General features: G+C 40.1%; 1 protein-coding gene across 1 annotated transcript; it reads left to right on the forward strand.

The window, feature by feature from the left end:
* The first annotated feature begins 19,278 nt into the window (after nt 1-19,278).
* LOC140476171 (serine/threonine-protein phosphatase 2A 56 kDa regulatory subunit epsilon isoform) lies at nt 19,279-106,083 on the forward strand. Its single transcript, XM_072568340.1, has 13 exons — nt 19,279-19,595; nt 63,793-63,989; nt 68,810-68,911; nt 76,098-76,190; nt 77,438-77,568; nt 81,845-81,904; nt 87,361-87,469; nt 90,949-91,002; nt 91,093-91,143; nt 96,054-96,173; nt 99,295-99,422; nt 102,190-102,291; nt 103,095-106,083. The coding sequence occupies exons 1-13, from the start codon at nt 19,442-19,444 to the stop codon at nt 103,186-103,188; spliced, it is 1,395 nt and encodes a 464-aa protein (XP_072424441.1). The 5' UTR covers nt 19,279-19,441; the 3' UTR covers nt 103,189-106,083.
* Nucleotides 106,084-144,179: the final 38,096 nt, after the last annotated feature.

The raw sequence follows: 144,179 nt of genomic DNA on the forward strand, positions 1-144,179 counted from the left end.
TCTAAAGGCTGGCAACATTTGTAATAAAACTGATGACTTAGAAGTTCAAGTAAAAGTTTATACATATGACTGATGATCACTACAGATATGCGGCAGCAAGGAAACTAAGACCAAGAACTCAATTTGCAAGGCTAAATAACATTCAGGAAGGACAGTAAGCTGGGAAAATGTAGTGGGGGATGTCTATTAGTTACAAAAGGTATTAATAATGTAGCCATGATGTGGAGGTGCAGGTGTTGTTCTGGGGTGGACAAAGTTAAGAATCACACAACATCAGTTATAGTCCAACAGGTTTATTTGGAAGCATTAGTTTTCGGAGATCTGCTCCTTCATCAGGTAACTAGTGGGCCATACTAGAGTCAAAGATCAGGAAGCAGGGTTCTTTCTTCTTATAGAACATAGAACATAGAACATTACAGCGCAGTACAGGCCCTTCGGCCCTCGATGTTGCGCCGATCAAAGCACACCTAACCTACACTAAGCCACTATCCTCCATATACCTATCCAATGCCCGCTTAAATACCCATAAAGAGGGAGAGTCCACTACTGCTACTGGCAGGGCATTCCATGAACTTACGACTCGCTGAGTGAAGAACCTACCCCTAACATCAGTCCTATATCTACCCCCCCTTAATTTAAAGCTATGCCCCCTTGTAATAGCTGACTCCATACGTGGAAAAAGGTTCTCACTGTCAACCCTATCTAACCCCCTAATCATCTTGTACACCTCTATCAAGTCACCCCTAAACCTTCTTTTCTCCAATGAAAACAACCCCAAGTGCCTCAGCCTTTCCTCATAGGATCTTCCTACCATACCAGGCAACATCCTGGTAAACTTCCTCTGCACCCGTTCCAGTGCCTCCACATCCTTCCTATAGTATGGCGACCAAAACTGCACACAATATTCCAGATGCGGCCGCACCAGAGTCTTATACAACTGCAGCATGACCTCAGGACTCCGGAACTCAATTCCTCTACCAATAAAAGCCAGTACGCCATATGCCTTCTTCACTGCACTATTTACCTGGGTGGCAACTTTCAGAGATCTGTGTACATGGACACCAAGATCCCTCTGCTCTTCCACACTACCAAGTATCCGACCATTAGCCCAGTAATCCATCTTTTTATTACTCTTACCAAAGTGAATCACCTCACACTTAGCTACATTGAACTCCATTTGCCACCTTTCTGCCCAGCTCTGCAGCTTCTCTATATCCCGCTGTAACCTGCCATATCCTTCCTCACTGTCTACAACTCCTCCGACTTTCGTATCATCTGCAAACTTGCTCACCCAACCTTCTAACCCTTCCTCCAGGTCATTTATAAAAATGACAAACAGCAATGGTCCCAAAACAGATCCTTGCGGAACACCGCTAGTGACGGCACTCCAAGATGAACCTTTGCCATCAACTACTACCCTCTGTCTTCTTCCAGCCAGCCTTCATGTAGTTCCAAACATAAAGGGAAATTAAGATTAAACAATAAGTGCATGAAATAAAGCCTGGGTTACATTGCCCTAAGAAAACCTTCAGTTTCTACCCTCCTCTACCCATCAACTCTCCTTCTACCACCAATGACACCTATTTTCCAAAGAAGGTCTATTTGATTGCTCCAGCAGCCCTCCCTCACCATCACCACGCCCCAGGCCAAGTGCTCAAGCTCTCTTGCATAGTATCTTCCCTCACCATTGCCACCTGCTGATGGAGGTCGCACTGTACAATTCCATGCTTGAAACTTGCCGTGCCAGCAAACTGACAGTTAGGCAGTTGCATGATTGCAGTTTCAATTACAGGAGAGTCAATGGCCTGGTTATGATTGTAGGGGACGCAATGGCCTAGTGATTTTATCAATAGCCTGTTATTCCAGAGACTCAGGTAATGTTCTGGGGATACAGGTTTGAATCCTGCCACAGCAGATGGTCGAATTGAATTGAACAAATATGTGGAATTAAGAGTCTAATGATGACTGTGGATCCATTGTTGCTGTTGTAAAAACCTACCTGTTTCACTCATGTCCGTGAGGGAAGGAAACTGCCATCCTTGCCTGGTCTGGCCGACATGTGACTCCAGACCCATAACAATGTAATTGACTCTTAAGTGCTCTCTGGGGAAATTAGGAATGGGCAATAAATACTGGCCTAGCCAGTGATGCCCATCATGGATTAAAAAGAAATTGTGAATATTCAAGTTCATATTAATGGCAGCAGATCTTCTTGTGTCATTTCCTTGGCCTAAGGGTTAAGGGTTGGGATGATGTCAGCATTTGTTTGATTAGACTTTATTAGCTTTTAAGCTGAATTGGCACCTTTCAAGGGATCCAGGTTCTGTGGTAGTCCACTGACTGTGGGCTTTAGGTTGACCAGGTCTCTAGGAGTCATGTAATTGATGGTGTGTATAGCTTCAATTTCCATCTCCTGCCAAGTACTCCAAGCATTGTTTTCCATGGCCAGAGTAGCCCTCCACACATTGGATACATCCCCTGGATTCACAGCAGCACCAATTAGCTGAAGTTGTCTGAGGTTCTCTGTCGAGAGAGGTGCTAATGGAGGTCGCACCACACCTATCTGGACCAGGTTTGGATCTCACCTGTACATATATCAGTGACACTTGGCTGATTCTTAGCCTGCAGGGAATTGGGTTCGGAGCGCTGCCTTTAACTTGGGATATGGCATCAGTCACAGTCCCCGCTATCCAGGAAGGGATGGGTTCCCTCCCATGATCTGTCTTCTACCCCAAGCCATTACATTGCTTTTGCCTGATCTGTAATGGATCTGGAATCAAACCTGCAAGAGTACAGCAGCTCATTGGGTCTTTGTTGCTCTAAGCTTGGTGGATATTTGAAAGTAACTGAGTGGGTGGTTATGAGCGAACACTTCAAATTCTGCACCAATCAGCATTCTCTGGAAAACTTGGAAATAGCTCATCTCAAAAACTAGCAGCTTGAGTTTGATACCGGAGTAATTCTCCATGTTCCTCTCATTCTGCATGTGACTCCAACTGGCATAAGTGATAAACATTCTTTTCGAACCTGCCCTCGAACCTGTGACAGCACCACTCCTAGACCAAGGAAACTGGTGCGGTTTCCAGTATAGAAGGGAATTGGAAATGTGGGTGGCCAAGGCCAGGTGACAAGACAGGTTTCTGTTTGAGATTGCAAAAGGAGTCTCCACGTGCGGGGCTCAAACTCCCTGCGGATGCTCCGAGAAATATCACGTCTCACACAACCTGCAACATTCTTTGATTTCCCATGCATATTGTGAAATGAGGCAGCCAACTGTGTATAGCCTTCCTCAAATTTTCGCATTGTCAGGAGTAATAGTAAAGTGCTCAATGTAAGGATTCTTTATTCCACTGTTAGCAGGTAATTATAAACATGAAGGTAAATTCACGTTAAACAAGGAAGTATTTACAGTATGTACATGAAATGAAGTGTATGGGTTATATTGGGCTGAGGAATCCTTTTTTGTCTACTCCTATTCCCATGGACGTCCTTCTGTCAGATACCCTCTTTTCCCACAAGCATCCATTCAACTGCTCCATCTTCCCTCTTTCGTCATCTCCACCTGCTGGTGGAGGTCCTGTCACCGATGTTGTGTACCTCCCTCACCATTGCCATTTGCTGCTGGAGTTGTTTTTCGGCTACAAAACAACAGTGATAAAATAATGCACAGAAGTAATCTGAAAAGTTAAGGTGCATTTGAAGCAGAACGTACTGGCACAGATTAACAACTGAACTGGTTAACAGACAGAAAACAGATTGGGATTAACTATCGAATCGAATGGATAAATTGGAGCGACAGTTAGAGGCAATGAGGAATTTACAGGAGCAAGGGGGTGTGATGGATGGCAGTTATAGGAAGGGAGAAAAGCCACAGATACAGTCAGATTGATGGGTTAACTCCTGGAAAAGTAGGACAGGTAGGTGGGTAGTGCAGGAGTCTTCTGTGGCTATCCACATTTCAAACAATTGCGCTGTTTTAGTAAGTGTAGGAGGTGATGGATTTTCAGGGGAATGTTGCACGAACAGCCAAGTTTCTGATATCAAGACATGCTCTACTGTAATGAGGGTTACATTGGGTTCCAAGCAATCAATTGTGTTTGGGGACTCTCTAGTCAGGGGCACAGACAGATGTTTCTGCGTCCAGCAGCGAAAAGTCAGAATGGTGTGTTGCCTCCTGGATCAAGGATGTCTCAGAGGAGGTGCAGGATGTTCTCAAAGAGGAGGGACCAGCAGGAGGTCATTGTACACATTAGAACCAACAACATAGGAAGGGAAAAGGTTGAAATTCTGAAGGGAGAATACAGAGAGTTAGGCAGGAATTTAAAAAGGAGGTCCTTGAGAGTAGTAATATCTGGATAACTCCTGGTCTATGAGCTAGTGAGGGTAGGAATAGAAGGGTAGAGCAGATGAATGCATGGCTGAGGAGCTAGTGTATGGGAGAAGGATTCACATTTTTGGATCATTGGGATCTATTCGGGGTAGAAGTGACATGTACAAGAAGGATAGATTCCACCTGAATTGGAAGGGGACTAATATACTGGCAGGGAGGTTTGCTAGACCTGCTCAGGAGGATTGAAACTAGTAAGGTGGGGTGTTGGGACCCAGGGAGGTAGTGAGGAAAGAGATCAACCTGAGACAGGTACAGGTGAGAAAAGAAGTGAGTCAAACAGGCAGGCAGGGACAAAGCAGGGAGCAAGGTAGGACTGATAAATTAAACAACATTTATTTCAGTGCAAGAGGCCTAACAGGGAAGGCAGATGAACTCAGGGCATGGTTAGGAACATGGGATTGGGATATCATAGCAATTACAGAAACATGGCTCAGGGATGGGCAGGACTGACAGTTTAATGTTCAAGGATACAAACGCTCCAGGAAGGATGGAAAGAGGGACAAGAGAAAAGGGGGAATGGCATTTTTGATAAGGGATAGCATTACAGCTGTACTGAGGGAGGATATTCCAGAAAATACATCCAGGAACGTTGTTTGGGTGGAACTGAGAAATAAGAAAGGCATGATTACCTAATTGGGATTGTATTATAGCCCCCCTAATAGTGAACAGGAAGTTGAGAAATAAATTTGTAAGGAGATTTAAGCTATCTGTAAAAATAATAGGGTGGTTATGGTAGGGATTTTAAATTTCCAAACATAGGCTGGGACTGCCATAGTGTTAGGGGTTTAGATGGAGAGGAACTTGTTAAGTGTGCAAGGAACTTTGCTGAGTCAGTATGTGGATGTACCTACTAGAGAAGGTGCAAAGCTTGATCTACTCTTGGGAAATAAGGCAGCGCAGGTGACTGAGGTGTCAGTGGGGGAGCGCATTGGGGCCAGCGACAATAATTCTATTAGTTTTAAAATATTGATGGAAAAGGATAGACCAGATCTAAAAGTTGAAGATCGAAATTGGAAGAAAGCTAATTTTGACAGTACTGGCAAGAACATTCAAAAGCTGATTGGGGGCCGATGTCCTCAGGTAAAGGGATGGCTGGAAAATGGGAAGCCTTCAGAAATGAGATAATGAGAATCCAGAGACAGTGTATTCCTGTTAGGGTGAAATGAAAGGCTGGTAAGTGTAGGGAATGCTGGATGACTAGATAAATAGAGGGTTTCATTAAGAAAAAGAAGGAAATGTCTGTCAGGTATAGACAGGAGAAATCGAGTGAATCCTTAGAAGAGTATAAAGGCAGTAGGGCAGGAGGGAAATCAGAAAGGCAAAAAGGGGACATGTGATCATTTTAGAAAATAGGGTTAAGGAGAATCCAAAGGGTTTTTACAATTACATTAAGGACAAAAGGGTAACTAGGGAGAGAATAGGGCCCTCAAAGATCAGCAAGGCAGTCTTTGTGTGGAGCTGCAGGAGATGGGAGAGATAGTAAATGAGTATTTTGCAACAGTGTTAACTGTGGAGAAGGACATGGAAGATATATAATGTGAGGAAATAGATGGTGATATTTTGAAAAATTTCCATATTACAGAGGAGGAAGTGCTGGATGTCTTGAAATGCATAAAGGTGGATAAATGCCCAGAACCTGATCAGGTGTACCCTAGAGCTCTGTGGGAAGCTAGGGAATGATCGCTGGGCCTCTTGCTGAGATATTTGTATCATTGATAGTCACAGGTGAGGTACTGGAAGACAGGAGCTTGGCTAACATGGTACCACTATTTAAGAAAGGTATTAAAGAAAAGCCAGGGAACTATAGACTTGTGAGCCTGACCTCAGTGGTGAGCAAGTTGTTGGAGGGAATCCTGACGGACAGGATTTACATGTATTTGGAAATGCAAGGACTTATTAGGGATAGTCAACATTGCTTTGTGTGTGGGAAATCATGTCTCACAAACTTGACTGAGTTTTTTGAAGAAGTAACAAAAGGATTGATGAAGGTAGAGCAGTGGATGTGATCTATGTGGACTTCAGTAAGGCTTTCGATAAGGTTCCCCATGGGACACTCGTTAGCAAGGTTATATCTCATGGAATACAGGGAGAACAAGCCATTTGGACGCAGAACTGGCTCAAAGGTAGAAGACAGAGGGTGGTGGTGGAAGGTTGTTTTTCAGACTGGAGCCTGTGACCAAAGGGGTGCCATAAAGATTGGTGCTGGGTCCACTACTTTTCGTCATTTATATAAATGATTTGGATGTGAACATAAGAGGTATAGTTAGTAAGTTTGCAGATGACACCAAAATTGGAGGTGTAATAGACAGCTAAGAAGGTTACCTCAGATTACAATGGGATCTTGACTAGATGGGCCAATGGGCTGAGGAGTGGCAGATGGAGTTTAATTTAGATAAATGTGAGGTGCTGCATTTTGGGAAAGCAAATCTAATCAGGACATATACACTTAATGGTAAGGTCCTAGGGAGTGTTGCTGAAAAAAGAGACCTTGGAGTGCAAGTTCATAGCTCCTTGAAAGTAGAGTTGCAGGTAGATAGGATAGTGAAGAAGGCATTTGGTATGCCTTCGTGTATTGGTCAGAGTATTGAGTACAGGAATTGGGAGGTCATGTTGCAGGACATTGTTTAGGCCACTGTTGGAATATTGTGTGCAAGTCTGGTCTCCTGCCTATCGGAAGGATGTTGTGAAATTAGGTTGGGATATCTGGTCGGCATGGATGGGTTGAACCGAAGGATCTGTTTCTGTGCTGCACATCTCTATTACTCTATGACTCTAAATGGGCCATTTTCAGTTTGGCAGACTGTGAGTCATGGGCTACTGTCAGGATCAGTGATGCGCCCCAGATATTCACAATCTATATCAGTGATTTGGATGTTGGGATTAAATGCAGATGACACAAATCTTCACAGATCTCATCCTCTCATTGAGAAACCATTTTAGTTTGTTTTTCTTACATCCAAACTGAATGACTTTATACTTGTGAATGAGTATTGCTCATCCTCCTTCCAATCTCCTTCTCAACCCTCCAGGACAGACAATGTGTTGTTCCAGTTCACTGCCAACCGGCTTTCCTTTTACTCATATGCACTGCCTCTTGGAACACAAATGTTAAATCCAGCAAGCTGCTCATGTCCTGATGGTATAAGAATGTCAATAGTGATCTTCTTGCCTCATTGGTTGTTGTTTCTTGAATTGTGCCCAGATTCAGGCAAATCAATTTCTACACCCATCTTTACTGCATGGGTTTGTATTCTGGTCGGGTGTCTTGTTTTGGAGTGTGCTGCATTTAAGTATAAGTCCCTGAACAGGAAATTCAAACTTGCTTGTTAATCTTGTTTCACAGCTCATATTGCATACAAAACCAGTTATCATCAGTGTGGTGATAATTAGAACAGGTTTATCTGTGAAAGGGCAAGAACCACATAATGGACTGTTTCCACTCCACCCCACCACATTCTGAACATACCACTCATTAAGTACATTTCAGAAGTGAATAAAAAGATAAAACAGATAAAACTTGAGAAACTTGATTTCAAGCAACCTTTCTCACTCCAACTCCAACAGACTTTATTTTGCAATATAATTTTGAATAATGTATTGTAATCTTACAGATAACGCAAATTATGTATTTAAAAGGTATAAAGTGATTTAATGCTTTACAAATTGAACTCACTTTTTGAGAAACATAAAGCTATTTTGCCCTTAAGGAACTGATGTCTCCTGGTCTTGATTAATGCTACAACTCTACTCATTTGCAGTGATAGACACACCTAAATTGGGTATGCATGGTATGTGCTCGAAAGCCATATTTCCAACTGAGCAAGGTAGAATGTGGATGACGAGTTGTGTAAGAATCATGCTTCATGCCAAAGTTAATTAGAGGTTAAATTATTGTCTTGTGAGTAGTGTTGGTGCCCTTTTCAGCTTTAGTTCCCTTCATTGTGTAAGAATACACTGTTTAATCTTAGACAATACAAACAATAGTAGAAAGCATATGCTGGCACAAGACCCAATCAGCAGATATTGTCTAAGCAGATGCTTAATTAGTAGGTTCTACAACTGCTTGCTTCAATATACTGAATGACCAGAAACCCCCTTTGTACTCGAAGACCTCCAAATTCCTTTCAACCTTTCTGGAATTTTTGTTTCGTAATATAAATTTCCTCTTCCTCTAAAGTTTCCCCTTGTATCATCTTCTATTCTCAATTCAGAAGAAACGTTTGAAATTGTTCAAAGATTGTTCACACATTTCTGAATGTACTTTAGATCTGGCCACAAAAATGTGAGCCCTGGGTCACTCACCTGTTAATTTTCTCTGCTTTTTGCACAGTAAGAGCAAGGATAAATGAGAAACATGACATTGCTTAAAGCCTTGACCAATTACAGAAAAATTAGAGTTTGAAGACAAAAAGGCTTTTTGTGGCTTAATAAAAAAGAGTAACTGTGAACCTATTTAATTTATTTTAAAAAAAACTTAGGTTTCATCCCATTAATATCTCAGTACAACCTGTATTACATGAAGTAACACTAAGGCCAGTTGATCAAGCTAATTCCAGATCCAATTCCCAATTATTATTTAGATTGCTAGTCTCAGCCAGTGGTAGCTACTTTTAGGTTCATTTGTTCTTATTTAGGACGAAAATCTCCCAAGTTTCAAAGCTTTTTTTGTGATCAAGATTCCAGTGTATGGATTTGCAGTACTTCTTATTATTAATTCATGGGATGCAAGCATCACCAGTTGGGCCCCATCCTTGTGAAAGGCATATAATGTTCCACTGTGCAGGATACAAATCCTGGATCACTGTAGATTGATCACAGCCATCTCTGTGAAGCAGAAGTAATTGCAAGTGACCTTAAAAGGTCATTTCACAATGACAATCCAATGTCTGATTGGCTGCTCAAAGACTTAGAAACTGATGTTCTCTCACTTTGAACTTACATATTTGCCAACATGCCCGTGTATGTTACGTTGCCTTTCTTGGTAATATATCAGTAATCACTTCCAAAACAACACATGCAATCTCCTACTTTATTTGTACAACACGGCTTGTGCTGCATTCATTGGAATAAAGTACCCATGTCAGAGGTCCATACAGAGGTTGGAGTTCTTGATGTTCAACTGTAAAGAGGACTATGCTAATCTGTCATTTGTGTGTGATGCGAATACTGACAGCCCACATTGCTAAGGACCTTTACTCTTTCCGATACTCCCCACACAGCTTCATTGGAAGCATGACAAATGGAACTATTCACAGCAGGGCTTATCATTACTGTGGCTATGGTGTGATAAAGGTCCAGAGAAATTGAGGAGGAAACGATGCTCCAGTAAGCCCAGGACCAGGAGCTTGTGAATAGCCTGCACATGAAGGGGTCACAGCTGAAATTTGGATTTGCAGGAAGCCCAGAGGCTATAGCCCTTGATGTCATTTTCTCCAGCTAAGCGAGGGGCATCATCACTACAAACTGACAATGCCTCGGGGGACTGCCACAGAACTGTACCAATGGCTGGAGTGGGACCTGCGACATGAAGGTATGGGTGGCCACTCCTGGTGGCTGTCAAGGTGACAGCTGCATTGAACCTTTATGTACCTGGCTGTTCCAAGATTACACTGGGGACCTGTGTGGGACTTCTCAATCCTCAACCCAAAAATGCATCAAGACTGTTACCAATATATTTTGTACCAGTTCACACCTTTTCACCTCAATATAAATGATTTGGATGTGAGCATTAGAGGTATAGATAGTAAGTTTGCAGATGACACCAAACTTGAAGGTGTAGTGGACTGTGGACAAGGTTATCTCAGATTACAATGGGATCTTGACCAGATGGGCCAATGGGCTGAGAAGTGACAGATGGAGTTTAATTTAGATAAATGTGAGCTGCTGCATTTTGGGAAAGCAAATCTTAGCAGGACTTATACACTTAATGGTAAGGTCCTGGGCGTGTTGCTGAAAAAAGAGACCTTGGAGTGCAGGTTCATAGCTCCTTGAAAGTGGAGTCGCAGGTAGATAGTATAGTGAAGAAGGCATTTGGTATGCTTTCCTTTATTGGTCGGAGTATTGAGAACAGGAGTTGGGAGGTCAGGTTGTAGCTGTACAGGACATTGGTTGGGCCACTGTTGGAATATTGCGTGCAATTCTGTTCTTCTTCGTATTGGAGATATGTTGTGAAACTTGAAAGGGTTCAGAAAAGATTTGCAAGGATGTTGCTATGGTTGGAGGATTTGAGCTACAGGGAGAGGTTGAATAGGCTATGGCTATTTTCCCTGAAGCGTCGGAGGCTGAGGGATGACCTTATAGAGGTTTACAAATTCATGATGAGTATGAATAGAATAAATAGACAAAGTCTTTTCCCTGGGGTCGGGGAATCCAGAACTCGAGGGCATCGGTTTAGGGTGAGAGGGGAAAGATTTAAAAGAGACGTAAGGAGCAACTTTTTCACACAGAGGGTGGTGCATGTAAGGAATGAGCTTCCAGAGGAAGTGGTGGAGGCTGGTACAATTGCAACATTTAAAAGGCATCCGGATGGGTATATGAATAGGAGGGGGTTGGAGGGATATGGGCCGGGTGCTGGCAGGTGGGACTAGATCGGGTTGGGATATCTGGTCATGGATGGGTTGGACCAAAGGGTATGTTTCCATGCTATACATCTCTATGACTCTATGACAAGGTCAATGCTGCCGTTTGAGCAGTAGGTTTTTCCAACATAGTTGGCCTCTTCCAAGTACAGGGCAAAATAGACAGTGCACATGTGGAATTGACAGCCCCATATCATAACATGAAATAAAAAAAAGATTCCATTTCATCAATGCACAAGTGATCTGTAATCAACGGTACCACATCTTAGAAGTATGCATCAGATATCCTGGGAGTTGCCGTGATGTCTATATCTTTGAGAACTCCCATGTTGCTGATTCATTTCAACAGCTGGATACCTTACAAGAATAACTACTGGGAGAAAATGGTTACCCTCTGCAACCATGGCTGATGACTCCAAAATATAACCCTCAACTCAGATCGAGTATAAGTATCATGCAGTGTTGAGAGTGTGTTGCCGGAAAAGCACAGCAGGTCACGCAGCATCCGAGGAGCAGGAGAATTAACGTCAATTCTCCTATTCCTTGGATGCTACCTGACCTGCCGTGTTTTTCCAGCAACACACTCTCTCCTCTGATCTCCAGCATCCGCAATCCTCACTTTCCTTATAAGTATAATGCAGCCCATTCTTCAGCCAGGGCCATAGTGGAGCAACAGTAGACCTGCTGAATATTAGGTTCTGAGGCTTGAATGAATCATGATGGTGGTGGTGGTGAGGAATGGGGGGGTGGGAGTGGGGGGGTAGTTCCTTGTGGTTAATCCTAGACTGAACATGACGCATGAATTTGAGCATGTCTATGCTCTGCACAATGCAAAGAGGGAATGTGATGTGCACTGAATTGCTGGGAGAGCGGCAGTGGTCTTCCAAGGAGGAAGTTGAGGACACTGAATAGGACAAACAGCATCTTCAGTATGATCAAGCACTGCAGCATTGGGCACAATAAGCCAGACAGAACAAACACTTCCAATAGATGTGAACTAGTTGCAGTCCCTGACTGTTTATTTGTTCGTTTTTGTGTTGCTGAATGAAATGAATGTTTTCAACTGAATTAAGACTTTTTAGTATATGACGGTCCCACACTGAACAATGAGAAGATGTTACAGCTACACTGGGCATTGGAGAAACAGTAGCACATCCTTACAGAGAATGGAATGAGGATAAGAACAGGTAACCTGTGAACATTGGTTCTTATGTAATGGTCCCGTTATATATGTGAACTTGTATTTGTAAAAAGGTGTCAGCTATCCCACCTCTGTATTCTCAGAAGCATTTCTTCTCTGTTTCCCTCTCACTATGTGCACTGTGAAGGACTGGCAGCAATTGATCTGGGCATGACTGAACTTTAAAAATAGCACTGAGACCAGGAGTCCTGGCAGTAATGATATTTCTATCACTACTGAGTGAAGATAATAGGACTGAGGCAATATAGAGGCCTGGTATATAGTAAATGAGGCAAGCTGATTTGATTCAATTACTGTCACATGCGCCTAAGTACAGTGAAATGTTTTGTTTATGAGAAGTGCAGGAAGATCATAGTAAGCCAGGACACACAGATCATAGGGTGAAACAAACTTAGAGGCATCCAGGTTACAGAGAAATGGAGAATAGCATGCAACGATATGCAAGAGCCCATGGAGAGAAGTCCTTCATGAAATCCCTCAAAATTGACACTTAGTCAATTTCTGGTAAAACTTTGACCCAATGTAGTTGGAGATTATTGAATAAATCTTGCAGTTTCCAACTTGCAATCAAAGACCTGTTTTATTCTTTATTCTTTCATGGGATGTAGACATCTCTGAGAAAGCAAGCTTTGGTTGCTCATCCCTCCTTCAACTAAGTGGCTGTTCAAACTGTGAAGCCTCAACCAAAATATCATGGGTCAGGGGTCACATGTAGACCAGGTTATACAAAGACTTCACATTTCTTTCCCTAAGGGTCACAAGTAAACTAGATTAATTTTTACAACAATCTATGGTTGTTTCATCGCTTCATTACTGAGACTAGCTTTACATTTCAGAGAATTAATTAACTGAAATTGTATCAGTCGCCAAGGTTGTATTTAAACACATGTCCCCAGGGCATTAGAATGGTCTTTTGGATCATTGTCCAGTAGTGCATACATCTTCTGCCTCCCCATGAAAATTAAGCTGCTATTTTGTTTTCTTCTTCTTTCAGTATAAGCTGGGATTGTTTCTGGAATTCTGCAGCTGCAGTTCAGAACCCTGCCAAGTAATGTGAGCCTGTCGTCTAAGGGAGCTGTGGGGGAGACTGGAGACATATTGCATTGTGGTGGGCAACAGTGTTGAATGCCTGGCATATTTTGGCATCATTTAACCTTTTAACACTTAAGCATCAAGCTTCAGTCCTTACTTTGGGTTGGGGGTGGGAATCACAGAGCCGTGAAAGCTAATGGGCAAGGTGCCGTCCAGGTTAGGAATGTTAACCCACTCTTGTTACATGTGTCCTTATAATTATTTGCATGCAGTGTATTTTTGTTTAGCACACTGCTTTTCAGGAACACATTTGGCAGTTAGACAGGAACTAGCTAACATTAATCTTTCCTTACTTATCTGAGTTTTGTCTGTTTCAAATAAGGAATATAAAAGAAAGGCTTATAATTCTGGAGCACCTTTCATGACACAAGGTTATCACAACACACCATACATTCTATGAACTATGTTTCAGGTATTTAGGTCAGGACACTGAGGAAATTTCCATTACCCTTTTTATAAATATTGCCTTGGGATTGTCCACCTAAAAGGGAAGATGGCACTTTGCATCTGGAGGGTCATTCCTATTGCTGCATTAATAAACATGACTGTCACCTAACTTTGGGGTCTAGATTAGAGTGGTGCTGGAAACGCACAGGAGGTCAAGCAGCATCCGAGGAGCAGAAAAATCAACGTTTCGGGCAAAAGCCCTTCATCAGGATTTTCCTGCTCCTCGGATGCTGCCTGACCTGCTGTGCTTTTCCAGCACCATTCTAATCTAGACTCTGATCTCCAGCATCTGCAGGCCTCACTTTCGCCTAGTTGATTTTAACCTTATTGCGAATCCACTTGCAAGGTCATCTAAATTTGTCATGTTTCTGGGAGTAAACAATATTCAGAATTGCTCCAATTAAGATTCCAACATTGTGCTGGTTTGAAAGAAGGTACTGGGCTGATAAGAAGATCAAACTACTGGCACACTGATCACTCAAGCATGGAGTGGTCTATTTGGGCTTGGAAGCATCAAGTGTAACTCGGATATGGTGTGCGCATCAGTGATTTCCCTGCCCTCCTCTCCTTAATAGAAGCCGTGACTGCATGACCTAGAGTTGTGTTGAGGTTAGCTGAGGCCTTTGGGTCAGAACATCTCTACATAAGGGCGTGCCGGCCTCGTAAAAGCTGGCAGTCCCCTTGGCAAAAATAGCAGTGTCAGCTGATGGACTGTGAGTACTCCTGAGCGGGAAAGCTCCCAAACTGCTTCTTTGCCTTTTCTCAATGCTCCTCAATGAAACATGATCGCCTGGTACAGAGGATGGTCTGGAAGACGCCTCACTAATTTAGATCTATCCATCAAATGCACTGGTGCTGGGCATGGAGGAGCAGTGGGAAATGATGACCAAAGCTTCTGTTTTCTTGCTTTGTCCCCTTGTTTTCTTTTGGCTGCAATGTTGGTGCTACACTGTAAAAACATGTTACTTTGGTTATTTTCTTGGGTATGCATTAGAAATTGTGCCCGCAATACATTTCTGTTAAAAATGGTTTAATCATGTTGAGAGATGGAATAAGATAGAACTGCTGAACGTACATCATGGTAAAAGTTAATGCTGGTAGGTAAGGCTGAATCAATTTATCTGAAAGAGGTTTCCAGTGATTAATATGTACATGTCCTGCAAAAATGTCATGACTCACCCAGAGTTATAATCACACTGGCCTTAGAGAAATGCTATTCTTTATGTGTAAGCCCATGCAGTGAATATTGTTAAACTAATTGACAAACCAATCATCTGGAAGCCTGGGTCTTTTTGACCTGATTACATAAATTTCCAGCAAGATTCTCCAGACAGTGATCAGAAAATATATTAACATAAAGGAGCCTGTACAGCTCATTGTGTTCAAACCAGCTTCATCAAGAAAAAAAATCAAACTAACCTCCCTGCCCAACTCTTTACTAATGGAGCTCTATTCTCAAATAATCAATATTTTTCTTTCTCAACTAAGGATTTTAGTCCAACTTTAGTAGCCCTATTGCCACCAACAAAGGATGAGAAAGAAAATGTTGCCATTTTTGTTTAACACAATGCACATACCAAGCTACAAATTTATGATAATACATAAAGGTTTTAAAGGCAAGAAAGAACTTGCAGTTACCTTACACCCCGCGAGGTCACAAAGTACTTGACAAACAATCAAAGACTGCTACTTGGCAAACCTGTGCCTCTGTAGAGAAAGATCTTACTTCTAATGGAACAGTCTGAAATACTAGCCAAATAGTGTTACAGACAGACAATAAGACTAAATTGTCTACTGGAAAGCTAATATATACCTTCAGATTGAGAGTAACTTTTTGATATTATATTGCACAATCTATGATATTATATTTCACAAACAGGAAACATACCATTTGCATGGTTAAGGTATTCCTGCATTACTTTAATCACCCAAGCAATGACTCAATGAGTTTATCCAGATAACAGAACTAGACTTTATTGAGTTGGTAATCTCAGCTAAGACTGCCAATTGCCTCAGTAGCTCACTGGTTTGAAAGGAGCTAATTAGCTAGATGATCTTACAGATCACTGTACCATATGACTAATTTATTGTAATGCACAGGCAATGGATAAGAAGATATTTGTATATAGTCACACCATCCACTGTAATTAGGGTTAACAGATTTTCAAAAGGTAAAGCTGGAACATATTTATCAGTTCAATGTCCAGGGAGTATGAGAGATTATGTCATTGTGCCCTCAATCTATTACTTAGTTATTTCTCCCAGACCCCGCTTTAAGCCCTTTTAGAGTCATAGAGTCATACAGCACAGCAACAGACCCTTGGTCTAACTCATCTGCACTGACCAGACATCCCAATCTGGCCTAATCCCATTTGCCAGAATTTGGTCGATATCCCTCACTATTCATATCCACCTGCTGCACATCCTAAACATAGAAACATGGAAAATGGGAGGATTAGAAGGTCATTCAGCCCTTTGAGCCTGCTCCACCATTCAGAAAAATCATGGATGATCATCCGACTCAATACTATTTTATCTCTATACCCTTTGATTCCTTTAGTCCGAAGAACCATGTCTAACTGCTTGAAAGCAATCAATATTTTGACCTCACCTCTCCCTAGAACATCTTGACACCAAGAACAGCTACGTAAGAATCCTACTCATTGCCTACAGTTCACCCTTCAACACTATTATCCCCTCGAGACTGATTACTAAACTTAGTGATCTTGGACTAAGCCCACTCTCTGCACCTGGATCCTCAGTTTCTGACCCACAGGCCACAATGTGAAGAATGGCGACAATATTTCATCCTCACTAACACTCAACACTGGAGCCATCCAGGGGTGCGTACTCAGCCCCCTATTGTAAGTACTGTATACCCATGATAGTGTCACCAAATACCAAACAAGTTTGCTGATGGCACCACCATAGTCAGTCGAATCTCAGATGGTGACAAAACAGACTAAAGACGCGAGGTCGAAGACCTGGAAAAATGGTGCACTGAGAACAACCAAGCTCTCAATGCCGGCAAAACCAAGGAACTCATTTTTGACTTTCGGCAGGATGTTACCCCCTACACATTAATAGCACAGAGGTGGAATGAGTGGAGAGTGTGAAGCTCCTGGGAGTGGTCATCCTTGGTCTTTCTTGGACTCTTCATGTGGATGCACTGGTTACAAAGGCCCAACAATGTCTCTTCTTCCTCAGGCAGCTTAGGAAATTTGGCATGATGGCGAATACCCTTGCCAGCTTTTGTAGGTGTGCCATCGAGAGCATTCTGTCTGGATGTATCACTACCTGGTATGGCAACTGTATCATTCAAGATGGGAGAAGGTTACAAAGAGTGGTGAACTCGGCGCGGACAATCACAAAGGCCAACCTCCCATCTACAGAATCCATCTACCAGGCCTGCTGTCAAGGAAAGGCTGCCAGCATTCTTAAAGATCCATCCCACCCTGGCAATGTTTTTCTACAACCTCTACCATCGAGTAGAAGGTACAGAAGCCTGAACACATGCACCAGCCGGTTTTGAAACAGTTCCTACCCTGCTGTTGTTAGAATACTGAATGGACTCACAAACACTTAACATTCATCTATACCTGTGTTTTTGTTTTTGCCACTGTTTACCTATTATTTTCTTATCTATGCTGTTTAACTCTGTGATCTGCCTGTACTGCTTGCAAGACAAAGCTTTTCACTGTGCCTTGGTACACGTGACAATAAATTCAATTCAATTCATTCTATGACAGAGAATTCCGCAGGTGTACCACGATTTAAGCAAAGAAATTTCTCCTCATCTCAGATTTAAATGGCCTATGCCATATTATTAAACAAGGCTACTGGTACTAGACTCCCTAGTCATTGGGAAAATCTTGCCTGCATTGACTCTGTTTAGTTCTGTCAGAACTTTACAGGAAATGTAATTTAATAAAAAATCAGAAATATGGGTCATCTGGCCACTCCTATCAATGATTCTTATCAAAGTTCACATACATAAAGGCCATTTGGATGAAAACAGCCATCAAATCTTCCTAAAGGAATCCCCTAAGCCAGACCACACCAACCATATTGCCACAGAAATGCGACAGAATCCTCAAGGAAGATCCAGGATATTGGAATCCCAGGCTCAAACTCACCTTGCCTTCAGCTGCCACTGATGCAACCACGAGGAATGGCCGAATTCAGTGTAATTTCCGCTGTATTTAGCTATTTCTAATTAATCTGTTCAGAACTGTTATTACACACCTCTTGAATCTTAAAGCTGGGCCTACAGGTTCGGAGGTAGAGACACTGCCATTCTACCAAAAGAACCCTGTCTATTGTTTTAACTAATGGTTCATAAGGATAAATGTCGACTACCTGACCTGTGAGAACATCTGTGAATGCACATCATTGCTGTTCAACTGAAGTGGAATCCTCCCACCCTTTTGGGGTCACACAATGGCACTGCTGCCTCACCATGCTAGGGACCAGGGTTCGTTTCCACCCTTGGGACGACTGCCTGTTTGGAGTTTGCACATTCTCCCCGTATCTGCATAGGTTTGCTCTGGGTACTGTACTCTGATTTCCTCCAAAGAAGTGGAAGCTAGGTGGATTAGCTATGCTAAATTTCCCAGTGTCCAAGGAAGTGGAGGTTAGGTGCATTGGCCATACTAAATTGCCTATAGTTTCCAGGAATGTGCAGACTAGGTGAGTCAGCCATTAGAAATGCAGAGAATGGAGTTGGTTTGGATGTAATTTACTACGGAGGCCCTTGTGGACCGGATGGGCCGAATGGTCTGTGGGGAGATTCTCATGACTCTCCTCCCCTCGCGGAATAAGCCGCGCGTTGCGCGATTCTTCGATTGACGTTGACATTGGCCATTCAATACCGCGCGTTTCTGTGACGTCATTCAGATTGACAACAGACCCTTCAGCTGCTCCCCCCACCCGGGGGCAGGAGGGGTGCCCCCAACCAATGGACGAGAGGGGATCCGCGGAGGGGGCGGGACTGTCGTGGCACCGCCCTCAAACCGCGAGACCCGCCCCCTTCTCCGTCACCTCCTCCTCCTCCCCCCCCTCCCCCCACCAGCCGCCCGGAGCTGGTCGTCACCCCATATTGGCAATGGACGCGGCGGCCCATCGGCTCTGACACAAAAGGAAGAGGAACACAATAGAGAGAGGGTGGGGGTGTGACACAAAACCAACACACAGCCAGGCAGGCGGTGTAGTCGAGGAATGTAACCGTTTATTCACATATTATCTGCTTCAAAAGGAAGGATCCCACCCTCATAGAGCACACGGTGCCGCCGGCTCGGCCTCAGCCGCGGTTTTAATGAAGTGAGCGGCGCGAGGACAGGAGAGAGGGCGGCCTCCGAACCCACCCCCGTTACCTCCCACCGCCCCCCCCCCAACTCCACCCTCCTCTCCCCGGGCCCTCTGGACACAAGGCCGGGCTCCCCTAGGAGGGAGCTCTCTCGGCACCGGGATCCGGGCCAGGCACTTTGGGGGAGGGAGGGTGGGAGGGGGGAGTGGATTGGGGTTTAAGGAGGCGGGGAGGAGACCAGCCCTTGTTACCCCCGGCTCTGTCTTGTGTGTATTTGTGTGGGGGGGCGGGGGGCGGGGAAGGCCCCTCTCTGCCTCTTGTGTTTTGTCTTGTCTCAATTCCACACACATCCTCCTCCCCCCGCCCGTCCCTCTCCCCTCCTGCCCCTCCCGAGGTGAGCTGGTGACTCGGCTCGGTCGAGAGGGGACATGTCCTCGCCCACCGTCACCTCGCCGGTGGAGAAAGTAGACGGATTTTCTCGGAAGTCCGTCCGCAAGTCCAAGCAGAAGCGCTCGCACAGCTCCTTGCAGTACAAGGTCCAAGGCAAAACCGTCGACTTGAACCCCCTGCCTCTGATGAAGGGTAAGGAACGGTCAGGCCTGCCTCATTTCAGTATTTTTACCTCTTGATTTTTATATTTATTATTAATGTGCCTGACTTTGAGGTCGATACGTTCTTAAGCAGTGAATTGAACCGGTGGAATAACAAAGTTGCTAGATAGGTTTCTGTAATAGAAGGAGCGTGTCTGTTGTGTAGTTTATTTGGATCTAAAATGTTCGACCAGGCTTATGTTAAAACAAAACCAAAGAACTGCGGATGTTGGAAATCAAACAGCACTTGCTGGGAAAACTCAGTAGGTCTGGCAGCATCTGGCACTTCTGATGTTCTGAAGAAGGGTCACTTGGACTCGGTCCACAGATTCAGCCAGACCCGAGTTTTTCCAGCAACTTCCGTTTTTATTTCTAAGCACTTGAGTGTCAGTTTGAAGGCGATCAGGAATTTGCATGGGTTCCTCCCCCCACTCTCTTCCTATTCCCACCCATAGTTTTACGGTTAAAATACTATAATTCTTTGCACGATTGTTGTTTGCAAGTTTTCTGTGCAGCTTGTTGTGCTGAGTATTTAAAGCTGGGTCAAATGTAAAGGACATGATTGTTACTCCCCTCTTGTCCTGTTGACCCAAAGCATTTGCGGTTGCCAAGCTGACAATGACTTCACAGTTCATTCCCTGTTGCTGAAGTAACAAAGGTCTCTAGAGGAGGTGACTTTTGTAACTGTTTTCTTGTAAGGGTACTGATTTAAATACATGCTTTAGATATTGTTTTCATTTGCTAATAACTTGAGTTGTGTTAATCTGTAACATTAATTTGAGTTGATCAGGTGAGTTGCTCTGTTATTAGTACATTCTATGCATGAGTGAACAATGGGTATTCTAATAGCCTCCCAAGTTTATTTTCAGCTTTATCCGAGAGAACTTTCAAACTTGATGGAAGCTGTGGTTCTACAGCAAGATCGGAGTATTGTGCTTTCCAATTATTAAAGGGTGGAGTAAATGAGCATTAAATAAAACCAAAAGTAGTATTGCACTATATTCAATAGTGCAGCAGATGCCACTGGACTGGTAATCCAGAATTGTAGATTAATGTTATAAAAATATGGGATTGAATCCTATTATGGCAGATGGTGAAATTTTGAATTCAATAAAAATCTGGAGTTAAAAAGCGAGTCTAATCATAACTGTATAACTAGTTTTACTCATGTAAATACACACCTGATTTATTAATATCCTTTTAAGAATGAAATTTGCCATTCTTACCTAGTCTAATCCATATGTCACTCCAGATTCACAGGATTGTGACTGACTCTTGCCTGCACTCTGAAATGGTCTGGCAAACCACTGAGTCCAAGGGTAATTAAAGATGGGCAATAACAGTTGACCAAGCCAACAATGTCCATATCCCATGAATGATTTTTTAAAAAAGTAGCAAATGAATGCTGCACACTTCAAGTTTGTAACAAGAATGTGAGATCTTTTGCAAATATGCTAATTAAAATAAATTACTTATGATGATTGGGCAAGTCCTATTCTACAGTTGGCTCTATTCTCCTTACTTATTGAAATGATGTTTGGAATTATAGTCTCTCTCAAATTGTTACTAAGCATTATGGTATTTTGCAGTTTTAAATCATTTAGTTTGGAGACCACTTAGTCTGGTGGTAAAACAGACAAGTTTGACTGTTACAGGTTTGATTGGAGTTAGTCTTTTTTTATGGTTGAAAAGAAAACTATATTTTCATTGTAGAATATGGGAGATTACCATCCACAAAATGCACTGCTCCTCTGTGTCTCACCTGTTGGCGAGGCCTCTCCTGGATTACTGTGTGTAGTCCTGGTCGCTCTGTTATAGGGAGGATATTATCAAGCTGGAGAGGGTTCAGAAGAGATTCACCAGCATGTTGTTGGGAATGGTGGGTTTGGGTTATAAAGAGAGGCTGGATCAGCTGGGACCTTTTTCAATGGAGTGTAGGAGGTTGAGGGGTGACCTTATAAAGGTTTATAAAATCTTGGTAGGTGAATGGCAGGTGTCTATTCCCTAGTGGGGGGAGGGGAGGGAGGTTGGAATTTCAAGACCAGGCAGTGTATTTTGAAGTTGACAGGAGAAAGATTTACAAAAGACATGAGGGCTAATGTTTTCGCACAGAGTGGTTCCTGTGTGGAATGAACTTCCAGAGGAAGTGGTGGATGTGGGTACAGTTTGAAAGACAGTTGGATAAGTTCATGAATAAGAGATATTCACTGGAATGAGGGCCAAGCACAGGCAGGTGGGACTAGTTTTATTTGGGATTGTGGTTGGCATGGACTGGTCGGACCGAAGGTCTGTTTCTGTGCTGCATGACTGACTAGAATATATTCTTGAATTAGATCCAGATCTGGTGTGTAAAGGTATTTCAAAGAAACATTTTTCTCTTCCCTTTTCTCCAGAATTTGCTCCCATCTTTGCCAAAGGCTGTACTAGCATTATTTTTTGGATGCTGGCCCTACTTCAGCTTTTTATTTAATATGCAATTCTTCAGAACCTAATTGAGATTGTCAACAACCTGTTTTATTGGTGGGAGGTGGAGCAAAGGAAGAAGTAGTGTGACGACTAAGTCAAATGCTGTCTATGTGCACTCTTTCTGCTAACTGCCACTGGGTAATGATCAAATTGTACCAAGTTTTTGTTGCTTTATACTTTCTTTGAGCCCAACATCTGAAGCCTGATTTCTACCATCTTCAAGTTCACCTATCTAGGTGCAGGCAGACATCTGAATTTGGGACAGCTTGGTTCATATAACTCAAAGTGGATCTTCAAAGTGGAAAAAGATTTTAGCAAAAAAAAATCTCGGAAGCGTGCACATGCCTGTATTGAAATAGGATTTTTTTTCTCTTGCAACACATTTGCTAGCATGCATATCTCTTTTTAAGCAGTAGTACAATACTCCCGGAGTTTGAAAATTTACAACCACCGTTAAATAAACCTTTTTGAAATCAGTCCTTAGGAAATTTGACTAAAATGGAAAACATGGGTGTTTTCTCATTCCTACAAGCAGAACATCTTTGTGCTATTTCTGATTTTAGGTATTGATCAGTTGTTTGTTTGAGAAGATGGTAACATTGAAGGCATATTTCGGTTGAATGCATCAATTGACCGTCAGTCATGAGTGTAATTTGAGTACTATTTAAATCCTTATTTTTGTTACTACTTTCAGTATCATCTTGATGAATTTACAACAAGTGCACCATTGCGTTTCTTAATCATTTAGATGCTAATTAAAAAGTCCATTTAAGTGTTGTTCCTCATGGAGATGGCATGGTGGTATGATCCATCCTTCATTTATAAGTACAATTATAGTATATACTTTACAGTAAATTGTTTTTTAAAGTTTTACCAAAATTATAAAGTAAATGTAAATAAAACAAAAAACTATGGATGCTTAAGATGGGAAGCAAACAACAACAGAAAATACTGGAGAAGCTCAGCAGGTCTGACAGCATCTGTGCAGAGAAAGCAGAATTAACATTGAGTGCAATAACCATAGGAGTCTAAAAAGGAAATCACTGGCTCTGCTTTGGCTTCACATGCTGCTAGATTTGAGTTTTCAAATATAAAGTAAATTTCACTTGTAGATCATTGCTGTCTTCAGTTTTTCAAATGATTGTTTTGGTTTCTTGTGTCCTCTGTTGTTTTTATCTCTAACCATAAGCTTTCTTGGCAAAGAGTGTTCTTATTGCTGGGAAATGCTAGATAGAAGACAAAGGGCTGCAGTACAGATCAATACCATGATTGAAAATCACAAATAATGGCATCTAATGAAGTACTACAAGAATTAGTGATTATAACAAGTCCTTCCTTTTACAACCTTTTGGGTTAGAAAGTTAGAGGAGGGCAAGTAATGGGAAGGTGATTTAGTGGCACTGATGGATTGCCTGTACTATGCAGCAGGTGATATTAGTTACTCCAGATAAACCAGAACTTTGGTTTACACACCTGAGGCTCTCAATGGATAACCCCAGGCTAAAGGAAACAGAAGAACCAGTATTGAAACATTATACCTTTTTTCTTCAAGAAGGATCCGCTTTTTAGTACAGGTACTGTCATCTTGGCAGAGTCCAACTATTTTAATGTACTGTAATGTCTCTGTTCTGTGAAATGCTTGATAATCAGTTTGCCTTAATTAAAATGGCAGTAAGCTGGGACATTGATTAATTACAGAAGGCTTACTTATCTGAATCTTTTTTGATTTTTTTAGAATTTACACGAAATAATTTCAATCCTAATGCTCTTTTGCCATACAGTGGATTATGATATGAGTCTGTTGTCACCAGTTGTATTTATGTGGTGAAAATGAGAGTCCCCAATTAACTTGGTCATACCTTGACTTCAGCATGCCTCAGGAAAAGTATAATGGCTGAGCTGCAATGAAGATTCATCAGAATAATGTTTTATGTTAAATTGAGGAAGAGTTGCATAAGTTTGGTTTGTTTTGCCTTCATAGAAGATGGTTTCAAAATCTGATCTAGTTTAACATACTAAAATTGTTTGAGGTAGATGCAACAAAAGTATTTTATTTGATGGGGTAACTAAGCAGATACAAACTAAAAATTAGACCCAGGTAATTTAGGAGTGTACTGTACTCATTTTTTCTAATTTGCAACATAAGAATTAGGAACACAAGTAAACTAGATAGCAGTGCTTTCCAAACTTTTCCCCCACTGTGACCCCAGTTTTGAGTCTTAAACTGTTGTAGTCTGTCTTGGAAGAGAGCCTGCCTTAGAATGAGGGGAAGAGGGCAAAGGTTGGCCATTGCTGCCTTAAGCTTGTGACCCCAAAGTTTCAATTCTTATCCTACTTGGGGTCCAAGCTGCCACTTTAGTCATGTCATGTCATGTAGCCCTCGAGACTACAACTCCATTAAATGTAATCGTGACTGATCACTAACCTTGGCTCCCTTTCATGTCTGCTTCCCATATCCCTTGAGAGAGACAACCTGTCTAAATATACCTGTATCTGCATTTCAACTTTAATTTTGCTCAACAAAATGGGGCATCGCAATCTTGAGGTAGGCAATTCCAGAGATTCATCTGAAAAAAATCCTCCTCCTCCTCTTTGAATAAAATGATTATCCCATAATCCTGAGACTGAGATGCATGTTCTAGATTTCTCCAATCAGGGAAGCAACTTTTCAATATGTTTCAATGAGATTACCTCTCTTCTTTTATAGACAGTGTTTAGGCCCAACTTACTCAACCTGTCGCTCAAGGACAGTGTACTACTTTCCATTCATGTATATCCATCCATATTTTTCCATGGAGAAAAAGACCTAAACTCTCCTTCATTCTAGGTGTGATCTTATCAAAGTGCTATTGAGTTGCAGTAAGACTGCCTTGTTCTTCTACTACTACTACTACTACCTTGCAATAAAGAGTAATAAGCTATTTACCTTTCTAATTGCTTGCAGTAGTTGAATGCTAACTTTACTTGTTTGATACACCTAAGTTTCTCTGCACATCACCATTTAATAAGTGTCATGCCTTTTAATATTCAGCTTTTCTAATTATCAGACTGAAAAACCTCATGCTTCCTTACATCATACTCTATCTACAACCTTGTTTCCCAGTCAATTAACTGAACTCTTTCCAGCCTTTTGTCCACCTCAGTTTACACTTGCACCTATCGTTGGTCAGTCAACTTAGATACTTTACTGTCTTTGTCTAAATCACTAATATACATATATACTCAAGTAAAAGTCGCTCCCTTAATTTTTGACCAAAAATTCTGGAATTTTCCGTATCTCATGTAAAAGTCAACGCTAGTTTTTTTTTGTAGATAATCAACATTTATGTACAGGATAATATCTTGACAATCAAATGTTACAATGAGGAAATGAATTTTTTTTGTGCTATCATGTGTTTTACTGTGCAATTCACACCAATTTGGCATGAAAGTTTAAGATGCATCAGGCCAGAATCAAGTAACAATCTGTGTTCCACTCAGCTTACTGTAATTGGTTGTTTTTTTTAATTCATTTTAGAGATGAATTAGGCTTCTGCTAATGATATGGTATTTTAGACTGTGGCATGAAATTCAGCCCCTCAAAAATAGTATCTATGTAATAGTCAACCCTGTAAATATAACCTTAGTCTTAAAAAGTTCCATGTTTGTACAAGTATATTTGGTACATTGCTAAAATGTCAGTCATTTACACTGATCATTGCAGTACTCCCACTAGCTACAGCTTGCCAACTTGAAAACACACACTTATTTTTATTCTTCTCTTTCTGTCCATTATCCAATTCTCTCTGCGCTAATACATTAGCTCCCATCCTGTTTGTGACCCAATTCTCTGTGCTATTTTAATATTGCCACCTGTATGTATGAATCTTTTTTCTACACCTTAGTCCTATGGAAATCCAAGTATCCCATATCAATTCCCTTTTACCTCATTAGTTACAGCCTCATAAAAGTTCTTTTAAAGCTAGTAAAAATCTGGACTGTTCCCTCCAAAAATACTGGGGCTGCTAGGACGAATGGGAGGAATGTGAAGTTGGAATGCACCAAGATTGGCACTGAGCCTTTTCTTCTACCTAATTGTCATGGGTGTTCTAATTGAACAAGTGAGACAGGAAATGCTGTTGTCAATTATATTAACAGGTGAAATTAATCTACTGGTGGGAATGACGAGAACATAACTGGAGACCTGGAAAAAAGTACTGGAAAATAGGATATGAAGATAAGTCAATCAAAATCTGATTTACAGACAACAGTTTGAGTCTAGGCAAGAGATGAGAGAAAGTGTTTTTTTTTACAAAAAAAACTTTAAGCAAAAAAAGGGAAAATGAGCAGGTCCAGTGTGTGGGATTTGTGGCAGATGAATAATGATGAAAATAGAAACAAAGCAGTGGATTAGCTCTAGTTAGTCATTTGAAGTAGTGCAATATTGTTTTGCGATTTAAAATGTATTGCTGAAACAAAAAGGAGGAATCTTGTAGACATTGGAGAGACCAGCCTCTTCAGTTCATACAGTAATGTGGATAACATTGAAGGGAACAATAACTAGGCACTAAGGTGTTCAATGCTGAGACAAGTGTGACGAGAGGAAATGTGGTGAGGTTAGTAATGGAAGTGGGGCAGCTGGGAGTAACAAGTGGAAGGCTTAAGATCAAATAGAAAGAGCTGTTAGCAAGAAACTTAAATGCAGTGGGATTAGAAGAGGAATGGGCACTTGACTGAAGACGTAGAGGACTATGGGAAGACAATGGCATAGAATTTCTATCACTGGCCTAGAAATCCAGAGGCCCAGATTAAATCTGGACATTGGTTGAAATCCTATCAATGCAGGTGTTGAGATTGAATTTATTTTAAGTTTTATTAGATTTATTCATTGATAAGAACCTACAATTTAGAGCAATGATCGGTAATGGGGACATTTTATATCTATTATTATGCTGGAAAATAAATTTAACTGTTTGCAACGTTGCTGATGTGTCCATTTAATAGGTCTAATAAGTTTCCTTTATTATGATACTGTTCATTTGAAAGCATATTTTAAACATTATTTTGTCTTTTGATTTTCAGTTGGCCCCGCTCTCTCCTGCAGTTTTTAAGCTGGTCAGTAGTTGTGTAGTGCTGCCGATGGTTGAGATTTGTGCTTGTGTTCTCTTCTGATAACCTGGGTGTGATCAGAGAATGAACTTCCTTGCACCACATTGCATTCTGGGTTGGTGTAGTATTATGCAATTTAAAAGAACTTTGTGAAGAAATTTCAGTGGAGAAATTGTTACAACTAACCCATGAGAGGATTGACTTGTGAGTCAGATATTTCCTAATTGAGAACGCAGTGATCTTTTGGCTTTCTCTTGTAAATTAAATCCCTTACCCAGAAATCCAATAAAATGTACTTGCATTTGAACTGAATGATAGATATAAATACAAAAGCCCATCTCACGAACATGAAGTGGGGCGCAGGATTAGGCTGTTTGCCCGTTAGGCCTGTTCTGCCATTCAGTAGGATTATGGTTGAATGAATGAAATAGTACAAACAACAGAAATACACTTGAAAACATTTCTGTCACAGAAAATTAAGGTTATATTTTCTGTTTGTAGTCTGGTTGATTTTGTATTGTTCACTATTAGAGTTAAATGTTTTAAGTATGGCATTCTCTATTACATGTACTTCATGTACTACATCTGCAATTAAGACTATTAATGTGATTATTAATAATTGTTTAAAATGAACATTTGAAGTTGTGTTCTGTTTTAAAGTATTTGGACAATTTTAAAGATTGATTTTGTGGTGTTTGTATCTAATGTATTTAGACCTTGATTTGAACCAGGGTACAGATTAGAAATTAAAAGAAATTTACCTAGTCATTGTAGCCATAGATAAATTATTATACAAATCCTCTGAGCACATAAATTAGGCCCTCTACTACATCGATGTTTTACAGTGAATCTCAGTGTATGTATAACTCCTTGCGTTCACTTATTTGCTGCTTGATAGTCAAAGTTTGTCTGTGGTAAGGTGACATTTGTTCCAATACCAAGTGAGCATTCTTTGTATTTTCAGGGTATTCAACCTTTGGATACAACAATGAGCCAAACATCCTCCTTGCCCATTGCCCACATGCAAATTTTCTATTCATTTTATTAGATATTAATGAGGAATGTAAGACTGGCAAAGTCTTGGGACTCCGGCTGGGATGTAACTAATATAACACATGCTTCTGGTTTGTACGGCTTGCTGCCACGTAAGTTTGTACCTTTTATCTGGGGAATGTGAAGATGTGTTTAATTAGTTGATATATAAAGACCTTTTTGCAAGGTTCGTGAAGGTTTGTAGCTCAGGTTGAGGTTTAGGGTGTAGGTTTGCTCGCTGAGCTGTAGGTTTGATATCCAGACGTTTCATTACCTAACTAGGTAACATCATCAGTGGCGACCTCCAAGTGAAGCGAAGCTGTTCTCTCCTGATTTCTATTTATATATTTTTCCTGGATGGGGTTCCTGGGGTTTGTGGTGATGTAATTTCCTGTTCATTTTTTGAGGGGTTGATAGATGGCATCTAGATCTATGTGTTTGTTTATGACGTTGTGGTTGGAGTGCCAAGCCTCTAGGAATTCTCTGGCATGTCTTTGCTTAGCCTGTCCCAGGATAGATGTGTTGTCCCAGTCGAAATGGTGGGTTTTTGTTTCCCTCGACTGGGACAGCACCTCTATCCTGGGACAGGCTAAGCAAAGACATGCCAGAGAATTCCTAGAGGCTTGGCACTCCAACCACAACGTCATAAACAAACACCTAGATCTAGATGCCATCTATCAACCCCTCAAAAAATGAATAGGAAATGACATCACCACAAACCCCAGGAGCCCCATCCAGGAGAAAGATATAAATAGAAAGCAGGAGACAACAGCTTTGCTTCACTTGGAGGTAACTGATGATGTTACCTAGCCAGGTAATGAAACGTCTGGATATCAAACCTACACCCTATATAAAGACCTATGGACTCTTTTTTTTTAAATCTTCTAAAGAAGGTACAAGGCATGTAAGTAATATGAACTGGTTTATAAAGTATAGAACTATTTTTCTTTTACCAAATTGTTATTAACATACATCACGATTTTACTCAAATTTTATGTAATGGGTTTTGCATTCATAATATGAAGTGATGTTACCAGGAACCTGATGAAGCCACAGGTGAAGTATCTGAAGATTAGGGAAGCTAATGTTGTGCCATTATTTAAGAAAAGCTGCAAGGAAATGTCAGGGAATTACAGACTGGTGAGCCTAACATCTGTAGTGGTTACGTTGTTAGAGGGGTTTCTAGGAGACAGGATCTGCAGGCATTTGGAGAGGCAAGGGTTCATTTGGGATAGTCAACATGGCTTTGTGTGTGGGAAATTGATTCTCTTGCAAATTTAAGTTTTTTGAAGGGGTGACCAAGAAAGTACACGAGAGCAGTGTGATAGATGTCTGTATGGACTTCAGCAAGGTCTTTGACAAGATAACTTTTAACTAAGGTTAAATCACATGGGATACTGGGAGGGCTAGCCAATTGGATAAAAAACTGGCTTGAAGGTAGAAGATGGAGGATGGTGGTAGAGTTATTTTTCACATTGGAGGCCTGTGAATCAGTGGTGTGCCACAGGGGATCCACTGTTGTGCGTCATTTTTATAAATGATATGGACAAGAATTTAGATATGGTTAGTACGTTTGCAGATGACACCAAGATTGATGGTAAAGGGGACAGTGAGGAAGCGTATCTGGGAGTAAAGCAAGTTCTTGATCAACTGGGTCAGTTGGCTGAGGATTGGCAGATGGAGCTTAATTTAGATAAATGCGAGGTGTTTTATTTTGGCAGGCCAAACCAGGGCTGGCCTTACACAGTCAATGGTGTGTTTAGCGCAGAGAGATCGAGGGGTATAGGTTCGTGGCTCCTTGAAAGTAGAGTCACAGTAGACAGATTGGTGAAGAAAGCGTTCAGCATGCTTGTTTGCGTTGGTCAGAGCATTGAGTATAGAAGTTGAGACGTCTTGTTGCAGCTGTAGAAGTCATTGATGAAGCCACACTTGAGTACTTTGTGGTTCTGGTCACCCTACTATTGCAAGGATATTATTAAACTAGAAAGTGCAGAAAAGACTTACTAGGATGCTACCTGGAGACTTAAGGAGTTGGAACAAGAGACTGGATAAGGGGCTTTTTTTTTCCTCTGGAGTGTAGAAGATTGAGAGGTGATATTCATACAGGCCTATAAAGTCACGAGAGACATTAAGGTAGAGAGCCAACAGTTTTTCCCTATGGTAGAGCTCTAAAACTAGAAGGCATAGGTTTAAAGTGAGGGGGTGGGGGAGATAAAAAGGATCTGAAAGGGCAATATTTTCTACACAGGATGATGTGTCTCTGGAGCAGGTTGCCACAGGTAGTGGTGGAGGAGAATGCAATTTTGTCATTTAAGAAACATTTGGGCAGGTACATGGATGGGACCGATATGGAGGGATGTGGACCAAGCATAGGTAAATGGGACTAGATTAATTGTGAAAACTGGGCAGTAAGGACCAGTTGGGTTGAAGGGCCTATTTCCATGCTGCATACCTTTTATGATTCTGACTGTGGTAATAGCGAGTTTTGAGACGATTTGTAACTCAGGTTGAGGTTTTGGATGTAGGTTTGCTTGCTGAGCTGGAAGGTTAGCTTCCAGACATTTTGTCACCACACTAGGTAACATCTTCAGTGGGCCTCTGGACGAAGCACTACTGATAATTCCTGCTTTCTATTTATATGTTTGGGTTTCTTTGGGGTGGTGATGTCATTTTTGTTCTTTTTCTCAGGGGGTGGTAGATGGGGCCGAACCCGATGTGTTTGTTGATAGAGTTCTGGTTGGATTGCCATGCTTCTAGGAATTCTTGTGCGTGTCTGTTTGGCTTGTCCTAGCCTAGGATGGATGTGTTGTCCCAGTCAAAGTGGTGTCCTTCCTTATCTTATATAAGGACACTACCGAGAGAGGGTCATGTTGTTTGTCCGATGTAGTGTTTGTTACAGTTCTTGCATGGTATTGTGTAAATGACGTTGGTTTTGCTTGTTGTCTGTATAGGATCTTTCAAGTTGATTAGATGCTGTTTTAGTGCGTTGGTGGGCTACCATGATGCCGAGGGGTCTGAGTAGTCTGGCAGTCATTTCTGAGATGCCTTTAATATAGGGGAGAGTGGCTAGGGTTTCTGGACGTGTTTTGTCTGCTTGTTTGGGTTTGCCGCTGAGAAATCAGTGGACTGTGTTCACTGGATATCCTTTTTTTGGATACACAATCTAGGTGATTTTCCTCTGTTCTGCTTCATTCCTCTGTGCTGCAGTGTGTGTTGGTTCGTTGAAATAATGTTCTGGTGCAGCTTTGTTTGTGGACGTTGGGATGATTGTTTGTGTAGTTCAATATTTGGTCCATATGTGGTGTTTTCCTGTAAATGCTGGTTTGAAGTTCCCCATTGGCTGTTTACTCTACTGTGACATCTAGGAATGGCAGTTTGTTGTTGTTTTCCTCTTTAGTGAATTTTATGCCAGCAAGGGTATTACTGATGGTCTTGAAGATTTCCTTTGTGTCATTTAGTGATGACAAAGGTGTCATCCATGTAGCGGACCCAAAGTTTGGGTTGGATGGTTGGCAGAGCTGTTTGTTCAAGTCTCTGCATTACTGCCTCTAAGAACCCTGATATCGGAGATCCCATGTGTGTTCTTTTGGTTTGTCTGTAGGTTTTGTTGTTGAAGGTGAAGTGTGTGGTATGCATAGGTCCAGTAGCTTGATGATACTGGCCTTGTTGATGAAGTTGGTGTTTGGTGTATGTGTCTTTGGTTCTTCTAATAATGAAGTCAGTGTTTCCTTGGCCAGGTTGATGTCGATTGATGTAAACAGGGCTGTTACATCAAAGGAGACCATTATTTCATCCTCTTCCATCTTGGTGTCTTTGGTCTTCAGGAATTCTTGGGTGGAATGGATGGAGTGGCGGGAGTCTTCTAAGTGTTTTAGTCTTTGGGCAAGGAGCTACACCAATCTGTAAATTGGTGTTCCAGGTAGCGACCCTATGAGTCTGAGGGGGCGCTCCTGGTTTGTGAATTTTGGGTATTCCATAGAAGTGTAGTGTGTTGGATCAGTCTGGTTTCATTTTATGGAAGTCGGTCTTATTTATGTCTCCAGATTTCTGAAGTTTTTTGTGGAGGGCTGTTATTTGGTTTTTTAGTTTCCTGCAGATCCATGGAACACCAACTTACAAGTTGGCCAAGGAGTTTCATCAAAGACTAAAACACTTCGTAGAAGATTCATCACCCCACCCAAGAATTCCTGAAGACCATCAAAGACACTAAGGTAGAACAGAACAGGATGAAATAATGGTCTCCTTTTGAAACAGCCCTGTTTACATCAATCAGCATTAACCTAGCCATGGAAACACTGACTGCACTATTAGAAAACCCAAAGACACGTACACAAAACACCTTTAACCTCATCAGCAAGGACAGTATTGTGAAGCTAGTGGACCTATGCCTTACCTCACACTTCACATTCAACTTAGACAAACCAATGGAACACCCATGGGATCTCCAATATCAGGGTTCTTAGCAGAAGCAGTAATGCAGAGACTCGAATGAACAGCCCTACCAGGATACAGACAACAAGCAAAGCTAATGTCACTTACAAAATACCGTGCAAGAATTGTAACAAGTACTACATTGGATAAACAGGCAGAAAACTAGCCACCAGGATACATGAACATCAACTAGCCATAAAACAACAAGACCCTCTCAGTAGTATCCTTACGTATAGATAAGGAAGGACACCATTTCAACTGGGACAACACATCCATCCTAGGACAAACCAAACTGAGACCTGCACGAGAATTCCTAAAGCATAGCATTCCAACCGGAACGCACTCAACAAACAGAGTTAGACCCCATTTACTACCCCCTGAGAAAAAAACAGGAAATGACATTATCAACCCAACGAAACCCAAACATATAAATAGAAAGCAGGAATCATCAGCAGTGCTTCGCCTGGCGGCCCACTGAAGATGTTACCTAGTAGGGTGATGAAACATCTGGAAGTGAACCTTCCAGGCTCACATAGCAAACGTACTTCCAAACTCTGGTAATATTAATTAGAACAGTTTATCTTCAAATCCATTCTGGACATTTGATATGCAAACAAATCTGTCAAAAATGTTCTCAATTGACTTTCTTATAAAAATAATAGAAGATGATTAATGATGACAGTTAACACCCAAGCTTTGTTAAATGTTAAACCAGATTGACTTGAACTGAACAATTTCCGAATCGATGCTCTGACCAGTGAATGGTTATAATCCACTTTATGTTGAGTTTCAACTTATTAAAAGACATAGCTGATTCAGAATCAAACTACATGTTTTAAAATTAAACACTGCCTGGTTGCTAACTGTCAATCAGCATTAATGGGTGCATTCTTTATGTCAGTGCCTCTATCAACTTTCCTTCTTAAGTGGTGTGCATGCACAGCCACTCTGATGTTCTATGCACAGCTGCTGTTGTCGGCATGCTGATGGCAGTACTGACTTGCAGTGTTCGATGTTGCTGCCCTGCACCATGCAGCCAATAAGAAAATTAGGGGAACACTGAACTCTGCCAATCAGAGTCTAATTGCTAACCAGTCAGCACCCTCTTTTTATGCAGGATAAGTGTGATTTACCATTTGGATTTGTATTCTTGTGAAATATTCTGATGAGTGCAACTTGTAAAGCTTTGATAAAACATCTTGTTTTTAGCGACACTGTTTTGTACTCCCAGATGACAATTTGTAATAAAATTACTTGAATGCAAATGATCTCTCTGTCTATGAGAAAAAGCAATTAGAGTCATGGTCAGACAGCACGGAAACAGACTGTTCGGTCCAATGTGTCAGTGCTGACCAAGCATCCCAATCTGACCACCTCTCCATTTGCCAGCATTTGGTCCATATTTCTCCAAACTCTTCCTATTCAAATACTCATCCAGATGCCTTTTAAATGTTGTAATTGTACCCGCCTTGACCAGTTCCTCTGGCTTGTTCCATGCATGCACCACTCTCTATGTGAAAATGTTACCCCTGAGGTCCACTTCAAATCTTCCCCTCTTGCCTTAATCCTATGCCCTCTCGTTTTGTAGAAAAACACCTAGGTTTAATATGGAATATGAACAACATCTAATTTGTGTAAATATTAGTGTTGAATATCTTCCAAACCCATTTTAATTAATAAATATTTTAATCATTTTAGTTGAGTTTTGCAATTCATATTTTGACACTGGATGATTTGTATCTTTTATTGCTACTTTAGTATAAGATGAGCTTTTGTTTTCTCAGAGCTGGTTTTTCATAAGTTACATAAACTGGTTGATTTATAACCAACCTTTTGTTCGGGATAGTCAGTTAGATCAGTTGACTAAAGTTTGCAATGCAGACATGCCAACAGCACAGTCAATTCCCACACCAACTAAGGTTACCATGACCGTCCTGCCTTCTCAATCTTGCTTCGCCTTTAACCTGAGCGGTGATGCTCAGGTTAAACTCACCACCACTCATCCTCTAATGAGAGACTAGTCATTTGGTCTGTTTGGACTATGGCGACTTTACTTTTAATTTTTCTTTGTAAGTAGAATATTAAAAGTAGAGAGCAAATATTGATTATTAATAGATTCCAAGGCAGTTAGCAACATTGTAATCAAGGTGCAGATCTTTTGCTTAAAGGGAGAGTTTATTGACCACCACAGTTCCCTCAATATCTTTACAGATTTAATTAGAAAAATAGGTTAATGTGTCCAATTAGTCAGTAAGTATGTGCAAGAAAATTTTCTGATTCAGTATGTGGATGCATCTACTAGAGAAGGTGCAAAGCTTGACCTACTCTTGGGAAATAAGGCAGGGCAGGAGCACTTTGGGGCCAGTGACCATAATTCTATTAGCTTTAAAATAGTGATGGCGAAGAGTAGACCAGATCTAAAAGTTTAAGTTCTAAATTAGAGGCCAATTTTGATGGAACTTGGCAAGAACTTTCGAAAGCTGATTGGGGGCAGATGTTCGCAGACGAAGGGACGGCTAGAAAATGCGAAGTTTTCAGAAGTGAGATAACTGGAATCCAGAGAAAGTATATTCCTGTCAGGGTGAAAGCAAAGGCTGGTAGGTATGGAGAATGCTGGATGACTAAAGAAATTGAGGTTTTGATTAAGCAAAAGAAGGAAGCATACATCAGGTATAGATAGGATAAATCTAATGAATTCTTAGAGTATAATGGCAGTAGTATATTTAAGAGGGAAATCAGGAGGGCAAAAAAGGAACATAGCTTTTGGCAAATAGAGGTAAGGAGAATCCAAAGGGTTTTTACAAACACATTAAGGACAAAAGGGTACCTAGGCAGAGAATAGGGTCCCTCAAAGATCAGTAAGGCTACCTTTGTGTGGAGCCGCAGGAGATGGGGCAGATACTAAATGAATATTTTGCATTGGTGTTTACTGTGAAAAAGGACATGCAAGATATAGAATGTAGGGAAATTGATGGTGACATCTTGGAAAAACTGTCCATATTACGGAGGAGGAAGTGCTGGATGTCTTGAAACTCATAAAGGTGGATAAATCCTCAGGAACTGATCAGGTGTTCCCTAGAACTCTGTGGGAGGCAAGGGAAGTAATTGCTGGGCCTCTTACTGAGATATCTTTATCATCAATAGTCACAGGTGAGGTGCCAGAAGACTGGAGGTTGGCTAACGTGGTGCCAAACTTTAAGAAAGGTGGTAAGGACAAGCCAGGGAACTATAGACTGGTGGAGCCTGTTGTTGGATAAGTTGTTGGAGGGAATCCTGAGGGACAGGATGTACATGTATTTGGAAAGGCAAGGACTGATTAGGGATAGTCAACATGGCTTTGTGTGTGGGAAATCATGTCTCACAAACCTGATTGAGCTTTTTGAGGAAGTAATAAAGAGGATTGATGAGGGCAGAGCAGTGGACATGATCTATGTGGACTTCAGTAAGGTGTTCGACAAGGTTCCCCATGGGAGACTGGTTAACAATGTTAGATCTCAGAGTACAGGGAGAACTAGCCATTTGTATACAGAACTGGCTCAAAGGTAGAAGATAGTGGTGGAGGGTTGTTCTTCAGTTTGGAGACTTGTGACAGTGGAGTGCCACAAGGATTGGTATTGGGTCCACTTCTTTTTGTCATTTGTATAAAATGATTTGCATGTGAGCATAAGAGGTATAGTTAGTAAGTTTGCAATGACACCAAAATTGGAGGTGTAGTGGGCAGTGAAGGTTACAACGGGATCTTGATCAGATGGGCCAATGGGCTGAGGCGTGGCAGATGGAGTTTAATTCGGATAAATGTGAGGTGCTGCATTTTGGGAAAGCAAATCTTAGCAGGACTTATACACTTAATGGTAAGGTTCTCGGGAGTGTTTCTGAATAAAGAGACATTGAAATTCAGGCTCATAGCTCCTTGAAAGTGGAGCTGCAAGTAGCTAGAATAGTGAAGAAGGCGTTTGGTATGCTTTCGTTTATTGGTCAGAGTATTGAGTACAGGAGTTGGGAGGTCATGTTGCGGCTGTACAGGACATTGGTTACTCCACTGTTGGAAGGAGAATATCTGGTCTCCTTTCTATCGGAAAGATGTTGTGAAACTTGAAAGGGTTCAGAAAAGATTTACAAGGATTTTGTCAGGGTTGGAGGATTTGAGCTACAGGGAGAGGCTGAACAGGCTGGGGCTGTTTTCCCTTGAGCGTCAGAGGCTGAGGGGTGACCTTATAGAGGTTTACTAAATCATGAGGGGCATGAATGGGATAAATGGACAAAGTCTTTTCCCTGGGGTCGGCGAGTCCACAACTAGAGGGCATAGGTTTAATGGAGAGGGGAAAGATATAAAAGAGACATAAGGAGCAACGTTTTCACGCAGGGGATGGTGCGTGTATGGTATGAGCTGCCTGAGGAAGTGGTGGAGGCTGGTACAATTGCAACATTTCAGAGGCATTTTGATGGGTATATGAATAGGAAGGGTTTGGAGGGATATGGGCCAGGTGCTGGCAGGTAGGACTAGATTGGGTTGGGATATCTGGTCGGCATGGATGAGTTGGATTGAAGGGTCTGTTTCTGTGCTGTACATCTCTATGACTCTGACCCTATCTGTTCAGAGATATTGTTGCACACCTCTGGAGCAGATGGCACTTGAACCTAGGCCATCTGGTCCTTAAGGATGAATGCAACCCCTCTGCCACAAGAAGGTCCCGTCAATTCTCTCCGTATCCCACAGTGTCACACATTCACCTTATTTCAATGCTCGGCCGAGTAACAGTTACCGCCAGTTTCTCACTCTGAAAAAGACATTGACAAACTTAATGGGCTTAGCCAGACAGTAACATTGAGAAATAATATATCTTGATACATGAGCATCTGGACCTTTTTAAGGAAGTGGGACTAAAATAAATTATTTTCCATACATTGACTTTTTTTTTGATTAGATTTGAGTGAGAAACTAAATCGGTGTTTTGCCAAGTGAAGCATGGGAAGAAGATTTGTTGTAGTGACAAATTACAGCACAGGATAATGTGACAGTTTATAAGTTCTATGAGTAGACACTTAAAAAGTAAATCAAAAGAAAAAATATTATTTAAGCTACTGATTTGATGCTTATTGGGGTGATGTGTACAACAAATTATAAGGGATTTTAGATATCATTGTAGTTCAAAAGTAGTACAATCATCTCTGTCAGCAACCCATCAAAAGTTTCAAGTGCATAGTTGAGGCTGACATTTGAGGGCAGGAGTGCTGTACTGATGAAGTTACTGTCTTTCCAGTCCCCTCTGGACATTGGACTCGAGTGGTCCTAATCTATATTCTATGCCACTTATCACTGTTATCAATTATCCTTTTGAAACAGATGGTCATTAGAGTCAGAGATATACAGCGCGGAAACAGACCCTTTGATCCAACTAATCCATCCCAACCCAATCCAGTCCCATCTGCCAGGACCTGGCCCATATCCCTCCAAACCCTTCCTATTCATATACTCATCTGGATGCTTTTTAAATGATGCAATTGTACTAGCCTCCATCACTTCCTCTGGCAGTTCATTCCCACATACCCACCACCCTCGGTGTGTGAAAAAGTTGCCCCTTAGGTTTCTTTTATATCTTTCCCCTCTCACCTGAAACCCTCTTTTCCTGGACCCCCCTCCCGGAAAACATCTTGTCTATTTACGCTATCCTAATTTTGTAAACAAGGTCATCACTCAGCTTCTGACACTCCAGGGAAAACAGACCCCAGCCTATTCAACCTCTCCCTATAGCTCAAATCCTCCAACCCTGGCAGCATGCTTGTAAATCTTTTCTGAACCCTTTTACGTTTCACAACATCTTTCCGTTGGAAGGAGACCAGAATTGCATGAAATATTCCAACAGTGGCCTAACCGATGTCCTATACAGCTGCAACATGACCTCCCAATTCCTGTAGTCAATACTCTTGAGAATGTATGTAGGGTGTAAGCAGGTAGGGAAAGAGTTAAGTTTTGAGTTTTGTCAAACAGGAGATTCAGCTGAGCATAACTTGGATCAGATAAGAACTTGCAGTTAACAATGGGATGCTGGAGGCAAGGATAATGGGTTAACAAGGTGGAAAAGCATTCATTATGTAGAACCATTTAACAATATTGGAAGCGTTCAGTATGTAAGGTCAGTTTAACAAGGTGAAAAGTATACATTTTGTGAAGCCAGTTAAGGTTATGAACATTCATTGCTTAAGAGCAGCTGGCTTAATCTTTACCATTGATGCTCTCTGATTGTAACGGTCACCCATTCAATATGTATGTCGCCTTATCTGGATGCTTCTCCCTGTAAAATGACTATATAATTAATTAAGAAATTTCTCTTCCAGAGAAGACTGAGAACTCGTGCCTCTGTGCACAGGTGATCGTTTTCTCTCCCTCCAGGGCCCAGAATAAAGGTGAAGAAGGTAAAACTATTGTCTCTGAGCATTTTGCTTTGACTGAGGGGGAAAATGGGACGACACTCTGACCAATAAAGGAAAGCATACCACACACCTCCTTCACTATCCTATCTACCTGCGACTCTACTTTCAAGGTGCTATGAACCTGCACTAAGGTCTTTGTTCAGCAACACTCTCTAGGACCTTACCATTAATTGTATAAATCCTGTGAAGGTATGCTTTCCCAAGATGCAGCATCTGACATTTATCTAAACTACATCTGTCACTCCTCAGCCCGTTGGCCCATCTGATCAAATCCTGTTGTAATCCGAGGTAGCCTTCTTTGCTGTCCACTACACCTCCAAATTTGGTGTCATCTGCAAACTTACTAACTATACCTCTTTTATGCTTCCATCCAAATCATTTATATAAATGAGGAATAGTCGTGGACCCAGCATCGATTCTTGTGGAACTCCACTGGTCATAAGCCTCCAGTCTGAAAAACAACCCTCCACCACCCGCTGTCTTCTACCTTTGAGCCAGTTCTGTATCCAAGTGGCTAGTTCTCTCTGTATTTGTGAGATCTAACCATATTAACCAGTCTCCCATGAGGAACCTTGTCAAACGCCTTACTGAAGTCCATCAATGTTCTTGTGACATAACTTTTTTTGTCAGACCTTTGTGTGCAATTTGGATTATTGAATTTTCATAGATTACAACTATGCTTCAAAAATACTTCTAATAAAAGCACAATACCACAGATTCTGGAAATCTGAAATAAGAACAAACCCAGCATGAATTGCAGAATCTGTGGAGAAAAAAAAAGTTCATGTTTTGAGTCCAATATGATTTCTTCAGAAGGCTTTCAAGTCTTTTCGTACATTGAAAAGTATGTAAGCAAAAAATTTCAAAGTTGAAGAAAGTGTGTGGTGGCATTTATCTCCAAAAATCTAGTTTTTTTAAAAAAAGCTAAAAGTCTATTGTGCAAAAGAAGTCTGCAAGTCACTTTGAAATTTTCAAACGGAGATTTGGTAATGGAACTAATCACTTACGAAGGGAGTCTCAAAGGGCTGCACAGATGTGGAGTAAATAGGATCTTCATATAGCTTTTGTAAATATAATTCTAACAGAAGTGTGGAATTTGTCTAAGGAAGACCTTCAAAAGCATTCTTTTTTATGAATCTCAGAAATTGGTTCAAAAAACAAAATCAACTTCGTTTTTCTTGAAAGAAAATGTGATATGTGATAAGTTAGAATTAAAGTAATTATGAATTGGGGTTCCTAAACCTGAGCTTTCATTCCACCCACATTCGTCCATTATGAAAGTATGCCTCACTTTGTAGAATTTACTTCTGATTGGACAGGATAAGAAAATGCCAAAAATTATCATACCTTATATTGGTCATTTGACAGGAATAAAGTTTTGCACGAAGGTCATTTTTTGCTCATAGATGCAGATTACTGAACAATGCCTATTTCTCTCATCTTAAGTAGGGGCAAATATAGTTTATTTTTCTTAACACTGATTATGTAAGATGGTTTTTGTTAAAGTTCTCAGACAGATCTTAGAAAATTGATACATCATGAATGATATTTTGAATTAGCTATTGGTATTTATAACCAGTACTCCAGGAAATGTTAAAAACAAACTAATCACAGATTTGGAATAAGAGGCATTAAGTGTTGCAGCAGTTTGCGTTGAAAGAGCTTATCAAAGAACAGCAACCTTTAAAGTGATTTGGAATGGAATTCCAAATGAACCTGAGGACCAATTCTGTTAATTAGATGTTTACTGATTCCTACTTAGCTGATTTGGCTGATATAATGGATGGCATAACTGGCCAAATGGCATTTGACGACCAAGTTTTGAATAGCCTCAAGTTTGAATCTGAAGTGTTCATTTTTTTTTGTATCTAAATTGCAGTAGAACAATTTTAATTTGCTTAAAAGTACGCATTATTAATTTGGCATGGAGATTAAAAGAAAGATTATTACTTTAGTTGCATTTCAAATCCACACTTCTCTTTTGACTCTGAAAAAGTGTTATGATGAAAATAATCTAGTGATATGACTGTTACCTTAGACTAAGGAAGTAAAAGCTTGGCAACTGTTTAGTTATTGTAAGAGGGCAGCACAGTGGCTCAGTGGTTCGCACTGAGGACCCGGCACCAAGGACCCGGGTTCGATTTCAGCCTCTGGCGACTGTCTGTCTGTGTGGAGTTTGCACATTCCCCCCGTGTCTGCGTGGGCTTCCTCCTGGGTGTTCCGGTTTCCTCCCACAGTCCAAAGATGTACAGGCTAGGTGAATTGGCCGTGCTGAATTGCCCATTGTGTTAGGTGCGTTAGTCAGAAGGAAATAGGTCTGGGTGGGTTGCTCTTTGGAAGGTCGGTGTGGATTTGTTGGGCCAAAAGGCCTGTTTCCACACTGGAGAATCTAATCTAATCTAAAGTCATTCAGACCAGTTTCTACAGCTGAATAATAAAAAAGGTCAAAACGTTGAAAACTTTTTTCTTTCCTCCATAAAGATTTTGAGATCAAATTTGTCACATTACAGCTACTTGGAAGACAAATTGCAACCGGCTGTTGAAGCATTGGAGGTAGTGAAGTGTCAAGCGGAGACCAAGTCAGTTTTGAACAGAGTGATTTAATTGCCTTACAAGGTCATCCTACAGTAAGGGGTTTTGTGACAATGCTAGTTTCCCTGCCTTTGAACTGGAAGGCTTGCATTTAAGTCCCACCCATTCCAGAGCTCTGTCATGGCACACCTAAACAGATTAATTAGATGTATATTTTCCTGTAATGGAACATTACTGCATCTGTTTAGTTTCATTTTTCTAGGTGTAGCTGGAATGCTAAAACTAAACTAGTATAGTTGCATGTTATGTTGGTCTTTTTTCCCCTTTTTGAATGGATTATTTGTTGATTTAAACCAATAAATTATTATCCAGACAGTTCATTGGTGCAGCTTGGTTTTGAAGTACTATGCATAAAAGTTGCATATTTTCAGTTTAGATTAGATAGGTTAGATTCCCTACAGTGTGGAAATAGGCCCTTCGGCCCAACAAGTCCACACCAACCCTCAGAGCAACCCACCCAAACCTATTCCCCTACGTTCACCCCTGACTAATGCACCTAACACTATGGGCAATTTAGCATGGCCAATTCACCTAACCTGCACATCTTTGGCCTGTGGGAGGAAACCCATGCAGGTATGGGGAGAATGTGCAAACTCCACACAGACAGTTGCCTGAGGCGGGAATTGAACCCGAATCCCTGGTGCTGTGAGGCAGCAGTGCTAACCACTGAGCCACTGTGCAGTCCTAACAGTTACCTGACATTATGCAAGTACCTGGTAAATTAATATTTCCCACTTAAACATGTGATTTTAAACAAAAAAATTCATTTTCTATTTACTGACTCATTTTGAAAGTTCTTGCATTTATTGAGAAGTGAAAGTATGTTTATGTAGCTAATTTTTAAAAATTAAAATTTCATTGTCCTGATAATTTTATTGACAGCTTTCACAATCATTCAGGAGTATGCTGCATTCTAGCATATTTTTTACTGCTACCTGCAAAAGCTAAAGGTATTGATGCAAATGTAAGTTTATTTTTTAAACATTTTGATTTCTCTGAACTTTCTGCCCCAGCATTGCATGACTGCACCACACAAGCTTCCTTGCTCTGATTTTTCACTGTTGCAAAATTTCTAATTAATTATTGCGACGACTGAAACTGTTGACGTCAATTTTGACCTCACCTTTGACTCCATTCCTGTCCTTAGCAGCTGTCTGAAGTGGTATCAAATTGAATGCAACCCTAACATTATATTTGACCCAGAGATGAGTTTCTAACATATACCAGTAAAATCATGAACATTTTCTATTTCAATATCCATAAGATCACTTCCTCTCACCCCCATTTCCCTCAGCATCCCGCAAGTTCACTTCTCTGCTAAAATGCTCATCCATGACCTTTACCTCTGGAAGTAATTGTCCTAGCTCACTCCTTGGCTCACAGCCCACCCATATTGTATCCTTTGAAAAGTGCACCCACCTTCAATTAACTCTTACAGATAGTAAGAAATTGAGCCCTAACCTGATCCCTGTGACATTCTACTCATTACTTTCCTTCCAACTTCAAAAAACTTGATTATGATCTTGAGTATGTTAACACCCAGAAGACAAATTCTCAATCCATGCTAATACATAATACAGCAATTAGTCCAGCATGCCTCTAAGCAAAGTTATTAAACATGAATTTCCTTTTACAATACTATGTTGACTCTGTACGGCATTATTTCCCTTGCTGCTACTTATTTCCACCTAAACCAATTACTCATCATAATTTATTGCACCTATGTCACTGTTCATCATCACATTAATACTGTCCTTTATTAACAATCTATGCCACCTTGTTTTTTTATTTTTGCTTATTGTTCCAGAACATTGGATACCCTTAAATATTCAAGTTTGAGATCCTGGCCATCTTGTAAACATGTATCTGTAATAGTTATCAGGTCATATTCATTCATTTCTTTGTGCCATCATCTATCTTCTCTATAAATATTGTATAAATTCAGATAAACAGCATTATTTTGACTTTTTGCCATTATTACTTCTGGTTCTAATTTCTCTTGTAGTCTTCTGCTTATTTTTTGCCCTTGTTACATTTTGGTTACCTTTGCCTGTTCACTACCCTGTACTTCTGTCGTCTTATTTTTGCTTTGTTAAACTTTCCTTCAATTACTCCCTCCCTAAACTAATTAGTATAAAATCATAGCCTAAACTTCTGTTATATGATTCACCAAGGCACTGATCCCAAGATGGTGCAAATGAAGCCCATTGCAATGGAACAGCTCAATTTTCCTCAGTCTTGATGCGAGTGCCCCATGAATCTGAACCCATTTCTTCCACACCAGTCTTTGAGCCAAGCATTTACCTCTAATCTTGTTACGTATGCCCATTTGCATCTGGTTTGGGTAGTGATCTGGAGATTACCTTTCGTGGTCTGCTTTTGACTTTGGCTCAAGGCTGCTCATCCCTTTTTCCTATCTGTATCATTGGTACCTCTGATAACTAGTTCCTTATCATCATCCTCCAAGTCCTAACCCAGAAGAGATGTCCTGAACCTTGGCACTGGGTAGGTTACACAGCCTTTGAAACACTTTCCTACAGTAAACAGTGTCAATTTCCCCTGCTATGTCCCATGAATAAATATTTTTTAAAAAGGTGTGCTATCCCCTTTTTTTTTAAAGCGCATTTTTCTACCTCCAACTTGAACAGTGGTGCTTTGGGGAAAGTGGGAATGAGATATATTGATCATATTGAGCGGCGGAGTAGGCTCAAATAGCTGAATGGCCTACTCTTCCTGTTTTCTATGTTTCACCATCATCCATGCAAAAATGCAGTTTTTTTTGTATACCACAAATGACATGAAGGTTACTTTTATTTCTGCTGAATATTCTGATCATCAGACTCCTAGATTGTGTGTCCTATTTCTGGGCAAAAGCTGCTGTGAAAGAAAAGCTTTTATAATAAAGCAAGTGCTTGCGGGCAGTCCAACCAACTACTTCCAAATATTTTCAAGACTGTTTCAACTTCTATTCCTGAAAGCCATTCTGTTCCCTTTTGTTAATTGTAACTAAGAATACCACATCTCGAAGGGAACAACAATTTATGCTGCAACAGGACAGGGTCCTGAATTGATTTGAAAGTGGACGTTGACACTGTACTATCGCTGAAATTTCACAATGGAAGATGCAAAGTAATGTTGACCAATTCACTGTATATGATTTACAATACTTAGGGATACCTCTGACCCCTCCTTGGGGTGATTTAGTATTCTGGCTGCAGACTGATTTCATGCAGATTCTTGACTGCTTTGATTTTTATTTAATTTCCTGCAAGGATAATATGTTAAACAACATCTATATTCCATGTTATAAGTCATATTGTTAACCCTTCTGTAGCGGCCAAACAAATTGATTTTTGATTAGTTATTGGAAAATCTTAGCCAGTTAACCACTTGCCACTGTCTCCGTGCTTCACTATAACTTCTATAATTTTTTGCTATATCCTTCTGATCTTTGTGAATCATGCCACAGAATATTGATTGGTTCACTAACAGTCAGAATTTTTTGAATTGATGTTTTTGCAGGTGAAACTCTACCTTTTTATAGTAGCTTTGTGTGTCGCAAGCAGTATATGGGTGACAATGTACAGAATTTCATGTGAATTCAAGGCAGGTTCAACTAACTTTTTACCTATTCATTTTTGTGTGTTTTATGAATAAGAATTACTAACATTAGACTTCTAATGTGTTCATATATGAATGTAGAGTAGAAATATTTCCAGCTTTCCTTAGTCCATTAAAGTTCAGTTTTAAATCAAAATTAGGGCTTTCACACATTGAAGAGAATGTGCTAGAAACCTAATGCACTTTAATTTGCAAAAGGGCACCTTTTTATGTTGCATGATTTGGTTAGGAAATATTTGTGGATGAACTTGAACTATTTAAGGAGAATAGTGTTTGTCGTGGACAAAACCAAATAGCAAAAGTTGCTGAGCCAGGCTCAGGAGATGAATAAGATATTATATGTGATATTGTTGAAATGTGCATGCAGACAATGTTTTCTTGCATAAATTGTTAGTTACTGACTACTGAACAGTAACTGTCATTTGAGTACTGGAGCAAATTAAATACTCCATCTGACTCTACTGTGTTGTGAAGAAATTGGGAAGATGTTGAAGACTACCTGATCTGAGATGAGAAAGCGGTTATTGTTTGTGTGATTTTTTTTTCAGCCACTCTGCTGACACAACATTGCTGAATTGTTGATGGTTGTATTACATTGTAACTCCAGGGTGTTGATATTTATCTTGTGATATTGTACCTATGGCAAAGAATGTTGCTTTGCCAATTTTATCTCCTCCTTTGAGAATAAGTTGCATTTCTCATTTTGTCACCTGACTATATTCCATTTCATTTTTACATTGAATTAAAATTGGGTCCCAAAGATATCCTGATCAAAACATAACTTTAGGTCTTAGTGTTATATCGTGTTATAGAATCATAGAGCTGTACGGCATGGGAACAGACTCTTCAGTCCAATGTGTCCATGCCGACCATATATCCTAAATTAATCTAGTCTCATTTGCCAGCCTTTGACACTCATCGCTCTAAACCCTTCTTATTCATATATTCATCCAGATGCCTTTAAAATGTTGCAATTGTACCAGGCTCTCACCACTGCCTCTGACAGCTCATTGCATATGTATACCACCCTCTGCAGTAAAAGGTTGCCCCTTAGATTCCTTCTGAATCTTTCACTCCTCACCAATGCCCCCGAGTTTTGGACTCTCCCACAGAGACCTTGTCTCTTCACCCTATCCATGTACCTCATGAGTTTGTGAACCTCTCTATAAGGTCACCCCTCAGTCTCTGATGCTCCTGGGAAAACAGCCTCAGCCTATTCAGCCTTTCCCTGTAGCACCAACCCTTCACTGACTGATAAAGGCAAGCATACCAAATGCTGCCTTCACTATCTTGTGTATCTGGGACTCCACTTTCAAGGACCTACGAACCTGCTCTCCAAGGTCTCTCTAGGACCTCCCTAGGACCTTACCATTAATTCCTGCCCTGACTTGCCTTTCCAAAATGCAGCACCACATATTGATCTACATTAAACTCCATCTGCCACTTCTCAGCTCATTGGACCATCTGATCAAGATCCTGTGTACTCTGAGGTAACCTTCATTGTCCACTACACCTCCAATTTTGGTGTAATCTGCATTTACTAATTATAGCTCCTATGTTCACATCCAAATCATTTATATAAATGATGAAAAGTCTGAAAAGCAACCCACCACTACCACCCTGGATATATTCCCAGGAATATCCTCCCTAAGTAGGGCTGTAATATAATCCCTCCCCAAAAATGCCACTCCGGCTCTTGTCTTGCCTCACTTTCTATTCTTCCTATAGCATCTATCGCAATCCCATTATCCCAACCATGCCCTGGGTTCATCTGCCTTGTTAGGCCTCTTGCACTGAAATAAATGCAGTTTAATTTATTTGTGCTTTGTTCCTGACTGTATTTGTTTCACTGGCTCCTTTTCTCAGCTGCACCAGTCTCAGACTGATCTCTTTATTCACAATCTCCCTTAGTGGTGGTGTCATCCCCGTCCCTCACCCTCACTCGTTTAAGTCCTCTCCTGCCAATTCCGGTGCAGTCTGTCGTCCTCCTATTGGTCAGTTCTGCCCTAGAAGAAATGCCAATGATCAAAAAGTATGAATCCCTCTCCCTTGCACCAGCTCCTCAGCCACACATTTATCTGCTCTATCGTCCCATTTTTACCATCACTAGTTGGTGGTACCGGGAGTAATCCAGGTATTACTACCCTTGAGGACCTAATTTTTAAGTACCTGCCTAACCTCCTCTATTCTGTCCTCAGAATCTTCTCCTTTTCTCTTGCTATGTCATTAGTTCCGATGTCTACAGTGACCTCCTGCTGGTCCCACTCCCCTTTTAAGGATATTCTGTGCCCTCTCCAAGAAGACTTTGATCCTGGCACCAGGGAGGAAATATACGATTTTGATGACTTGCTGTCAGCCATAGAAACATCTGTCTGCCTGCCGGTCTCTGACTAGAGTCTCTTATCACAATCGATTGCTTGGAACCGGACGTAACCGTCATCATAATAGAAACCTGGCTGTCAGTGCTATATTTCCCTGAGATTGCATCACCCCCTACATTTTCCAAGACAGCATACTTGTTTGAGATGGGGATAGCCACAGGGGACTCCTGCACGACCTGCCTCTTCCATCTTTCTTGGAGGTAACCCATCTACCATAGAGTCATAGAGATATACAGCATGGAAACAGACCCCTTTGGTCCAATCCGTCCATGCCGATCAGATATCCCAACCCAATTTAGTCCCTCCATACCCTTCCTATTCATATACCCACCCAAATGCCTCTTAAATGTTGCAATTGTACCAACCTCCAACACTTCCTCTGGCAGCCTATTCCACCCTATGTGTGGAAACAGTTGCCCCTTAGTTCTGTTTTATATCTTTGCCTTCTCACCCTAAACCTATGCCCTCTAGTTCTGGACTCCCTGGCCCCAGGGAAAAGACTTTGTCTATTTACCCTATCCATGCCCCTCATGATTTTGTAAACCTCTATAAGGTCATCCCTCAGCCTCTGATGCTCCAGAGAAAACAGCCCCAGCCCGTTCAGCTTCTCCCTATAGCTCAAATCCTCCAACATCCTGGCAACATCCTTTTAAATCTTTTCTGCACCCTTTCAAGTTTCACAACATCCTTCCGATAGGAAGGAGACGAGAATTGCACGCAATATTCCAACAGTGACCTAACCGATGTCCTGTACAGCCGCAACATGACCTCCCAACTCCTGTACTCAATACTCTGACCAATAAAGGAAAGCATACCAAATGCCACCTTCACTATCCTATCTACCTGTGACCCTACTTTCAAGGAGCTATGAAACTGCACTCCAAGGTCTCTTTGTTCAGCAACACTCCCTAGGACCTTATCATTAAGTGTATACATCCTGCTAAGATTTGCTTTCACAAAATGCAGCACCTTGCATTTATCTGAATTAAACTCCATCTGCCACTTCTCAGCCCATTGGCCCATCTGGTCAAGATCCTGTTGTAATCTGAGGTAATCCTCTTCGCTGTCCACTACACCTCCAATTTTGGTGTCATCTGCAAACTTACTAACTGTACCTCTTATGCTTGCATCCAAATCATTTGTCTAAATGACAAAAAGTAGAGGACCCAGCACCGATCCTTGTGGCACTCCACTGGTCACAGGCCTCCAGTCTGAAAAACAACCTTCCACCACCACCCTCCGTCTTCTACCTTTGAGTCCATTCTGTATCCAACTGGCTAGGTCTTCCTGTATTCTGTGAGATCTAACCTTGTTAACCAATCTCCCATGGGGAACCTTGTTGAATGCCTTACTGAAGTCCACATAGATCACATCTATGGCTCTCCCTGATCAATCCTCTTTATTACTTCCTCAAAAAACTCAATCAAGTTTGTGAGACGTGATTTCCCACGCACAAAGCCATGTTGACTATCCCTAATCGGTCCTTTCCTTTTCAAATACATGTGCAACCTGTCCCTCAGGATTTCCTCCAACAACCTGCCCACCACTGACGTCAGGCTCACTGGTCTGTAGTTCCCTGGCTTGTCGTTACCACCCTTCTTAAACAGTGGCACCACATTAGCCAACCTCCAGTCTTCCCGCACCTCACCTGTGACTATCGATGATACAAATATCTCAGCAAGAGGCCCAGCAATCACTTCTCTAGCTTCCCACAGAGTTCTCAGGTATGCTTGATCAGGTCCTGAGGATTTAACCACTTTTATGTGTTTCAAGACATCCAGCACTTCCTCTTCTGTAATTTGGGCATTTTGAAAGGTGTCACCATCTATTTCCCTACAGTCTATATCTTCCATATCCTTTTCCCTAGTAAATACTGATGCAAAATACTCTTTTAGTATCTCCCCCATTTTCTGTGGCTCCACACAAAGGCCACCTTGCTGATCTTTGAGGGGCCCTATTCTCTCCCTAGTTACCCTTTTGTCCTTAATATATTTGTAAAAACCCTTTGGATTCTCCTTAACTCTATCTGCCAAAGCTATCTCATGTCTCCTTTTTTCCCTCCTGATTTCCCTCTTAAGTATACTCCTACTTCCTTCATATTCCTCTAAGGATTCACTTTATCTATCCTGTCTATACCTGACATATGCTTCCTTCTTTTTCTTAATCAAGTCCTCAAGTTCTTTAGTCATCCAGGATTCCCTATACCTACCAGCCTTTCCTTTCACCCTAACCGGAATATACTTTCTCTGGGATCTCGTTATCTCATTTCTGAAGGCATCCCATTTTCCAGCTGTCCCTTTACCTGCGAACATCTGTCCCCAATCAACTTTCGAAAGTTCTTGCCAAATACTGTCAAAATTGGCCTTTCTCCAATTTAGAACTTCAACTTTTAGATCTGGTCTGTCCTTTTCCATCACTATTTTAAATCTAATCGAAGATTGTATCTGTGGTTTTTCTTCCTTCCTGCAACTGCTATCCATCCCAATCCCAGCTCCTGTAAATTTCTCATTGCCTCTAACTGCTGCTCCAACTGATCCATGCAATCAGAATTCGCAACTAAACACACTTCCTGCAAACAATATCAGTAACATGGAAGCTCTTCCTAATCTTTCACATCTGACAGGAAGAGCACATTACTCTACTCAAGGTCATCTTTGCACCTGAACAAACTGTAGACTGAGAAAATAGCCCAGTCTCACTGCTCTGAAAACAATGCTTCAGGCTAACTTAGTAACTACTTTTATATTTTAAAAATTTAATCAAGAGACAGATCTCAATAAAACTATATAATCACCCTACTCTCTATTGTGGGTTTGCAAAACATACAGTAAGGCTACAGTTTAAAACTAGCTACAGTTTAAAACTAAAAGTAAGTGTGCTATGCTCTCCACAGGTTTCCCCAAGGTCAGCTCTGAATTTCACTGTTTATTTTTCGGAAACTATCTCCGATGTCCAGAGATACTTAAAACCAAACAGCAGAGGAAGTCAGCTGTGCAGGCTCACTGGGTCAGACAGCTGTGCATGTTTCACTTCCCTTGTGGTCACTGCTTTGTTTTCCTCTCTCTCTCCTTTTTCAGGCACTGTTGTTTTGTTCCCTGTTTTGGAACTTGTGAAAAAGCAATGCAACAGCTTATAAAACAGCAATTATCGCTCCTAATATTTGAGGAAATCAACTCTAACTGAAAATATCTCAAAACTGCATGAAGTAATTTGTCCTGATTTTCCCATGCATCATCGTTTCACCAGTATTAGTCTGTGCCTGTTTGTTCTATGGTTTTGTTGTATCTAAACATCCTTTTGTTAATTTTATTTTGTTAATTATATTGTTTCCTGATATAAATTTGTGTTTTCAAAAAGGGAAAAAAGGCAGAATGTGGGTAACTATAGGCTGATTAGCCTAACTTATATTATTTGAAAAAGTTGGATTCAGTTATTAAGGAAGTAATAGCAGAATATATAATGTAATCCAGCAGAATCAGTATGGATTAATAAAAGGGAAATCATGTCTGACTAATCTTTTAGTTTTGCGAGTCTCAACCAGAGTGGATATTAGGGAACCAGTAGATGTGTTGTAATTGGACTTCCAGAAGGTATTCGACAAGGTACCTTATGAAAGGTTAAGTCATAAGAACTAACTATGTTGGAGGTAATATATAGGAATGGATAGAGAATTGATTAATTGGTAGGAATCAACGAATGGGGATTAAGGCGTTCTTTTTCAGGTTGGTGACCTGTAATCAGTGGTGTTCCATCGGTGCAGGGACTGTAGCCATTTACAGTATATATTCATGACTTGAAAGAAAATGAATAGACTGTAGCCAAATTTGCAGATGACACAAAATTAGTTGGAAGGGCAAGTTATGAGAGGAATACAGATAGTTTCCAGAGAGAAATTGATAGGTTAAGTAAGTGGCAAAAATTTGACAAATAGAGTATAATATGGGAAAATGTGAAGTTGAAAAATGTGTTGTTGGAAAAGTGCAGCAGGTCAGGCAGCATCCAAGGAGCAGGAGAATCGACGTTTTGGGCATAAGCCCTTCAGGCTTATGCCCGAAACATCGATTCTCCTGCTCCTTGGATGCTGCCTGACCTGTGCTTTTCCAGCAACACACTTTTCAGCTCTGATCTCAAGCATCTGCAGTCCTCATTTTCTCCAAAATGTGGAGTTGGTCATTTTGGAAGGGAGAACGGTATTAATAAAATGGAGAAAAATCTCAAAGCTGCAACATAAAGATGCTTGGGGGTACTTGTGCCTAAAATATAGAAAGCTTGCATAGATTGTGAAGCAAGAAATTAGGAGGCTAATGGAATGCTGGTGCTTTATTTCATGAGGGTTGGAGTAGAAGAATAGGGAAGTCTCACTGAGTTAAAGGTGTTGGTGAGACTACATCTGGAGTATTTGAGCAGTTTGTCTCCTTATTTAAGGGACGGTATTAATTCATTGGTGACAGTTCAGAGACGATTCTGAGGATGATCCCTGGTATGGATTGATTGTCTTATGAACAAAAGTTAAACAGGCTGGGACTCTATTCACTGGAGTTTAGCAGAATGAGATGTAATCTCGTTGAAACATAAGATTCTTAAGGGGTTTGATAGGGAAAATGTTAAGAGGCTGCTTCCCCTCATGGGAGAATTTAGGACCAGAGCACATTGTCTCAGAATTAAGGGGTGTCACTTTAAGATTGAAATGAGAAATTTCTTGTCTGAGGGTTGAGCCTATTCCTCCACAGCTCTCTGTGGCAAGGAGTTTGAGTCCTTATGTATATTTAAGGCTGAGAGAGTTTCTTAGATACCATGGGGTGAAAGGGAAAGGCCAGGAACATTGATGTGAGGAATGTCAGATCATTCATGCTCCTGTGAATGGCTGGGCAGGCAAAGGGGGCTGAACGACCTTCTCCTGTTCCTTTTTTTCTTAAAATCGTCTTTTGAAGCTCCTCCTCTATAGCCCCGCTTTTCCAGTCTTTGATTTCTACTCGATCACTTATAAGCATGTCAGGTTTATCAACAATTTCCTAGATTCTCTCTGGACAGGCTAATTAGTAACTTTGGTACACATCTCTGGACCAAGTAGGACTTGAACCAGGGGTCTATTAGTCCAGCAGTAGGGATGCTATCATAGTACTACTACATTCTCACCATCAGTTTCCGAATAAACACGTGAATATACAGTATCAAATATCTTCGACTATGACTTTAGCGGTTTGCATTTTCCTCACATTGATTAGGTAACACCCTAGCTGAACACTATGCAACCTGTTAAATCCCAATGAACAAGATATATTTGGGCGACCAATTAGCATAATTGCTGAATTCTGAAATATTGTATCACATCTTCCAATTACCATGCATATTTGGAAATATGTCTGACAACCTGTGAAGTTGTTTGAACCAAAACCTGCGATGTAATATACTTTGCTAAACCATATTTAGCATTTGCAGTATAGCCCTTGCATTATTGATGCATGACAAAAGGCATGTAATATTTAAAATTTATTTATTCTCTAGATTTTGGCATCTTTGGTAAAGCTATTATTTATTGCTTATCCTTGGTTTCCCTGAAAAAAAATGGTGGGCAGCCCCCTTGAATCACTGCAGTTTGTGTGGTGAATTTACTTGCAGTACTGTTTCAGGAATTTGACTCTTTTATGATAAAGGGATGCTGATGTATGTCAAATATGTGCATGTCAACATTGAGTTCAACAACTTGAGACTTACCCTTCATTTTGGGTTACGTGTTTCCCCTCTCAGTGTCTACCTTGCTTTCCTGTTTTTGCTTTCTGTCAGGGCTGACCTTTTATTCTCTTATTTACAACTATTTTGGACCAATATTTTCTCTTCTCAACAAGCATTACCACTTGCTTTGCCTTTTTGTTCTGTGATCCCTTTGATCTCTAATCTCTTGAACATTTTCATGACTTTCCTATTTGTTCTACTGGCACATTCCCTATTCCAAGAGGATTAAACCTGTTGCATTTTCATCTCCCTTCAGTTCCCAAGAAGAGCCAAATAAGACTCAAACATAACTCTGTTTCTCACTGCAGACACTTCCAGGCCTGTTGACTTTCTCTAATGTTACAGATGTTTTAGATCTGAAATATAAATAGGTAATGTTTAGCTTTTATTGTGATGTATGTCAAGATGGAATGCGAGTTACTGTTCCTGTGCATCTGACTTTGCCTTTCTCAAAGGCACAAGTTGCAGATACTGGATTTGCTGCTGAAGCAGCTTCTGGTCAGTTGATGCATTCTCAGGATGTGTAATGATCTCTGACAGTGATCGTCATCAGTTGTGCAGATCTAATGAGAATGAAAGGACAGTCAAGTATGACATTTCTGGTGAATTGACTTTGTTTGATGTGATAGCAGTCTCTTGCCATTTTACCAACTGGCTTCGGGGTATATGAATATGTATTCTCTAGCTTGTTGATCCAGTGACAGCTATACTGCGACACCTTGCTGTAGCCTACCCCCTCATAGCACTCACTGCAACCATAGCAGTAGAGGGCTTGAATGTTTAGGCTAAAGCTTATGCACTAAGTGGTAACCAAGTGAACGCTAAGCTTTTTGTATCTGATGTTCCATTATCAATTATAGAAAGTTAGAACTAAAATTAGAAACTTCAGAAGAATGCTGTACTGCATAGATATGTAACTTGTCAAGAATCGAGATTTTTATCACGTGGAAGAAAGGATTAATTTGCAAGATTTTGTCCCATTCTGTGTAGTTAAATTCTCAACTGTAAACCAGGATTTAATGTTTTGAGTCCAGTGATGATTCTTCAGAACTGATAGCAGCTAGGAAAGTTATGCTTAAGGCATTGGTCATGAGGAAAGGAATGACGGAGATGGAGCCCAGATAGAACAAGAATGCTGGTTAGGGAGACAGTGGATAATTTTTAGATTAGATTCCCTACAATTCCCTTCGGCCCAACAAGTCCACACCGACCCTCCGAAGAGTAACCCACCCAGACCCATTCCCCTACCTTATATTTACCCCTGACTAATGCACCTAACACTACAGGCAATTTAGCATGGCCAATTCACCTGACCTGCACATCTTTGGATTGTGGGAGGAAACCGGAGCACCCGGAGGAAACCCACACAGACACAGGGAGAATGTGCAAACTCCACACAGACGGTTGCCCGAGGTGGGAATTGAACCCGGGTCTCTGATGCTATGAGGCAGCAGTGCTAACCACTGAGCCACCATGCTGCCCCATTTTCCAGGGAGAAGGAAAAGCTGATAATAGGGTTCATAAGTAGATGAAAATAGGTTGGCTGTGCTGAAAGCAGCCCTTATCATGACAGTGTAGGGTGAGTAAAGTATATTGAAGAAGGTGTTCAGGTTCTAAAATTGTTGAACTGGATATAAAATCCTAAAGGCTTACAGGGTCCCCATGTGGAAAATTCTTCGAGAAACAATTTCAGAAATTGCTGGAAAAACTCTGGCAAATCTGTGGAATTAAAGCAGAATTAACGTTTCAGGTCCAGTGACCCTCCTCCAGAACTGATGTACCAAATTTTTCCTTGCTAAAATCTCTTCTGAAGAATGGTCATTGGACTCAAACAGTAAATTTGCTTTTTCTCCTCCACAGATGTTTTGTTGTTTTTTTTCCCAGTTTGTCCTGAGCCTCACTAGAGCACGGCAACAGACCCGAAGCAGAAATATTGGCTGGAAAATAGCATGCTGCAATGAAATAGCAAACTGCTGGAAGCTTGGGGTCATTTTTACCTTGATGTTTGTTCCTTAACATTAAGCAACCAAAATATTCATGTGATCATGAAAAAACACTCGGGAGTGCTGGAAATTAGTCTTGGTCTTGTGGGTGGATTTGTCGTTGGAAAATTCAAACTCCTCATCTGTTTCTACATTTTCATTGATATTCATTATATAAAATCATGTGAACGTTGTGTAAAACATAACCGCTGTAAAGTTTTTTTTTAGTGTACAGAAACTAATGCTGGTTCAGTAATACAAGAATTTTTAAAAAAATAACCTTGAGGCAGACTTTGAATTATCAGACGTGCTTTAGTCAATTTAAACATTACAAGCTTGTTGCAAGCATTCAGTATCATTATGTAATTACCTGTGTTGGCCTTGTGTCTTTAGTCTATTAAAGCATTAAAGATGTATGGAAGTGTTCAGTCTCTATACTTGCAATTTGTCTGAATGACCAAACAAAAAGTTGAAGAGGGCATCTTGTGAAGGAAGATTTGACAAGCTAGGCTTAGATCTGCTGAATTTTAGAAGAGCAAGAAGCAACTCACTTTAAACCTACAAGATCCTAAGGGGCTATGACAAGGTAAATGCAGAAGGGATGTTTCCTCTTACTGGAGAATCTAGAGCTAGGGATTACTGTTTAAAAATCAGGGGTCTCCCATTTAAAACAGATTGACCAACTTTTTTATTCATCCCTGACACTCGTGAAACTTTGGAACTCTGTTCCCGAAAAGGTCGTGGCACCACAGCCTATGAATGTTTTTAAGGCAGTGAGTGATTCTTATTGAGCAAGGGGTAATAGGTTCATGGGTAACTTGGGAATATGGATTAGAGATTACAATAAGATCAGCCATGATATAGAATGGAGCAGTTTCAAGGGGCTTAACGGCCTTGTTGGTCTGTCCACAACAAGCTCTTTTACTGTTCAGCATAAAGTTTTGTTGCAAATTCACCAGGTTGGCATCTCATTGAGATATTCACATAGCATACTCTGCTAAACCATTCAATGAATCTGTGTTGATCACCTGGCTAGATAGTAATGGTAGAGTTTGGGATATGTCAGACCATGATATTATGGATTCTGTTGCTGCACTCAGCTTCTCATTAATGCCCAGTTTACACAAGCTGTTCCATTGCCAATAATAGTAGTACCACATTGCATAATGGAGTATAATAAAGCTAAGAACTGCAGATGGTGGAAATCTGAAACAAAAACAAATCGCTGGAAAATCCTGGCAAGTCTGGCAGCATCTGTGCAAAGAAAGCAGAGTTAATGTTTTGAGTCCAGTGACTCTTCAGAACATAATTGTCAGCCATGATTGTATGTGGAGCAGACTTGATGGGCCAAGTGGACTAATTTTTTTCCTCCTATGTCTTGTGGTTTTATAATTGAGTCAGTTCTAAATGTGAAGGAGGGATTTTGTTTCCACAAATGGCTTGTGCAGTGTTCACTCTGACCAGAACTATCCTGGAAAGATTTGCTTGACTGGTGAGGACCATGTGAAGTAGAAATTTGTATCAATTGTTTTTTTTTTCAAAATTTTTTTCCAAGTCAAGGCTTATATATTTCCAAGTTTGATGCAGCAATGTAATGCTCTATTTTGAGTTCTTGTAATTTAGCAATTTTTGGTGCTATTAAATATGCTTCACTTGATCAGATGCTGTGTACCTGATGGAAGGCTGTTTGCCTTCTAGAAGGCAATCTGTTAAGAATCTGTTCCAACCACAGCATCCACCCTTTCACAAACTATTACAGTTTATGCTTCCACTATCCTATCTGGAAGTACATTGCAATTTTTTTCTTAATTTGTTGTTTTGATGTAGGTGATCTATCTAAAATCAATGTTACTTGTCTGTCTCATGTTGTCCTGAGAACACCTTAGTCATCCACATTATCTAGAGTTGGAGTCACTTATAGGCCATATTGGATAGGGGTGATGGTCAGTGCAGAAGTTAAGCCAAATTATAGTTGCACTGCTAGTATGTACTAAAGTAAAAATGTAATTAGAATCTAGATTAGAGTGGTGCTGGAAAAGCACCACTCCTTCATTCCTGATGAAGGGCTTTTGCCCAAAACGTTGACTTTCCTGCTCCTTGGATGCTGCCTGACCTGCTGTGCTTTTCCAGCACCACTCTAATCTCGGCTCTGATCTCCAGCATCTGCAGTCCTCACTTTTGCCTAAAAATGTAATTCGTTAACTCATTGCCATTTTCATCTAGTACAAAGTAGGATTACAACAAAAGTGAAAGGTTCAGCTAGATGGTTAGATTGTCATAGGTTAGCAATACAGATATTGAATGAAATGCTGCACATTTGCAATATCTTGTGTTTTAGTTTTCATCGTTGCAGGAATTTGTACTTTTGTTTTCTGGTTTGACATCCTGTTTGTTTTGGGTAATTGCAAAATTGCCTCATTCTGCTTGGTGCTGGTGTGGAGTCTGAGATTGGAGCAGAGAACATTAAAAACGCAGAAGAAATCACATGGGTAGTTTGGGTTGGCACTTTCCATTTGCTGTTTTATAAAACCCTGAATCAAATTTGAGTGAAACTGAATGGGATGATGACTGTCAACAATTGAATGTAAAATTACGTGGCTTGATTCTGCTTATTACTGAACAAGTTCTTTAGTTTTTGAGTGAATAAAGAAATGCTTATCCTATTTTAATCACAATTTGATTATGACTTTTCATTTCATCTTCCTATAAGTTTAAATAACCTATTTTTTCAAATCCATTAACCAAACAAACAAGGTGGAAGCTTGCACAATTAATCTTCAAACATTTTCTTCCTACCAGCTGCTGTTCCGAAGTAAACCATTCAATTATAAAATGAGTCCCTTAAGTGGCTCATGGTAATTTACTGTGGTAATGACAGGTTGTGATCAGACATGTCCACAGTTAGCGATATTCTAGTACATTCCTGTGCTGGTACATCAATCACTTGCACTTTCACTGTGCAGAAAAAATCCATTGTATAATCACTTTTAGAAGTGCTTAATTTTTTACCTTCTGCTTTTGCTGGCAAGTTACTTTTATTTTGAAGAGGATATGATTTTAAGTATGGAAAATGTCAAAATGCATTGATTTCTCTAAGTTGTGAGAAGTACAGTGTAATAGTCATGGGCAGATTCATTGGAGTTTGTCAGAATGTTTGTTGGCTCTGCTATATTATTTTGGTAGGTCTCTGTGTATTCTTATGTAAATTTGAGAATTTAAATACATGAACCATTTCAAACATATGCAGCTTTAAACAGGTTTCTGATTCTACAGCCTGAAATAAAACATTTGAAGTGGATTTGATTTCTGATAAAATTTTGGGTTTCTTTCAGTTAAATCACTTGTTTGGTTAGCCTCCATCCAATCTACAGAGTAGAAAGATGTGTTAACTGGACATAATTACCTCTGAGAAAAGTCTCTTGTAGATAAACTAAGCAGCTGTAGTTGTAAGCTGTGAATGAGTCGTCATATGCAATGAAGTATGGCTGTACTGTGCTCAGTAATTACTTGTTTGGCAGCTGTTTCTTCAACTTTTTTCTACATTGAAATCAGTAAAACTGAGTTTATTGATAAACTCAATGTTTAATTTTTATCTTCCATTCAGAGCAGAACTAATTATGATTTAATGTTCAAATTACATATCAGAATTTTTGCGTAACTATGCATAATTTGAATGTCAATGGCACAGTTGAATATAGAAATTGAGTTACACTCATATTTCTGAAGAAATTTTAACCTTGCTTCAATTTCCTTCCCAGTTTGTTTTCTTCCTCTGCAATCCACATCTGTTTACGATACAGTACCTTCAACTATGATTCTTGACTGTTTTGTCATGGCAGGCCATTTAATTAGAGTCTAGTTTTTTCAGTTGTCACCTACCATTTATACATTTGCACTTCAATAGAAGTGAACCAGCTTTTCTCTTCACTCTCTAGTTTAGAAATTCAGTGGCTAGTTAGCAGAGTACTACTGTCAAATTAAATGCCAGAAGGTTTGAGGGGCTGAATGAGCTCTTCCATATTCACATGTAAGGCTGGAGTTAATTCGCAATATAGAACCTAGATCAAACTTGGGTTGTTAAGATGATGCAGAAATTTAATGATCACCGAGCAGTTTGTTTCTTTATGGAGCAATGTTTTTATTTGAGGAATTTTCTCTTTTTTTTTGTACTCTAGCATTCTTGGCCAGCAACTCTTCAGCACTGATGTGTGGGAAAAGTAGGCAAATTAGTATCTCACAATACCATAAGGTAGAGTAGCAGAAATACGCCATTCAGCCCATCAGGTTGGTCTGCCATTCAATCATAGCTGATACGTTTCTCAACGCCATTCTTCTGTCTTCTGCCTTCTCCCTGTAACCCTTTCTAAGCAAGAATCGATTTATCTCCGTTTTATCTCCGCTGAAGAAATTCCTCCTCAATGCAGTTCTAATGGGTCATCCCTTCACCCTGGGTCCTACTGTCGTCTTCTAGTAAAAGTATATTTTCTCCATGTCCACTCCACCCAGATCTCTCCGTATTCTCAGCTTCAATGAGATCCATTTCCCCCCCATCATCTTTTTAAACTGAGTACAGACCAGATTCTTCAACCTCTCATCATATAAGCCCTTCATCCCAGGATTATTCTTGGAAATTTCCTGTGAGCTGCCTCTGAGTCTAGAACAATCCTCCCTTAGACTGGGGCCCAGTACTGCTCACAATATTCCAAATACAGTCTGACCCAAACCTTCTGCAGCCTCAGCCGTACATCTCTGCTCTTATTTTCTAGCTGTCTTGAAATGCATGCACATTGCCTCTGCCTTCCTCAGCACCAACTGAACCTGCATGTTAGCTGTAAGAAAGTTCTGAACTAGGACTCCCAAGTCCCTTTGCACTTGAGATTTATGAAATCTTTCCCCATTTAGAAAATAGTCTACACATCATCTTGCCAAAATGTATAATCTCTCACTTTGCCACACTTGTATGACATCTGCCAGTTCTTTACCCACTCATCCAGCATGCCTAAGGCCTTCTGCAGCGCCTCCTCCTCCTCAACGTTACCTGTCCCTCCTCCTATCTTAGTGTCTCCTACGAACTTAGCAACAGTGCCCTCAGTTCCGTCATCCAGATCGTTAATGTGTAACGTAAATAGCTGTGGTCTCAACACTGATCCCAGTGGAACTCCACTGGTCATTAGGTGCAATCCTGAAAAAAGATCCCTTTTATCTCTGGCTGTCTGCAAGAAGCCCAGTCCTCTGTCCATTCCAGTTCCTTGCCCCTAATGCTGTGCGCTCTTATTTTAGAAGCCTCTCATGCAGCACCTTGTCAAAGACCTTCTAGGAATCCAAATAGATCATGACCAATAGCTGTCCTTTGTCTAACTTGCTCATTACCTCAAAAAATTCAAACAGATTTGTCAGGCATGACTTCCTCTTGACAGAGCTGAGCTGACTCTGCCATATTTTATTATGCACTTTCAGAACCGTTCTGAAGGAAAGTCACTGGACCTGAAATATAAACTGTTTTCTCTCCATAAATGCTGCCAAACCTGAGTTTTTCCAGCAATTTGATTTTTGTTTTTAAATCCCATTGCTCTCCCACAACAACTGATCGCTTTTACTAATATGCCAAATTTTATTTCTTGTGTGAAGGAATGACTTCAAATTCCCTTCCATGATAAATTCTGTCTGCTGTAATTTTTTCAGCTTGCTATTTGTCTTGCCAAATGATATTTCTTCAATGATAGCAGGGAAGTGTAAAAGTCCTGATTTATGTTTTGCCAATGTTTTGGCTGAAATCCATGAACTCTGTCAAGATCAGTGATTACATTGTGAATATTCTCTAATACTGTAGCTTAGCCATTTTTATTCCAGCCCCCTCTTTTATATAATGAACGTAAAACCATATATAATCCTCATTAATGCTCACAGATTAAGTAACTAGTTATTAACTTTGACTAACAAGGGAAGGTTGGGTGTTTTACCTCAGCTGTTTAAAAAAGCTTTTAGTGTTCTTTGTATGATAACAACAGGCACTCACTGATTTTAGAACAACATGGGATTAAGTTGTAGTTTTCATTGCATGTAATTAAAGGTTCAGAAATGTTACTGAAGTTTGTGTACAATACATATCATTTAATTGTAAACATTTGTTGCTATTGGTTGCATCTTATAGGATGTATGGTGAAAAGAATGGTTTGCAATAATGATTATGTACCCAGTCTAAGGGAGGATGTTCTAGACTCTGAGGCAGCTCACAGGAAGTTTCCAAGAATAATCCTGGGATGAAGGGCTTATATGATGAGCAGTTGAAGAATCTGGGTCTGTACTCCGAGTTTAAAAAGATGATGGGGGGTGGGGGAAATGGATCTGATTGTTGGTCAAGTGCACAGTGGGGTAATCTTTCAAGCAGCAGATAATTGTGGAGACTTGTGTTAGATAGCAGTGCAATTTGTGTAGAATTTTATATTTCACTGCTTTTCTGTTTTGCTATATGTTTGGAATAATGAGTATCAATGTTTAATAATTCACAGATATAGTAAATTTGGGCTCTGCTACCCAAATCCTCTTGTTTAGCGGTGATAATCTCACTTTCAAAATGTCTGCATTTATGGTTTAGAGCTTTGACTGGAATGGTGCTACATGGCAAGAAATGCCACTTGCAATTTCATTTCATTACAACACCCATCATATTAATGTAGGCATCCAAGGTCAATGCATAAAATGGGTAATAAGTCTTACTAGATTTATTGCAATATGCTAAGTTAGCATCTATTTGAAGCCCTCCACAATATTGGATTGCTGTGAAATACGCCAGTACTGAAAAACCTGCATGTGACCTTCGAGAAACTATTGAAGGCTGCAATCAACAACTTCAATTTTGTATACAGAGCTGGCAGGAGCAAGAGTACTCCTGACCCTATGTCAAAACCACTAGGACTTGTTATATCCAGGCTGAATTTGGTTTTAAAATAATTGGAAGGGTCAACAAATAATTTTAACTAATATATTAGTATTTCATAAGTATCGTTAAGCATTGTAAGGCTTACTATTTAAAACCAAGTGTAGCATAAGGTACTACAATGTTTGAGCATTACAGTTGTGAAATAAGCCCACTTGTCACTCCTTGTCCACTTCTCAATTCACTGGGGTAGCAGCCCAGAGAGCTGCTACATTGTGGCCCAGGTGGAATTCTTCAATGCTATCAACCGAGAACATGAGCAGGTAGTAGCCTGGGTGCTGCCTGCCCTGGGAAATCAAAAGTAAGTATGTTTAGCTCTAGACATTGGTAAATGTATGATCCACAGATGCTAATATGACTTGGAGAGAGAAAATTTTAAGTTGATTAGTGGGGAATTTTCTCCAGTTCCGGTTGTGTAGTGAATTAAAAAAAACTTGTGTGCTATGGTATTTCATTGAAATCAAAGTATTGAAGCTGAATGAAATAATATAGAAGGTAAAGAAATCAAAATACAAGAATTGTTCTGGTCAGTGGCAGAGGCCATATTGGGTTGCTTGTCATTTTCTTTTAGATTCAAAACAACTTGGATTTGACAACACCTAACTTAAGAGGCATTGCTAATCATCATTTTATGTTGTCATGTTTGCCCTCTTATGGATGAACTTTGAAATAACATCTGTATACATTTTGTTTTAGAGTTCCATTTAGAGAGTCAGAGTCATAGAGATGTACAGCATGGAAACTGACCCTTCGGTCCAACCTGTCCATGCCGACCAGATATCCCAACCCAATCTAGTCCCACCTGCCAGCACTTGGCCCATATCCCTCCAAACCCTTCCTATTCATATACCCATCCAAATGCCTCTTAAATGTTGTAATTGTGCCAGCCTCCACCACTTCCACCCACACCACCCTCTGTGTGGAAAAAGTTGCTCCCTAGGTCTCCTTTATATCTTTCCCCCCTCACCCTAAACCTATGCCCTCTAGTTCTGGACTCCGTGACCCCAGGGAAAAGACTTTGCCTATTGTATGGCGGAGGATAAAGCAGTTAATAGAATATCACACGGAACTGGTTTTTAGGAAACATTACTTTAGAATGTTACTTGTAGTCCCACTGTTAAATGTTTTGAGTAAAGCTTGTGAATTTTAACATAGAATTTAAGCCCACCTTTTGGTGGGGAAGGGAGACTGAAGAGAGCATATTAATTTTGAACAGTGGAAGTAAGCTGGATGTTCATAGACTTATTTTTTTTGCTCTGTAGGTACAAGGTTCAGATACTCAGTATTTGACTGAACTAACTGGTATACCACCCTAGAATTATCTTACTGAATTTCTTTTCTGATTTGTTTGATTAGGATGCTAACATGCTTGCACTAATAAAAATTGTTTTGAAATTCAAATTGTTCAAAAATGAAGATATTAGTGCGCTCAACTGGGCAAATTGCTAATAACCACTCATTCTAAATTTAGTTTGTTTCTCACCCCTCTTCCAGACGTTTCCACGACTGAAAAGGCACTGCTCTTCCAGAAGAAATTGCATCAGTGCTGCGTTGTATTTGACTTCATGGATTCATTATCAGATCTTAAAATGAAGGAGTACAAGCGCTCTACCCTTAGTGAACTGGTGGACTATGTTGCAGTAGGTCGAGGAATCTTGACAGAACAGACATACCCTGAAGTAGTTAAAATGGTAAATGCTTGCCCTACAAACCCTCATGACCTATCTGTTTTCTTTTGAGTTTAACCTCTCCTGCATCTTGTCCTCTCTTTTCCTTACCATTATTGGCATGACACCCGCCATAAAGGACCTACTCTGAAATACCCTTCCTGATCTATCTGATGCTTCTCCTTCCTTGGAGGTCATCCTTATAAGATTTCTTTAACCAAGTTTTTGGTTAGCCCTCCAGATCTTACCTTTTACCTTGGTATACTCTTTACCTTTATTACCTGGGATGAGCAATGGGATGTTTTTCTACATAGTTTCTTAAAGTTGAGAGTTTTAAATTGTCTAACTGGTTTTTGGCTCTCCATTTGCTACAATACATCTACAACTGTCAAATCAATTCAATTTCTCCATTACTTCCGTGTTTGATACCTTCAACTCCAGTAAAACCCTTAAATTCATCTTCTACCCACTGTTTTGGCTCCCTTAAATCTAAGGAGCACAAACTTGAATGTATGTGGTGCACAAGAGGTTTACTAATTTGCTACCTTTAGCGAGATGACGTTCCCGCCCCCAGCATCTTCTTAGAGTAATGGAGCACTGAAGAAGCCATTCAGCCTGCTGAGTCTGCACTGCTTTTTGAAGAAATCTAGTTAATCCCACTGCTCCCCCTGGCCACCCCTCACTGCCCTCCCGCCTCCCCCCCCAAAAAAAATCTTGCAACTGGATTTCTCTATCAAGGATTTATAAAGTAATTTACATAAATATCAGAACATAACTTTATTTTTGTAAATAAACGTTTTTCATTCTATCTGATGTACATTTATATCAAAGTTATTTACAAAGATCTTGGCAAAACATCAAATCAAAAATTTCAACCTGTTCCCCATTGCACTGTTTTTCAGACTGAATTCCAGAGAAATAACTCTCCTTTCTCAGCTTTTTAAATCATTGGTTAATTGACACTTACCAGTTTCTTTCCCTTGAACTGTTAAGACCATTTTCTTACTACAGTAAATCCTCAGTATCAGTGAAATCATGAATTAGCCTATCCATGCCAATAAGTTGTTAATAACAAAAGTCAATACCTGTGGGGAAAAAAAAATCCACATTTGGAATATTTTTAACCATTTTAACCTACCTTTAATGAACTTTGTACTTGCGAGTTTCATCATTCATAAGGGGGGAATGGATTTCTTTCTATATTTGACTGTATTTCTTTGAGTCTGCTGCCATGAACCCTTCTCAACTGATGTCCAAAGCCTTTTTCTTGCAGCAATTTGAAGAGTTCTGTCCAAATTCTCATAGCTCTGCAGATTATAAACCATTTCTGCTGAGGTGAATGGTGCCCTTAAGCTGATTTGATTTCACCCCTGAATTCTGAACTAAAACTTTGAACCTTCTGTTCTGAAGTTGAAACTAAATTAATTGCCTTAATGTGTTTAATACTGCACCATTTGTCACCCCAACAATATTTTATCCATTTAATGCTGCAAGTGTTCTCTCAGGTATTATACTACTGTCACATGCTTTCTTGGAACTGATATATTTAGATCACGTCTCCAAATTTATTTAATTAAACTTTATCAAAAATAACCTTCTAAAAATAATAATGCATTAGACAGCTTTCATCATACACCTCATAGATAGGGGATATGGATAGATTGATTGTTAAAATAAATTGAGGAAAGTAAGTGACCATTGACTGATAGGGTATTGAAAACCTATCATTGGTCCTTCATTTTTCATCCTTAAGTTGTTTGTTAGTGACAGTAAAATTTTTGCCCAGTTCCACTAGTGCAATGGCACCCAACTCTACCTTGTAACTGTATTCTTGACTCCACTTCTTAGTGTTGTCAGCTTGCTTATCTGATGGTCCTGTACGAGCTGCAATTTTCTACAACTAAACTTTGGCAGGAGCTGATCTTGAGCTCCACCTTCTGTCAGAAGCTCTTGTTCCACTGCAAAGACTTCATCTCCATAAGGTCACTTATCTCCATTCCAGTTCAACATACCTGCTTCTGGAACTCTAAACTGTGCTTTTGTTACAGACAGACTCAGTTATTTAATTGCTCTTTTAGGTGGGACTCATGCGACTGCCTTTTATAAATGGACTCATTACTCTGCTCTCATTATCCTGAAATGGACTGAGTTTCCTGACCTATCACTCTGGCATAAACTGACATACACAAATGTCTCAATTTTAACTATAATTCTCTTGTTCAAAATCCTGCATGACTATATCCCCCTTCTATTCTTTTCTCCCTCAATACTGCTGATTTTTCCATGAAATTGAAACTCTTCCTGTTCTTCTTTATTACCAACTCCAACTCAAGGACTTTGTCACACCACTGATGCCCATACCTGCAATTATATAAGCCGTTGTCACTGGATAACTCTTTGCACTCACCTTTTTCCCCCTCTTGTAAGACCTTCTTTTGGTTAAGCTTTTAGTATCTTGCCCCAATGTTTCCTTTGGCTCAGTGACAAATTTTGACAGGTTTAACTGCCTGTAAAATACTTTCATATGTTTTCCAACGTTGAAAAAACAAATAAGTTTAAGTTTTTAGTCAATTGCCACTTTGCTGTATTGTATAACATGTTGCTGAGGGGATAGAGTGCTTAATTTTTTTTTACTTATCCTGAAAGTGCTTTGACATGACTGCACGAATGCCTGCAACTCCCGTAACCTGTCCTAAGTGGTGGTTCTCCGGGAATACACCCAAACAGTAACTGTTGGGAATCCACTTCCATGGCGGGCATTTCAGTTGATCTCCTGGTCTTCATATATACATTTTTCAATGGAGTCAATTGAATGTCAATAGGAATAAGAATTTTGATTCTTCTTTACTCTGTCTAATCCAGACGTTTGAACCAAATTAGTTAATTGAATGTAGATAGGGATTTGAACCAATTTGGTCATGGTCCATTTATGTTGGTACCACACTAGTGGTGCTTTTACGTAGACAGTGGTTAAGAATTTTTGAAATTTTTTTTGGAATGCTTTTTAATTCCTGTTTGAGGTCATTCTCTGGTTTAGAAATGCAAAGTTCTTTTTTGAGTTGTCAGTCTGAGCAACAGTTTTTTTTAACTACTTAAACTGCATAAATTTACTTTTTAGTAAGTAAAAAGTAGCAGTGAACTAGAAGATTGTAACTATTTGAAGTACATGTATACCTTTAAAGATCAAAAACCTCAGGTACAGAATTCTAGAGCATTGATACATTTGCTTTGTTTATTTACATTAGGAGTCGCAGCCCACCCACTACTTGTCTGGCTAAATATTTACATGGTTTGATCTACACAGTGAGAAAACAAATCAAATGACAAATGTTTGCTGCTATTGCTTTATATGTTAATTCAAATTGTAGTGAACACATTATGTTTTTTAAATTGCTCAACACACATTTCTGGAGAAGGTAATTTTAAATTTGCAGTAATAGATTGAAGTCTTTTGGAGTGGATCTTTAACTGTGTTCTAAAAGCTAATTTTTTATTTTATATGAAACTGTTTGATTGTCTTCAAAATTCTAGCTAGTGTATAATGCTGGTGTGTACAAAGCTAAGGAGATAACCTCTGGAATGCATTAGAAGTGAAGTAGTGAACTCAGTCGTGGTTATAGAGCACCAAAACAGACCCTTGGTCCAACTTGTCAATGTCGCCCAGAGATTGTAAATTAATCTAGTCCCATTTACCAGTATTCCTTTAGTGTTGGTGTAGCTTTCACTTAAATAAGCAGTCTAAAAGTTGTCTTCTGTGTCACATATTTTGATCAACACCATTGTGCATTTCCAATCCTGTTATACTAGTTTTTCACTATTTGTATCCCAAGACCAAGTGAGCTGCACTGTTTCACTTGAGTATTATTTCCACATGCAGTGGTGAATGTTGTTCGATGGTTACAATATTTGAAAATTATTTATACTTAATTTTCGCATCACCAGCAGGACCAACACTAAAAGCCATTCCTAACTGCATTTGAGAAGATGGTGGTAAAACCCTTTATTGAACCATTGCAGTTCACGTGGTCAGGGTGCTTTCACAAAGCTGTCAGATTGGGTTGAAGAATTTTTGGCTTTGTGCTTGTGAAAACTTATAATAAATGTCCAGGTTGGGTAATTGTGTCACTTAAAAGTGATGCTGTGTCTATGCACCAGCTGACCTGTTTTTCTAGGTGATAGAAGCCATGGGTTTGAAAGACACTCCCAAAGAATCCTGGGAAGATTGATATAGTGCATCCAGTTGATAGCATCCAAACTGATCTTGTCTTCATCTAGGCATCTCTAGTTCATGTTTTACTTCCATCCAAAATTTTCTTTAGATAATCTACATTTCTTTATTTTCTTTTTATATTTTCTCTTTCTTGAGAGACATGTACTGTTCAGCATGAAAATTGCTTGTTGTTGAGGATGAAGAATGGCAGTGCACTATGTAATGTTACACCCATTTTATGCATTAATACATTTACCTGGATGCAGTCTACCTAAGCACTTCAATCCAAGCGCTATGAGTACTTCAGATATATTTGATCTGAAGTATTCGATCAGAAAATCCTGACATAAAAACAATGAATATCTAAATATGGGTTTATACTTGGTATTCGCTGAGTTTCCCACAAGTACTTTATTCTCAACAGTTGAACTGTCTCATGAATTCTTTCCATGATTTTCTGTTGGCTGTGATTTTCAATGCACCATTCATTTTACCTGTATTACATGGAATTTTGAGGAACTTATTGAAATAGTTGCACAGCATGTTGTCAGTACATAACTCTTAATCAGAGTGCATTGGATGGGGTTGGAAGGAGAGAATTCAGCATTTAATTTTGTACTCTATCTTGTTATAGGTTTCTTTCAATATATTTAGGACCCTTCCACCTTCAGAATCTTCAGAGTTTGATCCAGAAGAAGATGAACCAGTGCTTGAAGCAGCCTGGCCTCATTTACAGGTGAACATTGCATACTCAGAAGTAAAATAGCTGGTTAATATGCTTTACTTATTAAAGCATTTTGGTAATCTGTAATACTATAATAGATCACATTTGTCTTTCCATTTTGGACAGTACCCTGAAATGGAAATTGGCCTTGTGCATATCTGAGAAAGCAGGAGAGTTTTGCAACTTGGAAAAATCAAGCGGTGCACATTTTTAGCTATGGCAGGCATCATTTTTTTGAAGCAGTGAGGTTGTTTCTTTGAGACAGAGTGGCTCAGGAGTTTACGTGAAAGAACCAATGGCCTAACAACGGCCGTCAGATTGGTCGAGCTGCAGTTTTGCTGCGAAGCTGTCCTGTTGAGCAGCTGAAGTCCACCAAAGGCAATGAACTGAAAGCATCTCTCCCCTTTTCCCAGTGTGAGGGAATTGACCAAAAACCCAAGAAAGAATTCTTTGTGTTAATCTAACAAAAGACCTTTGTTTGGCAGATCAGCAATCAGTGAAGAATGTCCATTGCCTTACTGGTAGCATTGTGTTATCTGTGCTGCAAATAGAGAGGAGCTGTGTAAAAGATTTTAATTTGCCCATGAAAACTAGACTTTGTATTTTGCCTTACCCTGTCTATATATTCTTTGTCCATCTGTAATGTGTATTAAACTATCTGTCTTAATCATGACTCTGTGCGTATTTGGGTCTTTTGGAGGAGTATAGTTTAAATTTTTTTAAAAAGTATTAGATTAGAAATCCTTGCTTTTCTCTGCCACTGTTAAATGTGTTCCAATATTTTCTGTCAATGACACAACCTGGTATAAATTTCCTTTGTCCTGCATAGTAGTCAGACCGGCAAAATTATTATCTTAGTGGTCGAATTGAGATTTTGTTTTGTATGTTTTTCCATAGTTTGTCAAACCGTGGGGCATGTCTATCAGTAAACTGTTCCCAGCTCAGTTGTAAAAATAGTTTGGAAGTCTTGCTGCTGGGTATTTGAATAAGTGCAAATTGGATTTTGAGTATAGGTAATTGGTAATGGATAAAAGGACAGATGCCAGGTTTCTTATGGCATTGAAGATAGCTTAAACCGTCCTGCTGGAAAAGGTATCCGTGATAAATATAAAGGAAGTAACAAAAGCTAGACAGATGTAATGAGCATATAAATCAGAAATAGAATTGCCTTCCAGTGCCAAGAAGGCAAAATGAGTGAAATGTTGGCAAATAATCTAGACTGGTGGAAATACAGGAAGGAGGATGTGTACAGTCAGTCACTTGAGTTAACAAAGATTCAATTATGGTTAGAGCAGCTTGCAAAGAGAATTGAAGCAGCAAAAGATAGAGGAGAAGGAACATTGAAATGAAAAAGCAAGAGCTGGAAATGAATAAACTTGAAGATCTTCAGAAAGAGGAGAATAAAAGTGAGCAATTCAAAGAAAGGAAAAGGTGCAAAAAAAAGAATTTAAGAGGCTCAAACTAGAGATTTAGGAGAGAGAAAAGGAAAATAGATATTTGATAATGAATCACGATACAAAAAGCAATTGAAAGAAAAGATTTTATATGCTGACAAAGCCTAGTCACAATTCAGAGTTGAGTAAAGATTGTTTAAATTTGTTTCAGACTGAAAATGAGGTGGTTAAAAACATGGAGGCATTCTTTTTCATTTGAGGAAATAGTGGAACAATTGAAGTGGCCAGAGGAAAACAGGACATTACCCATGCCAAGCAAGTTGACTGATCAAGCATTTAAAAAGTATGCATCGCCGTTGAAGGAGATTTTTTAAGGGTTATGCAACATATTTTTAAAAAGAGGTATTCTGGGTGTGTGATTTGGAGATGCCAGTGTTAGACTGGGGTATACAAAGTTAAAAATCACACAACACCAGGTTATTGTCCAACAGGTTTAATTAGAAACACACTAGCTTTTGGAGCACGCTCTTTCATCAGGTGATGAAGGAGTGGTGCTCCGAAAGCTAGTGTGCTTCCAATTCAACCTGTTGGACGATAACCTGGTGGTGTGTAATTTTTAACTTCTGGGTGTGTGTTTGATTTCTGAACCATGCAGAAAGAAGGTTAGAAATTTGAGGGAGTAGTCTAGGCAACCCAAATTGAATTTGAAAGGTTTAAAGAAAAGTATTTTTGACTGGTGGGTATGGGTATTAGGAGTAAATATCAAGTATGAAGTTCTCCGATAATTTTTGATGGTAAATATCAAAGGTTTAAATCAAACCTCCACTGTAAGAAAATAGGATGCCTTCATTCAGAATTCTGGAAGTAGCATGGAAAGCCCACAGGACCTTTTGGGATTCATAGGAGTGAGGTTGATCAGAAACTCGCATGGAAAATACCACAGATCAAATTGTAGCTTAACTACAATGATGAAACTGGAGGTAAACACTGCTGTGATTGCAGCAGGGGTGACTAAAATTAGAGAAAAAGGTTTCTTCGTCAATGAACGAGACCTTCTGTGCATTGAAATTATTCCACTAAACTGTAGCTTTATTAAGGAGCACAAGCTAAAGATGTTTTTGCTGGAGAGGACATATTTCTTCTTGGAGAATTCAAAGAAAGCAAAAAGGATAAGTGATATCCTGGTTCTCTTGCTCAAAATGCAATTAGTGAGACTTGTTCCCCGGAACAATGGAAGGAGGAGTTGCTTTAAAAAAAAATTCCCTGTGGACAAAAGTGACTGACTGGCTGAAGTGAAATTTATAGCTTTGCCCATAATCTCAAAATCCAAGTGAGGTTAAAGATAGAGCAGTTTTACTGCAACCAGTTTCTGGTACTTTTCTGGTCAGGCAGCATCTGTGGAGAGAGAAGCAGCATTAATGTTTCAAGTTTGGCTTTTCAGAACTAAACTCTGTTTAACCCTGATTCTCGCTGCAGATGCTGACAAACTGCTGAGTTTCTTGCACTGTGTTGGTTTCAGACCTCCAACATCTGCAGTGTATTGACTCTGTTCAGGATTTTGTTGTTCTCATGATCATATACAACAGTGGCTGAGTAAATTTCATTACCAGACATCAAAGCATTACCACAAAAAGATGTTAAAATAGCTCATTCAGAGATAAATTGACACAGTCAACTCACACTGAAGCAGAGGCTGACTAAGATAGTGGTATTGTATTAGAAATGGAGATCTGATGAAAGAGTGGGAACATTTTTACAGTCTTCCAGATAAGCAATGGACAGTTCCACTGATATTGGTGCTGTAAAATTTAATAATGTGATATTGAGTAGCGTTATTAGGTTTTTATGGCAAGATGTGAATTTGAAAAAGCTATGCATCAGTAAGCAGAAATTTTACCAGGTCAGGCCTCCATTTGGGTGTAATGTAATTCTATAAAATGCACAATATATCAGACAGTTGGGAAACTTAAACTTAATTTGCAAGTTGGCTATAAAACAGTTGAAGTGCATTCATGAACATAGTGGCTTCAGAGAGAAATCTTCTGACACTCAACGATCATGAAGGGTAATTGTTTTGCATACTTAGAGGATTGGAAAAAGGGTTAGATTTCATAATTTGCTGTAAAAGACTCCCCAGTTAAATCTACTGGGTTTAGTCCATTTAAATTGATGTATAGTCCTGAGGTAAGAGGTCCATTAAAACTGATCATGAGACTATAGTTCAAAATGATCATGAGAGATGGCAAAAAATTTAACATTGTTTATAAGGCAAAAAGACAAATCCTCAAAACATTGAGAATTACATGTCCCATGTTTTCAGAGAGACAGTGTGTAAAGTAGCATGGGAGTGTTTAAGAAGTTGTGGAGCTGGAAAAAGCACAGCAGGTCAGTCAGCATCAGAGGAGAAGGGGAATCAACATTTGAGGACTGGTGAAAGGTTCTGACCTGAAACATCAACTCCCCTTTTGGATATAGGTTTGCTTGCTGAGCTGATAGGTTGATTTCCAGACATTTCATTATCTTACTAGGTAACATCTTCAGTGGACTTTATGCAAAGCAATGCTGAAACTTCCTGCTTTCTATTTATATGTTTGGGTTTCTTTGGGTTAGTGATGTCATTTCCTTCGGTGATATTATTTCCTGTGGTGAAGTCATTTCCTGCCACTTTTCTTAGGGGGTGGTAGATGGGGTCTAACTGTGTTTGTTGATAGAGTTCTGGTTGGAATGCCATGCTTCTAGGAATTCTCGTGCATGTCTTTGTTTGGTTTGTCCTAGGATGGATGTATTGTCCCAGTCGAAGTGGTGTCCTTCCTCATCCATATGTGAGGATACTAGTGAGAGAGGGTCATGTCTTTTTGTGGCTAGTTGGTGTTCATTTACCCTGGTGGCTAGTTTTCTGCCTTATTGTCCAATGTATTGTTTGTTAGTCCTTGCACAGTATTTTGTAAATGACGCTAGTTTTGCTCATTGCCTGTATAGGGTCTTTCAAGTTCATTAGCTGCTGTTTTAGTGTGTTGGTGGGTTTGTGGGCTTCCATGATGCCAAGGGGTCTGAGTAGTCTAGCTAGTTGAGTAGTCAGCTAATGAACTTGAAAGACCCTATACAGACAATGAGCAAAACTAACATCATTTACAAAATACCGTGCAAGAACTGTAACAAACAACACATTGGACAATAAGGCAGAAAACTAGCCACCAGGATAAATGAACACCAATTAGCCACAAAAAGACATGACCCTCTCTCAGTAGTATCCCCTCATACGGATGAGGAAGGACACCACTTCGATTGGGACAATACATCCATCCTAGGACAAGCCAAACAAAGACATGCACGAGAATTCCTAGAAGCATGGCATTCCAACCAGAACTCTATCAACAAAGAGTTAGACCCCATCTACCACCCCCTAAGAAAAGGAACAGGAAGTGACTTCACCACAGGAAAGAACATCAAATGAAATGACATCACCAACCCAAAGAAACCCAAACATATAAATAGAAAGCAGGAAGTTTCAGCATTGCTTTGAAAGTCCACTGAAGATGTTACCTCGTAAGATAATGAAACGTCTGGAAATCAACCTATCAGCTCAGCGAGCAAACCTAAATCCAAAACCTCAACCTGAGCTACAAATCTTCTCAAACCTTGCTAATGAACTCTCCTTCTCTGCTGCCTGACCTGCTGTGCTTTTACCAGTTCCATTCTTTATCAGCTTTGACTCGTCAGCATCTCCAGTTCTCACTATCTCCAAGGTTTAAGTTCACAGGCAAAAATGAAAAAAATGGACAAACATGGTGCAACTGGAACACTGTAAAAAGAAAACCAAGTATTAGTGCAATTACTACTGCAAGATGAACCTTGTGAAACCTATTTGTGAAGTAGTTAGGCTGATTTACAAAGTGACTTATCTCGTAGGTGCTCTGGATTCTAGAAAGAAGAATCTGTCACATAAACATGCTGGAGAGGAAGATGAGACAAAGCAAGTGTATCAAGTGGTAAAAGTAGTGTAGATTGACAAAGTCAGTGAGTGAAATAGGAGAGGCAAATAGTTCACAAAGTAAACCTCCCAAAATCTGATTAACAATAGTGAAATATTGGGCAGTTATATATTAGTATTTTTGTACCTAGACCTAGTAAGATTACTGAGGAAATTCAAGGTAATCTGTACAGGTACACCAAGATGTACAATGTAAGTGAGGCATGATATAGGTTTATCAGAATCAATACCAATAAAATGACATTCTTATTGGTAAAGCTTTGGTGGGAAAGAAGATTAAATACATTTTTGAATATCAACTGATTGAACCTAGCCAGTTTCAAAAAAGCTATACTATATTTCTCAATTAGATTTGGCAGTGTTTCATTCCTTTCTCAGATCGATCTGTTGAAGGTGAACTGGTAAGTAATATTAACAGCAAGAGCTAAAGAAATATCAATGTTTGTTACACCGAAATGGTTACTCAACATCAAGGTCATGCTATTCCAGTTTAAAAATGCGTTCCGAAGACTTGTGAATCAAGTTGTAGCTAAAGTGCTTGATTTTTTTTTAGATGATGTCATTAGTATAAAGTAACACTTGGAAAGCAATTAAAAGATCTGTTTAGGGAATTACAATTGGCTGGTTTAATGATGACTCTTGCCACGAATGAATTAGTAAAATAGTAGTTAATGTTGGTGTACTGGGGATAGGTTCAGACTTATTGCAGGTAATAAATCAGCAAAAGAGAGATTTTTAAGAAATTTAACCAAAATTGGAAGTACTACTGTACAGTGGAAATGGAGATGTTTGTTAGTTATGGGCTCCAAAGCATTTTCAAGTCAGTGCCGGACCTAGTTGCTGAACATTAATGTATACTGATTGTAATCCACCAGCTTTATGGAGAAATTTAAGACTATGCAAAATTGTTATGATGAACCTCTATTGGTTCACCGATTCACAGTAAAAATTGTTCGTTTTGCTGAAAAAGTTGATGTAAAAGTAGGCATGCTCAAAGTAATCAATTGAAATAGTTAAGGGTTTGAGAGGAAAATGACAAACTGATTAAATTCTGCATAATGGAATGTATGAGGGCGATTTTATTTTGTATTGTGTGTTATGTTTACAAGTGATACATTTAACACAGTGTGTAGTCTGCCTTAAGGGTGGTGATGTTTAAGGAACCATTTAGTTTCCTTTTTGGACTGTAAAATAAACAGGAAGTTGGATTAGCATATATAGCTGAGATACGTGGAGAATTTTGTAGCTTGGCAAAAGTCAAATGGCAACCATTTTAGTGTGCAAGAGATTGTTGCTGTTTGAAGCAATGAGATTTTTATTTTAGAAGGAATGGCACAAGGTGATTTTAAGTCATCTAAGTTCATCACAAATGTGTGAGTAGTGTAATGGTGCAGGAGGTTGGTCACACACACAGAAGGTTTACCTGGTTGATTTCACATTAATCCAAGCTGTAGCAACAGTCTGTCTCAGTTCCTGTTTCCTCACTCATCTCCATTGCTCATAAGGCATCAGAACTGAATTTTTTTTTTTTAGCTCTATTGTACAGATTACTAACTTTGAATCATAACTATTAATTCCACTTTCTCAATGTGCTGCATTTTTTTGCTAAACCACTGAGCTTTTCTTTTTATGTATGCCTTCACTACTTAATTTACCTATTCTTTTGGCGAGAGTAGGGAGAAATTTGTGAAATCAACAAGAAATTATGGCTGAAAACAGACCCTTTCAAACTTAATTTTTTTTTCTGGTATTTTTGCGTTTAGAAGTGAATAAGTTTTTTTTACCCTTTTGTAATTTAACTTATCTATTTCAGCTTGTTTATGAGTTCTTCATTCGGTTTTTGGAGAGTCAAGAATTCCAACCCAGTATTGCCAAAAAATATGTAGATCAGAAATTTGTATTGCAGGTGAGTGTGAACTTTTTTTGACTAGATAAGCAATTGTAAATTACCTGTACTTTCTAGCAATCAATTATTCATAAAGTTAAGGCATGGAACAATAGAACAGTAGCGGTTTGTTTTGGCAATGTGTATATATTTAAGTTTGAGTATAAATGATATTTTGAATATCCTTTTGCAACACACTTCCAGCAAACAATATCCAATGGTTTGCTATTAATATCCCTTCTAAAGCTTTGTGAAATTGTGGGTCATTGATTTTGCACTAATAGTTTTGTGCAAGCTTTCCTTAAATGTATCTAATCTGTTCCAATTTGATATTTTGATTCAAAATTTATTACAACTTGCATGTCCCTGCAAAAAGTCTTGTTTACATTTCCATCTAATTGTCATTTGATAAATTTGCAGAGAAATCCCAGAAGAAACATCTTCACATTTGTGTGGATCTTTTAATTTGTAATGGGATGAATAAGATTAGTTACAAATTTACTGATGATAGAGTAATTGTGTAGCGGAGACTAATGTTCATTGACTTATGTGCCATTGCATACGAAAACTATTCAGTGTAGAAGATTCACTAGACAATTGTGCAGGCCTTAATTTCTAAGTGAGGACATTTATGCAGCTATACTGACAATGGAATAAGTTTTATTCTTTACTTTGTCCCTTTTTTATATGTTTTGCTTTAATCCCACATCAGAGATTCCTGCATTCCAGGGGCTGGTGTTAAGTGGATTATTCCATCAAAAATAGATTTCCATGCCTTTAAATGCTGTCATGTTTTGGGTTTCGAGATTTCCTGCTGTTACTGATCACCCTCCAGTAGTGTCAATCCACTGCCCAGAATCTCATTATATTGAACTAAGTAATTAATGTAAAAGTTATGAAATATTTGAACAGCAGTGTTTGATTACAGAGAATGCCATTTTTGTGTGTGTGTAAAAGGTGTTAAAGAGGTGACTACTGAATTGAAAATTAAGTAGAATATTGTGATCTTTCAGTCACTGCAATATTCTATTAGAAATGTATTGGGATTAGTTCCTATTGTGACCTGTATGTTTGATTAGGTCAAAATTGTTAGAATTCTACTCTTGCTCAGAAATCTCATTTCTTGGGAGCTAAGCAAGATTGCATTATATTACAGTTGAACTAATGTTGAAATGAAGGTTTGGTGACTACAAATAAACTAAGTAAAACTTGTAAACTGGGCAAATGGTTTACGGGAAAGGTGAAGTTATATTTCTGGTCATTTTCAGCTTTTGGAATTGTTCAACAGTGAAGACCCCCGAGAACGCGACTACCTGAAGACTGTTTTACACAGAATTTATGGAAAGTTTCTTGGACTTAGAGCATTTATCCGGAAGCAAATTAACAATATTTTTCTACAGTAAGTGTTATAAGTTGATTTGCGAGTATTCAAGCGGTATGTTCAAGTGTTATTTTGTTGGGAGTAGATGAAAAGAAGTTAAGTGAATATGAGGATGCCGAGTAATACTCCACTAATTTTAAGATCTACGTCAATCTTTTACCTCAACAAAGTTGTCTGCCTTGTGCATTGCTCATAGTGGATAGGGTAGTGGATGCACTCCGTGTGCTTGCCATAATGGAATTGCAATATGCCTACTGAAGCTTCCAGTAACCTATCAGCCTATTAACACTGAGAATGGGGACTGATTAGCATCATTCCTTGCTTTAACTGACTCACTGCTCTCATAAAGGTTAATTGGACAAGGAACTGGCATCTTCCTGGGTTTGCATCAAAGCTCTTTCCAATCTGGGGCTAAAATTTAGTCAATTTGAATTCTAAAAGTGGTTAAGGCCACATTTGGAACAGGTACCATACTCTGCAATGGCAGAGCAGGCTCATAGCTGAATGTCCTGTTCCTTTTTCTTATGTTGACTATTCAAGAAAGGTTGGAGACAAGTTACATTTCCTAATTTTGAATCTGGTGACCTTTTGACAAATCATTACCAGCGTATCCACTATTTCCACACTTGGCTCCTCTTCGAACATAGAAAAGTACAGCACCGTACAGGCTCTATGGCCCACGATGTTGTGCTGAGGATTAATCCTAATCTAAAATAAAATAACCTAATCTCCGCACCCCTCAATTCACTGCTGTCCATGTGCATGTCCAGCAATCACTTAAATGTCCCTAATGACTCTACTGCTTCCACCACCACCGCTGGCAATGCATTCCATGTACTTACAACTCTGTGTAAAGAACCCAACTCTGGTGTCTCCTCTATACCTTCCTCCCAACACCTTAAAACTGATCCCTCATGGCAGTCAATCCTGCCCTGGGAAAAGTCTCTGGCTATCGACTGTATTCATGCTTCTCATTACCCTATACATCTCGATCAGGTCACCTCTTTTCCTCCTTCTCTTCAGAGAGAGAGAAATCTGAGCTTAGTCAACCTCTCCTCAAGACAAGCCTTCCAGTCCTGGCAGCATCCTGGTAAATCTCCATTGTATCCTCTCCAAATCCTCCACATCTTTCCTACAGTAGACACAATATTCCAAGTGTCGTCTCACCAGAGTCTTGTAGAGCTGCAGCAAAATCTCACTGCTCTTAAACTTGATCCTCCTGGTAATGAAAGCCAAAACACCATATGCTCTCTTAAAAATCCTATCCATTTGGGTGGCAACTTTGAGGGATCTATGCACTTGAACACCCAGATCCCTCTGTTCCTCCACACTGCCAGGAAACCTGTCTCTAATCCTAGATTCAGCATTCAAATTTGATCTTCCAAAATGCCTCACTCCGCATTTATCCAGGTTGAACTCCATCTGCCATTTCTCAGCCCAGCTCTGCATCCTGTCTGTCGCGCTGTAGCCTGCAATAGCCCTTGACACTATCGATGGTACCTCCAATCTTTGTGTCACCGGCAAATTTACTAACCCACCCCTCAACCTCCTCATCTAAGTTATTTATAAGAACTGTAAAGAGTAGAGGCCCAAGAACAGAGCCCTGCAGGACTGACCTCCAGGCAGAATACTTTCCATCTACTAAAACCACTCTCTCTGCCTTCTGTCAGCCAACCAATTCTGAATCCAGACAGCCAAATCTCCCTGTAACCCATACCTCCTGACTTTATGAATGAGCCTACCATGGGGAACCTTATCAAATGCCTTGCTGAAGTCAATGTACACCACATCCACTGCTTGAGCTTCGTCAACCTGTCACCTCACCACCTCAAAGAACACCATAAGATTTATTGGGCAAGACCTGCCCCTCTCAAGTCCATGCTGACTGCCTTTAATCACACTATGCTTTTCCAAATTGTAATAAATCCTATCCCTCAGAATTCTTTCCAAAACCTTGCTGACCACAGACATAAGACTGACTGGTCTGTAATTGCCAGGGATTTCCCCATTCCCCTTCTTGAAAAGAAGAACAACGTTCACCTCCCTCCAATCCTCCAGGACGACTCCCATGGAGAATGAGGAAGCAAAGATCTTTGCCAGCGGCTTAGCAACCTCCTTTCTCGCTTCGCGGAGAAACCTAGGGTAAATCTGGTCTGGCCCTGGGACCTTATCAATCTTAATGTTTGCCAAAACTTCCTGCACCTCAGCTTCCTCAATCTCTATCTGTTCAAGCCTGTTTCCCTGCTCAAAGTTCTCATTCACAATAAGGTTCCTTTCCTTAGTGAAAACCAAAGCAAAAAGCTCATTTAGGGCTTCCCCTATCTGCTCAGATTCCATGCACAACTTCCCTACAATATCCCTGATTGGACCGAGCTACTCCCTGATCATTCTCTTATTTCTCACGTATGCATACAACGATTTGAGTTCCATCTACTAAATCCTTCCTGCCGAGCCTTTTTTGTGCCCCCTCCTGGCTCTCCTCAGTCCATTTCTGAGCTCCTTTCTTGTAAGCCTGTAATCATCTAAATCTGAGCTTTCTTCCTCCACCTTACGTAAGCTGCCTTCTACCTTTTGACTCCTCTGTTCTCATCATCCAAGGCTCCTTTAATCTTACCCCTTCTTACCTCTCTAGAGGAACAAATTTATGCATCACTTGCAGCAACTGCTCCTTAAACAGTCTCCACATGTCTGTGCCCTTTCTGTGGAACAATTGCTCCCAATCTGTACTTCCCATCTTCAGTCTGATAGCGTCATAATTTCCTTTGCCCCAATTAAATATTGTCCCTTGGTAACTGCTCCTTTCCATCTCCATGGCTATGATAAATGTGAGGCAGTTGTGGTCACTGTCAAAGTGTTCTCCCACTGCAAGATCTGACAGCTGTCCTGGCTCATTGCCAAGCACCAAATCCAAAATAGCCTCTCCTTTCATCAGCCTGTCTAAATACTGAGTAAGGAAACCTTCCTGAACGCACCTGACAAAAACTGCTCCATCCAAACCATCTGTACTAAGGAGATTCCAGTTGATATTGGGAAAGTTGAAGTCACCCATAAGAACAACCCTGCTACGTCTGCACTTTTCCAAAATCTGCTGGCCTATGAGTTCTTTGATCTCCCTACAGCTATTAGGGGGGTCTATAGAAGACCCCCAATGAGGTGACTGCTCCCTTGCTGTTTCTAACTTCCACCCGTACTGACTGACTGACTGACTCAGTAGACAAACCTTCCTTGACAACCTTCATTTCTGTAGCTGTGATGCACTCTGATTAGCAATGCTACCTGCTGCCCGCCCCCCCCCACTGTTCTTCAGCAACCACTCGTGCCCTTATGAAACCCACGTCTCTGTTAATGGGTATAACATCATAGTGCCAAGTACTAATCCACGCTCGAAGTTCTGACACTCCTTGCATTAAAGCAGACACACTTTAACCGATCCTTTTTGTTCCATCACATGAAAAACCTTCCCGATTAGATTCACTACATCCTGTCACTACCTCATTTACAACTAGACCCACCTTCCCACCCCCCTCAGATGTGTAGCTCTGGTTCCCAACCCCCTGCTAAACCAGTTTTAAACCTTCCCAAACCACTCGACCCAATCTCCCACCCGGGACATTTGTGCACCTCCAGTTCAGGTACAATCTGTCCTTCATATACAGGTCCCACCTTCCCCAGAAGGCACCCCAATGGTCTAGGTATGTGAAGCCCTCCCTCCCTCCACCAGCCGTGCAGCCACGTGTTAAGCTGTACTTACTGACTGTTCCTCATCTCACTGTCCTGTGGCACTGGTAGCAAACCTGAGAATACTACACTACTTATCCTGCTCTTCTGATTCCCATTCTAGCTCTCTGAAGTCACTATTCAGATCCTCAATCCCTTTCCTGGCTACATCATTGGTGCCAGTATGTACCACGATTTCTGGCTGCTCACCCTCCCCCCAAAACTTGGGTGCAGTTCTAAATAAGTAAGAGATAAGGAGATTTTTCATCATTTTCTAAAATGCAAGTGAAGTCAATAATAAAATGTAGTATGTTGGTCACCAATGTTAAAAATTACATCTGTAGCATTTCTTGGCTAGCTAGCAGTACACTTTCTAAATTAACACCCTGCCTGTAGTTTCAGGTTTGAACTTGCTGTAATTCAGAATATTTAAACAATAGTTTTAAAGTTATTAAATGTTTTGAAAATATTTGGGCATTGATACGACAAGTTTGGTGTTTCTTTTTTTCTTTCCGTAAAAATGCAAGTGTCGCTTGCTGTTTAAGCGCACACTTTTACACTTCAGTTTTCTTTACAGATTTGTTTATGAAACAGAACGTTTTAATGGTGTAGCAGAGCTTCTGGAAATATTAGGAAGGTAAGCAAGCTCGCACCTAATTTTTAAGTTTAGTTACAAATTAATAGAATTCTGATTCTTTTCCTAAATGGCTGTCTTTATTAATTCGTAACATCAAGATAGACTACCTTGGGAGCAGTGACCAAAATATTACTCAATTTTACATTCCGTTTGAAAGGGTGATGATTTGGTCTAAGAGCGATATTTTACAATTACTGACAGCTGTATGAACATGAAACTCAGCCAGCTGAATTGACCCGGTACACTAGACTATTGGATGTATGTATAAAGATGGCATTAAAAGGGTTATTTTCAAATACTCTTGAGTATATTCCTACGGGCGGCACGGTGGCACAGTGGTTAGCATTGCTGCCTCACAGCGCCAGGGACCTGGGTTCAGTTCCCACCTCAGGCGACTGACTGTGTGGAGTTTGCACATTCTCCCCGTGTCTGCGTGGGTTTCCTCCGGGTGCTCCGGTTTCCTCCCACAGTCCAAAGATGTGCAGGTCAGGTGAATTGGCCATGCTAAAAATTGCCTGTAGTGTTAGGTAAGGGGTAGATGTAGGGGTATGGGTGGGTTGCGCTTCGAGGGGGCGGTGTGGACTTGTTGGGCTGAAGGGCCTGTTTCCACACTGTAAGTAATCTAATAATCTAATCTGATAAAGAAAAACTTCTCCAGGAAAGAGCCAGCATCTGTGGCCAACTAAAGATGTTCAGGAAAGCATAGAATTGCACAAAGATGAGTGACCGGTTGGATAATTGATCAGAATAGCAACAAGGTTACTCAGGAGGAAGTGAGCTAGAAAATGGATAGCAAGAATATTTAAAAAGGAAATGCAAAAGTATATTGTGTTCCTCTAGAGAGTAAAAATGGGCAGTTAATAGATAGTAGTTGAGACAAGAGTGCAGGAGGGCATGCCAGGAGCTTCACTAGACATATCTAAAAATGAGCAGTCAAGAAAGAAGCTACAAAATAGGACTAATGTGCTAAGCAGCACAAAGAGCAAGTGATGGATTGAGCTAAGCAATCTGGCAACCAGCGGATCAGATCAAAGCTCAGTCGTGAATGGTTGTGGACAATTAAACAACTTGCTGGAAGACTATGTTGCACAATTATCCCCATTTTCGATACTGCGGGAGCCCTGCACATCAGTTCAAAAGGCTGATGCATTGGCAACAATCTTCTCTCAATGCTGTGTAGATGATCCATCTTGGCCTCCTTTAGAGGTTCCCAGTGTCTCAAATGCCAGTCTTCAGCCAATTCAATTCAATCTACACGGTAGCAAGAAATGGTTGGAGGCATTGAATACTGCAAAGTATTCGCCCCAATTACGTCCTTGCAATAATACTGAAGACTTATGCTCCTGGACGTGCTGCACCCCTAACCCACATGTTTTAGTACCGCAACGATATCCAACTGTTTGGAAAATTGCCCAGGTATGTCCTGCACACAAAAAGGACGCATCCAACCTGGACAGTTACTGCCCCATCAGTCTACTCTCAATCAGCAGTAAACAGATGGAAGGTGTTATCAACAGTGCTATCAAGCAGCACCTGCTCAGCAATAACCTGTTTAGTAATGCAGAGTTTGGATTCCACTAGGCCTGCTCAGCTCCTAACCTTATTACAGCCTTGGTTCAAGCATCGCTAAGAGCTGAATTCCAGAGGTCAAGTGAGCATGACAGCCCTTGACATCAAGACCAGATTTGGTCAGTGCATTTAGCTGTTAACAGAAAGTTGGTGGTTTGAGACCATCCAAAGATGGAGTGATTGCTGTTCTCACTCCATCAGTTTCACTAAAATAGGAGGTATTTGCACCCTCTCCAAAGCCTCTATCTGCCCTATAGTAGGGGGACCAGAACTGGACATAATATTCCAAATGTGGTCTCACCAGGGACTTGTAGAGCAGCAGCAAAACCTCACGGCTCTTAAACTCCTGTAAATGAAAGCCAAAACACCATATGCTTTCTTAACAAACCTATCCACTTAGGTGGCAACTTTGAGGGATTAATGTACTTGCACACCCAGATCCCTCTGTTCCTCCACTCTGTCAAGAATCCTGTCTTTAATCTGGTATTCAGCATTCGAATTCGACCTTCCAAAATGCACCACTTCGCATTTATCCAGGTTGAACTCGATTGCCATTTCTCAGCCCACTCTGCATCCTGTCTGTCGCGCTGCAGCCTGCAGTAGCCCTCTTCACAATCGACAACACCTCCAACCTTTGTGTCATCTGCAAATTTACTAACCCACCCCTCAACCTCCTCATCCAAGTCATTTATGAAAACTTCAAAGGGCAGAGGCCCAAGAACAGAGCCCTGTGGGAACCCACTCAACAGGTCCTCCAGGCAGAATATTTTCTATCTATAACCACTCTCTCTGCCTTCTGTCAGCCAACCAATTCTGAATCCAGATAGCCAAATCTCCCTGTATCCCATACTTCCTAACTTTGAATGAGCCTACCATGGGGAACCCTATCAAATGCCTTGCTGAAATCCATATACACCACATCCACTGCTCTGCTTTCATCAACCTGTCTTGACACCATCTCAAAGAACTTTAATAAAGATAAGTGTGAGATTTTACGTTTTGGAAAGTCAATTCAAGATGGAAGAGAATGTTCAGGCCTTTAGGAGTATAGTGGAATAGAAGGATCTTGAAGTTGAGGTCCACAGTTCTCTGAACATGGAGTCGCAGGTAGACAGGGCAGTGAAGAAGGCTTTTGGCACACTGGCCTTCAGTCAGGGCATTGAGAAGTTGGGAGCTTATGTTGCAGTTGTACAGGACATTGGTAAGGCCACATTTGGGGAATTGTGTTCAGTTTTGGTCACCATGCTGTAGGAAGGATGTTATTAAACTGGAAAGAGTGCAGAAGAAATTTACAAGGGTGTTGCCTGGATTCAGTTATAAGGAGACTGAGTTATAAGGAGAGGTTGGACATGCAATGACTTTTTTTCTTTAGAGTGTAGGAAACTGAGGGGTGACATTATAGCAGTGTGTAAGATCATGGACAGGGTGAATGCATTCTCATTTTTTTTCCTCAAGATTGGGGAATCAAGGGCTAGAGGGCATCAATTTAAGATTAGAGGGGAAAGAATAAAAGGGAACCTGAGAGGCAACTTTTTTACACTGAGGGGTTGGAACGCATATGGAATGAGCTGCCAGTGGAAGTGGTTGAGGTGGGTACGTTAACAACATTTTAAAAGGCATTTAGACAAACGTGGATAAGAACGACTTAGAAGGGTACAGCAGAATGGGGTTAGCGTTGATGAACATTTTGGTCATATGGGCTAGTTTGGGCCTGTCTCCGTGCTGTAGAACTCTTTAGAATCAGAGAATCATGGAAACAGGCCCTTTGGCCCAACAAGTCCACACTGACCCTCTGCAGAGTATCCCACCCCAACCATTTCCGTACCCTATTACTTGACATTTACCCCTGAGTAATGCACCTAACCTACACATCCCTGAACGCTATGGACAATTTAGCATGGCCAATTCACCTAACCTGCACATCCTTGGATTGTGGGAGGAAATCTGAGCACTTGGAGGAAACCCATGCACACACGGGGAGAATGTGCAAATTCCACACAGCCAGTCGCCTGAGGCTGGAATTGAATCGGGGTCCTTGGCACTGTGAGGCAACAGTGCTGACCGCCAAGCCACCGTGCCGACCAGATGAGACTCTGACTGAATCTGACATCAAAGAGCCCTTGCACAACTGGAGTCAATGGGAATCTGGAATCGAGGGTGGAGAGAAACTCTCTGCTGGTTGGAGTAATACCTGGGACATACAAAGCCAGTTGGAGGTCAGTCATCTCAGCTCCAGGACATCTCTACAGTAGTTTAAGGTAGTTTCCTAGGCCCAACCATCTTCAGCTGCTTCCTCAATGACCTTCCCTCAGTCATAAGATCAGAAGTGGGAACGTTTCCTGATTGCACAATGTTCAGCACCATACATGACGACTCGGATATTAAGGCGGTCCATGTCCAAATACAACACTACCTTGACCAATTTAGACTGAAAAAAGGCTAGTGGCATTCACATCACACAAATATTAGGCAATGACCATCTTCACAAGAGACCATCTAAACACTTCCTCATGACATTCAGTGGTGTCACCATCACTAAATTCCTCACTGTCAACATCCTTCGGTAACCTACTTCCTAACTGAATTTAAATGGGTTAAATGCAGGCAAGATGTTTCCAATGACCATGAAGTCCAGAACCAGGGATCACAATCTAAGGACACTGAATCTGTTATTCAGGACTGGGATGTGGAGAAATTTCTTCACCTAGAGAGTAGTGAGTCTATGAAGTTCTACCATAGAAAACAATTGACAAAGAAATGTTTAATATTTTCAAAGAGGAGTTAAATTAATTCTTGGGGCGATAGAGATCCAAATCATATGGGGAGAAAGCAGTGACAGGTTACTGAGTTGGATAATCAGCACAGTCATACTAAATGGCAGAGCAGACTCCAAGAGCTAAATAACCATCATCTACTTTTACATTTAAATGAAACTGCCTCAAAAGTAGGCTACTGCATTTTACCCTTTGTTTCCCAACTATACAGGAAATTCTTTATCCAAGATTTGCACATGGAGTTATGCCCAATATATCCTTTATTTCTGATGTTTGACCTTATTACTGATGTAAAATAAAAGGGACTGATTGTAAGCAGTTCTGGCTGGAGTTGAGAACTCAGAACTGATATTTACATGCTTTAAATAGGTTCAGGAATTTATAAACGGCTGTAACTGGCTTTTTAGAACACTTCTTTGCAGTGGCCTGAAGGGGTCAGGCGATGTTAAACATAGTTGCATCTTCAGAGCTAAACACATTACTGTACTCCAAGTATTACAGGAATAGGCATTGCATTATTTAATAAATTACTTTTATAACATGTCTCTTACAGTGCATTGATTCAGTTTCTTTTCTCTTTGCTCTGAAATTTTAGAGGCTGGGAAGGAAATGAGCTGTGTGGACTGACGAGTTGTCCGCAATATATCATTGCGATTCTGTGGTTGTCTTTCTAAGATTTCATTTTCTAAAACAATTGATAGTTAAGCTGATTTATTTTACACATTTGTCACACGTGCTTACAGAAGTGGCCTTGAAATGTTGATGAATTTATATCATTGTGGTTTTCTAATCCAGTGCTCTCATTCTGCTGGCCTTACTTGGCACAGTTGTATGTACTACAACGCCTAGCTATAATAAGTTAACTATAATGTAGATGTGAAAAGGGAGGTCAACAAGGCCAACATAAGCATCTGCAGTTTGGTGAACTAATGCCTGAAATGTTTAAAAATGTGAGCATTGAGCTACATGTAGAAGGTGATGACTCTTAATTGGAACTGTTTCTTTTTATTTGATATCAACACTTTTTTTTAATAAAGTTCCCAGAAAAATGGTAGAGTATTGTATATGTTTAAGGCTGTGGTGGATAACCATTCCTCCTGTTTTTGTTGACAGTATAATAAATGGGTTTGCATTGCCCCTGAAGGCCGAACACAAACAATTTCTGATTAAGGTTCTGCTCCCTTTGCATACTGTGAGGAGTTTATCACTTTTCCATGCACAGGTAGGAATGTTACTTGATTTACTTATTTTCTAGTGCTAGATTATTCAGATTGAGGTCGCTCATGTTCAGAGGTGTAAGTGACCATTGATACCATCTATGTGTGAAATTCTGCCATAAAGGGCATACAAGGGGGCATAGCTTTAAATTAAGGGGGGGTAGATATAGGACTGATGTTAGGGGTAGGTTCTTCACTCAGCGAGTCGTAAGTTCATGGAATGCCCTGCCAGTAGCAGTAGTGGACTCTCCCTCTTTATGGGTATTTAAGCGGGCATTGGATAGGTATATGGAGGATAGTGGGTTAGTGTAGGTTAGGTGGGGTTTTATTAGCGCAACATCGAGGGCCGAAGGGCCTGTACTGCGCTGTATTCTTCTATGTTCTATGATCATTCCCATTTCACTTGTAAGTCTCCATTTTGCAAAACAATTTACATTATTTTCTCCTTTCAAAGGCAATAAATCTAACCTCCCCCCAAGTAGAGGAGAGCATGAGTTATTGCTATTTATATTTTGTTTTGACAATCTTTTGCAGTCTTTTGATTGTCAACAGATTTTCTAACTGTTTGAATAGTTTGTCAATGTTCTTTGACAGCAAAGCATAATCTGTCCTTTGAATTCATTCAATCCTGTTTGGCTCCAACTTATCCTCAGGTCATTTGCAACGAGAACAGGGTCTGTTATGAAATTTTCCAGTCATAAACATGCGCAGCATTTATCTTTGTGTTCCATGGTCAAATGACTTTTTAAAGTATGTGACCTGGAATTTATTTGGAAAAATAATTTGTGAAGTCAAACAGAATTTTTTTAGAAAATGCCGTAGAGAAAATTCACAGGATCAATACAGAATAGATGCTGAGATGGGAAGTGGTGCCATGATTCTTGAGTTCCAAACAATCTTTTCATTTAATCTTTTCATTTGAATCCCTTGTTGCAAATTTGGAATGCTTAAACTGGTCCTTTTTGTTTTTGGCCAGCACTCATGTTATTTGTTTTTCACCAATACTGTTTAAATTTATTTGATTTATCAATCATCTCATGAATGTAAACTGAGATCAAGACTGATCAATCTTCCCATTGTGTCCTGCCTGTATCTTATAAAGGCAACTCTGGGTGTTGGTTGAGGATATTCCTGTAATGAACTTAGTGCCACCAACCAAATGTAGGTTGTCAAAAAGTTGCACCATAGAACTTCCTTGAAAATTTCAGTTTTGGATATGGCAAGTGTATTCAAGTATGCTTTACCCAGTTTTCAAATTAGCAATTTTCTGATTAAGTTTGAGAGAAATGGGATTATTTCTGAGATACTGCTATGAATAATTAATGCTGTTGAAGAGTAAACTTTGATTTGATCTAGGAAACACAGCAGACAATTTATGCACAGCAAGCTCTCTCAGATGACACTTGATAAAGGTGATCTGCTTTCGTAATGAAGGAGAAATCAAGTTGAGACACTTTCTAATATCATTTTTGGTATTACTGTATTAATATTCAAAATTTATGTATTCATAACTTTGGCTTGGGTATTGCAATGGGGATGCAGGGGAAAAATGATTAGAGATCTGAGTTAATTTGTAACTAAAGAAACCACTTTAAAGGCAAATTCTGTGTAATTTTGCTTGTACATTATTTAATACCTACGAATGCACACTAGTAACGTTGTCAAATTTTGATAATTTAATGTTTCCAGTATTTGGTGAACAAACAAGGTGGGGAAGAACAAGTCAGGTGTTCTGACTGTACCTCAGTCTGTTTTTGGATTTAATGGCTTCAAATCAGATTAGTTTAAAAGCTTAAAGAGTAGGATTCAAGAGTGTTGTGACCGTTTTTCACTTGGTGGTTGTGAAAGGTAGTAACACGTACAGAAAACTGAGGAATGATTGACAGTCACTATGGTAATCTCTCTGGGTTTATTTGTGACTTCAATGAGAGCTGTTTCAGTGCAATGTTAAGAACAAAAACCTCATTGATTGGATTCAAACGTGAATTTTCAGAAAGATGGGTTTCAGAAAGATTTTGAAATTAACAACACATTCAGTTCTTTGAGGGAAGGAAACTACTGTTGTGATTATTTTACTGAATGAGGAATTCAACGGCTTACGGTAATTCGATGGCAAATGATCTTGAGGTCAGATTCCAAAAAGTGTTTTTAAAAAGCAGCTTGGAAAGTTAAATTCAGGCAATTTGGGATATATCATAATCCATTTGTTTAGCTCCTATTGGCTTTTGTAACTCATAAACCACAACTGTAAGGTTAACTCTTCATTGTGTGATGAAATTGCAGGCCACCAATGGCTGAGGTGATTCACTCCTCCATTTTTGTGTGTGTTTGGAGATAAGCAGTAATTGGTGGCCTTTGTCCATATTACTATGAATATGTTTTTTTAGAAATAGCGGAGGAGTTCATAGTTATGAAAGCTGGCTGTGTTTGAAACAATTCTTCCATGATTTCTATTGTTATAGCATTCTCCTAGGGACATTTAGAAATGATGTGAGGAGTCCATGACTGGCTGTTGTGTGAGTTGAAGGACTCTATCCAATGTGGCTGGAGACTTTTTCTCAGTATGTGTTATGTCAATAATTTGCGTTCATAAAGATCTCCACCGTGGTATAATTTCATTAGTAATTTTGTTAGCTAATCATAAGGAATTACGGGTATACGATTTGTTTTTATTTAGCTGTGTACTGAAACTTGTCAGTAACTCAGTTTCACTAAACTAAGTTTTTATGTGGTATGAGCAGTTGGTGACAAAAGCATTACTGAAATCACATTAAGCATACCAGCTATTTTAGAGAACAGTTTTCAAAGTTTGTGCTCCAATATATTTCAGATGTGTATGTTGGAAAGAAAGTAGTAATGATCTGTTATATGTATTTTCTTTTTGCATTTTTTTGCTTCGCTTGATAATTAAATTTCAGGAAAATTATGCAAATATTGGCACTTTGCTGCTACAGTACTGCAATTTACAAGCACAGTTATAAATTTAGATTCTCACAGTTGGGGAAGACTAGATGGAAGGAAGTTGAAGAATTTGAAGAGTTTGTTCACGGTATTAAATTTGTTGTACAATAACCTCTGTTATCCAAACAAAATACTCCCTACCCGTCCTGCTTGGATAATCGTGGTTGTTCTGTAATGGGGAAAATTGCATTGTTGCCATTATACCAGCTATAGGTGGTAGAACAGTAACAAGGTCGTAAGAAACAATACTGTACTAATCAAGGATGATAACTTGCAGAAAAACCATCACAATTCTGTTTAATTTTTCTTTCTGATATACAATCTTGCATCTTTGTAATCTCAAAGGTGGGTAGTATTTCAGGCAAAGCTTGATTGTGTAATACATGACCAATTTCTGCTCTCTTGATTTGATTTCTGTATGCATGTTTTGCAAAGACTTTTGATTTGGATATGGTACATTTGGTATTTTTTTTAAAAGAAAGTGTTCTTTTTACTCTAACAGTCAATTTACTTTCTTCAACAGCTGGCATATTGTGTTGTACAGTTTCTAGAAAAAGATCCAACGTTAACGGAACCGGTAGGTTTCACAAATAATTCCCAATGAATACTCTTTTTCACAAAATGCTAAATTGGGTTGATCTTAAAATATTTGTCCTGTATGCTTCAGGTCATCAGGGGTTTACTGAAGTTTTGGCCAAAAACCTGCAGTCAAAAAGAGGTAAGCATACAATTTGAACCTACACCTTTCTAAATATGTCTAAAGGAAAGTGTAGGCTGCAATGATAAATGATAAATGCTAATTACAAAACTTAAAAACTGTTCACTGTTATCATTCAGTTTCTTCCTTAGCACTCAAGTGCTTGACTGCACTGATTATCTTCAGAATTCTTTCTATTAAAAATTCTGTTTGCTGCTGAAGTTACTACATTCAAGAAGTTCTTAAAAACATCTTTTTGTTTTTGTTGATCATATAGAAGAAAGGATCTAATAACAAACACTCCTAAATATTTATTAGGATGTCACAATGAAGTACTTACAATCCCATAATTACAAAAGAGAATTAAAGGTCAAAAATGCCATGAAACAAATTATTTTCTTGAATCTTTTGTGGAAAATCTGTTGAGAATGCTAAGATGTGGGTTTCCTAAATAGATTGCTGCTGTTTCACATAATACTGATGTTTGAAAGTCTGTTTTAAAATTGTGAAAATATTTAACTAGCTTCCTTCTGTACGAATGGAAGAATCCATTAGAAGCAAGGAATCTTTGGTTGCAGCGCAGCAACCCATTTAGCCCATTGTCTGCATTGGCAATCTGAAGGAACAATTCATCAAGTATCAAGTTTTCTCCTCCCATCTTCCCTCACCCTCAACCTTACCTTTTTTTTAACCCTCTCTCCCTCCCTCTTCCTGCTTGTTCCCCTGCCCCAAGTACTACAGTGTTTTTTTTTCAATTAATTCCATTCACTTCCTAATCTCTTGATTTAAACTGATCTTCATAATGGCTGTAATACCTCTGCATCCTTCATAAAGTGTGGTATCCAGAAATTAATAATATCAACTAGAATATTATATTATGGACCAGGCCAGACCCCCCCTCAACATTTCTAGAATGTAGCCCAGACCCTAACTATTACTTGATTTAAGCAAGTGTACAGTGGATATTCCAGGAGAGAATCAGCTGGTCAGACTATTTAGTTTTAAATAAAACAGAATTTATTTACAAGATTACTGAATGAAATACACAGCACAGAAAATAGAATACCAAAATAACTTATCCTATCCGAAAATGACAGGTTATCCAGACGTAATGATGCTGTTTGAAAATACTTGCAACAATCCCAATAAACACTCCTTTGCACAGCAGGTAAAAATGAAACAAAGACTCACAGGTTTGGAGTTTAGAAGAAAGTATGGCAGCTTCTTCACACACACCTACTGCTGCTAAGCTGCCAGAGCTGCTGATCTGGCCACTCCCCTTTTAATTATACAAGTCTTTTATTAAACTTGAAAGCCTACTGCCTGAGGCAGTATCTGTAAACAAATGGGCCCTAAAATCTATCTAAACTCTGACTTTTCAAAGTCTGGGCCATTTACAACCTCTCTGAACAAAATCAAGGATGACATAACCTTGCCAGAATGAACAGCCTCGTAAAAATACCAAACTAATATATTACACCTATATAAAACAACTTCTTTGTTTTTATATTCGGCCACTATTTATAAACCTGGAATATCATGTGCTTTATTAACTGTTCTCTCAACCTGTTCTGCCATTTTTGGTGAATTCTGCATATAAACATCCATGTCCCTCTGTTCCTGCATCCCGTTTTGAAATGTAACCTTGCTTTTATTATGTTTCTCAATGGCATTCCTCCACAACAGATTACTTCTCAAAGTTAAGTATCTTTGCCATGTGCACATACATTTTACCACCCTTTGGCGTTTTTAGGTTCTACACTATCCTGTCGATTTACAGTGCTTCCAAGTTTAATATTATCTGCAAATTTTCATGTGTTTTGACATTTTAGATCATTTTAGATTTATATGTACGCATCTTCATTTGGAAGAGCAGAGTCCTGATAACGAGCTCTTAGGGTGCTCCAGTATGCATCCTCCTCCAGTTGTAAAACAACTGTTAACCACTACTTTGTTTCCTGTTTCTCAGTCAATTTCTATATTGCTACTGTCCTTTTTATTTCATGGGCTCAAACTTTGCTCACAAGTAGTTATATGGCAAATTATCAAATGCTGTTTGGAACTCCTATGCATATCACCTGTATCACATTCATCAACGCATTTGGTTAAAAATCAAGCAATTTAGTCTTGCTATTTTCCAGTAACAAATCTGTGCCAGCTTTCCGTAATCAGCATTTAACCAAGTAGCTATTAACTTTGTCCCAGATTATAATTTCCAAAATTTTAACCAGCTCTGAGGTTAAACTGACCAAGCTGTAGATGCTGGATTCATCTTTACACCCTTTTGTAAATATGGCACACATGTTGAAATTCTCCAGTCTTCTCACACCGTGCTTAAGTCTGAAGAGTAGTGGAAAATTATGGTCAGTACCCCTCTTTCCACTCTCTTACAGCAATGTCCCTGGATGCATTTAATCTGAACCCGGTGCATTATCAACTTTAAGTACAAACAGTCCATCTAATACTATCTGCATAACATTTTACAATTGTTCACATAGTCCTCTTGTAGTTAAATATTACCCCATCAGTAATACCCTTTCCAACTTCCTAATATGATCGCTGGAGTTTGTAACTGACTTCTGTTCTTTTGTTTTGACAGTTTTTCACAATTCTGTATATCCATAGCAGCCAATATTATGGAAGTAATTTCAGAATAGTTTAACCGATTATAGCCAATAACGTGGTTATAATTTCCATTATTTGTAAAGTAACATTGATTTTAATTGAAATGCATGTCTTGGGGCAGACTACAGTACATGATTGGTTCATACAGGTAAATGAGCATTGACCACATTAGTTTGGCTGTTTGATATTAGCTTGGATGTGATCTGATATAATATGAAATTAAAGCTTGAAGTGGAGAATAGCTAGCGGAGAAATTCCAACATAAATCTATTAATTTAAATGTGCAGTCTCATTTTCTAATGAAAACCTAATGCTGATGACAGATTCTGGTATGCTATGACCAATTTTCATGTTTAATGTATAAATATTCATTTTTGTTTCCAAATTTATAATTTTAAAGTTTTGAGGCATTTGGTTTCATTTTCAGTGAACCTATAAGTTTTGCTTCATAGAAACTTGCACTTTTTTTTTCAAACTTCATTCCATTTCATAGGTTTGTGCCTTAAAATTGTTTTTCTAAAATAAAAACATGTCCTGGTGTCACAACTTCCATCTGTTCCGACTTCCCCATTGCATGGTGAGATCATCTATGTTCTGTGTGTCAGGTATGATTGACAGCCAGTCATCTCTGACACTGAACCAATCATATTCCAGGTTTCCAAGTCAGAATATGGGGACAGGCATTCCTGCTTATTCGGGTCACAGCAGCACCCCAAGACTTTGACAAAATAATGATCCTGGTGAAGTAGTAAGACTGCTTATTACTTTTCTTTTCTGCATCATGAGCAGTAGAATTTTCTAAATTAACCATGTAGGACATTTGAATAAATCATCTGTAAAACTATCAAATCTGTAATGTGCTTGTCCAGATTTGTGCTGTAGAACATGTGTTTTTGAGCGATTTTATTTAAAATCTTGGTCTGTTGATAAACTATTGTGTGAAAGCCAGGTAAAATGCATATACTCAGCTTTTACTATTACTATTTAAGACCCAATTTATAATTGGCAATGATTAATGAAGATTTATTTTGGAACTTTCAACTCCAGCAATGTCAAAATCGGTAATATAGATTTGACCACCTGCGATGATCCTGTGCAATTGTCTCTCAGGGTTGAGTGGCTAATTCACTCCTACCCATTTCCTGCTTCTGTCACAGTTGAAAATTCCATTCATTTTGAAAAGTACTTTAGGTTTCATTTTAAATTTAGTAGAAGCAATATTTAGAGATCTGGTATGCAAAGATGGATCATGGGGTATTATGTCCTTAATTGTTTAAGTTTTCTAATGAGTTGCACTTCTTTTGTTACAGGTTTCACAATAATGCAATAATTTCAAAGTGTTATATTTTAAGACTTCATGTTAGAGAACTCAATGATACATAAGTAATGCTCTTAAGTGCTTCCACTATAGAATGAAATGAAATTCTTAGATTAGTATGATTTTCTTTTTAAAAAAAAAACTTTGGATTTCATTGAAAGAAGATTCTTTAAATGGGCAATAAACATAGGTGATTTTTTTTAATTTTGTACATATTTTTGTTAATACCTAGCTCTTAGACCAATAAAACTTGAGATTAAAATAAATTTGCCAATGTGACAAAATGAAGATTGATTAAAGAGATGCTTTATTAGTATGTCATGAATTTTGCTTGTAAAATGTCTTATGATTATTTTTTGTTTGCTAATTCATAATGTTTTATTAGTCTATTAGGATGTTATTCCTGAAATTATACACACTGAATGTCAACATATGTTTAAGCTATTGATAGTTTAAAGGAATAAAGTGATACTTTGGAATAATTCAAATGCTAAATAAAATGAAAGCTATGATATTCTGGAGTCCCCAACATCTCTGCTATTACAAGCATGGAATGGAATTGTTCAGATCAAATCATGATTTTCATTTCTGGCCTGTGCTGAGGTAGCTGGTGATGGTCAATAGTAGTAAGGATATCATGGTACTTCACCTCTTTGCTTCTGGGCTCGACTGGGGAAATAGCAACCACTATTAGTGTGAGAAGTGAATGTTGGACAAGGAGATGTTTAGGCTCCACATAATGAAACAAATTGTCATGAAGTTGAGCAGTGTTACTGAGATTTATAGAATGTTACCTTTTGATTAGTGAATACATTCAGGAGAGGTGGATAGGAAACAAGATTAAGAAATGGATTCAGATATACAGAATTTGCAGAAGCATTGATATGCTGAATTACAGGTCCACAAGATTAAGTGACTTACGTTGAGAACATCATAGTGTTAAAATATTTTGTGAACATTAATGACTTATTGCTTTATTTCATACTAGGTCATGTTCCTTGGGGAGTTGGAGGAAATCTTGGATGTTATGGAACCTGTACAATTTGTAAAAATTCAAGACCCACTCTTCAAACAAATTTCCAGATGTGTTTCCAGCCCTCATTTTCAGGTTAGAAGTTGCTCCTTGTGCTATAGGTGGAAACAATATTGCCATTACACGTCACAGTTTTGGGATTTTGACATGAATTATTTTTTCTCCATACAACAGAAGTATGTTCAATCTGCTAGTGTAATACATTAATTTATTGAGTTAGGGGTGTTTGGAAATAAATGACAATAAATACCTTTTTTCTTTATTTGCATATATATTAGATATTTAAAAATTCTTAAAGGTCCAGGAAGAAAATTTGAGAATCTGGTTAAACCTGCTACTTCTTTTCAGCTAGTATTTGTCTCTTGATTGTAGTATTGTAAGAATGTTTGTTATTTTTGCTGCCCTCAAGTTTAATTTGTTTACAACAATTGTAGCCTATACCTTGACCTGCTTTCCTACTTACTGTCGACATTTTTATTAAAAATGCATACATTTGGAACATTTTTTAAAAATAACATTTTAAATAAAAATCATAATTAAGAAAAAGAACAGCAATACTTTGCCACTAAATTTCTGATCACTACCGAGAAAAGTTCCAATACTTTTTAAAAAAAAGTTTTGAAATTAATTAGTGTCTGGAGTTTTCGGTAAGTTTTCTTGAAGTGCCTGCAGTAATCTTGGAAGTCCTGTTTGCTAGGTTCTTTAATACCAACACATGATTATTTAACTGTATTCTATGTTTGTTCATTGGGAGCATGGTGCTGAGTTGGATGATCATACTGAATAGCGGAGAAGGTACTCCTTCTATGAATGGTTTCTATTTCAATTTGTTGCATACATACATTTGAAAACCCTTTAACAGCAGATTAAATTAAGATTAGCATTCTCTCCATTTCAATTAAAATATTCTTTATATCACAATATACCTGCTTGGCTCCACAGCCTGAATTGTGTACCTATCATTATTTCAGCTATTTTGTAGCACATGGTCTACAGGAAGATGAAGAAGCACCAGTTAAATATGTGTATAGAATTCATTTTTTTCAAACATAAAGTTTAATAAGAAATGGTATATACATTAATCTCAGCATCACATTCCTACTTTCACACTGCAAAGTAATCTTGATTTTGCATAATGCAGATAATTGCTTTTGTCTGAACTTGGGTCTCTTTCCTGGTGCAAGAACATTGAGTTTAGCACCTTGACATGGGATGAGATAAATCCTTAAACCCTGCATCTCAACACTTCCCCAAGGAGATAATTAGCATTTTATGCCTAATTTTGATCTGGATATCAATCAAATTGAATTGATTTGCCAAACTGTTTAACATTCCTAGCCCACGTTGAAGTTGAACTTGTGTATAGCAATTCTCCATTAGGTTACTTATGAATTGTTGAGTGAATGAAGAAAAGTTTTTGTCAAATCATTCCAGAAGTCAGCCCATAAATTATAAGCTAACTACTATTAATTAGCTACAATTATCATTTTATATTTCAAGGGTATACAAAACTGAATAGTTTGGTGTGTGGCCTATTTTAAAATGAACAATTGAGGTTTTTAATAATGAGTATGAGGTTGTGACACTAATTCAATAGTTTAAATGAATTCAGTCATGCACCACTTAATTTGTTGTTTAATTTATGAAATTATGCAATACTGAGTAGAATTAGGATTAAACCCCCTAAGTATATCAGATTAACAACATTGTTGTTGTTGTTGAATAGACTGTCTGTTGAATAGATGAAATCCAAATGTGGATGGTCAATGATGCTTCTGGTGTGGTAAAGTTGAACTGATTTTTACAGTATCATTAGGATGTTGGCATTCATGAGAAGTGATTCACACCAAAAGAGATGAACTTCTGTAATGTCACCCAGTATCAATACCCAGATGTGCCAAAATGACTGTAAAGTTTCATTCATCATCTTATATTTAAAAAAATCCAACAGTGGTATGGGCATGGCATATTTACATTCCATTATTTCTAGTCTATGGCATGCACCATATCAACAAAATTGAATAACTTTAGTTTGACTAAGCTTTTCTTGTGTTTCAATTAGGTTTGATTTTCCCAACAATTTTCAGCATTTGCTTTAACTACTGGCTTTATTAGATACTTGTAAATAGAAATTCTGTGTTGGGAACATACTTCTCAAGTGTTAACACCAATGAAGCCATCTATCTCATGCTTGGAAGGCTGAGCTGCAATTACTACTTCCCCATGTCTGCCCATGAGATTACATTAGGCCAAAAATTACCCTATGGTAAAAACAATGACTGCAGATGCTGAAAACCAAATACTGGATTAGTGGTGCTGGAAGAGCACAGCAGTTCAGGCAGCATCCAACGAGCAGCGAAATTGACGTTTCAGGCAAAAGCCCTTCATCAGGAATAAAGGCAGTGAGCCTGAAGCGTGGAGAGATAAGCTTATCTCTCCATGCTTCAGGCTCACTGCCTTTATTCCTGATGAAGGGCTTTTGCCCGAAGGATGCTGCCTGAACTGCTGTGCTCTTCCAGCACCACTAATCCAGTAAAAATTACCCGATGTCAACTTGACGAGGCCATGATTAAGCATTGTAGGCAATGTGTGCTGATAAATGTCAACAGTCTAGATAATACTGATCTCGCAATTTAAAAAAAACAAAACTGTGGGCAAGTTCTACTTTTGAAAGTTGTTTTAGTTCCTGATTGAAGCATAGGAGATCACCTACTAATGAGAACAAATACTGACTGTCTGTCGAGTGTGCTCTGTATTATTGCACAGATCTCAGAAAGGCATTATAGCTTTAAGTCAGCTGGCTGACACCACACAGACTTTTGAATAACAAGTCTCCATTTTGGTCTCTAAATTGTCAGTTGCTGGTTGGTCTGTTACCAAACAGTAAGAAGTTCAGTGTATATAATATAATGTAATAGTAATCTAAGTTGGCACGTAACCCAGATTGTAAATGCAAACCTAAATTATCACACTAGTGTGCAAGTTCATTGTTAAATTTCCAAGTATCTGCCTAATTAGGACCCTGACTCTTTGTGGTATGATAGTTGAGCTGATAACATGTAGCACATCATGCTTAGCATCAAATAGTTGCATCTCTCCGCACTGAAATATTTATCATCCTAGTGCTTGTGTTAGTTCAGAGCCCTACAAAGATTTTAAATATTGCTGTAAATCTAATTGTTTTTCTTCCCTAAAGGTGGCTGAAAGGGCACTTTATTACTGGAACAATGAATACATTATGAGTCTCATAGAAGAGAACTCTGCTGTCATCCTGCCCATCATGTTTCCCAGCCTGTATAGAATCTCTAAAGAACATTGGAATCCGTATGTATTTTTTCATTTAGAATGGAAATATTTGTTACCTTGGAGAATTTTATTTTTTCTGTGTACTTTCTGTAATTCAGCAATGACTCTGCTGAGATTATTCCTGTCTAACTACATTTAACTTTCGAATTGCTCACTTTGGCAAGTAGTGCTCAAGCTTCTACAGATTTCCTTTGGCAAGTAGTGCTCAAACTTCTACAGATTTCATTGGTGAACTCATCCAGCTTTTAATTTAGCTTCCCACATGTCTCTGACAAACCTGCCTGCTGCTCCTGTTAGCTTGTGAATTTTGTCAAAGTTATTAATGGCTGACGCCACGGTGTCCTTTACTTGAGGCTGAACAGATAGCAGGTCTCCAGTTCTACAAGATTAAGCAAACCACATTGTTTCTTCCTTGGCTAGGGCGTGCCTGTGATATGCTCGATAGAATGTGCTTTCGACTCTAAATTGAGGCAGAGTACCCACTGAAGTGTCAGTATTGAGTTGGAGGGTGGAGGAGGTTGGTGATTCCTCTGAGAGATTTGTGACTTGTTCCTCCGAATTGGAAGTGGTGGTGTTGACTGGAGTGGGTCCGCTATCCTCTGGGTCCAGACCATGCAGATGCTATTACTGAATGCAGAAGGCATGAGTAACGTAAGAAATGCAGGTGTATTCAGCAAACATGACAGTGTCAGTAAAGAGCACCCCTGCTGTTGATAGTGAATCTTGCATGGTTGCTGGTACATGAGCAGTTTCGATTCCCGCTCTCCTGTGGAGTGCGGCAATGAGTAATGGACATCCCATTACCTATTTTGGCTTTCAGCCCTATGATGGGTTGTTTTCTCTTGGAATGAGTCAACGGGAGGGATTAAGTAAAACGAAAACAGCTGGACACAGCTGTTAACTATTGGTATGGATGGATGAAAGCTGTCCAGGCGAGTCAAAAGTGCAGAGTACAGGAGGAGTTAGTAGCCTGAGGGAATAGGGTGGATGAGAGCTCTTGAAAGATGTTCCGTGCGATGGTGAAAGTCATAGACCATCAGTCTTAGCAGAGATGTGTGCAGGAGCAGCATTGGAGTGAGAGTGTAGCAGAAAGCGGATGGTGACCTTTGTGAAGGGCAGGAGGCTATTAATCTGTCTTGCCCTCCTGGCAAGCGCTGACTGAGTAGCAACTATGTACATGCTTGCAAGGTTTGGTGCCATGGTCTTTGCTGGTAGTCCTGAGAAAAGGTGCTGCCTCTCCAGTCCACAGCCTTGTCCACAAGAACCTCTGGGTCTCCGTCAGCAAATCAGGGTGTACTATAATTATAAAGGGCTATTCCTGGCTTGCAGTATTTGAACTGGTGCAAAGCTGGAATTTAGGCCCCAAATCTAAAGGAGAGGGTCCAGAGGAGTTTTACAAGAATGATCCTGGGATGAAGAGCTTGTCATGTGAGAAGTGATTGAAGACTTTGATGAAAGTGAGGACTGCAAATGCTGGAGATCAGAATTGTGTGGTACTGGAAAAACACAGCATCTAAGGAGCAGGAGAATGGGTCTAATATTCAATGGAATTTAGGAAGATGAGGGGGGGGATCTCATTGAAACTTAAAAAACTGAGGGGCCTGAATAGAGTAGACGTGGAGAAGATGTTTCCATTCATGTTTCCATTAGGGCACAGCCTCAGTCCAGGGACAATCTTTTAGAATTGAGATAAAGAGGAATTTCTTTGACCAGAGTATTTAAGACAGAAATTGTAAGGAATTCAAGGCTTTTGGGGAGAAGGCACGAGAATGGAGTTGAGAAACTTATCAGCCATGATTGAATGGCTGATCAGACTCGTGGTGCTAATGGTCTAATTCTGCTCTATATCTTATGGCCTTAATTTTGACACCAGTAACAAGAAACCCTTAAGTCCCAACAATGGTGAGTACTTTGGCTCCTGCTGAATGCAGTGTAAAGCAAGAGCAGTGCAGTGGGGACATAGTGCATGATTAATTAGATGAGCAGTATAACATTTACATGAGAAAATGCACGAGAGTTCATGGAGAGAAGCCTTCCATGAAATACAGAAATTGACAGCCAACATTTGGGAATATTCAGAACATTATGCTTGACTTATCGTCTGTTACAATTTGAAAAGTTATGCCAATTACTTTAAACCTTCTGTGTTCAAGTCTCTTTTGATTTGAACAATGTGTAGACATGTGTAATTTAAGATATTATTTTACTGAAATTTCCTCCCTGCCTTTAATTTCAAGCATTTTTTCTTGTAATAAATAATTGTTATAAACAATCTCTGTTAATACATTTGTTCAAATGTACTGACACTTGTCCCCTAAATGTTCTATTTTTCGGTTTTGTATGTAGCAGATCTAACCATACTAGAGGGAATCTGAGAACTACTGTTGCGCGAGGCACCCGGGTTTGATTTCAGCCTCTGGTGACTGTAAACTCGACACTGACATTCTCCCAGTGTCCATCTGTGTGGATTTCCTCCTATAGTCCAAAGATGTGCAGGCTAGATGGATTAGCCATAAGAAATACAGGGTTAAAAGGATAGGGTAGAGGAGTGGGATACTCTATGGAGGGTCGGTATGGACTTGATGGGCCGAATAGTCTGTTTCCACACTTTAGGGAATCTGTGATTCAATGCTAGTTTATATTAATTTCTAGTAATCACTTCAGTTTATCAGCATATTTTCAATACTGAAGTAGCCAATTTTTTTCTGACTTTTTTTGTTGCCGCGTGTTGTGGTTCATGGCAACTTGGTCAAAACGTTCTCTAAGCATTGGTCTGTTTTTGCAGGGCAATTGTCGCTTTAGTCTACAATGTACTGAAGGCTTTTATGGAAATGAACAGCCCATTATTTGATGAGCTCACAGCAACCTACAAGTCGGATCGCCAAAAGTAAGATCTTAACTGTCTTTAACATGGCATTGATCAATTAATAATATAAGACTTTCCTTACAACAATCATCTTAATTTCATCATACAAAAGCCTGTCCCTATGTTTTGGGCTTTAATGTTTACCTTGAGAGACCCTAATAATAACTTAAAAATATTGGTAACAAATCTGAAAGGAAGATTATGGCAAGTATTTCAAGACTACAAAAACACTGCAGCAGGACAAAGCTAAAACGCATGGTTTGGACACTTAAACTATTTCCTATTAACACAAGCACAGGCATAAAATAGGTTTTGTAATATATTCTCATTTATGATTGACCACTTGCTTCAGCAAATAAAATAATGAAACTAAAAATTGAAATGCAAATTTATATAACTTGGAGGAAAAAAGTCATTTATATTCTTCAATAATCTCCCTACCCACCTCATGAACTGTAAAAATTGGTGAGAAAATATGATACCCTTTAATTTCTTTGTTCATGAATTTTGGCTGCTGGTATCACAATGCCATCGCAGTTTAAAGGGCTGAGGCATTCTCTTGCTTGCATCTCCCTGGATGGCAGTGGTGTTGCTCTGTTGTACAAATCAAAATTCTCTATTTTCACCCATGCTGACCGCCTCATTTCATTAGGGTTAACCTAGGAATGGTTAAAGTGCACGCTGGTACTGCTCAATGAGGTCAAGCTCCAATAATGGTTTGTTTTCCTAATCGTTGCTTCAGTCCATTATGAAATTAAGTAACAACTTACAGAAGGAGACTTTGATTCATAACATGGTCCAACTTACTTTAAAATATTTTTCAGAGAAAAGAAAAAGGAAAAAGAGCGAGAAGAACTTTGGAAAAAGTTGAGGGCCCTTGAAATAAGGAAGGGTGCGATAACAGGGATGTCACCTTAATGAAGAAAAATGGTGCTCGTATTCCCATGATATACATTTATGTAGTAAGAGGTGGAGCAACAGTTTTCTGTATTGTGCTACTTACTTTACAGTAGATTTTGCATCTGTTTCATTATCACGAAAGTTCTGTAACAGTATTGTATATAACTTTTCTCTTCATGTTGAAATGATATGTCAAAAAGAAGGGCGTCAGCATGAAATATGTACAGTAGATGGATGTTTGCGAGCTCTTCTGTAAATGTAGTCATTGTTCTAACTTCAAAAAAAGAAAAAAATTCTAGCATCCACATGGGTGGTACAGAAACTTCAAAGAAGATTATACCTGAATCGAGCGCTCCATACATATTGGTGGCAGACTACGAGCAAATATATTTTAGACTGAAAACTGTGCTCCAGCTTGACCCTGAGACTTTGCTGCATTTTAATTTATACTTAAGGTGAAATTATTTTTTACAAGTTGTGGAAGTTCTGTTTTTACTTTGATTTTAAACCTATTGTGGTGTTACAATACCTCTTATACACAGCACACTGGTTGTGGAAAGGTTAGTGTCCATGTGCATCACAATGCAATTCATACCTTTTGTACTGGTAGAACTGTATTAAAGTGCATGCCAGGCATATGCACTAACAGTACTGTATATTAGAGAAAGTATCTATTCAAGATACACAATTATTTCAATGGCATACAAACCTGCAAAAGCAGGAAATATCCAATAACTAAGTGTAAGTTGGTTGTACAATGTTATTTGTTTGCGGTATAAGCTACATAACCTTTTACTGTTTTCACATTTACACCACGCAAATAATTCATACAGAAAACTTAAAGGTTCCTAGAGAGAAATGAACATCCTTAAATTCATGGACAGAACATAGTTAAGTGCATCAGACGTTGAGAGCATAAAGTTGGTGTATACAATACAGAAAGTTGGTTAACAAGGCTAACATTATTAGGAATCTGTATGTGACTAATTTTAATATGTGGGGTCATCCACACCATGCACACGTCGGCATTCTATTTGAACAGGTAGGGAAATAAGCCATAATACCTTATGGCGTAGTATGCACTGTATTGATCCGGTTGGATTGTTCACGATCAGTGTTATATTGCCCCATGTGTTACACCACTCTGTTGATAAAACAGTTTTCATCCCACCAGGTGTGGGAGGATGTATGGTATAAAACTTTTCAAAAATACTTTTTTGTAGTTTTTAATTTTACTGCCGCTCAGACATGCTCACCATTCTGCACTGTTCTCAACCATTTTTAAAGAAAACTAATGTCAGACTTCTCATAACTATTAAATGATCATTAAGCTTTACAGGTTGTCCTTGATGATTTTGTTCATTGCTGCAAAGTGTTGGGATTTCAAATGCCGTTCCTTTTAAATCAGATAGCAAGCATAAAATAATTTGATTTCTTTCAGTCTAGGGAAAGGGCTACGTGGGCCATACAAGATACTGCCACATCAAGAAATGTAATGTTGAAAATAATTTATTAGTTCAAGTACAGATACAAAATATTTGCACTTGATTGGAATTGGTTACTAGACAATGCTTGCTGTATGTCAGACCTGCATCATTGAAGGTGTTAAATAACTCAAAATTAGATGTGTGTATTCTCCATGGCAATATTGATTTTTTTTTTTTGGGAGGTATTTCAGATATGAGCAGAGCTTGAAAGAAATGTATTACAACTTTTATAAAAGTTCATAAGTAAAACAAGTTAAGAGCTGTCTTAAAGACTTCACTTTAGTTTTCAGAAATACTAAGTGGTGAATGAGTGATGCATTCTAGTCAGGAACCTCCTTTGCTTAATCAACCAAAGTGTTGCTGACTGACCACATTGGTAGTGTAAATGATGGGTTTTATACCAATGCAAAGCAGTTGCTGTATTTCATGACAGATTACTGTGAACACATTTAGTTCATTTTTGACCACACTGTAAATAGGCTGTAATCAGAAGCTCATGTATTGACTGAGGAGTTTTAAAATATAAATCTTAAATAAGTAATGGATTTCTTGTGTTACCTTCTTTCTCATGCATGGGAAGACAATGCTACTTAGTATTCTTTGTATGGAAAGTGCACTTGAAATTTTTCATGTCTTTTTATCTGTCAGCAGTATTACTAAAATGCTGACTGTGTAAGTTATGTATATTGCATAATTGTACAGCAATGAATCAAATACATTCTGTAAATTATGTTCTTAAAAACTGATTACTTTGTCAAAACCATTGATTCAAAAAATATTTTCAACTAAGTGGTATTGTATTAAAATATTAGCATTTTGTATCAGTTTGTTAAACTGCTGTTCTCAGCCAAGATTACCTCAAAGACAATCTACACAGGTACTAGATTTTATTTCAGGATGTCACTCAAATCAATCACAGACTTGAGTCTTTTTGAAATCAAGTATTAGTGATTTTTTTTTGTATAATTGTTGCAATTACTTCCATGTATTATGTACCAACATTCCTTTTTCTGCACTGAAGGATCAGTTAACAATGAATTGCTTCGGTGCACAAGAAATATGTATATATTCAGATAACTGAACAAAGTGTGGTTGGTTGCAACTTTACTCTCTGATATAAATGTTAAATAGTTGATGACTTAAGCGTATAAGAACCTAAATGTCATGGAATAAGGAATGTTCAGGAATGTATGGTGATCTCTCAGCTGGTAGTATTTTACCCAACTTATGGATAAAATTCTATGTGGCAGTTTTTCCTTTTTAATGACATTTTCTAAATAGGTCAACTTTGTTCATGACTGCAAAATGTTTTGCAATTATTACTTGAATCTAATTTTGTACTTTTGAAAGAACAGTAGGTTCACTGGAAAGTGAGTATTGAGCTTGAGACAGATGTTTGCAATTAAACTTAACTTTGTCATCAAAATGGGTATAGTTCTAAAGCAGTCTTTCTTCCATTAATATTTCTGAGGAACACATTGTTTAAAAAGTAATAACTTTTTAAAAATACTACCTTCAAATTACTATTAAATATGATCCAACAGGTTGTGGTAGAGGCTATTATGGCAATTATTTTTGGGGTGGGGTGGGGAAATGTGTGGGCGTGGGTATTCTATAACTTGTTCATTTTGAGGTATGGTATTAAATTCAGTGTTTTAATGTGTAACAGCATAGCTGTATTGGGAAAACACTTGTAATGGTACTTTTAAGCTATAAATGCTAATTTATCATTTATAATGTTTTTAAAAATAAAATTTAATTTTAATTAAATTTCTCTAATACAATAAAGTTGTAGTTATGTTCCAGGAAAGTACAACTTCAAGCAGATTTTCCCATTACAATTAATGTAAATGCAGTAGTTATGTTCTGGGGACCTTTTATGGAAAAGAACAAACTTTTTTTTATATATTCTAATATTGCGTTACTTAACATTTCTAAACTATTAATGTGATTTGTAAATAACTTCTAAAATAGTTTTGTAATATGAGAATTATGCTAATTCTTTATACTGTGTCCTTTCTATTTCCTGACTCTCTCTGAAATCCTTGCTGCAAGGGAGTGCTCAGGAAAGGGGCAGTAAGAAAGAACAAGTGAATGGATGACTGGAAAGCTTCCAATTGTCAGATAGGGAAGCAGAGCCGGTGTGCATTTTGGGGATCAGGAAAGGTTTCTCTGAAATGGCACCAATCGGATCATGCATGCTTCATTGGAAGATGAAGCTGAGGATGATTAGCTATGATCATTATGAATGGTGGTGCTGGCTCGAAGGGCAGAATGGCCTACTCCTGCACCTATTGTCTATTGACCAGGCTTGAAACAACATTAAAATTAAGTCCTAACACTGTGCATACTGGTCTCATTATATCCACAATGTAAAGAGAAATGCTGTTGTGAGGCAATTTTAAATAGGGACCCTCTGTACAGCACTCAACTGTTAATCATACCTGTTAAATAATGTAATCTCTTAATCGGTTTTAAAAAGGTCAGATTTCATACTGCAAAATGATCTCATGAAAAAGTAAAGATTTTTACACAAGTTCACATATCCAAAAGAATTCCATTAATCTTCGACCAAAATCTAATGGCAGTAATGCAAATTTCAGTAGATACAAAACTTCATTTGAATCAAACCTGACTGCACAGTAGCAGTTCTCTGTTTAACCGAACAAATCTATGGTGATGGTCTGTGTTCTGAATACTTAAGCTCACTTTCCTGTATGCTCAGAAATCTTTAATTATTGCTCCATCAAAGCCGTTAACTTCCTGTTTAAAGCATACATGGAATCATCTTTAATATTGGTTGTGGCAGAGGACTTTATGCTGGCCTTCCTTGAAACTGTTCTTATCCAGTCAAAATTTGAAGGCATTCATAACTTTGAAGGACTCAATCTGATCTGTATAGTTTTAACCCCCTCCCTCAAAAGTATCTAAGTAACTTATTACTAATTTTCTGATTTGTAAGGAAATCAGTTTTATTAAAAGTGCATATTTAGGAGGGTCAAGTTTCTCTTTTTATAAATCTGCTAATTAGAGCCCCAGCCAAATATAGCATTTAGAAACAAGAAATTCCAAAAGTACTTAACTACTTAGGTAGCATCTGTCTCCTTCCAACAGACCTGAAGCATTAACTGTTCTTCTTCCCACAAATACTACCAAACGTACTTGAGTATTTACGCATTTCATGTTTATTTCCATCTTCCAGTATTTTGCTTCTGGAAATTCAAATGTTTCATCAAAATATGTTTTTTTTTCAGGCCACTGTTGCATTGTATTGGCTAAGGTGGCGTGCTTGAATGATTAATCTTTCTTTGAGTTTAACCTGCAAGTAGCTGCTACTCCATACTGATCTGTAAAGGCTCAAGGTTCCTTTTTATAAAGGAAGCTAGAGCACCTTTTCCTCAATACAGAAAAGGATTTATCAACTTCAAAGTAAAAGGCATTCAGAGGTTTTTGATGTTCGCATGATAGAACTTGTGTGTTTCATATGAGGTTTTTGAGAGATGGGAAAAAAATGCTAAGATTGTGATGATATAACCTGCCTGAAACTATAAATTAGGCAGAGGTTTCACAGTTCAAGCCAAACTTCCCATGCAAACGGTTACTGGTACCTTCAGTGGAAAGCACTAGCTTATGTAGTAGCATAGCCATTATGACACAAGAGGAGGGCATTCAGCTCATTTGGTCAGAAAGTTATGAAATGATCCAATTCTCCAGACAAACAAGAATGCAGTTGTGAAATTTTCTGAGCTCAGCTTAATTTTGCTAACCCACACTCTCTCTAAAAATGCAGTGTTTTAACCATTTATTATTGATGATTTGAAGTTGACTTGAGGAATGTCAGGTTTTGAATTATGAGTCACTGACTTTCCTTTCCCAATGTATATTGCATACTGTGTAGGTATTAGTTGTTTTATGAAGTATATCTGCTGCCACTTCCCTGGAGGTAAATGATGGCGTTTTTGATCCTTGAATTAGTGTTTGACACTGCAGGGTTAGAGTGCATCATCCTATTTCCCATCTCCTTTTTAATTTCAACCCCCAACCCCCCCCATATTCATCCCTTTTGTGGTTGCATGCTGCCCTTGATGGACAGTGCTTGTTAATTGCTGCTGTAATTAGAACCACAGGTAACTCTATATGTAAATTATGTTAAGGTGGCTTTGAGGAGAAAGGAAATTGCAGTTTGACAATTGTAAGTAGAACTGAATATCTTTTCCTCAACTTTTTAAATTGGAGGTCAATTGCCAAACTAGCCGATGCTTTGAAACCTTATATTGATAAAGTGAAACCAGTGAAGGTAAGTGGGATAGGAATGGCTTGAGTGGTAGAATTGAGTTGGTGCTTTTGGAGGAGGAAGGATCTGACACGTGCCATGTAATGTGCAGTGAATTTAAACTGGTAGATGCAAGATCTACTTACCACTGATACATAGATTGCATGAGAATATTTGTGAAATTTTGATATTCCAGTATGAACTTCTGTCAAATTTGTATACCAGGAATAATCTAAAGGTAATATTAGTTCTCAGGTATATGTTTTAACTAAATATTGAAAGTCTAAAAGCATTCTAGACCCCTTTTGATATGCTTTTAATCTAGATATTAGATATATTGAGTTTCCTGGGGGTTGGGGGGGGGGGGTGGGAAGAGAGAATACAAATCACTTCATGGCTTTTGATTCATGATTTGTAACATTTTGTCACAGGTACAGTGATCAAATGGCTTTATATTTCATGCAGTAAAGTACAATATCTGTGGTATTTTTCAATGCAAGGCCTATTCACTGGTAATTCAAGTTCTGAGAAGCAAACTCCAAAATTCAAAATGCTTGGAAAAGTGCAGCACTGTCACTGAAGAGAAAGGACTGTCTGTATTTCAAACTTAGTCTTCGAGTCATCTTGTTTTCTTCATGTATGTTAAGAGACTGTTCCTTGACCTGGATCAAATTGTAAACAGGTTTTTAAAATAGAGGATTGGTTGAGCTAGCAAAATGGATGGTGTTTATAGGCTCCCAAATTCCTCCCCTCCACACAAAATAAAGATTAGAGCTTGTCAAGAAGGATAAAATAAAACCAAAAGGTCCAATATCTATGTCACCAACTTACCATTGAAGCCAATACATTTTGGAACACCAATTGAATGAATTAATCCAAGCATTTACATTGTGGTGGACAGCTTTGTTCAAGAATGTTAAAGTTTTAATATAAAATCAAAACCTTATTAGTGGATTGTGCTGTAAATTGATGTCTATTTACTGAATTAGGATGTAATTGCATGTTAAAACCATTGTTTTAAATTATTTCAATTTCAGGTACAGAAGTTTGACTTTGTGAGCAGGCAGGACAGTTTGGTATTCCCATCACTGACTTGCTAGTAATTTGTATTTCAGGAGTATCTTTAAAGTAGAAAAAGTGAGCAAAGATTTTAGAGTAAACTTGCAAGTAATGTCAAAATAGACAGCAAGAGCTGCTTCGAGAGAGAGAGAGAGACCAAAATTGACCATAGGAGTCTTAGAGAATGAGACTGAGTAAATAATAGGGATTTGAATAATTATTTTCCATTAGTGTACACATTAGAAGACAGTAATTTTAAATGCTATAAGGGGCAAATGAGAGAAAAGTGCAATGACTGTCATGAGAGGATAATGACTAGTCAGGAGTACATCTTGAGTACTGAGAGCAGTTTTGCTCCCCTTAAGGAAAGGTGTTTTATTGGAGGCAGTTCAGAGAAGGCTCACACGGATAATACCTAGTATAGAGGCATTGTCATTTAAACAACGATTAAACTGGTTGGGACTCTGCTCACTGGAGTTTAGAAGCATGAGAGGTGATCTTGAATTTGATAGGATTCTTAAGGGGCTTGATAGATGACAATGTTTCCCCTCATGGGAGAATTTAGAAGGCATAATGGGGTTTCAATTTAAGACATTCGGAGGAATTTCTTGCCACAAATCTATGGAGACAGAGTCTTTGTACATGTTTAAGGGTGCGATAGATTGTTGATCAGTAAGGGAATCTAAGGTTATGGAGAAAGCACAGGAAAATGGATGTGAGGAAAGTCAATAGCATTGTGGCTGATGAATGGCACAGAAGGCTTAAAGGGCTGAACAACCTACTCTCGTTCTTTAGCTCTCCAGAACCTAGAAGATCATAATGGGCTAAAGTTTGAATCCCTTAGACCTGATGGGATGCATATTAAGATATCGAAAGACATATTTGCAGAAATAATGGATGCGCTAGGAGTAATTTTCCAGAAATCCTTAGACTCTGGAAAAATCCCAGATGATTGGAAAGTTTGCAAATGTAAGTTTTGTTCAAACGGAAAAAGGTGACAAAGACAGAAAATGCTAGTCTGTTCTAAAGGATGTAATAGCAGACTATTTAGTACATAATATGATAGAGATGCCAGTGTTGGACCACTGTGGACAAAGTAGGCAAAAGGGAAGACTGCAGATGCTGGAAGCCTGATGAAGGGCTTTTGCCCAAAATATCAATCTTCCTGCTCCTTGGATACTGCCTGACCTGCTGTGCTTTTCCAGCACCAGTAATTGGGGGTGAACAAAGTTAAAAGTCACAGGTTGAAGTCAGTCAGGTTTAATTAGAAGCAAGCTTTTGCAGTGCTGCTCCTTCATCAGGTGGCTGTGATGAAGGACCTACATGATTTTTAATTTGAAGGTGGAAGCTTTTGTTTGTATAGTTGAGCTGGGGTACTCCTTACAAACACAATGAATCTTCATGTGGAAGACCTACTAACAGAAGTTTTCCTTTCCTCTTGATATAGGTCCCTCAACTTCTGCACTAAATTCAGTTTCTCTGTTCCTATGCAAACAAGTTAATCCTTAAGTCAATATTACCCAAGTGGCATCCTTTGAAATCTCCTTTCTCCTACTTTGATCACATCCTTCCTTTAATACAATGGCCAGAATTGCATGCAATATTGTAGCAGGAGCCTAAAGGATGTCTTGTACAGTTTGAGTATATGCTTGCTCAAACTCTCAAATGAAAGCCTACATGCCTGTTTAATCACCTTTTTATATCTTCGAAGGTCTATGCTGATACAGGTTTTTGTACCTCTACCTTTCACTTGTTTTTGCAATATTATTCCTCACCAACTGGTTTAACATGCAGCTCTGGATTGAATGAGATATTGTCTATGGCTTTTTCCTTTTCTACCCTTCCTTTCTTCCCCCATTTATAAGAGTTAAAATTCACAAATTTACTAAGACAAATGAAACCAATAGTATTTTGTTTCGTGATGTGATTGTCTTGAAGGTCTACCCTTTGAAACCATGTGAGGGCAGTAGAGATCTTCAAAAACCTTTACATGGCATAGCATCAGCTAATTTTGTAATAGAATTATCAAGTGTGGGATACTTCAAAATAATCAAAGATTTATTTCATGTTAGTTTTGCTCTATTAGTCTGAGAATCAATTTTTGAGCAACTTAAGAATCTGCCAAGCTGAACTTCTAATTGAAAATTATAAGTGAGTGTTACAGCTAATTCATTAAGAGCTTTAAAAAAAAGTTTCATTTAAAGGAAACTTAAGAAGCATGGTGAAATAAAGTAATGAAGTCTAGTATAGCTAAAGCTTCAAAGTGAGCCAGCTTAAATGGGAAATCTCAGGTGGTTGGCCAGAACTGTTATGTAGCAAGCTTATATTTAAAGTTTTCTATGATTGTCCCAGTTCAAGATAAAACAAACATCTTGTGTCTGAACCCAAAGCTAGAAGGTATTCGATTGCATAGCAAAAAGTCAAGCAGGAGGAGGGTGCTCAGTATAGTATACTATCATAGGACAGAGAACCCTGCATTTTCAAAGCTGTGCTTAAGTGGAATTGTGCAGATATTTAAATGAACAAGTGACTTTATTGGAGCAATTGCTGTGTTAGTACACTTAATGACACATTGGGTGCTCAGATAATAAAACCTAAGGATTTCACAAATGACTTAAATTTTTGTACTTTGAAACAAGCAGCATGTCAAATGTTGTATGATTAAAATCCTAAAGTCCTAGAATTGTAACAAAAGTGCATTCTTGATTTAGGGTATACATTCCTAATGTTGAGCTGGGAGGAATAATTGCCTTTAGTGCAGTCAATAGAAACCAGGTTTGATGGAGCCTGACCAAATGGAAACTTGGGTTGCTTGCTACTCCTGAAGAAATTGATCAATGCATATTGAATGGACAGTATTGATTTACAGCTCAGTTTTAAATAAAAGCCTTAGCACATGTGCTAAGATAATGACTTAATGCAGTTTCAAATCATAACTAAAACCCTAGCTAATATGACCAACCTTGCATTGGTGGTGTGGAAAGAATGTACATACTTTCATGCAGGGATTTATACTATATACTGAATGCAAAGTTGAGATGTACAAAAGATGTCTTGATAAGTGTGTAGCAAATATTGAATACTGAAACAAATAACTACCTAGGCCAGTATCCTGAATAATCCTTTACTTACTGACACTGATTCAGTAAGTTCAGGGAGAACAGAACTTCACTTAACTGCTTTTTAAAGTTTTGTATTTAAGAAAACTCAGGGGAAAGGGCAGCAAAGCCCAGCCCTACCTTTGAGCCAGTTTTCAGGGAGAGGACAAACGTCAAGTTCCACTTTGTGGAAGGTAACAGTAACAAACTATATTGGGTCTGTCTTATGTAAAACACCAGACCCTGGCTTGCCTTACAGCAGAACAGTCATCAACCTTCTGGGCTCCAGCTGCCCTATGTACTGACTGACCCTCCCTGGCCAGATTTTCTCCAGCATGGTTGTCAGCCACTGGCTCCTGGTCATCCCATGGACTAACCAAGCCCTTTCCAACCTGCTTGCCTAGAACCTGGCTGTTGGCCAGCCAGCACCCAGCCTCCCTGTATATGACATCCTTTCCCTGACCAGTGTTCCTATGGACTGGCTATCAAGTGTCTGGTTCCCAGCCTCCCAATGTACTGACTAGTCCTCCCTGATTAGTCTTCTGGCTCAGTCTCCCTGCATACTAACTAGCCTGCCTGTGAGGATGCTATCAGTTGCCTGGCCCCTACTCACTTTCCACCAGGCTGGTCATAGACCCTCATCCCCAGCCAGCTTGTGTTTGGCTGCCTTTTGGAAAGCTGGTCAGGGGAGGGGTAATCTTTCAGCTGCCTAGTCTCCAGTCTGGTCATTGGTCCATCTGCTCCCAGCTACCACATGTGCTAACTAGCCCACTCTGGCCTGCACTCAATTACAAAAAATCCACTTGAGTGCAGCAATTGCTCACCTCCCAGCACATGTCCAGTCTTTACAGAGGCCTAGTCATCCAAAAGTGAAAACGTGTTGCTGGAAAAGCACAGGTCAGACAGCATCCAAGGAACAGGAGAATCTACATTTCTGGCATAAGCCCTTCAGGAATGAGGAAAGGATGTCTAGCAGGTGAGGATAAAAGGTAGGGAGGAGGGACTTGGGGGAGGGGTGTTGGGAATGCAATAGGTGGAGGGAGGTCAAGGTGAGGATGATAGGCTGGGATGGAGAGGTCAGGAAGAAGGTGCTGAGTTTGGGGATTTGACTGAGACAAGGTGGGGAGAGGGGAAATGAGGAAAGTGGAGAAATCTGAGTTCATCCCTTGTGGTTGGAGGGTTCCCAGGCAGAAGATGAGGTGCTCTTCCTTCAACTGTCATGGTCTGGTGATGGAGTCGTCCAAGGACCTGCATGTCCTTGGAGTGGGAGGGGAGTTAAGTGTTGGACTACAGGGTGGTTGGTCCCAGTGTCCCAGAGGTGTTCTGAAACGTTCTGCAAGTAGGCAGCCTGTCTCCCCAATAGAGGTGGCCACATCAGGTGCAGTGGATGCAATAGATGTGGAGGTGCAGGTGAATTTGTGGTGGGTATGGAAGTGTCCCTTGGGGGGGGGAAAGAAAGAGGGAAGGAAGGTGTGGATGCAAGTTTTGCATTTCTTGCAGTTGCAGGGGAAAGTGCCAGGAGTGGAGATTGGGTTGGTGGAGGGGGGTGTGGATCTGATGAGGGAGTCAGAGGGAGTGGTCTTTTTGGAACACTGCTAGGGGAGGAAAGTGTGCCTGGAGGTGGCAGAAATGACAGCAGATGATACACTGGACATGGAGGTTGGTGGGGTGGGGCTCAAGGGCAGAGGAGCAGGAAGTGGAAGAGATGCAGTGGAGGTCATTGACTACGTCTGGGGGGAAATTGCAGTCCTTGGAGGCCATCTGGGTGGTACAGTTTTGGAACTGGTCCTCCTGGGAGCAGATGCGACAGAGACAAAGGAATTGGGAATATGGGATGGTGTTTTTAAGAGGGTAGCGTGGGAGGTGGTGTAGTCTAGGTAGCTGTGGGAGTCAGTCGGTTTACAGTAAATGTCAGTGTCGATTTGGTCAGCTGAGATAGAAATGGAAAGGTCTAGGAAGGGGAGGGAGGAGTCTGAGATGGTCCAGGTGAATTTGAGGTCAGGATGGAAAGTCGATGAACTGTTCAACCTCCTCGTGGGAGCACGCGGCAGCGCCGATACAGTCATCGATGTAGTGGATGAAAAGGTGGGGGTGGGGCTGGGGCCAGTGTAGCTGTGGAAGATGGACTGTTTCACATATCCTAAGAGGCAGGCATAGCTGGGGCCCATGGCTACTCCATTGGTTTGGAGGAAGTGAGGATTGGAAAGAAGTTGTTCAGGGTGAGGACCAGTTCAGTCAGTCAGTCAAAGGAGGGGTACTGGTTGGTACAACAGGAAAGGAAGAAGCAGAGGGTTTTAAGTCCTTTGTGATGGGGGATGGAGGTGTACAGGGACTGGATGTCCATGGTGTAGTCAAGGTGTTGGGGACTAGGGAAGCAAAAATCATGGAGGACAGGGGTGTGTGGGTGGTGTCCCAAACATAGGTGGGGAGGGGAAACAGGACCATGTTGAGGTATGCAGAGATGAGTTTGGTGGGGCAGGAGCAGGCTGAGACAATGGGTCAGCTGGGGCAGTCAGGTTTGTGGACAGGAGGTAGAAACAGGTGGTGCAGGGTTGTGGGACTATGGAGGTGGAGGTTCTGGATGGGCTGGGAGATGGGGTCATGGTCAAGTGGGCAGAAGATGGTGTTTAGCCTCAGCTGTGTAAAGGTCAGTGTGCCAAACTACCACTGCACCTCCCTTGTCTGCTGGTTTGATAGTGAGGTTGGAGTGGAGGGCTGCATGTTCGAGGGAGAGGTTGGAGTGGGAGAGAGGGGTGGAGAAGTTGAGGCAGTTAATGTCATGGTGGCAGTTGGCTGTGAAAAGATGGTGGGTAAGAGGCCAGCACGGGGTGTCCAAGTGGATGGGGTGTGTTGGAGGTGGGAGAAAGGGTCTTTGAGAATCTTGGTTGGAGAAGTAGGCATGGAGGTGGAGGCGAAGGCAGCAGAAGAATTGTTTTATGTCACACCGCATGTTGAACTTGTTAATCCAAGAGCATAGGGGAAAAGGAGGTGAGGCCTCATCTTTCATTCTCAGGAGGGGTAGATCTGGAGGGATGGTGAAAACATGGCAGGGCGGGGAGCTAGGACGGGGACAGAGATCGGTGTGGGGGTGGAGTTGGGTGTGGTGACAGATCAGCATTGGTTTGATAGTGAGGTTGGGGTTTACTCCACCCCCATGCTAATCTCACCATGCCCAACTTCACCCATGCCAATCTGTCCCACCCCCAGCCCTGCCATGTTTTCACCATCCCTCCAGATTTACCCCTGAGGATGAAAGATTAGTCCTCAGCAGAGGCCTCACCTTCTTTCCCCCCATGCTCTCAGATTAACAAGTTCAACATGCGGTGTGACATCGAACAATTCTTCCACTGCCTTTGCCTCTGTGCCAACGTCACCAAGCCTGTTGGACACTTTCCTCATTCCTGAAGGGCTTATGCCCGAAGTGTCAATTCTCCTGTTCCTTGGATGCTGCCTGACCTACTGTGCTTTTCCAGCAACATATTTTCAGCTCTGATCGCCAGCATCTGCAGTCCTCACTTTCTCCTTGAAAACAAAACTAGAGTGCAGCACAGTGGCAGTGGTTAGCACTGCTGCCTCAGCACCAGAGACCTGGGTTCAATTCCCACCTCAGGTGACTGTGTGGAGTTTGCACATTCTCCCCATGTCTGTGTGGGTTTCCTCTCGGTGCTCTGGTTTCCTCCCAGAGTCCAAAAATGTGCAGGTTAGGTGAATTGGCTATGCTAGATTGCCCGTAGTGTTAGGCACAGGGGTAAGTGGGTCTGGGTGGGTTGTGCTTCAGTGGGTCAGTGTGGACTTGTCAGGCCGAAGGGCCTGTTTCCACACTAAGCAATCTAAACAGTGCAAGGGCTAAGCCTGCCACAAAAACCAACATTTCACTTCTACTTAAGGGTAGAAGGTTGTAACCAGCCAGTGAAACAATTCCCTAACATGAACTGAATTATACCTGTAACATTGTTTAAAATCAGCCAGTTTTTAGAAGTTAGTCCTCAAAGGAATGCCAGTTTAATGAATCAGGTTTCCTAGAAACAAAACAGCATCAGTACACTGGATGTGGGCAGCCAGTTCAGAATCAGTCCCCCTCCCAGACAAAGGGAGAGTCATTGACAGATTCAGAGCCAGCTGTCAGAACAAAGTCTGACTTATTTTATTAGTGAGTACACAACATTAACTGTATACAGCAATTTACAGCTGAGAGCAGTAAAGCCAAACCCCACTGTTCAATTTTCAGGTTGAATGAGCACAAACCTCAAATCCCACTATCACAAAAGTAGAGGTAACAAATCCATAAGAGTTCAATTAGGCAAGTGCATAGAATACAGACACCCTCTCACCCCCACAAGAGAACCACCATCCCTTCCAGCCACTCAAAAGGCAGCCAACCCATATGCTCCTTGTCTGCCCTGACACCTTCCAGACAACAGCACTCAACCACCAAAACCACTTTGGCTCAGGAGTGGCCTACCCACCTTCAGGTGGATAGGACAGCCAACCCACCCACCACCTCAGACTGGTATTGGGGTGGCCCAAGCACCTTCTGGCTTTCAGGGCAGCCTATCATTCATAGGAACAACTACTCACCCTCCTGCACTTGGGTGGACAGCTTTCAGGACAAGCTGTGCTTCCCAGCTCAGGCCTACTAGACCCAGAGAAAGGAGTGCAGGTGATGAGCCCAATAAGCAACAATACAGTCAGTCAATTACCAGAGTCCCTTCTAGTACAGATTCATCATAATGAGTTCTTTAAAATGTAGAGTCCATTCCCAAGAACAGTCCTGTTAGGTATACAAAGTGCATTGCGCAAGAAATAGAGTCCAGTGTCAAAACAGTCCACTCCTGAAGGCAGCAAATGCACCCACCACAGCACTCTCAGGTGTTCAGTCTCCTGAGATAACTAGGCCCACACAGGAACAGTACATTGTACAAGTGCAGTTAACTCAAGAAAGGCAGGGACCACTCCCAAACTCCAGGATACAGCAATTGCTCACCACACATGTTCAGTCTTTACAGAGACTTAGTCTACTGACAGAGGGTCAGGCCTACCCACAGGAACAGTTCATCTGGGAAGATGTATTCTCACAAGGGCTCAGTCCAGACCCAAAAAGTTAAACATGCAAGAAACAAAACTACAGTGCAAGTATAAGCCCTACCACAAAAATCATTTTAAGGACAAAACAGTAACTGGCTGTAACCAGCCAGTGAAACAATTCCCTAATGAGACCTGAATTACACCTGTGACTGTGGGGATCAGGCAGTTAAAGTCCTTAATAAGGAAGGCGTTAACAAGCTGACTATACAATTAGCCAGTTCAGAAATCAGGCTTTCCACAAAAAACTGGAACACTGTGGCCTAGCCACCAGAGTCAGTCCCTAAATGGAGGGGATCCTAATCTCGGTTAGATCAACTAGGGCTTTCCTGATTATCAGTATACTGTTAATCTGGGACAGAGGCCCAGCACAGATTTAGTCCCCTCCCTAACAAATGGAGGGTCCTCCACCATTGAAGCTACTCCTTCAGAGACAGCTGAGCAGAGCCTCTGAAACTCCTTATTTTATTAATTAGTTTGCAAAAAGCTGCACATTAACTATACAGAAACAGCAACTTTACAAGTGAGAGGAATGGCAAAGTCTAGCCCCAAACCTACCATTCAACCAGTTTTCAGGTAAATGAGGACAAATTCAAACCCCAGTTTCAAGCATTACAAACTAGTAACATTTGTACACACAAGACCGTCCAATTACACAAAAGCACATACAATATAGACCTCCAGCAACCTACCCATCCCTCCCACCTTCCAGCCACCCCTTCTGGTTATCAATCCATCCCATGCCCCTTTTGACCACTTCTAGGACAGCCTGTTCTGCTTCCAACCTCCCCAGGATGACAGCAGTTAGGGCATCCTATCCACCTTCCAGCTCCCCTAGCCACCCTTTGCACCTTTCAGACACTTAGGTGAGCTTGCCTTGGTACTTGTCCAGTGTGACAGCACTGAGGGCAGTCGACCAGCCTTCTGGTAGGATCTGCCTTTACTTACCATCAGGCTCACCTACCCAGTTGAGCTACCCAGTTGAGCCACCCAGCCTGTGGGCAGACCTGACACCTTCTGACAACCTCAGGCAGCTCACAAGCCTTCTGGATCTCAGCCTACCCCTACACACCTTTTGGTGCTCAGCTGCACTGACACCAGATCATCTCTTCTCAGGAAGACAGCACTCAACAGTCCACCTACCTGCTCAGGGCGACCAGCATCAGGGACAGCCTACCAACCTTCAGGTTCACAGGATAGCCAAGCTACCCTCTGGCTCTCCATGAGGGCTTTCAGGATGACTTATGAGCCTCCCAGCTCAGTGAGGCCTGCCAGACCCAGGGACATGAGTGCAAGTGATATACCTAAACAAGACAACAACAAAAAAAAAGTCCTTTCTGGTAGAGTCCATTACCACACAGTTCACTTCAACATGTAGAGTCCATTCCCAGGATCAGAGTCCACTCCAGTGGACAGAGTGCCTTATCAGAAATGGAGTCCACTCCAAGTTGCACAGTCCATTGCTAAAAACAGTTCACAACCAAGAGCAGAGTCCACGCCTGAAGGCAGGAAGTGCACACCCCACAACACAGGTGTCAGTCTCCATAGAGTCCTGGGCCATCCTTGGAGAACCAGGCCCACTCAAACAGTAGATTGTAAAGGCACTGTTAACTCACAGGTGTTTGGTCCACACCCAAAAGCAGGGTCATCTCCCAAACTCCAGGATACAGCAAGTGCTCACCTCCTAGCACAGACTTTACAGAGATCAAGTCCCTCAGGAACAGCTCATCTGGTAAGCTGTATTCTCTCACAAGGTCTCAGTCCAAACACCAAAAAAGTGAAAACATACAAAAAGGAAAACTAGAGTCCAAAGGCTAAGACCTGCCACTAAAAGGAATTGTTCTTTTCTCAAAGGAGAGAAAAGAGTAACAAGCTGTAACCAGCCAGTGAAACAACAATCCTTAATGAGAACTGAATGGTACCTGTAACATTGACTGCATGGATCAGGCAGTTTTAAAAGTCAGTCCTTAAAAGAAATACCAGTTAACAAGCTGGTTATATAATTCAGCCAGTTCAGGAATCAGGTTTCCCAATAAAAACTGGAAATCACTGATTTTAGCAGTAGCCAGCAGAATCAGTCCCCTAAACTGAGGAGATTCTAAATCTCCTGGTTACATAAGCCAGCCAGGGCTGTCCCAGGTTAACAGTATACACTGGCTAAGGCCCAGCACAGATTTAGTCCCCTCCCTAACACAAATGGCAAGTCCTTCAGGATTGATGCCACTCTCAGGATGAGCAGAGCCTCTGAAACTCCTGTTTATTTCTGTCAGGCAGGGTTCCCTGATTGGCTGAGATTAACAGCTCCAATCAGGGAATTTATATTCTATGAGGTCCACCAGGCTCACCTCATTACAATTACTACATCCGTTCCCACCTGAGTCTGAAGATATCGGTCAGTTCTCTTTTTTTGTAGCTTCTCCTGAGGTGTTTTAGCACCAGGTCAGAGTCCTCCAACACTGCCTTTAATTTGGGTGGTGTGTAACGCACAGTAGCTCGCCTCTTATGGCTAAAATGTCTCAGAAGAAATCCATTCACCTCTTCAGACAGCAAAGTGATCGAGACGGCAACGTCCCCTGTATTCTTTTCAGATCCTGAGATATCTTGAAGACTTGATGGAGAGGGAGAACCCATGGGTTCTGGAACAGTCAGAAAGGCAGTTGAGGAGGTGTGCATGTTTTCTCCCATATTGTTTGTGAATTTGCAGCTTTCATATGGTCCATATGCTTGCTCATGACCATTTCACCTACTTGAACTTTATACATCACTGGCACTGACCTGGCATTGACTATACCTCTTATCTGTGTAGGGCCATTCCCATCGGTCCTGCGCCACACTTCACCTCCTAAAGTAAATTGTCTCTTTCAATTTGCGGAGTGTTGTGTACAGCATTGGCGTTCCTGATGCCGTTTCACCCTCCCAACCCCACAGACCCAATGCAAGAAGATCAAATTTAACCTGGTGTGGAGTCTTCTCCCCCATTAGCAACTCTGCTGGAACTATCTCTGAAGTTGCTTGAGGAGTGGTCCTATAATCATATAGGAACCAAGACCGTTTTCTATCTAGTGAAGCTGAAGGCTGTTTCTGTAAGCCTGCCTCCAAAGTTGGACTGCTCTGTCTGTCAGACCATTGGACGATGCATAGTATGGAACTGTCCTTGTATGATGCATACCGTTCAACGTGAGGAAATACTCAAATTCTGGTAAATGCTGGTAAACGATGATCTGTTATCTATAACCAACACAGAGTTAGCTCTCAGTGAATAGGATATCAGACACTCTAACATCAATTCTCCTGCTCCTTGGATGCTGCCGCCTGGTTGTGCTTTTCCAGCACCACACTCTTTGACATCTGATACTCAAGTTTATTTATTTATTTATTCCTTCCTTTTTTTCCAACCACCAGGAAGAAAAGAAACACCCAAGTGGCCAGTGACAAGCAGTGCCCTTCATATCAAAGGCCAATGACGGTCCTTTTTTTTATTTTATTAAACAGTTACAAAACAGTTTCCAAAAAACAGTTAACATTAACAACTGTGTACAAAGAAACAGCAATTTTACAAGGGAAGGAGCAGCAAGGACCCAAACCCTACCATACAACCAGTTTACAGGGAAATGAGGACAAACCCCAAATCCCAGACACTCATGTTTATATCTGTCAGCCAGGACTCCATGACTGAACTGGATTAACAACCCCAATCAAGGTGCTCAAATTCTATGAGATTCTCGCAGCTGGCCTCATTTTAATCACTGCAATGCCATGATGCATCAGGGTCTAGAGAAAGTATCCTCCCTTAATCGACGATGTAACCAAGACTCTTTAGACAGCACCTTCTAAACTTCTAATCTCTGTCGTCTAGAAATTCAAGGACAGCAGTTACATGGAAACTCCCTTCCAATCACCATTCTGGTTACAAATATGTCACCATTCCTTCAACATTATGGGGTCAAAATCCTGGATCTCCCCCCACCCCAACAGCATCATGTGTTAACTTAAACAAAAAGAATGTTAGCAGTTTAAGAGACAGCTCACCATCACCACCTGAAGGGCAACTAGGGATGGGCGATAAATTCCCACATGCCCTGACTGACTTTTTTTTAAATCCTGCACTGCATCGCATGGTTATGAGTCGCAAAATACTTTACCTTTGGGTATCCGTGATTTGTGGGTTGAGGGAGTCGGGGAAAAGGCTGCTCAAACTCCAATGGCATTCTTAAAAATTATCCAAAGAGAATCTGCTCAAGCAATTAGGGATAAGCAATAAATGTTGGCCTTTCCAGCGACACCATGTCTTATGGAAGAATATAAGTAACATAGAACACAGAACATAGAACAATACAGCACAACTACAGCCCTTCGGCCCTCGATGTTGCGCTGACCTGTGAACTAATCTAAGTCCATCCCCCTACATTATCCCATCATCATCCATGTGATTATCCAAGGATTGTTTAAATCTCCCTAATGTGGCTGAGTTAACTACATTGGCAGGCAGGGCATTCCACGCACTTACCCCTCGCTGAGTAAAGAGCCTGCCTCTGACATCTGTCTTAAATCAATCACTCCTCAATTTGTAGTTATGCCCTCTCGTACAAGCTGATGTCATCATCCTAAGAAAAAGGCTTTCACTGTCTACCCAACCTAATCCTCTGATCATCTTGTATGTCTCTATCAAACTCCTCTGAGCCTTTTCTCTAACTGCACTTTTGGCTGCAATACTTTCAGGGCCCACACTACAACCAAAATTTGGACTTTTATTTATGTCTAGTGTATCAGGCTCAACCAAATGCTGAGGACTCTCCCCATTCCCAATTCCCCTTCTGCCCCAGTTTGGGCACCAACTCTCTCCTCTAATATAATCACGACACGTGTGATGGATGGAGGTTCTGTCTGATAGATATCAGAAATTATTTTGTTTTCGGTTCAAGTCAGTTCCTGGGTTCCCTGCTGCACTTTCACCCAACTAGTGGTAAATCTATACAGAATTCCTGTGAATTTCTGAAATTCAGTACAAGATGCCCATGTCTTGAACTAAACAACAATCAGAAAAGAGATGTTAGGACGGCCTATGACTGAGTAGCACAAAATGGCCAATGGCTGCCCATGGTTATGGCAGCAAAACATGGCTGATAATAGTTAGAGAGCTTGGGAAAATATTTGCTAAAAGTAGTCTTCACAAGTAGAACAATAGTATCTCTGTAGGCTCAAGGAAACAGAACTGAGATAGAATATACAGCTGCAGTTGCTTACGCATAAGACATAGATAAGAACATTTCACATTAAATTTAATTAGTGAATCTTTCTTCAATTATTTAACCAATCTGTCACAATACTAATAGTAGGTTGTAGTTGAGGTCCTTCAAATAATCATAGATATAAATTCCGAAGTAGTTATAGATTCACCTATATACAAAAAAAATCACTAAAAGCATTAGAGGAAAAGATTCAAATAAAATTATGAGAGCAAATCAGTCTCAGATGGTAAAAACAGCCATACATCATTACAGAGGTAAATGAATCATAGGTACAGAAACTAGCAGATATTGGAATGTGGCATGAATGAACACATTCTAAGATACCCAAGGATCAAGATAGGGGTATCTAGTAAATATGGTAAGAAAGAAACTGCTCATAAATTGTTAGCTAAAGAATTCTCACAAATTTTAGAAAAAAGCAAAATAACTGTAAATCAGAAACAGAAGTGGTTGGGAAAAGCTCAGTAGGTCTGGCAACATCTGTGAAGAGAAATCAGAATTAACAGTTCAGGTTCGATGACCGATTCTGAGGAAGGGTCACTGGACTCAAAACGTTAACTCTGATTTCTCTTCATAAATGCTGCCACACCTGCTGAGCTTTGTCAGCAACTTCTGTTTTTGTTTCTCACACAACTTTGTTGGAACAGACATTATAACAAATTAGTAAGAATCAATATTCTTTTGCATTTCCTGTAATGAGGTTAATAAGGAATTTAAAAGGTCCTTAAGTGATCTGCAAGTATCCAATTAATTAGCTGATCACAGCTGGATAACTCAGCTCTACTGACCAATATACGCAAGAACTTTCGAAAGCTGATGAGAGGCAGATGTTCACAGGTAAAAGGACGGCTGGAAAATGGGAAGCCTTCAGAAATGAGATAACAAGAATTCAAAGAAAGTATATTCCTGTCAGGGTGAAAGGAAAGGCTGGTGGGATGACTAAAGAAATTGAGGGTTTGGTTACGAAAAAGAAGGAAGCACATGTCAGGTATAGACAGGATAGATCGAATGAATCCTTAGAAGAGTATAAAGGAAGTAGGAGTATACTTAAGAGGGAAATCAGGAGGGCAAAAAGGGGACATGAGATAGCTTTAACAAATAGAATTAAGGAGAATCCAAAGGGTTTTTACAAATACATTAAGGAAAAAAGGGTCACTAGGGAGAGAATTGGGCCCCTCAAAGATCAGCAAGGTGGCCTTTGTGTGGAGCAACAGAAAATGGGGAGATACTAAATGAATATTTTGCATCAGTATTTACTGTGGAAAAAGATATGGAAGATATATACTGTAGGGAAATAAATGGTGACATCTTGCAAAATGTCCAGATTACAGAGGAGGAAATGCTGGATGTCTTGAAATGCATAAAAATGGATAAATCCCCAGGACCTGATCAGGTGTACCCGAGAACTCTGAGGGAAGCTAGAGTAGTGATTGCTGGGCCTCTTACTGAGATATTTGTATCATCGATAGTCACAGGTGAGGTGCTGGAAGACTGGAGGTTGGCAAACATGGTGCCACTGTTTAAGAAGGGTGGTAAGGACCAGCCAGGGAACTACAGACTGGTGAGCCTGACCTCTGTGGTGGGCCAGTTGTTGGAGGGAATCCTGAGGGGCAGGATGTACATGTATTTGGAAAGGCAAGGACTGATTAGGCATAGTCAACATGGGCTTTGTGCATGGGAAATCATGTCTCACAAACTTGATTGAGTTTTTTGAAGAAGTAACAATGAGGATTGATGAGGGCAGAGCAGTAGATGTGATCTATATGAACTTCAATAAGGCATTCGACAAGGTTCCCCATGAGAGACTGATTAGCAAGGTTAGATCTCATGGAATACAGGGAGAACTAGCCATTTGGATATAGAGCTGGCTCAAAGGTAGAAGACAGAGGGTGATGGTGGAGGGTTGTTTTTCAGACTGGAGCCTGTGACCAGGGGAGTGCCATAAAGATTAGTGCTGGGTCCACTACTTTTCATCATTTATATAAATGATTTGGATGTAAACATAAAAAGTGTAGTAAGTTTGCAGATGACACCAAAATTGAAGGTGTAATGGACAGCTAAGAAGGTTACCTCAGATTACAACGGGATCTTGATCAGATGGGCCAATGGGCTGAGAAGTGGCAGATGGAGTTTAATTCAGATAAATGCGAGATGCTGCATTTTGGGAAAGCAAATCTTAGCAGGACTTATACACTTAATGGTAAGGTCTTAGGGAGTGTTGCTGATCAAAGAGACCTTGGAGTGCAGATTCATAGCTCCTTGAAAGTGGAGTCGCAGGTAGATAGGATAGTGAAGAAGGTGTTTGGTATACTTTCCTTTATAGGTCACAGTATTGAGTACAGGAGTTGGGAGGTCATGTTGCGGCTGTACAGGACATTGGTTAGGCCACTGTTGGAATATTGCGTGCAATTCTGGTCTCCTTCCTATCGGAAAGATGTTGTGAAACTTGAAAGGGTTCAGAAAAGATTTACAAGGATGTTGCCAGGGTTGGAGGATTTGAACTTTAGGGAGAGGCTGAACAGGCTGGGGCTGTTTTCCCTGGAGTGTTGGAGGCTGAAGGGTGACCTTATAGAGGTTTACAAAATTATGAGGGGCATGGATAGGATAAATGGGCAAAGTCTTTTCCCTGGGGTAGTGGAGTCCAGAACAAGAGGGCATAGGTTTCGGGTGAGAGGGGAAAGATATAAAAGAGACCGAAGGGGCAACTTTTTCACGCAGAGGGTGGTACGTGTATGGAATGAGCTGCCAGAGGAAGTGGTGGATGCTGGTACAATTGCAACATTTAAGAGGCATTTGGATGGGTATATGAATAGGAAGGGTTTGGAGGGATATCGGCCGGGTGCTGGCAGGTGGGACTAGATTGGGTTGGGATATCTGGTCGGCATGGACAGGTTGGACTGAAGGGTCTGTTTCCATGCTGTACATCTCTATGACTCTATTGTATACAAGGAGGGCATGTGCGCTATGAGTTTGAGCTGTATAAGATAAGCTACTTAGAAATGTTTTGCATGCCTTTTTGATATGATGACTTGAAGCCATAATGAGGTTGTACCACAATAAAGGTTACTTGAAACTACCACCGAACTTGGACTCTCATTGAAAACTCTGGTGTATAACAGAAGGGTTGAGGTGAAAGACAGACCTTGGATTGAGCAACTTCTGTTAAAATAATATAAAGTCTACATTGATATTCAATAATAAAACAAGAAGTATTTGTAGTCAGTAAATTGGACCCATACAGATTTCATATTGGAAAGCAGATGGTATATGAATGAAATATATAAATGAATGAAGTACTGGGATTAACTTGTGGAATTGAACTACCTGGGGCATATTTTGACATTTGGGTACCAATGAAATGTTTTTTTACCTTTGCTGTCAAAATGTTTATTTTACCTGCCTGCTTGGGCTCCTTTTTAATTAGATCTTGACACCAGCCTCTTTAAGTTGAAGAGAGTAGTACAATATTTACAATCATTAATTGAAATTGTCAAAAGAAAGTTAACAGTACTGATTGTTTTGTATGGCCTACTGCCTTTGAATACAAATGAGGATTTCTCTTCATGTAGGGCAGGATCTTTAACTGTCTCCTTCCCTTTTCCTGCACTTCTAATCTCATCCCTTCCTCTTCCTCCCAGATACACAACAGGTTTTCCCTTGTCTTTTCATTTAACCCTCCATCTTGCGGGTTCGATGGATTATCCTCCGTCATTTCAGCCACCTCCATAATGATGTCACCACTAAACACATCTTACCCTTTCCTCCTATTTCAATAGTCTGAAAATGACATTTCTTCCACAATATCTTGCTCCATTCCTCAACACTCCTTTCTATTTCCATGTAGTAACAAACACTACATTGGACAAACAGGCAGAAGACTAGCCACCAGGATACATGAACACCATCTAGTCACAAAAAGACATGACCCCCCCTCTCACTAGTATCCTTACATACGGATGAGGAAGGATACCATTTTGACTGGGCCAACACATCCATTCTAGGACAAGCCAAACAAAGACATGCACGAGAATTCCTAGAAGCATGGCATTCCAACCGGAACTCCATCAACAAACACATTGAATTAGATCCCATCTACAACCCCTGAGAAAAAGAACAGGAAGTGACTTCACCACAGGAAATGACATCACCACCCCAAACATAGAAATAGAAAGCAGGAATTATCAGCAGTGCTTCACTTGAAGATGTTACCTAGTAGGGTGACGAAACATCTGGAAATTAACCTTCCAGCTCAGCGAGCAATCCTACATCCAGAACCTCAACCTGAGCTACAAATCTTGTCAAAACTTTCTATTTCCACATATGGGCAGGAGATGCCACTTTAGATATTCCCTTTCCACCATCTAAAACACTAAATAGACCTTTCAAGTGAAAAAGCAATTTACTTCTACCTCATTAAACTGAAGATTCACTCTCATGATGCAGCCTATAACTGGGTAGATTAAAGAAAGATTTACTGACTGCTTTGAGGATGATCTTTGTTCATTCCTTACAGCAACTATCCAGATGCATCATGGCTTGGTATGGCAACCGTGCTCCTCAGGACTGCAAGAAATTAAAGAGAGTTGTAAATACAGTGCAATCCATCACATACAACAATCTTCCATCAGTTGATTCCATCTGTACGTCTGCATGCCTCAGGAAGGCAGCCAATGTAATCAAAGACCTCTCCGATCCCAGTTATAACGTCTTCCAACCTCTTCCATTGGGCAGAAGATACAAAAGCTTAAACATACACACCACAGTTTCACGAACAGCTTCTTCCCTGCTGTTATTAGACTTCTGAATGGACAGCACAAATTTTAAATTTAATATTGATCTCATTCTTTGTGCACCTTCTCTGCATACAGTCACAAAGATGGACAGCATGCAGACCAGATATTCTAAATAAATCTAGTCCCATTTGCCAGCATTTGGCCCAATTCCCTCTAAATATTTCCTATTCATATACCCATGCAGAGCCTTTTAAATGCTGCAATTGTAACAGTTTCAACTGCTACCTCAGGCAGCTCATTCACTTTAAACTGATCCCTTCGAGTTTTGGACTTTCCCCACCCCCAGGAAAAGACCCTGTCTATTCACCCTATCCAAGTCCCTCATGATTTTATAAACCTCAATAAGGTTACCCTCAGCCTTTGATGCTCTGAGGAAAATAGCTCCAGCCTATTCAGCTCTCCCTGTAGCTTGAACCCTCCATCCTTGGCAACATCCTTGTAAATCTTTTCTGAACCCTTTCAAATTTCACAACATCCTTCCTATAGCAGGGAGACCAACAGCGGTAACATTGTATTCTTCGCTCTGTTCTATTACCTTAATGCACTTTGCATGTTATGATCTGCCTGTACTGCACGCAAAACAAAACTTTTCACTGTACCTAGGAATGTGTGACAATAATAAATAATAACAAATCCGTTCGCAAGCATGACCTTGAGATTTTGGCTACCTGCCATTTTAATTTGCCTTCCCTCTGCCGGTCTGACTACTCCATCCTTACACTCCTATCTTGTGCTAATAAAACCAAACACCACCTATTTCAACTTGGCAGCTTATAGCCCTTTGAATTCAACAATGAATTTGACAACTTTAGATCATAACCAGAGCCTTCAATATTTCAGACAGCAGCAAATGTTTGTGTGATTCTTATTTAAATGGCTTCTAGACCCATCTTTTGTTTCTTTACCTGTTTCTATTTCATTTTGCAATACCATCCATTCTATTGTTTATTTTTTCCTGACTTCACTTTTCCTGTCATCCACCTGCCAAGCAAAGTGTCTCAAACTTTCCTTGTCTCTATGTTTGTTTAATATCCATTGAATGTCTTAACTTTTCCAATTCTGATGAGAGGTCATTGACCTGAAATGTCAGCTCTGTTTCATTCTCCACAGACGCAGTCCAACTTGCAGAGTACTTCCAAAGTTTTCTAGCTTCATTTGAGATTCCCATCAACTGCAGCATTTTGCTTTTGTGACATTAGAGGCTAGCTGGTTAATCTTCATAGGAATAATTTCAATACCAATTTTCAATAGATTATGAGAGAAACTGAAGGGACCAAATATAAATTAAAACAGTTCCTTCTGGGTAATTAAAATTTGTCTTGGTGACCTTTGAAGGACTAATGGAAATGTTTCAAAGACACTTGAACCATGTGATTAATGGATTATGTTATTAATGATTAATGGTTTATGTCATTATCTTGTCACCCAACTAGTTACAACAGCTTTCAGGTATAAATGAAGTCGCAGAAAAGTTTAAAGTACTAGGATTAACTTATAACCTCCAAAAATCCAGTCATGACATGTAGGACCTGGGGCATGTTTCGACATTTGGGGTACACAAATTGATGAAATCAAATCAAAATAATATTACAGTTTCCTTTAATTAAAGAAATGTTTGGCATTTCTAATAGCAGTTGTTATATTTTCACTTTAAATAGTGAAAGAGCCAGTGAGTAGTATGGAAAAGAATTCAAAAGATTTGCAAGGAAAATATGAACTTGCATTTATTACATTTTTCATAATTTCAGGAATTAAAGCTAAAGAAGTATCTTATTCTTCAAATTAACAATAACTTGCACACAACAGTGTTCCATAACTAGATAAATAATTGGAAAACCAGTTTTAGGTTGGTCTTATAGGATAGATAACAACTGGGACTCCAGTACTCCTCTGCTCTTATCCAATAATTTCATGGGATTTTCCACGTCAAGTTGAATGACTTTGCTTTAACAATTTGTTAAAGGTAGTGATGTTCTGATTCTCTTTCCAAAGTTTCCAATTAGATTAACAATGCAGCCAAAATTCATTATATCTGCGGGAACAATAGAAATTTTAGGCACAGGTAGAGACCATTTGGTTCCTCAAGACAGTTTGAACTTTCAGTTAGGTCACAACAAATCTTTTATAGGGGATCTATTTACCTGTCTTTGCTGTACATCCCTTGACATATCTATTCAACAAAATTCTATCAATCTCTGCCTTAAACCATTCAATTGACCCAGCATCCATATTCTTTTAGGAAAGTTTCAGATTTCCATTACTTTTTGTGAAAAAGTACCTTCTAACTCCTCTCTGTTCCCCAACCATGTTCCCCCACATCCCCACCTCCACTCAACTTCCTCCACAAAGATAGCTTTGCTCTAAATGGTCTACCTCGTATTTTTAAGCTGTAAAAAAGAAATACGGGGTAGACCATTTCGGACAGAGATGAGGAGAAACGTCTTCACCCAGAGAGTGGTGTCTGTGTGGAATGCTCTGCCCCAGAGGGCAGTGGAGGCCCAGTCTCTGGATTCATTTAAGAAAGAGTTGGATAGAGCTCTCAAAGATAGTGGAATCAAGGGTTATGGAAATAAGGCAGGAACAGGATACTGATTAGGAATGATCAGCCATGATCATATTGAATGGTGGTGCAGGCTCGAAGGACTGAATGGCCTACTCCTGCACCTATTGTCTATTGTCTATTGTCTAAGATCATGTCTCCTTCTTATAGATTCCCTTGCAAGAGGAAACTATTTCTCTCTATCTTCCTTAGTTATTCTCTTTATTGTTTTATGCATCTCCAAACGATCATCTCTCAATCACCTAACTTCAAGCTGTGACCTACATTTAGGCAAACTATCCTTACAATTTAAGTCTGGGTAATTTTATAATGAACGAGCCCACTCCAAGTTTGGAATTTAAATGTGACCAGACTGTATATAGCTGAAGCATCACTTTCTTAAAAAATGAATGCCAACCTCCCTTAAATTAATGACCAACATTCAGATATTTTCTAATAAACCTGTTCAAACATGTTAATACCCACCTCTGGAAGGACTTGAACCTGGCTCAGAGATGCAGACAGACAGCAGCTTACTACCCACTACCAACATTCCATTAGTCTCTTCATTATTTTTTGCACCTGTATTCTAGTTTTGGTGCTTTTAGAACATGCAAAAGAGAAATAAGTCTTTTCCCTGGAGTAGGAGAGTCCAGAACTAGAGGGCAGAGGTTTAATGTGTGAGGGGAAAGATATAAAAGGGACATAAGAGGTAACTTTTTCATGCTGAGGGTAGTGTGTATATGGAATGAACTGCCAAAGGAAGTGGGAGAAGCTGGTACAATTACAATGTTTAGAAGGCATCTGGATGGGTATATGAATGGGAAGGGTTTAGAGGGATATGGGCAAAATGCTGGCAAATGGGACTAGAATTATTTAGGATATCTGGTTGGCATGGATGTGCAGGACTGAAGGGTCTGTTTCCGTGCTGTTCAGCTCTGTGACTCTATCTTCTGCCCGACAAAAGAGTTTGGAAAAAATTATAACCGCGGTGCACTTCATTCTGTCATTCTACTCTGAAAATAAATATAAATGTAGTTATTTAACAAGTCTGCTATTTTCCTATTAATCCATTGCAGCTTGAATTATATCTGTCACTTTAAAGAGTTCATGTTCCCCCTTTTACATGTGTCTCTTACTATATTTATCAAAACCTTTGATGTTTTGCTTTGATATTCTTTGTGAGATATTTTCACATTTCTTTTTATTCATAAATTTATATCTTTAACTTTCCTTGTATCCCTTATTCCTTTTTTGGAGCTCTCCCATGTTGCTGTGTTTCCATTCATCCTTAGGACTTTTCTTTTAGTTAATTCAATCTGTTAACAGTTTGGCTGAATATATTACTGTATGAAGGATCTGAGACCTATTCAGAAATTACAATTGAAGTCAATGGGAAAGCATCCCTTTAACAGGGCAGTGTGCTTTCACTACTTGTTACTATAGGTCGCTAGAAAGCTAGTAGACCATAGCATAGACCAGCCTAGCATTTCAGTGCTGCCCCAGCTGGTTTCCTTCAGGTTCAGGGAGTAAGTGATTGAACACAGATAGTAATCAGAGTGCTCTGTCATAGTAGTCTTAATCGACAGAAATGGATTCCTTCAGGTCCATATCATTTGTGACCATAGCAGTTCTGATAATAACAGTGCACTCCTTATCCAGGGAGCTGCTTTAAATGCCATATCCTGGACCCAACACAAGTATCAGTCTCTTACAAAAGCCCTCAGCTCATGAGGTTCTGATGTCTGGTCTGGTCAGCACCATCTGATACCACACTCCATACAGATTGGCCAGCATCAGAGTGGTCTACTGCACCCTTCACAATCTCAACCAGCAAGGAGAGGGGAAGTGTTGGCTGAGGATTGACAGGAAACCTTCAAGGAAGAAGGTTAAAAAATCACACAACACCAAGTTATATTCCAACAGGTTTATTTGGAAGCACTAGCTTTCAGAGCGTTTCTCCTTCATCAGGTGAATATGATCGAGTTGTCCGACATCCTCATGTTGCTCCTTATGTATCTGACACCCTCACTATCCTTCCAATGGTGTAGAATGCAATGTGTCTTCTGTATGCCTTTGCAATGCTTGACCACCTTCACTGACAACCACCTGATGAAGGAGCAGCACTCCAAAAGCTAGTGCTTCCAAATAAACCTCATGTTGAGTGACATTTTACTTTGCACACCCCAGTCCAATACCGGCATCTCCAAATCATGACCTTCAAGGAAGAAGATGAGGATCCTGAGATGGTTCAGGATAATTATCAAAGAACAAAGACCAAGAAATGATCCAAACAGCCAGAGAGGCCAAGACTGTGGTTATCGTCACCAGCTGCTATGATGACTATAGCTCCCAGAAAAACTTACTGTCCATGTGATGTTTTCATTTACACAGTTGTCCATTAACTTTCTCTTGCAGTTTGCAGCATCCTTAATAATGGATAATAATGAGCACTTCCGTGACCTTGTACTCCTCTGTTTGCTCTAATGTGATTCTGGTATCAAAAATATATTAAATTTGAAAGTCCACTCTCCAGTGAATAGGATCGAATTGTCTGACATCCTCATGCTGCTCCTTATGCATCATACACCCTCACTATCCTTACAGTGGTACAGAATGCAATGTGCTTTCCGTATACCCTTGCAATGCCTGACTACCTTCACTGACAAGCTTCCATTAGTTTTGGGCTATGAAGTTTTGATCTATTCCTTCTGTTTGACTCAATAATTACAATAAGTGGATATGCAATTTGACTATTGGCCACCTCAAATCCTTGCAAATGTTTTTAGCAAGGCTTCAAAAACCCTCAGCATGGGATAAATATTTCCCTTTTCCCCTTCCCTAACCCTGCAGAACCCTATAGGTACACGACAGAATCTGCCTGCACTCCTGTAAGGTGCAGGATCTACTACTTGGAAATGGTAGGCGCTAGTTCATCTCCTAAACTTATCATTATCTTTCTTGTTCCTGAGATTAATCTCGAGCATTTTGACTGCTAATAGGTGTGCAGCCTCCTGACAAATGAGGTGATCTCTGGTCACCTCTCTTTGCTGATTATTGGGAAGTTAGTAGGGTGTGGGAATTGAAATAAAGCACATTCTTTCAATGGTGGGAGATGCTCCACAATTTTCACTTCTGAACATCACCTTCCCTCTATTGCTTCAACAAGACTAGTTTGAAGTGTGGAAGTGGATGTTTATTGACAAAATACAGATCTGTTACAGGATTAATGAGCACGTTAGGGAACATCTCCGGGACACCCCCACTAATCAACCACACCGCCCTGTGGCCCAACATTTCAACTCCCCCTCCCACTCTGATAAGGACATGGAGGCCCTGGGCCTCCCTCACCACCACTCCCTCACCACCAGACGCCTGGAGAAAGAACGCCTCATCTTCCGCCTCGGAACACTTCAACCCCAGGGCATCGATGTGGACTTCAACAGTTTCGTCATTTCCCCTTCCCCCACCTCACCCCAGTTCCAACCTTCCAGCTCAGCACTGTCCCCATGACTTGTCCTACCTGCCTATCTTCTTTTTCACCTATCCACTCCACCCCCCCCCGACCTATCACCTTCATCCCCTCCCCCACTCACCTATTGTACTCTATGCTACTTTCTCCCCACCCCCACCCTCCTCTCACTTATCTCTCCACCCTTTAGACTCTCTGTCTGCATTCCTGATGAAGGGCTTTTGCCGAAACGTCGATTTTACAGCTCCTCGGATGCTGCCTGAACTGCTGTGCTTTTTAAGATCCAGAATCTGGTTTCCAGCATCTGCAGTCATTGTTTTTACCTTTATGAGCATCCAGCCTAGGTACTTATGAACTTACACAAGGGTGTAAGTTTAAAGACCTGATGTACTGACATTCCCTGCACTTATCCAGCTGCTTTATGCTATCCTGCATTGTGGCTAACTTGTCTAGAAATAAACTTGCGAATGGACTCAGGATTTTGCAATCTAGAGACTGCTGTACAATTATTGAATGCCTGGAGATTTCCTGTACATGGATTGAATTCCTGTGTCTCTGATGTGTGCTTCGAAGGATTTTGTTCTTCTCCCCTTCCACTATGTCTGATATCCACAGCTGGAGTTGAGGGTCCCTTCTGACCGATATGCCCCTGGTGACTTTGATGACTTATCTGGTGTCCTCTAGGGCCCCTGGACCAAGAGAGGTCTGGTCTGCGGAGAGTGAAGGAGTACAATCCCCGGCCTCAGCTGTTGGACACTAGTGGAGACAAGGTGGTGAGGTAAGGCATTTCTGGGGTGTCCTGACAAGGTGTTCCTCCCTACGTGTGTATGCTGGCTCTACCTCTTTCTCCTGGGAAAAATGGGACAGTGAGAGTGAGGGTGATCTGCCTTGTTTCCGCCCTCACCTTGCTGTTGATGCTATGCACCGATAACCAGAGGGCAGGTTCAAGCACGTCCGGTAGCCCCTGAATGCTTCTGTTGGGCCTGGATCTCCAGGGACTGTGCCAAGCATTTGTATACCATAGGCACCATGATGGTCAGAACATGGACCGACTCTAGATGTCTGGAATTTCTTCCTCCAGTGACTGCAGACACATGTCAGTAATGTTCTCACCAGGCCATATCCCCGGGTTGAATTCAGCTAGAGTGCTCACTGAGGTTACGGTTGTGTGCTGCTGGCGTGTGCAAATGCCAACTCTGATAGTTCACAGGTTTTCCCCTCAAGGTGCTGGCGCAAAGGGGCTCAGGGTATGGCCACTTTCGCCAGGCAGACTTTTAGTGCCTGTATAAGAGAATAGAAGGAGCAAATTGGTGACAATCCAGGATCGATTGCAGACCTCCGTCCACATCTGTGAAGTGCTGAGCTCAATGTTGCTGATTGGGTCCCTGGGTCATTCCTGGAAGTGGTGAAGTCTGACAGCTACAGACATAGGGCTGGAGAGTAGGGCAAGGTGAGTAACTGTTTTGGGAGCTGGTACTGACATAATGGGTCCAATGGCCTCCTCCTGCACTGTAAAATTCTATGATTCTATGATTTCATCATCAGAGGAACAATTCCTCAGTCTGTTGTATAGGCGTCTCCTCAAAGGGAGTTGAGGATATTTATATTCAGCACCTCTCCGCCAGTGTTGGTCCTCTCCTTTCTGTCCTGGCCCAACCTTTCTTGTATTAAGAAAAAGGGAAGGATTGAATGTGATGGCGCTTTTTGAGTACGCACAACCATACAAGGTGGTGAGCCATTCCCAGTAAATGAGCAGCGAGTGCAGTGCCTGGGAAGGGTTTGTATTTGAAAGCATGAGGTGGATGTGAATCCCTGAATGCACATGATTCTTCTTATGTCGGTAGCTTGGGGGGGGTCACAATTTCAAGATCGTCAGCAAGAGACCTTGGAGTGAGATGAGGAGAAGTGTCTTTACTCAGAAAGTTATTAGGATTTGGAATGCGCTGCCTGGGAGAATGGTGAAGGCGGATTCCACAGGATGTTTTTTTATATATATATATATATATGGATGTGGTGAAGTCCTACAGCTACAGACATAGGGCTGCAGAATGGAGCAAGCTGTTTTGGGAGCTGGTATTGACACAGTGGGTCAAATGGCCTCTGTCTGCACTGTAAAATTCTATAATTCTTTGATTCCATTATGAGGTGTTGAGAATTGCAGACCGTGATTGTTTGTGAGATGCCAGTGCAGGGGCAGAGTTATTCTGAGGGATAACTCAGAACTAGTATGAGCTAGCAGAGTGAAGATGTTACCACTTACCCTTGCTGTGATCATTTTTTGTTTCTCCATTACTGGTGCCTGGTGAGTTTGTGAGGGACATCGACACTGACTATGTTGCCATCTCAGTCCAGGCCAGATGGGTTTAATGGGATGGCCTGCTGGGTGCCATCACCCATGAAGAAGACCTCCCTCTGTTCCTAATTCCAGCCAGAAATATGTGAAATGATTCCTCTCTAAAATGTAGGGTGAGCTTTTGTTTTTCAAGAGGCCTGTTCCACAGCATTAGGGTCAGCCACCCCAGCTGAGTAGAAACTCCTGGCTTGCTGTAGTGTTTGACTGGCCTTTAAATAGATGGCTAGAAAGTATGACCTCAGAAAGTCCTTTCTGAGGTGAGCACTTCCAGTTCACTCACTTCAGGTGATCCATCAAGTTAATCACTCAATATTTCCAGTACGGAGTGAAGAGCTGTCATCATTTGAGATAACTGATGTAATGTGATAGTATCTAAGACTCTCATCACCATATTTTAACTCCAAATTGGAAAATCTCTGTGCAACTTAGGTTTCCAAAATGTCTGCCTTTGGAAAATTCACCCAATGAAATCCTTTACTTGTGGGTCACCAGACACTAGTTTATCTAAACACAGTTGAAATCCAAATGTCCAAATGTCAAAACTTCCCCGATCCAACGTATTATTAACATTTGCATCTTCATTCGCATTTATGGTTTATATATGCACATTCACACACGTACACATTCTTCCAACATCTGTAGCCATGTGATCTCCAGGGAGAGGCAAAAACAAAACCATCTTTTTCATCACTTGTTTTTTTTTAGGGGCCTTAAGAGCAATGTGAAAATATCGCGTCTCTTTTGTGCAGCAATTTACAAAAACTGAGAGGATGGAAAATTGGATAAATTGAAAATGGCATGACTGCTTGCCAAATAACATATTGATTTTTATCCCAGGAGACATTATATTAACTGTGCAATTAACATAAATAAGGGCTGAATAGACTCTAACTACTATTAATTGATTATAGATATTGGTTCTGTATACATTAGGTTTATGTGTGTTATTATTGTATTTCAGTATTTTAGTGTTGTGTTTTTAGTGAAATGTAATAATTTGTAAGGACTTTTCAGAGGAATGCACTTAACATAAATGACTGTGTTTCTGAACCTATTCAAAGACATATATATAAAATATTCAGTTGTACCATTGACAATGCCTCATTTTAAGGGACTCCAAATTGTTTTTTTATTAATATTTGAATTATGGATGCTCTGATATAATGGAGGGTCCGCTGAAGAGATAGTTAATAACTAGACCTGTTTGTGCATTGTTCCCATCCAGACTTATAAAAGCAAAATAAAAGTGTTAGATTTCTTCAAGAATATGACTCATTTTATTTAATATTTTGAAGGTATGATCAAATGGCAAATGACCTAACTGGGGGTATACTGTGGTGAGGAACCTGTCCATTGAGTACCTAATCTATGGTTTTTCCCCTTTAAGCAGTTAACCAATCCCTCGTCAACCAATACAGTGTATGAACTTCATACTAAATTATGTTATTCCATCTGTTCAGTTCACATATGCTGCTTCAATTATTTTATTGATTCCTGCAGAATAACTCAGGGGATGTATACATCTTGAATACAAAATAATTGTATGCAGTTAAACTGAAACATTAAGTAACAATATAAGAAACCACGATAAGCAGTTGACAAACACTTTACCTCTAAGACAAATTGTACTTAGTTTCTCAAAGCCATTGTTCACCTTTGTAGAAATGGAACATTTTAAGTGAATCTTAATTTTGCTTCTTACAGATTATCCCCGAGTACTTGTTTAAATAAGTTTGAAAGAAAACTGCTTTCCTATTTTACGGAAGGATCACTTTAAGTGGTATGTAATTTGGCTGGAATTCTGATCTAAGTGCCACTACCATTTTAACTCAGATGCTATCAGTATGTGGGTGGGAAACTAGAAATGGTTTGCACTGATCCTTTAGTTATTTAATTCTAATATTTGAAACTTTCCCCAAAACAATTCTACTCTTTCACATCTTCAATCATACGTACAACATCTTTTCCTTCCTTCATAGCTCTTTTTTTCTCTACCTGGGTATAATTACTCCTGCAAACAACTATTTAGCTATATTGACAAGTTGTACCAATTAAGTAACTAGAACACAAATGGAAGCTCTGTAAAATATGGCAAGTAGCATTCATGCCACACAAATGCCAGACAATGTACAATGTAAAATTATAAAATTCAAAGTGTTGATTTGAGAAATTGTTACTTTGCAAAATATTTTGCAATATTGTATACACTAAGTTTATGTTCCACATCAAAAGCAAACCAATTTATTTAATCTCTAATTCCACCAAACACACACACCTACCCACCGTCACCATCAACCCCATCCCTGCCTCCATTCTGAATTACTGATCTCCAGTAAGAGACAATCTAACCACTGCCTCTTGACATGCAATGGCATTATCATCTCTCACTACCAACATCCTACAGTTCACCTTAGCCAGAAATTGAACTGTACTAGCCATATAAACACTGTGACTACAAGAGCAGTTCAGAGGCTAGGACTACTGCAGTAAGTAATTCACCTCTTCACTCCCCAGAACTTTTCCACCTGTAAGTTCCCCTTGAAGCCACTCACCATCCTGAGTTGGAATTATATTGCAGTTCCTTCATTGTTGATGATCAGAATGCTTGAAATCCCTCCTGAAGGGGTTTTAAAACATTGCCAGCCAGTTCTGGACTGATCCCCAAGAGAAAACAACCTTTCTATATCCATCATGTTAATTCAATTACAAGCTTTCAATCAAGTCACCCACCCCCCACCTCCCACACCTCCCACCCCCCACCCCCTCCCCCCCCACCCCACCCCACCCCCCCCGCCCTGACTCTGGTCCACTCCAGTAGAAACAAGCCATGTATATCCAGTCTATCCTTATAGAACAACCTACTTATTCCAGGAATCAATCCAGCCTCTGCCCTTTGAAACATCGCCACTGTATTTACATCCTTCTTAAATAGGGAGACCAAACTTGCACACAGTATTTGAGATGTGCCTTACCAGTACCTGTATAACTAAAACACAGCATCCTTACTTTTTTATACGATTCCTGTCATAGTAAAGAATAGCATCCCATTAGCCTTCTTGATTATCTGCGGTACTTGCATAATGACTTTTTTTTGACTTATGTACCAGAACATTTAAATCTCTCTGCACCTTGGAATTCAGCAGTTTTAACAATCCTCTGCTTTTTAATTCTCCCTGCCAAAGTGAACAACTGCACTATTTTTCATTTATTCATGAGATGTGTCATTCAAGCGTCATTAACTGCGCCAGCTTTAATTGCCATTCCCTAGTTGCCATTGAAAGGTAATGGTAAGCTGTCTTCATGAACTGCTGTAATCTATGCGCTCACTGTAGCAAACCCACTGTCAGGGATGGAGTGCCAGGATTTTGACCCAGTGACACTGAAGGAATGATCATATGTTTTCATGTCAGGATGGTGAGTGGTTTGGAAGGAAACTGAAAGGTGGTGTTCTTCCCTTGTACCTGCTGTCCTTCTCCTTCTAGATGGAAGTGGTTGTGGGTTTCAAAGGTGCTATCTAAGGATGTTTGGTAAATTTTTCATTCTCCATCTGCCAGATTTTTACCCATTCACTTAATCTATTCACCGTTGGCGGCACGGTGGCTCAGTGGTTAGCACTGCTGCCTCAAAGCGCCAGAGACCTGGGTTCAATTCCTGCCTCAGGCAACTGCCTGTGTAGAGTTTGCACATTCTCCCCGTGTCTCCGTGGGTTTCTTCTGGTTTCCTTTCCCAGTCCAAAAATGTGCAGATTAGGTGAATTGGCCATGCTAAATTGCCCATAGTGTTAGGTGAAGGGGAATGGGTCTGGGTGGTATGCGCTTCGGTGGGTTGGTGTGAACCTGTTGGGCCAAAGGGCCTGTTTCCACACTGTAAGTAATCAAATATCTGTCTATAACTTCTTCACAGCATACCTTCCTACCTATCATGTTGCTGTCTGTGAATTTATGAACAATATCTTCACTCCCCTTACCTTGATAATTGTTATAAGTTATAAAAATGTTGAGGTCCCAGCACAGATCTCCTCTGCTGGTCTCCAGTTGTCTATCCTGCCACTCAGACAAAGACATGTTTCTGCCGGTCAGCCTACTTTTTACCCCCTATACCCTGAGCTTTTACTTTCTACAATAACCTTTAACGTGGCACCTTAGCAAGTGCGTTTTGGAAATACAAATACACTACATCTATAGGCTCCCCTTTATCCAGTGCATTGTAGATTTTACTGGGAGAGGGGTCTAGCAGGAAAGACAGTGGAACAGAAATGGCAGGAGGTTCTGGGAGTAGTTGAGGAAAAAGAAGCATGGTACAGGGAGAATGAGGCAACAATGGGTGAGTAGGGAAGTCAGGGATAGCTTAAAAACAAAAGAAAAAGCATATAATGTGGCAAAGGGCAGTGGGAAACCAAAGGATTGGGAATCTTACAAAGACCAACAGAGGGCAACAAAAAAAAACACGGAGGGAGAATATTAAGTATGAGGGTAAGCTAGCTAGTAATAAAGAGGAAGAATGTAGGAGTTTCTTTAGATATATAAAAAGGGCAAAAGTGGACATAGGGCTGCTGGAAAATGATGCTGGAGAGATAGTAGTGGAGAACAAGGAAATGGCCGAGGAACTGAATAATTACTTTGCATTAGTCTTCACGGTGGAAGACATGAGGAAAATCCCAAAAATTAAGAGAGTGAGGAAGCAGAGCTGAGTATAATGGGTGGCCATCACCAATGAGAAGGTGCTAGAAAAACTGAATGGCTTGAAGGTGGATGAATGACCTGGACCAGATGGACTACACCCCAGAGTTCTAAGGGAGAGAACTGAAGAGATAGTGACAGTGTTAGTAGTCATCTTTCAGGAATTGCTAGAATAAGGGAGGGTCCCAGAAGACTAGAAAATCATTAACGTGACACCCCCTGTTCAAAAAGGGAGTAAGGCGAAAGATAGAAAATTGCTGACTGATTAGCCTAACCTCTGCTACGGGTAAGATCCTGGAGTCCATTGTGAAGGATGAGATTTCTGAATACTTGGTAAAATAGGGCAAAGTCAGCATGGTTTCATCAAGGGGACGTCATGCCTGAAAAATCTGCTAGAATTCTTTGAGGAAGTAATGAGCAGGATAGATCAAGGTGAGCCAATGGATGTTATCTATCTGGACTTCAAGAAGGCCTTTAACAAGGTGCCACACGGGAGGCTACTGAGTAACGTAAGGGCCCATGGTGTCAGAGGTAAGGTGGATAGAAGCTTGGCAGAAAGCAGAGAGTGGGAATAAAAGGGTCCTTCTCAGGATGGCAGTTGGTGGCAAGTGATGTTCTGCAAGGCTCAGTGTTGAGACCAGAACTTTACACTTTATCCATTAATGATCTAGATGAAGGACTTGAGAGCATTCTGGCTTGGTTTGCAAATGATACAAAGATAAGTAAAGGGACAGGTAGCATTGAGGAGACAGGGAAGCTGCAGAAACATTTGGACAGGTTAGGAGAGTGGACAAAGCAATTGCAGATGGAGTATATTGTGGGAAAGTGTGAGGTCATGCACTTTGGTAAGAAGAATGAAGGTATGGACTATTTTCTAAATGGGGAGAAAATTGAGAAGTCTAAAGTGCAGAGAGACTTGGGAAATCTAGCCCAGGATTCTATCAAGATAAACCTGCAGATTGAGTCATTAGTTAGGAAGGCATTTATTTTGAGAGGACTTGAATATAAAAGCAGATATGCATTTCTGAGGTTCTGTAAGGTTCTGGTCGGTCTACATTTGGAGTATTGTGCACAGTTTTGAGCCCCATATTTCAGGAAGGATGTACTGGCCCTGGATATTTTTCAGAGGGGGTTCACGAAAATGGTCCCAGGAATGAAAAGCTTAACATATGAGGAAAGTTTGAGAAACTTGGGTTTATACTCAAAGGAATTTAGAAGGATAACGGGGATCTAATTGAAACATACAGAATACTGAATGGCCCTTGGGTCCTAGTGTCTCCAACCAATGAAAACATTTTCCTAACATAGTGAATGTTGGGAAGATGTTTTCGTTGGTAGGAGAGACTAGGACCCAAGGGCACAGCCTTAGAGTAAAGGGAAGACCTTTTAGAATGAAGATAAGGAGATTTTAATTTGATTTCATCAATTTGTGTACCTCAAACGTCAAAACCAAGGCAGACAACAATGGACATATATTTTGCAGTGTCAAAAAGTGTGGTGCTGGAAAAGCAAAGCTGATCAGACAGAGAAGCAGGAGAGTTGATGTTTCAAGCCCTTCATCAGGAATAAATTTTGTAGTACAAATAAAACCCAAATGAATACCTTTCTTAGATTTCATTCACCAAATGATATTCACATATAACAGTTGAATGGACAAATGAATGAATTGGAAAAATCCAACTCAAAACGAAAATAAATATCATCTGGCCCTCTCAAAACTATAAGCTAAGTCAGCAGTATGTTTTTGTATTTTGTAAATGTATTCAGAATGTTTTTTGAAGTTTTCTTTTACATTTTTTGTTTAATTTTGCCTGCATATTCTTAAGAAATCCATTTGCCAGCAGTTAAGTCCTTCTAGCTAAAGCCAAGAAAAATAAACTTGCATTTATATAACACCTTTTCCAACTACAAGATGAGCCAATGCACTTCACAATCAATGAAATACTTTTCAAATGTCACCATGTTTATGATATAGGAAAGGAAGCAGTTAATCTGTACACACACCAAGCTTTTCTAAACAGCAATATGATTATGACTGGGCCATCCATTTATGTTTTATTAATTTGGGGAAATGCACAGGCTACATTATGAGGTACATCATCTCTTTACTTTTTCAATATAGTGCAATAAGAAATTTTACATTCACTTGAGAAAGTAGTTGAGTCATTTTAATCTGTCATCTGAAAGAAATCTCCCCTGTCAGCAGCATTCACACTCAGTACTGCACGAGAGTGTGAGCCTATACTTTTTGTGCTCAAGTTGGACTTGAATATGAATTGATAACATTCCAACTCAGAAGTAAGAGTACCACCAACTGAGTCATATTGACACTAATGACCTACTGGACCAACTTCATACTGGTTTGTGTTCACAGATATTTGGAACAGCATCAAATGACCATTCATTCATTCGCACTGAACAATGTGGAAACTTATATCATGGTGTTATTCTTACCAATCAACTAATGCAGGAGCAACAAAATGGGTTCCTAACAGTGGCAAACAAAAGCTTTTGGCAGCTTGCCCCTTGACTTAAACTTTTGAGTAGCAACTGCTGTTGTCTTGCTCTGCTTGGTTGTTGGGATCACTTGTAACACTACATTGATATATGTAGTTAATGGTTGGAGCAAATGGCATTGACTGATAGTGATGGTACAGTAACATCAAGCAGAATCATTTAAAAGAAAACTAAATAAGTAAAATCAAGGCTAACTAACAACAGAGGCTGTTTGATACCCAACACGGAATCTGAGCTAAATCTGATTTAAAAAAATAAATTTACAATAAATTCAAAATACTCTACAAGTATTCTTTCCTTTCACTCTGCAAGATTTACATGTTCAGTCCTTAACAACCATTTTCAAATTCCCTATCTACAGACGATGGAACAAACAAATGTGAACTCCTTTGATATCAAGAAAGATTG

Source organism: Chiloscyllium punctatum, chromosome 4, assembly GCF_047496795.1.
Source record: "Chiloscyllium punctatum isolate Juve2018m chromosome 4, sChiPun1.3, whole genome shotgun sequence".
NCBI lineage: Eukaryota > Metazoa > Chordata > Chondrichthyes > Orectolobiformes > Hemiscylliidae > Chiloscyllium > Chiloscyllium punctatum.

Excerpts from the sequence above, each read along its gene's own strand:
- LOC140476171 (XM_072568340.1), top strand. The coding sequence starts at position 19,442 with ATGTCCTCGCCCACCGTCACCTCGCCGGTGGAGAAAGTAGACGGATTT. Across the intron at positions 63,990-68,809 it reads ACCCTGAAGTAGTTAAAATG|GTTTCTTTCAATATATTTAG; the intron begins GTAAATGCTTGC and ends ATCTTGTTATAG. Across the intron at positions 77,569-81,844 it reads ATTAACAATATTTTTCTACA|ATTTGTTTATGAAACAGAAC; the intron begins GTAAGTGTTATA and ends TTTTCTTTACAG.